Source organism: Drosophila miranda (genome assembly GCF_003369915.1).
Source record: "Drosophila miranda strain MSH22 chromosome Y unlocalized genomic scaffold, D.miranda_PacBio2.1 Contig_Y1_pilon, whole genome shotgun sequence".
In the NCBI taxonomy this organism is placed as follows: Eukaryota; Metazoa; Arthropoda; class Insecta; order Diptera; family Drosophilidae; genus Drosophila; species Drosophila miranda.
The window spans coordinates 6,674,365-6,818,543 of record NW_022881603.1 but is presented as its reverse complement, the minus strand read 5'-3'; the positions used below and the strand labels follow the sequence as shown (position 1 = coordinate 6,818,543).

General features: G+C 46.6%; 6 protein-coding genes across 7 annotated transcripts; 3 read left to right on the top strand and 3 right to left on the bottom strand.

Moving 5' to 3' along the window:
- Nucleotides 1-12,994: 12,994 nt before the first annotated feature.
- Nucleotides 12,995-14,395, bottom strand: LOC117191028. Its single transcript, XM_033395999.1, has 2 exons — nucleotides 13,298-14,395; nucleotides 12,995-13,227 (listed from the first exon to the last, which is right to left on the bottom strand). Exons 1-2 carry the CDS (start codon nucleotides 14,378-14,380, stop codon nucleotides 13,198-13,200), a joined length of 1,113 nt encoding a protein of 370 aa, XP_033251890.1. The 5' UTR covers nucleotides 14,381-14,395; the 3' UTR covers nucleotides 12,995-13,197.
- A 3,744-nt stretch (nucleotides 14,396-18,139) lies between these two features.
- LOC117191029 lies at nucleotides 18,140-19,759 on the bottom strand. Its single transcript, XM_033396000.1, has 2 exons — nucleotides 18,443-19,759; nucleotides 18,140-18,372 (listed from the first exon to the last, which is right to left on the bottom strand). Exons 1-2 carry the CDS (start codon nucleotides 19,523-19,525, stop codon nucleotides 18,343-18,345), a joined length of 1,113 nt encoding a protein of 370 aa, XP_033251891.1. The 5' UTR covers nucleotides 19,526-19,759; the 3' UTR covers nucleotides 18,140-18,342.
- Nucleotides 19,760-25,388: 5,629 nt separating this feature from the next.
- On the top strand, nucleotides 25,389-33,926 carry LOC117190382. The gene is made up of 5 exons (XM_033395463.1): nucleotides 25,389-25,472; nucleotides 25,538-25,695; nucleotides 26,021-26,167; nucleotides 26,239-26,502; nucleotides 33,668-33,926. Exons 1-5 carry the CDS (start codon nucleotides 25,389-25,391, stop codon nucleotides 33,924-33,926), a joined length of 912 nt encoding a protein of 303 aa, XP_033251354.1.
- A 583-nt stretch (nucleotides 33,927-34,509) lies between these two features.
- Nucleotides 34,510-34,984, top strand: LOC117191034. Of its 2 annotated transcripts, none has more exons than XM_033396005.1 (2): nucleotides 34,510-34,840; nucleotides 34,904-34,984. In XM_033396005.1, the coding sequence occupies exons 1-2, from the start codon at nucleotides 34,556-34,558 to the stop codon at nucleotides 34,946-34,948; spliced, it is 330 nt and encodes a 109-aa protein (XP_033251896.1). In that variant the 5' UTR covers nucleotides 34,510-34,555; the 3' UTR covers nucleotides 34,949-34,984. The 2 variants fall into 2 exon arrangements, with proteins under 2 accessions (XP_033251896.1, XP_033251895.1); XM_033396004.1 differs by having other exon boundaries at nucleotides 34,892-34,963.
- A 427-nt stretch (nucleotides 34,985-35,411) lies between these two features.
- LOC117191033 lies at nucleotides 35,412-36,610 on the top strand. Its single transcript, XM_033396003.1, has 3 exons — nucleotides 35,412-35,532; nucleotides 35,604-35,867; nucleotides 35,957-36,610. Exons 2-3 carry the CDS (start codon nucleotides 35,629-35,631, stop codon nucleotides 36,057-36,059), a joined length of 342 nt encoding a protein of 113 aa, XP_033251894.1. The 5' UTR covers nucleotides 35,412-35,532; nucleotides 35,604-35,628; the 3' UTR covers nucleotides 36,060-36,610.
- A 38,095-nt stretch (nucleotides 36,611-74,705) lies between these two features.
- On the bottom strand, nucleotides 74,706-138,261 carry LOC117191031. The gene is made up of 3 exons (XM_033396001.1): nucleotides 137,960-138,261; nucleotides 83,767-84,544; nucleotides 74,706-75,584 (listed from the first exon to the last, which is right to left on the bottom strand). Exons 2-3 carry the CDS (start codon nucleotides 83,802-83,804, stop codon nucleotides 74,960-74,962), a joined length of 663 nt encoding a protein of 220 aa, XP_033251892.1. The 5' UTR covers nucleotides 83,805-84,544; nucleotides 137,960-138,261; the 3' UTR covers nucleotides 74,706-74,959.
- Between the last annotated feature and the right edge of the window lie 5,918 nt (nucleotides 138,262-144,179).

Sequence of the window (144,179 nt, the reverse complement as noted above, 5' to 3'; positions counted from 1 at the left end):
TTAAAAATGTAGATGCCACAGATTTTCGTCCTTTGTGGAGGCGCAAGTGGGCGGGGCGGAGTTTTGAAATATTTTTGTAGCAGTGACATATCACAGAAGTCTGGATCCAAAACGTCGTTGCTCTAGATCTTATAGTCTTTGAGCACTAGGCGCTGAAGGGGACGGACAGACGGACAGACGGACGGACGGACAGACGGACAGACGGACAGACAGACAGGACTCAATCGACTCGGCTATTGATGCTGATCCAGAATATATATACTTTATGGGGTCGGAAACGATTCCTTCTGGATGTTACACACATCCACTTTTACCACAAATCTAATATACCCCAATACTCATTTTGAGTATCGGGTATAAAAAGTATTAAGCATATTTTATTTAAGAAAACGGCGTTTGCCTAAACAAAATTTTGATTTAAATATAAATAAAATCGTTTAAAGGTTTCCGTAAATTATTGCTGAGATCCTTGTCTAGAAGCAAGGTTAACGCCTCGTTAGGTGAGATATGTGCCGGCTTTCCGACTGGGTCCTGTACAGCCTTACGAACATAGTTAGCATTCTCTGGGCATAAAGATAATAGTAGTGAAATAAAGGTTTGTGGCCAATCCACATATTTTCGTTCAAACATCTTTAAATTTTACTTGCATTTGTTCCGGTATGTTGCCAAGCCATAACAAATTTTCTTGCTGGTATCTTCAAAAGCTTTATTAATTTCATATGATATGTCGCCTTAGGATCAGTTTTCAATTAATTGATAATTTTACCCTTCTCTGAATTCCATACGGCAAAAAACTCTGCATTTTCGAATTTGAGGTTATGCTCTATTAATGCAAATTCCAAGAATTGTGGCGATTCAGGTACAAATAAAGATCAATCGAAATCGTCTCAATCAAATCGAAAGAATGTTGGAAACTATTATCCAAATTATAATAATACTAACTATCACAATCAAACTCAGAGTTCATCTGGAACAGGTCAGACTAATCGAACAAATCAAAATCAAAATTCCCAAAATCCTGGATTATACAATGAGTTCAAAAATTCCTTGAATCAAGGTAGGGCTCAGAATCCATTCAATCAGCAAATATCTCAAAACCAAGCTAGTGGGAGTGGACCCAACCAACCTACTAAAAGAGGGAGGAAGAGCCAGAGTGGCCAAACGAAGATGGAAGTAAATTTTCTTCAAGCCGCCTCGGAAGAAACCGAGGAGGACCCTATATAAACATTACCATTATTAAGGTGTATCGCTGACTCGGGATCATCGATCAACATCATGAAAGAAAATTATACAGATTCCGAGATAAAAGACGATAACCTTACGGTCCATACCATCAATGGACCTGTCCGTTTAACTAAGAGTATAATGAGGAATGCGAACAAAACATGTCCGTCCGAACAAAAGTTCTACATACATAACTTTTCCAAAAATTATATTTTATTAGGAAGAGAATACTTGATGACAAGTAAAGCCGTCATCGATTACAGAAATGACACTGTAACACTAGGAGCTAGGTCGTACCCAATCATTCAAAGTGGAGAAGCTATTGAAGCCGGCAAGACCGCACAGAAGTGCACTGATCCCTTTACAAAAGAAGAGAAGATCGCACCTAAGTGCCTTGACCCATCTCCAGAGGGAGATCAATACTTCGCTTCCGCTCTAGACAGTGAATTAAGGGAATGTAATCAATTAAGATTGGAACACTTAAACGACGAAGAGAGGGAAGAGTTAAAGAAGGTCTTATTTGTGGACGTTGACATGCAATGACTGCATCTTTCAAGAGGCGATGCAGTTACTGCACCGTCAAGTGGCCCGTGTGACACCAGCAGAAGGCTGTTACGCGCGGATCCCAGGCAAAACGCAGCCCTCCTCCCGACCAACCGACCGAGGGGCGCTGCCGCATGACGCGCGGTGCGTAGCCGAACCAAACGCGAACATGCAAGAAAGATAGCTATTAGACTAACATTCGAGGAAAATTAGTACTAAACTTACTAAGAAACTAAGCATGCAATCAAAGTACAAATACCACTACAGTTACTAATTAATAGAAAGGTGTGTAAGGATTAATAATTTAATAAGAGGAAGAGAATTAGTGGTGGATATAATATGGTAGAGGGAATTATAATCCGAGCATAAGACCCTAAACGGTTCATGCAAGGAATAATTCGATGTACAAAGTGGAAGGAACAACGGTATAAAATTTCTAGTCAGTCTAATAGGCCCCGCAGACCAAAGAGTAAAAAGTTTTTCTGTACTGATTCTATACGGTCCTGGTGTACTTTGTACTGAGGGCACCATACACAGGAGCCGTATTCTAAAATCGGACGAACAAGCGAGGTATAGAGAGTCTTTGTTATATAGGGGTCGTCAAATTCCTTTGACCACCTCTTTATAAACCCAAGCACGCCCATGGCCTTATTTACCATGGTAGAAATGTGTTCGGTAAACCTTAACTTGGGGTCTAACATAACACCCAGATCATCCACCAGGGTAATTCTCTCAAGAGAACCACCAAATAGGGTGTAGGGAGCCAACAAAGGGCTAGAACGATGAAATGTCATAACTTTGCATTTCGAGGCATTAAGGTGTAACAAGTTTGCACAACACCATGACTGAAAGTTATTGAGATCGGATTGCAAGCGAGAATGAAATGAATGTCCTTGTACTGGACACAGAGTTTAACATCATCCGCATACATAAGTACTCGAGAGTATGTTAATACTGAAGGTAAGTCATTAATAAAGAGTGTGAAGAGTAAGGGGCCTAGATGGCTGCCTTGTGGTACTCCCGAAGAAACCTTTACTGGTAAAGAGAGGGAGTTTTTGAAGAGGACTCTTTGAGACCTAGAACAAAGATAGCTAGAAATCCATCTCAGGAGGTTGGGCGGAAACCCTAAAAGGTCAAGTTTATGCGCTAAAAGGGAATGGTTTACAGAGTCGAATGCTTTACTAAAGTCGGTGTAAATAACATCCGTCTGTAAGTAACATTATAAGTCTATAAGTAACATTATATAAGTGACTTGCAGAGATGTTGCAAGTGCGGAGTTAAAACCCTCTCAAACATTTTAGCGGATAACTTTGCTATACCTCTATAATTTTTTGCATCAGACTTGCTACCTTTTTTATGGAGAGGAATTATAAACGATTCCTTCCAGATCGGGGGAAGCAAGAAGAATCAATGGATAGGGTGAATAGTTTAAGCAAAGGTCCACACAGAGCCTCGGCGCAGTACCTGAGTACACAACCTGGAACCCCGTCTGGACCCGGTGAAAACACCGGCTTAACTAGTCGAAGATCATGAAGTAGGGAACATTCATTTAACAAGGGACTGAAAATGCCGTTCGACCTCGGTAAACCGTATGGGTACGGATGACCAGAGTAGCTTTCCTCAGAATAGGTGGTTTGGAAGAATTGGGCAAAAAGATCGGCAATTGCCTGATCATTATTTGCCGACGTATTACAAAATGATAGCGAGGATGGGTGTGCGGACGTTCTACGCTTACTGTTTACGAAGCTGTAAAACTGTTTAGGGTCCTGAGAAAATGAGGTTATTAAGCTTCGCAAACTCGGCTTTACGAAAGCAGCGGACACGTTCGGGAAGCCTACTCGACCGATCCAATACAGTTGGTCCTATATCTAGCGACACCTCGAAAGTAGGGTGATAGGCGTCTTCAGGTATAGTGAGCGGAAGGGCTCGGGTTAACAACACTATGGTCGGATCCGATACAAAGCACAGATCAAGCAATCGACCCAAGGAATTATTCACATGGTTGACTTGAGACAGGGATAGGTCAAGCAAGCCGTCAACAAAGTCATACAAGTGCTTGATTCGCACCAGTCCCGGCAATGGATCGGCCACTTTGACCACACCTGGCATCCATTGCACTGCCTCTCTGGGCAAGACCTCGCATCTGTTTGTTCGGTGAGTGTCAAACCGATGCTCTCAACCTCCCCCTCCCCCTCCTCCACGCCCGTCATCCTGCTCTGCTAACTTCCGTTCTGTTCTGTCCTTTGTAGTCGCAATGAGAAGCGCATGCACTTCGATGGATCCTGTTTCATTGTACGCAACGCCGGACACTCCGCCGGCTTCAATGAGAACAACCTGCTCATTGTCTACTGAGCGGCGTTCGTAGTCCGGAGATAGAAACGGCGCAGTGGTAGCCCATCCCACACGCACACACTCACACATGTCAACACATTTCACCTGGAACACATACATAGACACCTACAGCAGCACACTTGAGGGACCTTGACGTGGAGAGAGGGATTCAGTTAGGATCCCGGAATTTAGAAATATCAAAATCAATTTGGGAAATAAGTTAGAAAGCAAATATGTTCGTACAAAAACCAGCACCACACCACACCACACACACACACACCTCAGCGAAGGAACTCAGCGCAGTCCTATCTGGGTTCCGATTGCTCGACATGGGCGCAACACAACCACACCACCAACCCCCAGGGAATACTAGTCTTTCGTTTACCATTGCCTACATATATATCATGCCGTATATATGCGTGTATTACTAGTTGTTATTGCAAATCGGGAGCGCTTTCCTGCTTCCCCAAATCAGTTGGCCAAATCAGACCGATCTCAAGCTGAAGCGGAACCAATCAGAGCCGAATCGCATCGAACAGGGCCGTGCCAGCGTTTGGTGTTCAAAAAAAGAAACATCGTTTTTCTACTCGTTTCCATTTCGGCTTTTTCAGTTCTTCTAAATTGTTTCTTTTACGCAGTTCAGTTCTAAATTTTGTTTGATAGACTTTAAAAATGGCAAAACTCAAGAAAAAAAAGTTTAAAGAAATATCTCCCAAAAAAAAATTTACAAAATTATGCACAGTTGGTGCGTCTGATTAAGCAACGTGTATTCAACAATTATAGTAGATCAGAGGACTAGTTCTCTTGGGCGTTACGGTTAGGCAACGTAACGCCAGTGCCGATACATTATTTCTAAGCTACCAGTTCTTTCAATGCAATCCAATAATGTTCATCCACACCCGTAGCATACAGACACTCGAACACGTAACCCATAATCACACACACCGCACACTCTTTACAAGAGGCAAAAGAAAGTGAATTATTTGCAAGTGGCACAGCGCCAGCCACAGTTAAAACAGCCACAGGACACACATGAAAGATAGAACAGATCCTGTGAAAGGTAGAAAGTGAGAGTTTATTAAATTAACCCCAATTGTAAATTGATTAAAAGACACTTGTCCTGTGAGGACACAAAACATAGGCTTAATATATACATAAATACGATGGGATGTCCAATTATAATACAAAGTTAAGCCCAGTGTGAAAAACCGGGATTAGCCTTACGTCAATCTCCAACACCTAAATTTTCTATCATGTAAAGAGAAATTCATGTGCCCCAAAATCAATACTATGGAAGTATAATAAATTTAAAATGCAATCTGTTCATTCAATAAATTAATTTATTCCTCCTAAAGAATGGTGGAGCAATGGAGCTCGTTTCGTTTCCTACCCTCCATCCTTTGCTAATTTCTTGGGGGTGAGAAAATGTCGACTGCCTCCTGCCCCGTGCCTTTATGTGTTCGAGTATTTATGTACCTTCTGTCATACATGGCCGGGGGTATCGTAAATTTACAACAAAATTGTTTTATGGCCCCACTCCATGGGCCCTCCTGGCCCCCCTCAGGCGGAGCTTGGCGTTTACGCCGTCACCTGAAGTGCCATCAGGAGTTGGACAATTTCAGGCCCTAGACGACAGTTTGGTTGGGTTTCCCATCTTTAAGAGCACTTGGAATTTAATCATTTAAATTTCTGTGAGGATTTCCAAGAAAATAAATTTGAATATCTGCCGCTATAGAGTTTATATTTAAATCCGATTTAATGTAAAAGCGGATTACGCTCTTCCATTTTGAAGGGACTTCGGATAAGCCCTATCTTCGGAGACATCGGGATATGGAAGACCTTTTTGATCTCCAAAAACCAAGCTTCGCGGGGATACAAATATTTCGTTGAATTTTTAATCGCACATTTACGACACAGCTGTTTTTATTTTATCGTAGCGTGACAGCCCTGGGCGGCCAGTGTGTACACTCTTTTGGACTACAATTATGTTTGTCTTGCTGTTGACAGCGGTAAATTAGGCAAGTACATTGATATTTAATTAGTAAAATGTCTTGAGCCTTGTCGTTACCTGCAAACAAATCCAAATGCACAGGGATATCGGATCGACTGTCATGCAGACTAAAGTTTCCAAAAAACTTAACCTGGAACTGGAGGTGGAGGTAGGCACGCGGCGCGGATGCTACAGCGCTGGCTGTGGCTGTTGATAAAGATTATGGGATAATGTCTTGGCGGAACTATCTGCCACGTCTGTCTCTGTCATAAGAAGAAAGTTGTTCCATGGTTAGAGATACACAAAGAGAGAGAAAGAGAGATGCATACGGAAAGTGTGTGAAAGCGTGGAGCAGTGAGAGCGGGTGCGGAAGCCACAGCGTGGATACAGAAGCAGCGGTAAGTACAAATAGCCCAACCAGGTGTAGGCCGTTTCAATCGCCTGCCGTGGTGCTCATCACACGGGGCTCGAACCGAATGCGTCGCAAGGGTCAGTCCCTTCAAATGGAGACCATAGTGGAGCCGAAGCTTGAGGTAACAGGTGATCCTGAATTGCCAGGACAGAAGAGCGGGAACGGAGTGTTGAGGAACGTATAACAAGTCCATCGCTAAGCGAAGAACCATCGGCAAAGGAGAACAAGATGAGAATGGAAGAGACGAAAATTTGTATACACACATATTCTTACCGCCGCTGCGACGGCATTTTTTTCAGTACCAAATAGACATCGAACTGGACAAGAACAAAATAAATGCAGTCCACTAAAATCAAATCCGTCGAGCATATTATTCGCGAACATTCTTTGGTCCTTCGACGCGGATTCTTGAACAGTTTTGTGTGCTTTGGTGTTCATTGAAAATTGTTTACAATGGAACAATTAAAGGCATTGGTAAAAGCCCGTGGCAGACTCAAGGCTATTATCACACGCGCATTGGCTTGGGCTGAACGGGAGGAACCAACTACAACGGCGCAGGTCACCTCACGAATGGAACTGCTCCAAAGGGTTTGGAAAGAGTTCTCACAACTTGGAGATTCCATAGCCCTTCTCGAACACGTGGATGGGTATGGGGATCCAGAGGAAGTCCATTGTCTCCCTCTACAAGGAACAGTATCTATTGGCACATGCAATGATTTTGGAGAAAAAGGGGTTAGTACAACCAACTACAACTGCAACGATCAAAGGGGATGGCAGCAGAGAGCTTCATCTAAACAACGACGCAGTACTCAGCCTGCTACAACAGCAACAACAGCTATTTGAACAGTTAGCTGCAAACCAGAACACGACGAACATGTCTATGCGTGCTGCTGGAGAGAGCGAGAGCGTCGAGTTTAGAGGCGCGGTAAATTCGAATTCTGCAGTTGGTGCGGTCACACCAATACAGAGCGAATTGCCAAAAATTTAAATCAAACGGTTCGCTGGCAGCTACACAGAGTGGTCAGCATTTCAGGATATCTATGAAAGTACAATTCATAGCAAGCAGCATTTGACGACAACACAGAAGTTTCATCATTTGAAAACACTACTCATCGATGAGGCTGCCAACTTGGTACGACATTTGGCGATCACGGACACTGCTTACAACACTGCATGGGAGCGTCTCAAGGAAAGGTACAATCGGCTGAGGCATATCGTAAACTCGTTTTTGGAACAATTTATGAGGTTGCCCACAACTACTAAAATTGATGCGGCGATTTTGCGTAAAGTGTCCGACGGTGCAAACGAAATTGTACGTGGTCTGGACGCCGTAAATCAAACGGGACGCGACTGTTGGATTATATATCTAGCACTGGAAAAACTTGATGCCGACACGAGTCGCAGGTGGATTGAACGCAGTTTGAATAAAGACTCACCCACTCTCGACGACTTCTTCAAGTTCTTGGATGCTCGTTGCGAGGAATTGGAACTAAGCAAAGGGGAGCCTGCGTCTGAAGGGAAAACAGTAACTCACGGGGACAAATCAAAACGAGGGGGAACGTTGTGAGTTGCTGCGGAGACCGCAACTCTACAGTTATACCCGATACTAAGTATGGCTCTCCTCCGGCAGACGCCGCTAATATTAAACGACACGACAAGGAGTGCGTGCGAGAGAGACAGAAAATCAGTCTTAGCGTGACGTCCGGCGCTGCGTAGCCAGTGCAAATTTATTTGTTCCTTTTGGCTTTAAAAATTATCTGATCTGATCCAGATTCAGCAACCTGATAGATATGGTCGTTATCTATGATTCTGCGTTTTTAGTTTTCTCGTATCTTCAAAATTGTGGATGCAACAGATTTTCGTCCTTTGTGGGGGCGGAAGGGGGTGGGGCGCAATTTTGAGATATATGTTTTATAGTGAGATCTAACAGGAGTGCGGATACTAAATTTGGTTACTCTAGCCTTAAGTCTTAGTCTCTGAGATTTGTGAATATCCCCAGATTTTCGTCCTTTGCGGGGGCGGAAGGGGGTGTGGCGAAATTTTGAAACAAACTCGTCTCGGTCCGATATATTAGGAGTGTGGATACCAAATTTGGTTGCTCTAGCTTTTATAGTCTCTGAGATCTAGGCGCTAATCTTTTACTCTAAGCAAAGCCGGCTATGCTACGTGTGTGTTAGAGAGAGACAGGGCGAGAAAAAATGAAATTTTTTTCTTGATGCTGGCTATAATAATAATACGATCCAATTCAAATTCTGCAGTCTAAAAGATATGGTCATTCTCTACGATTCTGCGTTTTTGGTTTTCTCGTATCTTTAAAATTGTGGATGCCACAGATTTTCGTCCTTTGTGGGGGCGGAAGTGGGCGGGGCGAAGTTTTGAAATATTTTTGTAGCAGTGACATATCACAGAAGTCTGGATCCAAAACATCGTTGCTCTAGCTCTTATAGTCTTTGAGCATTAGGCGCTGAAGGGGACGGACAGACGGACGGACGGACGGACAGACAGACAGGGCTCAATCGACTCGGCTTTTGATGCTGATCAAGAATATATATACTTTATGGGGTCGGAAACGATTCCTTCTGGACGTTACATACATCCATTTTTACCACAAATCAAATATACCCCAATACTCATTTTGAGTATCGGGTATAAAGAATCACACACTCGATGGTGGCAGTTGAAGTCAGCAACTGCACCAAATGCCATTCGACACAACACATTCTGTATGGCTGTCCACAATTTTTGGAAATGACAGGTTTGCAAAGGCGCTCCTTTGTAAAAGATAAAAATCTATGCTATAACTGTTTGAAGCCTGGTCATTTGAGCAACAAGTTGTAGGCCGTCTAACCCGGGAATTGTAGTGACCAATATCGGTGCGTGAGTGAACTGTATAGGTATAAAAACACAAACCCGGTGATTTAATGTAACTCTTTTTTATTAGCTGCGCGTCCGTCTCTCACAATCGCCATTTACAAAGTGCACTCACTCTCTTCTCGATGTTTCTTATCCGATATCTCACTATTGGTATCTCCCACCGAGTGTATCGATGGTGCGGTAAATACCAATGCGCGCTGTATGCTATTTTAAATACTAGTTGAATGCCTCACTAATTATTACCTTGCTACAATTCGGCCATCCTGACCGGAGTGCTCCTGAACTCCTTACATTTAATTTAGTTTCTAGATAGGTTGATTTATTACAGTTGGGTGTGGTTTACTCTTAATATTCTAAGTTTACGTGTTACAATCATTTTCTTCATTTTGATTCCCTGTGACATTTGCATTATTACCATTTTCAATCCACGGCTTCATATTTGCCACCGCCCAAACTCCTTTATACGGGATCCTTGATTGTTGAAACCCCTCTACATCTTCTAGCAAATACCTATCATTTTTTAACACCTTTGATATCTTATAAGGTCCTTTGAACTTCGGGATAAGCTTTTTAGACACCCCTGTATGAGTGTCGAAATTTCTCACCATAACTAGATCATTATCTACGTACACGTGTGGCTCCCTTCGCTTTGAATTTGTTGCTTGTTTGTTATAAGACTGTATTTTTTCCTGATGAGTGCCTGCTACTGCTCTAATCTTTTCTATATCCCTTGTTGCCCGCTGTTCGGTTAGTTCGTCTAGATGATCTTTTAGTAAATCTGAAACCTTTCCTTTTTGTACGACCCCAAACAACATTCTGCTCGGGTGTTCATTAATTGTTCTTTGAATTGTGTTGTTCATCGCGTGTTCTACTGTTTCCACTACCATATCCCAATGTAATCCTTTTTCCGGGTCAACAAGCTTTGCAATCATGGGTCCCAAACTTCTGTTCACCCTTTCTACCTGCCCGTTGGCCTGTGGCGACCCTGTTGCTATCTTTACGTGTTTAACATTGCTCTGTTCTAAGAATTCTTCAAACTCTTTTGACGTGAAACAGCTTCCTCTGTCTGACACAATGCATCTGGGTCTACTGTAAGCTCGGAAATAATCTTTCATTGCAATTACTGCTTCCTTTGTGCTAGTGGTTTTGGTCGTATAAAGTCTTACGAATTTGGTGAACGCGTCTATTACTACTAAAACATGTTTGTTGGCCCTGCCTTTGTCGACTGGCCCGAAATGGTCGATATGTACTACCTCGAATGGTCCTGACCCTTTTGGTATGTTGTGTAAAAACCCTTCCTCTTTTCCGTGTTTTGCTGAGTACGCTATGCATTTTAGACAGTTTTCAATGTGTCGCTTGGCTTTATACCTTACGTTTGAGATCCAGTAGCTTTTCGATATAGCGTCGGTCATCTTGTCTATACCGACGTGCCCTAGTTCATCGTGGTACTTATAGAGTACGTGGCCTTCCATTTCCTCGGGTACGCAGAATAGGATAGTATTGTTATCTTTTTTCCTGTATATTATTCCGTTTCTCATCTCATAATGTTTGTGTTCTGATTTCTGTAACGTTTCTCTCAGCTCCATCAGTTTGTTATCTCTGTTTTGGCATATAATTAAATTTTCTTCAAAGGTGTTTGTGTCTACCGTGAGTATCTGAACGGCTCTGCTTAGCGCATCTACGTGTTGCATTCTACTTCCTGACCTGTGTTCTAACTTGTAGTCATAATTTTGTAACTCTAACGCCCAGCGGGCAATGCGTGGATTGAGTTCTTTTTTGTTTAGAGTCATAGTTAGCGCGTTGCAGTCTGTCACTATTTTGAAGGGTATGCCTTGCACGTATACTCTAAACCGTTGTAGTGCATAAATTATCGCTAGTGTCTCCAGTTCAAAGCTGTGGTATTTTGCTTCGGTAATTGTTGTCCGCTTGGAGAAATAAAACACCGGGTGCATTCTGCCATCACCCTTCTTCTGCATTAGAATTGACCCGAAACCTAACGAACTTGCATCGCAATGTAATTCTGTCGGATCTCTGGGATTGTAAAGTGCCAAGATCGGTGCTTCCAACAAATTACTTTTGAGTTGTTCGAAACATTCTAGTTCTACGATACCGAATTCAAACTTCCTGTCTTTTTTGACCAAATCATAAAGGGGCTTAGCTTTCGTAGAAAAATCTTTTACGAACCGTCTAAAGTAAGAACATAACCCTAAGAAACTCTGCACTTCGTTCGTTTTCGTGGGGACTGGGAACCCTTTTACTGCCTGTAATCCCTTCGTATCTGGTTTAATTCCGTTACCCGATATGGAATAGCCCAGGTACTTAACTTCTGACTGTAAGAATTCGCATTTATCAATCCTTAATTCAAGTTTATTCTCTACCAATCGTCTCATCACTTCTTGTAAAATTTCCATGTGACTATCACTATCTTTTGTTGCTACCATAATATCGTCCATGTATATTATAACTTTGTCTTCCTTTACCATATCTGCAAAAATGTTGTTTGTGAATCTTTGAAACACCGCCGATGCATTTCGTAACCCGAACGGCATCCTCAACCATTCGTATTGTCCCATGGGGGTCGTGAACGATGTGTATTTAACTGAATCTTTATGCATAAATACGTGGAAGTATCCATTCTTCAGGTCTAACTTGGTGAAAAGTCTTTTCCCTGACAGTTTATCTAGTAGGTCGTCTATCAGAGGTGTTGGGTAATTGTCCTTTATCATACCTTTATTAAGTGTGCGATAATCGACGCACAGTCTCAACTCTCCCGAATTCTTTTTTACCAGTACTATAGGCGAAACGTATTCTGACTCACTGGTTCTGATGTAACCTTTTTCTGTGTATTCGTCTATCATTTTCTGTACTTGGGCTTTTTCGCTATACGACAGTCTTCTAGGTGGGCAATGAAACGGTTTTTCGTGTTCGAAATTCAACTTCATTTCCCACTTGGTTTGTGGTAAGTTTGGTCTTTCTGCGTTTACATACGCTGTCCTAAACATGTATTTAAGTCGTCCTGCGAGTTCTTGGCTACAATCTGTCCCTACTTTCAACTCCCAGTCGTTTTCTTTGTCTGGATACTGGCTTGGTAGTTCGTTGAAATTGGTTTTTACGCTCTCGCAGGTATCGCTGTCTTCCAGACACTCAACCATTGCAGAACACTCATTTTCTACCTTGCCTCCACTTTCTACTTCATGCTTATTCTCTTTATCACCCTCATCTTTAACTTCACATTCATATTCTCCTAAACACTCATTCTCTATTTTCCACTCATTTTTTTCTAAACACTCATTTTCTCCTAAACACTCATTTTCTTCTAAACACTCATTTTCTCCTAAACACTCATTTTCTTCTAAACACTCATTTTCTCCTAAACACTCATTTTCTTCTAAACACTCATTTTTTTCTAAACACTCATTTTTTATTTCACACTCGTTTTTTGTCTCACTCTCCTTCTCCTTGCAAATGTCACTTACAATTTTAAATTTGCATAAATTCATAAAATCCCTACCTAACACAGCCTCATAGCCCATCGACTCGTCTGCCACTACTAGTAATTCAAAGTTGATTCGATTTTTGTTAATAATTACAAAACTGGGTATTTTACCAAAGATGTTAAGTTTGCTATTATTTAGTCCAACATAAGCGTAATCCGCATTTTTATTCAAAATAAATTCAATTTCTCTGTTTTTCTTGTCTTTGTTAAACTTATATAAACTTAAATCATCTTCTTTGATTTCGTTCGAACTTAATCGTGAGCGCTCTTCCACTTTATTTAGGTTATTTTCCGACTGGTGCTCTAGACACGATAACTTCATAAAACTTATTGGGCTCCCTGAGTCGATGAGGCAATTTAAGGACAAGCATTTGTTATTGTAATTGCTAATGTATATATTAAATTTGTATATATAATCGTTATGTACCTTGTACTTCTTTTCGTCACAGTGTGACACCTGGTGACTCATGCTGCCGCATCCGTAGCACGCTCCTCTTTCGCGCTTGGGCTTGCGGCACTCCCCTGCCACGTGGCCCAAAGAGTTGCAGTTGTAGCAGCGAATGGGTGTTGGCGAGGCTCCAGTGTTTGCCCCTTCAGTTGAACCGTACTTCTTTGGCAGCATGATCTTCTCGAACGCCTTGAGTAGTTGATATGGAGCGCCAAAGCACTGCATGTGGGCTTGCCTACGCAGGCCTACATCTGGGATACCTTCGATGACTCCGTCAATAAACTCCTCGTCGTCAATGACTATGCGGGATGCCAGCGACACTTTGGCGTTGAAGTACATCGAGAACTCCTCGCCACGTGCCCATGAACGGGACTCGAACTTGCGACGGAGCAACAGTTTGCTTTCCTTGGGATGGAAAGTGTCTTCCATGACGTTCAACAATTGATCGATTGGCAGCGACATGTGCTCCGGACTCGAATGCAGCCACACCAATGCTTTGTCCTTAAGCTTCGACATTAGCAGCATTAGTAGCTTCTCATCCTTCAGTTTGTTCACTTTTGCGACGGCCTTAAACTGCGCGATCCAAGTTGTGACGTCATCGTTGTTTCCAGAAATGCTGCCATGATATGTTGGCAACATGTCTTTGGCGGCATTTAGCAACATGACGCCAGCGTCATTGCTGGCGGCTGGTGTTGTGTTCTCTCCTCTCCCTTCCTTCTCCCTCTCGCTCTGCAGCTTCAGCAGCACGATTTGCAGTTTTAACATTTCAACCTCTGCTCGATATTCGCCATGGTTGTTGTTGTGCCCAGGCGCTTGCGGTGCTTTTTCGTTCTTCTCTTTGCGTTCGCTCTTCGTCGAGTCTTGATCTGCGGCCGCCTCATCTTCCCTCTCGTTCTCGCATGTTTCGGCTGCCGGTGGTCCCTGTCCCCGCAGCTCTACTGGTATTTCGTTAAGTCTCGCTGCCATGGCAGCTTTGCTTCCACCTTTTGGTAGATTGAGGGACTCCAGCCATTCGCGCAGCCGGGCGGCCGAGAACTCCTCCGCGCCGACCAAGTCCGACATGTTTTTTTTTTTCAGCGATGGCGTCTTCGACGGACGAGATGATAAAAATTTTCGCTATTTTTCACTGGCGGCGATTGATCGTATCCCACTTCTGAAATTGTAGGCCGTCTAATCCGGGAATTGTAGTGACCAATATCGGTGCGTGAGTGAACTGTATAGGTATAAAAACACAAACCCGGTGATTTAATGTAACTCTTTTTTATTAGCTGCGCGTCCGTCTCTCACAATCGCCATTTACAAAGTGCTCTCACTCTCTTCTCCATGTTTCTTATCCGATAACTCACTATTGGTATTTCCCACCGAGTGTATCGATGGTGCGGTAAATACCAATGCGCGCTGTATGCTATTTTAAATACTAGTTGAATGCCTCACTAATTATTACCTTGCTACAATTCGGCCATCCTGACCGGAGTGCTCCTGAACTCCTTACATTTAATTTAGTTTCTAGATAGGTTGATTTATTACAGTTGGGTGTGGTTTACTCTTAATATTCTAAGTTTACGTGTTACAATCATTTTCTTCATTTTGATTCCCTGTGACATTTGCATTATTACCATTTTCAATCCACGGCTTCATATTTGCCACCGCCCAAACTCCTTTATACGGGATCCTTGATTGTTGAAACCCCTCTACATCTTCTAGCAAATACCTATCATTTTTTAACACCTTTGATATCTTATAAGGTCCTTTGAACTTCGGGATAAGCTTTTTAGACACCCCTGTATGAGTGTCGAAATTTCTCACCATAACTAGATCATTATCTACGTACACGTGTGGCTCCCTTCGCTTTGAATTTGTTGCTTGTTTGTTATAAGACTGTATTTTTTCCTGATGAGTGCCTGCTACTGCTCTAATCTTTTCTATATCCCTTGTTGCCCGCTGTTCGGTTAGTTCGTCTAGATGATCTTTTAGTAAATCTGAAACCTTTCCTTTTTGTACGACCCCAAACAACATTCTGCTCGGGTGTTCATTAATTGTTCTTTGAATTGTGTTGTTCATCGCGTGTTCTACTGTTTCCACTACCATATCCCAATGTAATCCTTTTTCCGGGTCAACAAGCTTTGCAATCATGGGTCCCAAACTTCTGTTCACCCTTTCTACCTGCCCGTTGGCCTGTGGCGACCCTGTTGCTATCTTTACGTGTTTAACATTGCTCTGTTCTAAGAATTCTTCAAACTCTTTTGACGTGAAACAGCTTCCTCTGTCTGACACAATGCATCTGGGTCTACTGTAAGCTCGGAAATAATCTTTCATTGCAATTACTGCTTCCTTTGTGCTAGTGGTTTTGGTCGTATAAAGTCTTACGAATTTGGTGAACGCGTCTATTACTACTAAAACATGTTTGTTGGCCCTGCCTTTGTCGACTGGCCCGAAATGGTCGATATGTACTACCTCGAATGGTCCTGACCCTTTTGGTATGTTGTGTAAAAACCCTTCCTCTTTTCCGTGTTTTGCTGAGTACGCTATGCATTTTAGACAGTTTTCAATGTGTCGCTTGGCTTTATACCTTACGTTTGAGATCCAGTAGCTTTTCGATATAGCGTCGGTCATCTTGTCTATACCGACGTGCCCTAGTTCATCGTGGTACTTATAGAGTACGTGGCCTTCCATTTCCTCGGGTACGCAGAATAGGATAGTATTGTTATCTTTTTTCCTGTATATTATTCCGTTTCTCATCTCATAATGTTTGTGTTCTGATTTCTGTAACGTTTCTCTCAGCTCCATCAGTTTGTTATCTCTGTTTTGGCATATAATTAAATTTTCTTCAAAGGTGTTTGTGTCTACCGTGAGTATCTGAACGGCTCTGCTTAGCGCATCTACGTGTTGCATTCTACTTCCTGACCTGTGTTCTAACTTGTAGTCATAATTTTGTAACTCTAACGCCCAGCGGGCAATGCGTGGATTGAGTTCTTTCTTGTTTAGAGTCATAGTTAGCGCGTTGCAGTCTGTCACTATTTTGAAGGGTATGCCTTGCACGTATACTCTAAACCGTTGTAGTGCATAAATTATCGCTAGTGTCTCCAGTTCAAAGCTGTGGTATTTTGCTTCGGTAATTGTTGTCCGCTTGGAGAAATAAAACACCGGGTGCATTCTGCCATCACCCTTCTTCTGCATTAGAATTGACCCGAAACCTAACGAACTTGCATCGCAATGTACTTCTGTCGGATCTCTGGGATTGTAAAGTGCCAAGATCGGTGCTTCCAACAAATTACTTTTGAGTTGTTCGAAACATTCTAGTTCTACGATACCGAATTCAAACTTCCTGTCTTTTTTGACCAAATCATAAAGGGGCTTAGCTTTCGTAGAAAAATCTTTTACGAACCGTCTAAAGTAAGAACATAACCCTAAGAAACTCTGCACTTCGTTCGTTTTCGTGGGGACTGGGAACCCTTTTACTGCCTGTAATCCCTTCGTATCTGGTTTAATTCCGTTACCCGATATGGAATAGCCCAGGTACTTAACTTCTGACTGTAAGAATTCGCATTTATCAATCCTTAATTCAAGTTTATTCTCTACCAATCGTCTCATCACTTCTTGTAAAATTTCCATGTGACTATCACTATCTTTTGTTGCTACCATAATATCGTCCATGTATATTATAACTTTGTCTTCCTTTACCATATCTGCAAAAATGTTGTTTGTGAATCTTTGAAACACCGCCGATGCATTTCGTAACCCGAACGGCATCCTCAACCATTCGTATTGTCCCATGGGGGTCGTGAACGATGTGTATTTAACTGAATCTTTATGCATAAATACGTGGAAGTATCCATTCTTCAGGTCTAACTTGGTGAAAAGTCTTTTCCCTGACAGTTTATCTAGTAGGTCGTCTATCAGAGGTGTTGGGTAATTGTCCTTTATCATACCTTTATTAAGTGTGCGATAATCGACGCACAGTCTCAACTCTCCCGAATTCTTTTTTACCAGTACTATAGGCGAAACGTATTCTGACTCACTGGTTCTGATGTAACCTTTTTCTGTGTATTCGTCTATCATTTTCTGTACTTGGGCTTTTTCGCTATACGACAGTCTTCTAGGTGGGCAATGAAACGGTTTTTCGTGTTCGAAATTCAACTTCATTTCCCACTTGGTTTGTGGTAAGTTTGGTCTTTCTGCGTTTACATACGCTGTCCTAAACATGTATTTAAGTCGTCCTGCGAGTTCTTGGCTACAATCTGTCCCTACTTTCAACTCCCAGTCGTTTTCTTTGTCTGGATACTGGCTTGGTAGTTCGTTGAAATTGGTTTTTACGCTCTCGCAGGTATCGCTGTCTTCCAGACACTCAACCATTGCAGAACACTCATTTTCTACCTTGCCTCCACTTTCTACTTCATGCTTATTCTCTTTATCACCCTCATCTTTAACTTCACATTCATATTCTCCTAAACACTCATTCTCTATTTTCCACTCATTTTTTTCTAAACACTCATTTTCTCCTAAACACTCATTTTCTTCTAAACACTCATTTTCTCCTAAACACTCATTTTCTTCTAAACACTCATTTTCTCCTAAACACTCATTTTCTTCTAAACACTCATTTTTTTCTAAACACTCATTTTTTATTTCACACTCGTTTTTTGTCTCACTCTCCTTCTCCTTGCAAATGTCACTTACAATTTTAAATTTGCATAAATTCATAAAATCCCTACCTAACACAGCCTCATAGCCCATCGACTCGTCTGCCACTACTAGTAATTCAAAGTTGATTCGATTTTTGTTAATAATTACAAAACTGGGTATTTTACCAAAGATGTTAAGTTTGCTATTATTTAGTCCAACATAAGCGTAATCCGCATTTTTATTCAAAATAAATTCAATTTCTCTGTTTTTCTTGTCTTTGTTAAACTTATATAAACTTAAATCATCTTCTTTGATTTCGTTCGAACTTAATCGTGAGCGCTCTTCCACTTTATTTAGGTTATTTTCCGACTGGTGCTCTAGACACGATAACTTCATAAAACTTATTGGGCTCCCTGAGTCGATGAGGCAATTTAAGGACAAGCATTTGTTATTGTAATTGCTAATGTATATATTAAATTTGTATATATAATCGTTATGTACCTTGTACTTCTTTTCGTCACAGTGTGACACCTGGTGACTCATGCTGCCGCATCCGTAGCACGCTCCTCTTTCGCGCTTGGGCTTGCGGCACTCCCCTGCCACGTGGCCCAAAGAGTTGCAGTTGTAGCAGCGAATGGGTGTTGGCGAGGCTCCAGTGTTTGCCCCTTCAGTTGAACCGTACTTCTTTGGCAGCATGATCTTCTCGAACGCCTTGAGTAGTTGATATGGAGCGCCAAAGCACTGCATGTGGGCTTGCCTACGCAGGCCTACATCTGGGATACCTTCGATGACTCCGTCAATAAACTCCTCGTCGTCAATGACTATGCGGGATGCCAGCGACACTTTGGCGTTGAAGTACATCGAGAACTCCTCGCCACGTGCCCATGAACGGGACTCGAACTTGCGACGGAGCAACAGTTTGCTTTCCTTGGGATGGAAAGTGTCTTCCATGACGTTCAACAATTGATCGATTGGCAGCGACATGTGCTCCGGACTCGAATGCAGCCACACCAATGCTTTGTCCTTAAGCTTCGACATTAGCAGCATTAGTAGCTTCTCATCCTTCAGTTTGTTCACTTTTGCGACGGCCTTAAACTGCGCGATCCAAGTTGTGACGTCATCGTTGTTTCCAGAAATGCTGCCATGATATGTTGGCAACATGTCTTTGGCGGCATTTAGCAACATGACGCCAGCGTCATTGCTGGCGGCTGGTGTTGTGTTCTCTCCTCTCCCTTCCTTCTCCCTCTCGCTCTGCAGCTTCAGCAGCACGATTTGCAGTTTTAACATTTCAACCTCTGCTCGATATTCGCCATGGTTGTTGTTGTGCCCAGGCGCTTGCGGTGCTTTTTCGTTCTTCTCTTTGCGTTCGCTCTTCGTCGAGTCTTGATCTGCGGCCGCCTCATCTTCCCTCTCGTTCTCGCATGTTTCGGCTGCCGGTGGTCCCTGTCCCCGCAGCTCTACTGGGATTTCGTTAAGTCTCGCTGCCATGGCAGCTTTGCTTCCACCTTTTGGTAGATTGAGGGACTCCAGCCATTCGCGCAGCCGGGCGGCCGAGAACTCCTCCGCGCCGACCAAGTCCGACATGTTTTTTTTTTCAGCGATGGCGTCTTCGACGGACGAGATGATAAAAATTTTCGCTATTTTTCACTGGCGGCGATTGATCGTATCCCACTTCTGAAATTGTAGGCCGTCTAATCCGGGAATTGTAGTGACCAATATCGGTGCGTGAGTGAACTGTATAGGTATAAAAACACAAACCCGGTGATTTAATGTAACTCTTTTTTATTAGCTGCGCGTCCGTCTCTCACAATCGCCATTTACAAAGTGCTCTCACTCTCTTCTCCATGTTTCTTATCCGATAACTCACTATTGGTATTTCCCACCGAGTGTATCGATGGTGCGGTAAATACCAATGCGCGCTGTATGCTATTTTAAATACTAGTTGAATGCCTCACTAATTATTACCTTGCTACACAGGGAAGGATGAAAACATTAATGTCTGGAATGGCTTTATTCAAGTGTGAGAGCCTAACTGGGACTCGTGCGAGCAAAGGACCGACCCCACATATGTATCTGTGGCATATTCAATGCTCACGCTTGTGTGACTGCGCCCCTGCGAGTCCTTGTCTGCATCCATTTGCCGCTCGCACCCGTGTGCCCAACATCAAAAGCTTTTCACACTTAATTGGGCGTAAAATTAAATCAGAATTGATTAGAACACTTGAATGACAACAGCCGTGGCCGTGTTGCTGATGTCAATGGCATCAGAGAGAGCCGCATCCTGCCAGCATCCAAGCCCCCAAGCCTCCCAGCTCCCAGCTCCCACTCCACCTCCTGCCAGCAATTCCGCTGGCATTCTAAGCATAAACAAATTTTTTGGTTTCGATTTTCCCCAGCTGACGCACGGCACGGCAAGGCACACCACGTCGGTGACTTCGGCCACGTTCCTGCCGCTTCTCGGGGCTCCTGCCACTTCCGAAGCCGGGCACTCCCGAGACAGAGCGCACTAATTGCTGCTGGGAACTTCCCTGTGGAGGCTCCCCCGCAACCCTGTTTTTCATCGGAAAGTTTATGAAATTCAATTTCCCCCAAAAATGGGGAATGGAATGGAAAAAGGCCAGGCATCAATTTTCCTGCATTATCGTTTGATGAGCCGACAATTATGCGAGGCCCCTGTGCTTCGGCACCATGCACGTCTATAGATATTCAATTAACTTGAATTCACAGCCATAACTCTCCGAACGAGTTCATTCCACATGCATTTGGCCAGGGCATAGGGCAAGTCAACTCGATTTCCGGCTATTAAGACATGGCTGAATTTCAGACGTGGAATGCAACGCCATGGAGTGCCGAGTCCAGGCAGGATAATTACATTTTAACCGGGTGATTCGAGCGGAGAGGAGAGTCGACAGCAACGTCAACGGTAATGGATAAATGCACATCTTCCGCCGCCCTGGGGGTCCTGGGAGCCGTCCTGGGGCACGGCACATTTAATGGGAAATGAATGGCAATGTTGGAGGTAGAAAATTATGAAAACGTTCCCAGGGGTAAGTTGTACGAAAAACAGCACGAAGTGCCCTCCATAATCTTCCACTTAAAGTTGATAAAAAATGTAAACAACTTTCATTTCGCCCGGGAGCGATACCTCTGACGAGGACTTCAAAGGACAGCTGGAAGACCCAGGACAAACTCGAGGCGAAAGTGAGTAGCTCATTGAATTGGATGGATTGTCATCCCAGTCGGTGACAGCAATCAAATCAATCACACCAGCCTCCACCTGAGTAGAGCAGGCAGGTCAAAGTGCGGCAGCCTTGGAGGATAAAGAATGGACCCCTTTTCTGACATTTGGTGATGTTTTGCGATGCAGCAAGAGGGAATTCCTACACCGATTGTGGCAAAACTTGGGCTAGGTACAGCTGGCAAGGCCGATAGCTTGATCCCATTCATAAATAATATACAGCTAAGAGTACTATATGTTTGGATTCATTGGGAATCCGTGCGTGGTGATGTCTAATGCAATTTGCGTAATTGAAACCCACTCGAAAGCAATTAAATTTCCTGTGGTTGGACCACTCTCCGGCAATGAGATTCGTTGGAGTAATTGCAATCGAGATTCCCAACTAATCTTCAGGTAAAACAATCCATAATGGAGCAGAAGTTTTGTTCGCACTCGGCATTTATCAAGTTTGAAGTTTTAATTTGCTTTCGCCCCAACAAAAACAACTACAGAATACAGAATAACAAAAGTGTCAACACGATTTTAATTGAGTTTAATTAAGCCGCAAAGTAAAGCCTCTCAACACTCTTGTCTGTGGACCGACCAACAGAAATTTAAAATATAATTGCGCTAATCCACTTGGCAACGGCCTAACAGAAATGAACAGCTGGTGCCAGTCCAGGCCTCTTCAATGGGCCAACTTTCGGATAAAAGAGGTACGTGCCAAAGGCTTCAAATACTCGTATTTGCTGGGGCCAAAGTACGTACAATAAACTCGAAGCAATCCGAAGAGCAAAGTTGCGATCTGGAAATTTATGGATGGCGAAGGCCAAAATGTTTTGCTGTAGGCCCAGGCCCATGCTGAGCCCATTTGTTGGCCCAGCTCTGAAAATGTCACATGCTCCCCACACGCACAGCTACACACACACCCTGTGTGGTCTGGGTCTTGGCCGTCTGGGGCCGTCTCGGCCGGATTTGTCTGCGCCAAAGTTCACTGACAGTTTCATGAGTTTTCTTGGGTCGACGAAAATAGTTTTTCCACATTTCGCATTCGACCGAGTGGAAATGAAATCCCCTTGGAGCATAGATAGAATATTTCAGAGCAGTGCTCGCTACCAAAAGCTTACTGTTACACATTCGTTCTGCCAAACGAAATCCAGTTAATTAAAATGTGGAAAGCAAATAATCAACAAGCAATTCAAACTAGAACGAGGGGGAACGTTGTGAGTTGCTGCGGACACCGCAACTCTACGGTTATACCCGATACTAAGTCAGTATGGCTCTCCTCCGGCAGACGCCGCTAATATTAAACGACACGACAAAGAGTGCGTGCGAGAGAGACAGAAAATCAGTCTGAGCGTGACGTCGGGCGCTGCGTAGCCACTGAAAATTGATTTGTTCCTATTGGCTATAAAAATGATCTGATCTGATCCACATTCAGCAATCTGATAGATATGGTCATTATCTATGATTCTGCGTTTTTAGTTTTCTCAAATGTGAAATATTGTGGATGCAACAGATTTTCGTCCTTTGTGTGGGCGGAAGGGGGTGGGGCGAAATTTGGAGATACACGTTTTATAGTAAGATCTAACAGGAGTGCGGATACCAAATTTGGTTACTCTAGCCTTAATGGTCTCTCAGATTTTTGAATATCCCCAGATTTTCGTCCTTTGCGGGGGCGGAAGGGGGTGTGGCGAAATTTTGAAACAAATTCGTCTCGGTCCGATATATTAGGAGTATGGATACCAAATTTGGTTGCTCTAGCTTTTGTAGTCTCTGAGATCTAGGCGCTAATGTTTTACTCTAAGCAAAGCCGCCTATGCTACGTGTGTGTTAGAGAGAAACAGGGCCTGAAAAAATGAAATTGTTTTCTTGATGCTGGCTATAATAATAATACGATCCAATTCAGATTCCGCAGTCTTAAAGATATGGACATTCTCTACAATTCTACGTTTTTGGTTTTCTCATATCTTTAAAATTGTGGATGCCACAGATTTTCGTCTTTTGTGGGGGCGGAAGTGGGCGGGTCGAAGTTTTGAAATATTTTTGTAGCAGTGACATATCACAGAAGTCTGGATCCAAAACATCGTTGCTCTAGCTCTTATAGTCTTTGAGCACTAGGCGCTGAAGTGGACGGACAGACGGACAGACGGACGGACGGACAGACAGACAGGGCTCAATCGACTCGGCTATTGATGCTGATCAAGAATATATATACTTTATGGGGTCGGAAACGATTCCTTCTGGACGTTACACACATCCACTTTTACCACAAATCTAATATACCCCAATACTCATTTTGAGTATCGGGTATAAAAAGACCACAATTCTGCTTCCTCTCTGCCTTTGCCTGCCGTAAATGGCCGTCCAATTGGTAATGGCTCGACAAAAATCCCACATTCATATTTACGAACCATAAATATGGACTCGTACTACCAAAAAAAGGAAAGGAAAAAAATAAAAGGAGGTTAACCAATTTGTTCGCTTGCGGCTGCTGTAAGTGACAACAAAGGAGGTGGTGGAGCCGGTCAAGGCATTGTAGCTTTTTACAAATGAGTTTCCGTATTTCATTCGGATTCCATGCATATTGCATTTTCTATAAATACAGTATTTGCCAACTGTTCTTTTTTATTTTCACTCTCAAACTGAGTCAATGCAGTGCGTGGGCGGAGGTGCAGATGCAGCTGCAACAGCAACAGCAAAAGCATCGGGGTGGCAGCATCAGCACCGAAAATAAATTTCAAATATGTCACAAGCAAAATGAGATAGAATTTTTAGGCGAATATTCGCTGTGCCATGCTGCGTGGGCAGCGATGGCCAAATGCAGGGGAAGTCAATGCGCTCTAGCCGAAAAAGTGAAAGCCAGCATCAATCATGTGAGCAGGCGAGGGGATATAGTTGTCAATCGATTCGCAAGAAGTTCAGGGTTGCCTACTGAACTGAACCGTTCGACAATAGTTCTCTACGATCCAGACTACAAGGTGGCAAAACAATAACACTCCCCCACACACCAGACGTGCGATGTCTCAGCTAATTTTCATTGCTACAAGCGCGGACGGGCGTCCTTCAGGGCCTGCCAAATTCTAAATTTTGGCTAATTTGTCAACAGCCCCCCAGCATTATCCGCACATATCCGACAATTTGGGTAGAACCAAACATCTAACAAAAGCTGTACACATTCGCTACTTACACAATATGGATAGTACGGATTGAATTACTGGAACCATGTGTCCGCTATAGAGAGCTTAGCTTGTACATACATAAATGGGCACCTAGCACTATTATATTTTGCATGCAAATTCCAGGACACAAGTGTGTACCCTCACGTAAAGATGATGCCAGAAATTCCAACTGACGAAGCAGATATGCGATACACTGCATCAGCAGTAACCCACTAAGATGAGGCTCCTCCGTGCTTAGCCGCCTCCTTTGGCACTGACACTTGGCATTTCGCAACCTTCTCGAGCCAAGGCGAGCACTTCAGAAAATTGAAACTTTCAGTTTTATGCCACCATCGAGCACACAGCACAGTACTTTTACATGGCCAAGTGCAACTCTTTTGGCTGACTTTTCAATTTTCTAATATGCTTTAAAGCTTCTGCTTGATGCTGTTGGGAGCGGCGCCTATTGCTTAATTCGATTTTGCTTGACTTTGATGCTGGCAAACTTCATTTGTCCGACTCTAATAGCGTGAAATAGGATTAGGCCGACGGAAATGCATTCAAGCTGACTTAAATCCATTTCTAGTTGGGCAACGATACAAAGTACCAATTAATAATCTATAGGAAATCAGATTTGAGAGGAGTTAGGGAAGAGAGAGTTGCAGTGCACGCAGTTTATGGAAGAGATCCAAATTAAATTAAGACTGCCAGAAGTATTCCACAAATAGCCATGACCAGAATGAAGTTACTTTGGGCTAAAACGATGACGGGTCAATACTTTCTTCCAGGCTTGTGGATAGATCAGCGTCAGTGCGGCGCCTTAATGCAAGTCTGTGAACGAATTGTATTTGGTAAATTTCTTTACAGGAATCCGAAAGGATCGAACAAGGTGAAAATGAGCAGTGTACGAATTAAACATTTTACCATTTAACCATTTGGTAATTTGGTAAACCATTTTTTTGTGAAGCTCAAGACTCAAGCCCGTCCATACGTCCAACTGCCGGGCATACACATTTCCAACCCCCCCCAGTACGGGCCAGGGAATATGCAGGAAATAGACGCTGGCAAAATGGCGCACAACGGCAAGGCACTCACAGGGCGCTACAATGCCACGCCCACCTATGGCTTCGACAACGAGCAGAACTACTGCCTGGTAAGGGGCTCCTGCATATCTGTAAATCTAGCCGATTCTATGCTCAATCTCAGAATTCCCAACAGTTGCCGTCTCCAATGCCCCCTCCACCATACGCCTTGGCACGCGTGAGCAGCACACGCAACTTCGAGCTCGAGAACCACACACCGCCGGCATGTCCCGGCTCTGGACCCATTGCCATGACGAACGGCACCATCCAGTTGCGCCTCCGCGATGGCGTGCGGTGAGTGTGGACGCCCCCAGCCCCTTGGCTCTTCTTTAAGACCGACCCCTAATGTTAATACCTTTCTTTGCATGGGGCAGCATTGACATGACTCTGGACAAGGCGGTGCGCGTGCTCAGTCAGCGCAGCATGGTGGCAGTTGCTCTATCACGCAACTGCAGCAACTCGGCTTTGATCCACCCCAATGGACGCATCTTGCAGAGCGGCGCTAAAGTCGAAATAGTCACCTACGACGGCATGAAGGGCAATAACTTTGTGTGAGTGGGAATGGCCCTTACCCCAACGTGGCATCTTTTGAATCCTTTGAATTATCTTCCCATTACAGTCGCTATGCCAAGATGTGGTACAAGGGTGTGAGCTTCACCAGCGAGGCGTGCGCTCTCATCTACCTGGTGGACACAGCCGGGACGCGCACCACAACCGACACTTTCACCGATCTGACCAAGGACTACACCCTGGCAGTGTTCTATGAGTGAGTCCCCCCGGCCAATTGCATCGCTTCTTATTTGGCTAATTTCGATTTAATTCCCGAACTTCTCGCAGCGACTCGCGCCATGGTCCCTCTTATATGGCTGAAGCCCATGACGTGATTGCCAATTCAGCTTACACCTGTACCGAGGATGGCACTGAGATCTATGACATAAACGGATTTCGCATCACCCAGGCAGCCGATGGCCTGGTGAAGGTCTTTCGTGTGGACAACAAGTGCTTGATTCGCACCAGTCCCGGCAATGGATCGGCCACTTTGACCACACCTGGCATCCATTGCACTGCCTCTCTGGGCAAGACCTCGCATCTGTTTGTTCGGTGAGTGTCAAACCGATGCTCTCAACCTCCCCCTCCCCCTCCCCCTCGCCCGTCATCCTGCTCTGCTAACTTCCGTTCTGTTCTGTCCTTTGTAGTCGCAATGAGAAGCGCATGCACTTCGATGGATCCTGTTTCATTGTACGCAACGCCGGACACTCCGCCGGCTTCAATGAGAACAACCTGCTCATTGTCTACTGAGCGGCGTTCGTAGTCCGGAGATAGAAACGGCGCAGTGGTAGCCCATCCCACACGCACACACTCACACATGTCAACACATTTCACCTGGAACACATACATAGACACCTACAGCAGCACACTTGAGGGACCTTGACGTGGAGAGAGGGATTCAGTTAGGATCCCGGAATTTAGGAATATCAAAATCAATTTGGGAAATAAGTTAGAAAGCAAATATGTTCGTACAAAAACCAGCACCACACCACACCACACACACACACCTCAGCGAAGGAACTCAGCCCAGTCCTATCTGGGTTCCGATTGCTCGACATGGGCGCAACACAACCACACCACCAACCCCCAGGGAATACTAGTTGTCTTTCGTTTACCATTGCCTACATATATATCATACCGTGTATACGCGTGTATTACTAGTTGTTATTGCAAATCGGGAGCGCTTTCCTGCTTCCCCAAATCAGTTGGCCAAATCAGACCGATCTCAAGCTGAAGCGGAACCAATCAGAGCCGAAACCCATCGAACAGGGCCGTGCCAGCGTTTGGTGTTCAAAAAAAGAAACATCGTTTTTCTACTCGTTTCCATTTCGGCTTTTTCAGTTCTTCTAAATTGTTTCTTTTACGCAGTTCAGTTCTAAATTTTGTTTGATAGACTTTAAAAATGGCAAAACTCAAGAAAAAAAGTTTAAAGAAATATCTCCCAAAAAAAATTTACAAAGTTATGCACAGTTGGTGCGTCTGATTAAGCAACGTGTATTCAACAATTATAGTAGATCAGAAGACTAGTTCTCTTGGGCGTTACGTTTAGGCAACGTAACGCCAGTGCCGATACATTATTTCTCAGCTACCAGTTCTTTCAATGCAATCCAATAATGTTCATCCACACCCGTAGCATACAGACACTCGAACACGTAACCCATAATCACACACACCGCACACTCTTTACAAGAGGCAAAAGAAAGTGAATTATTTGCAAGTGGCACAGCGCCAGCCACAGTTAAAACAGCCACAGGACACACATGAAAGATAGAACAGATCCTGTGAAAGGTAGAAAGTGAGAGTTTATTAAATTAACCCCAATTGTAATTTGATTAAAAGACACTTGTCCTGTGAGGAGGACAATGAAAGAAACCCCCATACAAACACAAAACATAGGCTTAATATATACATAAATACGATGGGATGTCCAATTATAATACAAAGTTAAGCCCAGTGTGAAAAACCGGGATTAGCCTTACGTCAATCTCCAACACCTAAATTTTCTATCATGTAAAGAGAAATTCATGTGCCCCAAAATCAATACTATGGAAGTATAATAAATTTAAAATGCAATCTGTTCATTCAATAAATTAATCTATTCCTCCAAAAGAATGGTGGAGCAATGGAGCTCGTTTCGTTTCCTACCCTCCATCCTTTTCTAATTTCTTGGTGGAAAGAAAATGTCGACTGCCTCCTGCCCCGTGCCTTTATGTGTTCGAGTATTTATGTACCTTCTGTCATACATGGCCGGGGTATCGTAAATTTACAACAAAATTGTTTTATGGCCCCACTCCATGGGCCCTCCTGGCCCCCCTCAGGCGGAGCTTGGCGTTTACGCCGTCACCTGAAGTGCCATCAGGAGTTGGACAATTTCAGGCCCTAGACGACAGTTTGGTTCGGTTTCCCATCTTTAAGAGCACTTGGAATTTAATCATTTAAATTTCTGTGAGGATTTCCAAGAAAATAAATTTGAATATCTGCCGCTATAGAGTTTATATTTAAATCCGATTTAATGTAAAAGCGGATTACGCTCTTCCATTTTGAAGGGACTTCGGATAAGCCCTATCTTCGGAGACATCGGGATATGGAAGACCTTTTTGATCTCCAAAAACCAAGCTTCGCGGCGATACAAATATTTCGTTGAATTTTTAATCGCACATTTACGACACAGCTGTTTTTATTTTATCGTAGCGTGACAACCCTGGGCGGCCAGTGTGTACACTCTTTTGGACTACAATATTGTTTGTCTTGCTGTTGACAGCGGTAAATTAGGCAAATGGAAGGAAAAGTACATTGATATTTAATTAGTAAAATGTCTTGAGCCTTGTCGTTACCTGCAAACAAATCCAAATTCACAGGGATATCGGATCGACTGTCATGCAGACTAAAGTTTCCAACAAACTTAACCTGGAGCTGGAGGTGGAGGTAGGCACGCGGCGCGGATGCTACAGCGCTGGCTGTGGCTGTTGATAAAGATTATTGGATAATGTCTTGGCGGAACTATCTGCCACGTCTGTCTCTGTCATAAGAAGAAAGTTGTTCCATGGCTAGAGATACACAAAGAGAGAGAAAGAGAGATGCATACGGAAAGTGTGGATACAGCGTGGATACAGAAGCAGCGGTAAGTACACATAGCCCAACCAGGGAAGGATCAAAATATTGATGTCTGGAATGGCTTTATTCAAGTGTGAGAGCCTAACTGGGACTCGTGCGAGCAAAGGACCGACCCCACATATGTATCTGTGGCATATTCAAAGCTCACGCTTGTGTGACTGCGCCCCTGCGAGTCCTTGTCTGCATCCATTTGCCGCACGCACACGTGTGCGCAACATCAAAAGCTTTTCACACTTAATTGGGCGTAAAATTAAATCAGAATTGATTAGAACACTTGAATGACAACAGCCGTGGCCGTGTTGCTGATGTCAATGGCATCAGAGAGAGCCGCATCCTGCCAGCATCCAAGCCCCCAAGCCTCCCAGCTCCCAGCTCCCACTCCACCTCCTGCCAGCAATTCCGCTGGCATTCTAAGCATAAACAAACTTTTTGGTTTCGATTTTCCCCAGCTGACGCACAGCTTCGGCCACGTTCCTGCCGCTTCTCGGGGCTCCTGCCACTTCCGAAGCCGGGCACTCCCGAGACAGAGCGCACTAATTGCTGCTGGGAACTTAGCTGGGGAGGCTCCCCCGCAACCCTGTTTTTCATCGGAAAGTTTATGAAATTCAATTTCCCCCAAAAATGGGGAATGGAATGGAAAAAGGCCGGGCATCAATTTTCCTGCATTATCGTTTAATGAGCCGACAATTATGCGAGGCCCCTCTGCTTCGGCACCATGCACGTCTATAGATATTCAATTAACTTGAATTCACAGCCATAACTCTGCGAACGAGTTCATTCCACATGCATTTGGCCAGGGCATAGGGCAAGTCAACTCGATTTCCGGCTATTAAGACATGGCTGAATTTCAGACGTGGAATGCAACGCCATGGAGTGCCGAGTCCAGGCAGGATAATTACATTTTAACCGGGTGATTCGAGCGGAGAGGAGAGTTGACAGCAACGTCAACGGTAATGGATAAATGCACATCTTCCGCCGCCCTGGGGGTCCTGGGAGCCGTTCTGGGGCACGGCACATTTAATGTGAAATGAATGGCAATGTTGGAGGTAGAAAATTATGAAAACGTTCCCAGGGGTAAGTTGTACGAAAACCAGCACGAAGTGCCCTCCATAATCTTCCACTTAAAGTTGATAAAAAATGTAAACAACTTTCATTTCGCCCGGGAGCGATACCTCTGACGAGGACTTCAAAGGACAGCTGGAAGACCCAGGACAAACTCGAGGCGAAAGTGAGTAGCTCATTGAATTGGATGGATTGTCATCCCAGTCGGTGACAGCAATCAAATCAATCACACCAGCCTCCGCCTGAGTAGAGCAGGTAGGTCAAAGTGCGGCAGCCTTGGAGGATAAAGTATGGACCCCTTTTCTGACATTTGGTGATGTTTTGCGATGCAGCAAGAGGGAATTCCTACACCGATTGGGGCAAAACTTGGGCTAGGCACAGCTGGCAAGGCCGATAGCTTGATCCGATTCATAAATAATATACAGCTAAGAGTACTATATGTTTGGATTCATTGGGAATCCGTTCGTGGTGATGTCTAATGCAATTTGCGTAATTGAAACCCAATCGAAAGCAATTAAATTTCCTGTGGTTGGACCACTCTCCGGCAATGAGATTCGTTGGAGTAATTGCAATCGAGATTCCCAACTAATCTTCAGGTAAAACAATCCATAATGGAGCAGAAGTTTTGTTCGCACTCGGCATTTATCAAGTTTGAAGTTTTAATTTGCTTTCGCCCCAACAAAAACAACTACAGAATACAGAATAACAAAAGTGTCAACACGATTATAATTGAGTTTAATTAAGCCGCAAAGTAAAGCATCTCAGCATTCTTGTCTGTGGACCGACCAACAGAAATTTAAAATATTTGCGCTAATCCACTTAGCAACGGCCTAACAGAAATGAACAGCTGGTGCCAGTCCAGGCCTCTTCAATGGGCCAACTTTCGGATAAAAGAGGTACGTGCCAAAGGCTTCAAATACTCGTATTTGCTGGGGCCAAAGTACGTACAATAAACTCGAAGCAATCCGAAGAGCAAAGTTGCGATCTGGAAATTTATGGATGGCGAAGGCCAAAATGTTTTGCTGTAGGCCCAGGCCCAGGCTGAACCCATTTGTTGGCCCAGCTCTGAAAATGTCACATGCTCCTCACACCCACAGCTACATCCACACCCTGTGTGGTCTGGGTCTTGGCCGTCTGGGGCCGTCTCGGCCGGATTTGTCTGCGCCAAAGTTCACTGACACTTTCATGAGTTTTCTTGGGTCGACGAAAATAGTTTTTCCACATTTCGCATTCGACCGAGTGGAAATGAAATCCCCTTGGAGCATAGATAGAATATTTCAGAGCAGTGCTCGCTGCCAAAAGCTTACTGTTACACATTCGTTCTGCGAAACGAAATCCAGTTAATTAAAATGTGGCAGCAAATAATCAACAAGCAATTCAAACTAAAAAAAGACCACAATTCTGCTTCCTCTCTGCCTTTGCCTGCCGTAAATGGCCGTCCAATTGGTAATGGCTCGACAAAAATCCCACATTCATATTTACGAACCATAAATATGGACTCGTACTACCAAAAAAAGGAAAGGAAAAAAAATAAAAGGAGGTTAACCAATTTGTTCGCTTGCGGCTGCTGTAAGTGACAACAAAAGAGGTGGTGGAGCCGGTCAAGGCATTGTAGCTTTTTACAAATGAGTTTCCGTATTTCATTCGGATTCCATGCATATTGCATTTTCTGTAAATACAGTATTTGCCAACTGTTCTTTTTTATTTTCACTCTCAAACTGAGTCAATGCAGTGCGTGGGCGGAGGTGCAGATGCAGCTGCAACAGCAACAGCATCGGGGTGGCAGCATCAGCACCGAAAATAAATTTCAAATATGTCACAAGCAAAATGAGATCGAATTTTTAGGCGAACATTCGCTGTGCCATGCTGCGTGGGCAGCGATGGCCAAATGCAGGGGAAGTCAATGCGGTTTAGCCGAAAAAGTGAAAGCCAGCATCAATCATGTGAGCAGGCGAGGGGATATAGTTGTCAATCGATTCGCAAGAAGTTCAGGGTTGCCTACTGAACTGAACCGTTCGACAATAGTTCTCTACGATCCAGACTACAAGGTGGCAAAACAATAACACTCCCCCACACACCAGACGTGCGATGTCTCAGCATTATCCGCACATATCCGACAATTTGGGTAGAACCAAACATCTAACAAAAGCTGTACACATTCGCTACTTACACTATATGGATAGTACGGATTAAATTACTGGAACCATGTGTCCGCTATAGAGAGCTTAGCTTGTACATACATAAATGGGCACCTAGCACTATTATATTTTGCATGCAAATTCCAGGACACAAGTGTGTACCCTCACGTAAAGATGATGCCAGAAATTCCAACTGACGAAGCAGATATGCGATACACTGCATCAGCAGTAACCCACTAAGATGAGGCTCCTCCGTGCTTAGCCGCCTCCTTTGGCACTGACACTTGGCATTTCGCAACCTTCTCGAGCCAAGGCGAGCACTTCAGAAAATTGAAACTTTCAGTTTTATGCCACCATCGAGCACACAGCACAGTACTTTTACATGGCCAAGTGCAACTCTTTTGGCTGACTTTTCAATTTTCTAATATGCTTTAAAGCTTCTGCTTGATGCTGTTGGGAGCGGCGCCTATTGCTTAATTCGATTTTGCTTGACTTTGATGCTGGCAAACTTCATTTGTCCGACTCTAAAAGCATGAAATAGGATTAGGCCGACGGAAATGCATTCAAGCTGACTTAAATCCATTTCTAGTTGGGCAACGATACAAAGTACCAATTAATAATCTATAGGAAATCAGATTTGAGAGGAGTTAGGGAAGAGAGAGTTGCAGTGCACGCAGCTTATGGAAGAGATCCAAATTAAATTAAGACAGCCAGAAGTATTCCACAAATAGCCATGACCAGAATGAAGTTACTTTGGGCCAAAACGATGACGGCTCAATACTTTTTTCCAGGCTTGTGGATAGATCAGCGTCAGTGCGGCGCCTTAATGCAAGTCTGTGAGCGAATTGTATTTGGTAAATTTTCTTTACTGGAATCCGAAAGGATCGAACAAGGTGAAAATGAGCAGTGTACGAATTAAACATTTTACCATTTAACCATTTGGTAATTTGGTAAACCATTTTTTTGTGAAGCTCAAGACTCAAGCCACGGAGTACCATTAATAATACGAAAATGTACAGTAATTAGTATCTGATCTACATCCATACAACATTGAAATGCAGCCCTGAATATCGCTCCGATTATAATCGGGAGACAGCTCTGCTTTTCAATTCCGGTTTGAGCAGGCGACGACTTTCAGTGTGAAAATCCGAACAGTCATCCTTTCGAAAATTGTGCCAGCGAGCGGAGCTCATGTAAAGTGGAAAATTAAATATAAAAATTAAAATTCCTCTCAGAGTCGTAGTAAGAAGTGTCGAACAAAATATTCTAAAACTGTATTTAGCACGCGCGTGTTCTCAAGTAAGTTCACACATATTTAAAGTGAAAAATTTCGCATTTGCCGCACACACGAACACACGCACGCACACACAAACGGGGGTTTTGTGAAATCACTTGACGAAAAGAAAGGGCGAGAAGAAAAAAGTTGCCAAATCAAAATGGTCGAAGTCCGTTGAGCCCAAGGTCAGCACCAAGGAGGCACAGTGCCAGTCATCGGACTGCGAGACTTCCCAGCAGGAGCCGGTCTCGCAAGTAAGCAGCCCGAAGGGCGCCCGTGTGGGGATCTTCAATGCCGAGGACTTCTTGTCGCGTGCTCAGATGAACGACAAAATCAACATCTTGAGCGCCAGCGCTCCGTCTACACCAACAACCCATCGCCGGTAAGTGAAATTCCAAGCAATAACGTGAAAGTTTCTTCAATTTTCAGACATTTTGTTTTACAAAGCTGCCGCATCATCGCGCTAGCAGGGTATCAACAGCGAGTTAACAGCCGCCGCAGTCTTAACAGCTCGGCAACAGCAGCATTGCCAAATCACCTCATTGCCCTCTCCACTTATTTCAGACCTTCTTATTTTCCGTCTCGTTCTTTTCCACCATTGCTCTCTTACTTTCCGACTTTAATATTCGAATTTTCCTTCTCTATTCCCCCCTCTTCTCTTCTCTTCTAATATTATTCAAAATAGTTTGGTTAATTTCTATAAAAATCAAATGCAAATTGGGAAAAACGCACACACGTATGATAATACATATATGCATGTATGTATGTATATGCATGCGTTAACAGAATGTCGACAGAATGTTAGCAACAGTTGCAAAGTCATTCGATTTCTGCGCTCGTATCTGTCGTTTTCTCTCCTGCCGGTATTCAATTATTTTCTGGCACTTTCACTTCCTCACCTCTTCATTTCCTTCCGGATCTAACTTCCGCTACTACCTCTCGCCTTCTCATCACCCCTCCCTTAGCAAGCAAGCTTGCGTGTCGGCATGACTCCGTCACGGACTCCGTGGGCCACATGGATCGCGGCAGCAGCTCCAGTCTCGCTAGCAGCGCCACCGTTGGCACCAACACCATCACCAGCGGCATTTCCAAGGAGTGCGCCAATTACCCCGTCGGCAGTCAGTCGGCCCGTCCATACGTCCAACTGCCGGTCATACACATTTCCAACCCTCCCCAGTACGGGCCAGGGAATATGCAGGAAATAGACGCTGGAAAAATGGCGCACAACGGCAAGGCACTCACAGGGCGCTACAATGCCACGCCCACCTGTGGCTTCGACAACGAGCAGAACTACTGCCTGGTAAGGGGCTCCTGCATATCTGTAAACCTAGCCGATTTCGCTCAATCTCAGAATTCCCAACAGTTGCCGTCTCCAATGCCCCTCCACCATACGCCTTGGCACGCGTGAGCAGCACACGCAACTTCGAGCTCGAGAACAACACACCGCCGGCATGTCCCGGCTCTGGACCAATTGCCATGACGAACGGCACCATCCAGTTGCGCCTCCGCGATGGCGTGCGGTGAGTGTGGACGCCCCCAGCCCCTTGGCTCTTCTTTAAGACCGACCCCTAATGTTAATACCTTTCTTTGCATGGGGCAGAATTGACATGACTCTGGACAAGGCGGTGCGCGTGCTCAATCAGCGCAGCATGGTGGCAGTTGCTCTATCACGCAACTGCAGCAACTCGGCTTTGATCCACCCCAATGGACGCATCTTGCAGAGCGGCGCTAAAGTCGAAATAGTCACCTACGACGGCATGAAGGGCAATAACTTTGTGTGAGTGGGAATGGCCCTTACCCCAACGTGGCATCTTTGGAATTCTTTGAATTATCTTCCCATTATAGTCGCTATGCCGGAATGTGGTACTAGGGTGTGAGCTTCACCAGCGAGGCGTGCGCTCTCATCTACCTGGTGGACACAGCCGGGACGCGCACCACAACCGACACTTTCACCGATCTGACCAAGGACTACACCCTGGCAGTGTTCTATGAGTGAGTCCCCCCGGCCAATTGCATCGCTTCTTATTTGGCTAATTTCGATTTAATTCCCGAACTTCTCGCAGCGACTCGCGCCATGGTCCCTCTTATATGGCTGAAGCCCATGACGTGATTGCCAATTCAGCTTACACCTGTACCGAGGATGGCACTGAGATCTATGACATAAACGGATTTCGCATCACCCAGGCAGCCGATGGCCTGGTGAAGGTCACTCGTGTGGACAACAAGTGCTTGATTCGCACCAGTCCCGGCAATGGATCGGCCACTTTGACCACACCTGGCATCCATTGCACTGCCTCTCTGGGCAAGACCTCGCATCTGTTTGTTCGGTGAGTGTCAAACCGATGCTCTCAACCTCCCCCTCCCCCTCGCCCGTCATCCTGCTCTGCTAACTTCCGTTCTGTTCTGTCCTTTGTAGTCGCAATGAGAAGCGCATGCACTTCGATGGATCCTGTTTCATTGTACGCAACGCCGGACACTCCACCGGCTTCAATGAGAACAACCTGCTCATTGTCTACTGAGCGGCGTTCGTAGTCCGGAGATAGAAACGGTGCAGTGGTATCCCATCCCACACGCACACACTCACACATGTCAACACATTTCACCTGGAACACATACATAGACACCTACAGCAGCACACTTGAGGGACCTTGACGTGGAGAGAGGGGTTCAGTTAGGATCCCGGAATTTAGGAATATCAAACTCAATTTGGGAAATAAGTTAGAAAGCAAATATGTTCGTACAAAAACCAGAACCACACCACACCACACACACACACCTCAGCGAAGGAACTCAGCCCAGTCCTATCTGGGTTCCGATTGCTCGACATGGGCGCAACACAACCACACCACCAACCCCCAGGGCATACTAGTTGTCTTTTGTTTACCATTGCCTACATATATATCATGCCGTATATATGCGTGTATTACTAGTTGTTATTGCAAACCGGGAGCGCTTTCCTGCATCCCCAAATCAGTTGGCCAAATCAGACCGATCTCAAGCTGAAGCGGAACCAATCAGAGCCGAATCGCATCGAACAGGGCCGTGCCAGCGTTTGGTGTTCAAAAAAAGACATCGTTTTTCTACTCGTTTCCATTTCGGCTTTTTCAGTTCTTCTAAATTGTTTCTTTTACGCAGTTCAGTTCTAAATTTTGTTTGATGGACTTTAAAAATGGCAAAACTCAAGAAAAACAAGTTTAAAGAAAATCTCCCAAAAAAAAATTTACAAAATTATGCACAGTTGGTGCGTCTGATTAAGCAACGTGTATTCAACAATTATAGTAGATCAGAGGACTAGTTCTCTTGGGCGTTACGTTTAGGCAACGTAACGCCAGTGCCGATACATTATTACTAAGCAACCAGTTCTTTCAATGCAATCCAATAATGTTCATCCACACCCGTAGCATACAGACACTCGAACACGTAACCCATAATCACACACACCGCACACTCTTTACAAGAGCCAAAAGAAAGTGAATTATTTGCAAGTGGCACAGCGCCAGCCACAGTTAAAACAGCCACAGGACACACATGAAAGATAGAACAGATCCTGTGAAAGGTAGAAAGTGAGAGTTTATTAAATTAACCCCAATTGTAATTTGATTAAAAGACACTTGTCCTGTGAGGAGGACAATGAAAGAAACCCCCATACAAACACAAAACATAGGCTTAATATATACATAAATACGATGGGATGTCCAATTATAATACAAAGTTAAGCCCAGTGTGAAAAACCGGGATTAGCCTTACGTCAATCTCCAACACCTAAATTTTCTATCATGTAAAGAGAAATTCATGTGCCCCAAAATCAATACTATGGAAGCATAATAAATTTAAAATGCAATCTGTTCATTCAATAAATTAAGTTATTCCTCCAAAAGAATGGTGGAGCAATTGAGCTCGTTTCGTTTCCTACCCTCCATCCTTTGCTAATTTCTTGGTGGAAAGAAAATGTCGACTGCCTCCTGCCCCGTGCCTTTATGTGTTCGAGTATTTATGTACCTTCTGTCATACATGGCCGGGGGTATCGTAAATTTACAACAAAATTGTTTTATGGCCCCACTCCATGGGCCCTCCTGGCCCCCCTCAGGCGGAGCTTGGCGTTTACGCCGTCACCTGAAGTGCCATCAGGAGTTGGACAATTTCAGGCCCTAGACGACAGTTTGGTTGGGTTTCCCATCTTTAAGAGCACTTGGAATTTAATCATTTAAATTTCTGTGAGGATTTCCAAGAAAATAAATTTGAATATCTGCCGCTATAGAGTTTATATTTAAATCCGATTTAATGTAAAAGCGGATTACGCTCTTCCATTTTGAAGGGACTTCGGATAAGCCCTATCTTCGGAGACATCGGGATATGGAAGACCTTTTTGATCTCCAAAAACCAAGCTTCGCGGGGATACAAATATTTCGTTGAATTTTTAATCGCACATTTACGACACAGCTGTTTTTATACCCGATACTCAAAATGAGTATTGGGGTATATTAGGTTTGTGGTAAAAATGGATGTTTGTAACGTCCAGAAGGAATCGTTTCCGACCCCATAAAGTATATATATTCTTGATCAGCATCAATAACCGAGTCGATTGAGCCCTGTCTGTCTGTCCGTCTGTCCGTCCGTCCGTCCGTCCGTCCGTCTGTCCGTCCGTCCTCTTCAGCGCCTAGTGCTCAAAGACTATAAGAGCTAGAGCAACGATGTTTTGGATCCAGACTTCTGTGATATGTCACTGCTACAAAAATATTTCAAAACTTCGCCCCGCCCACTTCCGCCCCCACAAAGGACGAAAATCTATGGCATCTACATTTTTAAAGATAGTATAAAACCAAAAACGCAGAATCGGTGAGGATGACCATATCTTCTACAGTGCAAAATCTGAACCAGATCGAATAATGATTATAGCCAGAATCAAGAAAACAATTTCATTCTTTCTCGCTCTGTCTCTCTCTAACACACAGGTTTCATGGTCGGTTTTGTCAATTGCAAAATATGAGTTCAAGGATCTCAGAACCTATAAGAGCCAGAGCAACCAAATTTGGTATCCACACTCCTGTGATATCGGACCTTGACCGTTTCGTGTCCAAATTTCGCCACACCCCCTTCCGCCCCCGCAACGGACGAAAATCTGGGGCATCCACAAATCTCAGAGACTATTAAGGCTAGAGTAACCAAATTTGGTATCCGCACTTCTGTTAGATCTCACTATAAAACGTATATCTCAGAATTTCGCCCCACCCTTTTCCGCCCCCACAAAGGACGAAAATCTGTTGCATCCACAATATTGAGGATTCGTCAAAACTAAATCATAGATAATGACCATATCTATCAGATTGCTGAATCTGGATCAGATCGGATAATTTTTGTAGCCAAAAGGAACAAATCAATTTGCAGTGGCTACGCAGCCCCCGACGTCACGCTCAGACTGATTTTCTGTCTCTCTCGCACGCACTCTTTGTCGTGTCGTTCAATATTAGCGGCGTCTGCCGGAGAGAGCCATACTGACTTAGTATCGGGTATAACTGTAGAGTTGCGGTGTCCGCAGCAACTCACAACGTTCCACCTCGTTTTATTTTATCGTAGCGTGACAACCCGGGCGGCCAGTGTGTACACTCTTTTGGACTACAATTTTGTTTTTCTTGCTGTTGACAGCGGTAAATTAGGCAAATGGAAGGAAAAGTACATTGATATTTAATTAGTAAACCTGCAAACAAATCCAAATGCACAGGGATATCGGATCGACTGTCATGCAGACTAAAGTTTCCAACAAACTTAACCTGGAGCTGGAGGTGGAGGTAGGCACGCGGCGCGGATGCTACAGCGCTGGCTGTGGCTGTTGATAAAGATTATTGGATAATGTCTTGGCGGAACTATCTGCCACGTCTGTCTCTGTCATAAGAAGAAAGTTGTTCCATGGTTAGAGATACACAAAGAGAGAGAAAGAGAGATGCATACGGAAAGTGTGTGAAAGCGTGGAGCAGTGAGAGCGGGTGCGGAAGCTACAGCGTGGATACAGAAGCAGCGGTAAGTACAAATAGCCCAACCAGGGAAGGATCAAAATATTGATGTCTGGAATGGCTTTATTCAAGTGTGAGAGCCTAACTGGGACTCGTGCGAGCAAATGACCGACCCCACATATGTATCTGTGGCATATTCAATGCTCACGCTTGTGTGACTGCGCCCCTGCGAGTCCTTGTCTGCATCCATTTGCCGCACGCACACGTGTGCGCAACATCAAAAGCTTTTCACACTTAATTGGGCGTAAAATTAAATCAGAATTGATTAGAACACTTGAATGACAACAGCCGTGGCCGTGTTGCTGATGTCAATGGCATCAGAGAGAGCCGCATCCTGCCAGCATCCAAGCCCTCAAGCCTCCCAGCTCCCAGCTCCCTCTCCACCTCCTGCCAGCAATTCCGCTGGCATTCTAAGCATAAACAAACTTTTTGGTTTCGATTTTCCCCAGCTGACGCACGGCACGGCAAGGCACGGCACGTCGGTGACTTCGGCCACGTTCCTGCCGCTTCTCGGGGCTCCTGCCACTTCCGAAGCCGGGCACTCCCGAGACAGAGCGCACTAATTGCTGCTGGGAACTTCCCTGGGGAGGCTCCCCCGCAACCCTGTTTTTCATCGGAAAGTTTATGAAATTCAATTTCCCCCAAAAATGGGGAATGGAATGGAAAAAGGCCGGGCATCAATTTTCCTGCATTATCGTTTAATGAGCCGACAATTATGCGAGGCCCCTCTGCTTCGGCACCATGCACGTCTATAGATATTCAATTAACTTGAATTCACAGCCATAACTCTCCGAACGAGTTCATTCCACATGCATTTGGCCAGGGCATAGGGCAAGTCAACTCGATTTCCGGCTATTAAGACATGGCTGAATTTCAGACGTGGAATGCAACGCCATGGAGTGCCGAGTCCAGGCAGGATAATTACATTTTAACCGGGTGATTCGAGCGGAGAGGAGAGTCGACAGCAACGTCAACGGTAATGGATAAATGCACATCTTCCGCCGCCATGGGGATCCTGGGAGCCGTCCTGGGGCACGGCCCATTTAATGGGAAATGAATGGCAATGTTGGAGGTAGAAAATTATGAAAACGTTCCCAGGGGTAAGTTGTACGAAAACCAGCACGAAGTGCCCTCCATAATCTTCCACTTAAAGTTGATAAAAAATGTAAACGACTTTCATTTCGCCCGGGAGCGATACCTCTGACGAGGACTTCAAAGGACAGCTGGAAGACCCAGGACAAACTCGAGGCGAAAGTGAGTAGCTCATTGAATTGGATGGATTGTCATCCCAGTCGGTTACAGCAATCAAATCAATCACACCAGCCTCCACCTGAGTAGAGCAGGCAGGTCAAAGTGCGGCAGCCTTGGAGGATAAAGAATGGACCCCTTTTCTGACATTTGGTGATGTTTTGCGATGCAGCAAGAGGGAATTCCTACACCGATTGGGGCAAAACTTGGGCTAGGTACAGCTGGCAAGGCCGATAGCTTGATCCGATTCATAAATAATATACAGCTAAGAGTACTATATGTTTGGATTCATTGGGAATCCGTGCGTGGTGATGTCTAATGCAATTTGCGTAATTGAAACCCACTCGAAAGCAATTAAATTTCCTGTGGTTGGACCACTCTCCGGCAATGAGATTCGTTAGAGTAATTGCAATCGAGATTCCCAACTAATCTTCAGGTAAAACAATCCATAATGGGGCAGAAGTTTTGTTCGCACTCGGCATTTATCAAGTTTGAAGTTTTAATTTGCTTTCGCCCCAACAAAAACAACTACAGAATACAGAATAACAAAAGTGTCAACACGATTATAATTGAGTTTAATTAAGCCGCAAAGTAAAGCCTCTCAGCACTCTTGTCTGTGGACCGACCAACAGAAATTTAAAATATTTGCGCTAATCCACTTGGCAACGGCCTAACAGAAATGAACAGCTGGTGCCAGTCCAGGCCTCTTCAATGGGCCAACTTTCGGATAAAAGAGGTACGTGCCAAAGGCTTCAAATACTCGTATTTGCTGGGGCCAAAGTACGTACAATAAACTCGAAGCAATCCGAAGAGCAAAGTTGCGATCTGGAAATTTATGGATGGCGAAGGCCAAAATGTTTTGCTGTAGGCCCAGGCCCAGTCTGAACCCATTTGTTGGCCCAGCGCTGAAAATGTCACATGCTCCTCACACCCACAGCTTCACCCACACCCTGTGTGGTGTGGTGTGTGGTGTGGGCGGCCCTCAGCCGCAGCTGCCCTGAGTATAAGAAGGCACTAGCAAAACTGGTTGATGGTTAAGCTCCTGCAGCTCAACCTAAACCACTGCCGAGCTGCTCAGGATCTGTTGGCGCAAACAGTCCTGGAGCAGAAGATCGACATAGCACTACTCAGCGAGCCGTACGGCAAAAAACACGAAGGAGTCTGGCAGCAAAGCTCAGACGGAGGAGCAGCAATCTGGAGCTGTGGCCCACAACCAGGCCAGCTTACCCACAGAGCATCCAGAGTGGGATATGTGAGAGCTAAGCACAGCGGCACTTTTGTCTACAGCTGCTACATAGCACCGAGGTTCACGCAGCAGGAGTATGAGGCGATCATCAGCAACATCGCTAACGACGCACGAGGCAAATCGCCAGTCCTGATAGCGGGCGACTTTAACGCCTGGGCCACGACTTGGGGCAGCGCCAAGAACACACCCCGTGGGACATCGCTCCTGGACGAGTTTGCAAACCTGAACGTCTGTCTCCTCAACACAGGAACCACACCAACGTTCAGCAAAGCAGGGCGGGAGTCTATTATAGACCTCACCTTTGCAAGCCCAGAGCTCGCACGCCACGCGAAGTGGCAAGTGCTGAGTGCTTACCCCCATAGCGACCACTTAGCCGTAATGACGGAAACCTTTGCACCCAGGAACACAACAAGGATACAGCGGGCGCTCCAGGCCGGGTACAAGGAGGAAAGCCTGAGCAGAGCCGCGCTCCTCTCGACAGCAGAAAACCTAAGCGCCGCCGGGGATGCTGAAGCATCCGCGCTTGCCGTTTACAGGACCGTCAAAGCGGCCTGTGATGCAGCCATGAAAAAAAGAAAGATCGGAGGAAGCAGGCACCGGCCAGTACCGTGGTGGAATGAGCACATTGCCAAGGCCAGGAGGGAGTGCTGCGCAGCTCGGCGTGCCTACCAGCGAGCAAGAGGCTCCGCCCAATTTGGCAGAAATGGCGCGGCATTCAAGGCCAAAAGAAAAGAGCTGAAGGAGGCCATCAGAAGCAGCAAACTCAAATGCTTCAAGGAGCTCTGCGATGCGGCCGATGCGGAACCTTTTGGTGGAGCATACAAACTAGTCATGGGGAGATTAAACAGACAGCCTATGCCCAAGGATCCGGTGCATATGAGAGAGATAGTCGGCACCCTATTCCCTAGACAACCACTCTTACAAGAGGAAGCTAGGGTAGAAGGAGCTAGCCTGAGGGACACCACCACCATCATCACTGCCAGAGAAGTACTGGAGGCCACGGGTAAGCTGAAGATCGGGAAAGCGGCAGGTCCAGATGGAGTCCCTAATGCAGCACTAAAATGCATAATTAGAGCCCATCCGGAAGCATTCGCCACAATGTACACCCAGTGCCTAGCGGAGCGGACAGTCCCACGAGCATGGAAACGGCAAAGGCTGGTTCTGATACCCAAGCCAGGCAAAGAGCTCAACGACCCATCGTCATACCGGCCGCTGTGCATGCTGGATACCATGGGCAAGATTTTCGAGAGGATGGTATGTAACCGACTGGAGGCGGAACTGGCTGAGCGTCGCGGACTTTCCGACCTCCAATTCGGGTTCCGCAAGCAGAGGAGCACCACTGACGCCATCGAGATGGTGACAAACCTTGCCAGGGAAGCCATGGCAGGAACGCGATGGGCTGGAGGCGAAAAAAGTACTGCCTAGTATGTACACTAGACGTACGAAACGCCTTCAACTCTGCCAGCTGGAAGAGCATCCTAGAGGCCCTGACCAGGAGGGGTATATCGGAGCAAATCACACGGACTCTGCGAAGCTATTTCACGGACCGCGTCCTGATCTACGACACGGAAGAAGGAGCAGAACATCACCAAATCACCGGAGGCGTCCCACAGGGCTCGGTCCTATGGCCGATACTGTGGAACGTGATGAATGCCGATATCCTGCGGCTTACATTACCGGAAGGGTGCCCCCTGGTGGGCTTCGCCGACGACATAGCACTGGTGACAGTGTCGAAACACGTAAGAGACGTAGAGGAGAAAACCAACGTAGCAGTCGGGATGATAGTGGCCTGGCTCGCAGCCAACGGGCTAGCATTGGCGGAGAAGAAGACGGAGGCTGTGCTAATGAGTAGCAGAAAAAAGGTCGAGCAGGCATGCGTGAGAGTCGGTAGCACGATCATCAGGACCAAGCCTGCGCTAAAGTACCTAGGGGTAATGATGGACCACAGGCTGAACTTCAAGGCCCACCTGGAATACGCCAGCGCAAAAGCGACTGCAGCAACGGCGGCCATAAGCAGGATAATGGCCAATACATGGGGACCACGGCAGCGTAGCAGGCAGCTCATCGCTGGGGTGGTCACCTCCATAATCTTATATGGATCAGCAGTGTGGGCACCAGCAATGATGGTTTCCACATACAGCAGAGACTGCAGAAGCGCATACCGACGCTGTGCCCTGAGGGTTACATGCTGCTTCCGGACGGTGTCTGAAGACGCCGCACTTATTGTGGCAGGCATGGTCCCACTGGATCTCCTGGCAGCTGAGCGGCAGAGCGGAGTGGAGGTAGCCAGCGAGCGGCGAGAGCGCACTATAGCCCAGTGGCAACGGCGCTGGGACCAAGCGGCAAAAGGGAGGTGGACCAGACGTCTCCTTCCCCAGCTTAGCCCATGGCTGCGAAGAAGGCACGGCCAAATGGACCATTATTTGGGCCAACTGCTGACGGGGCATGGCTGCTTCAAGCAGTACCTGCATCGCTTTAGGCATGCTGACGACCCGTATTGCAGCTGCTGCGGGCCTGGAGTCGACGAGGATGCAGAGCACGTCTTCTTTGTATGCCCCCGCTTCTCGCAAGAACGAACGAGGCTAGGGGAGACGCTTGCAGAAGTGAGTGTGGACACCCTCACCGACCAGATGCTAGCCGATGAGCAATCTTGGAACGCGGTCGCCTACATGGCAGCAAGCGTGATCAAGGAGCTGCGCAGGCTGGAGCGAAGCCGGACAAACTAAGCCAGAAGGATGACCCCACAGCCCGCACCGCGAAGTAATGCCTAGCGGCAGACCCGCTGGAGCGGACCCTCCCCCCCCCCCCCCCCCCCCCTTGGTCTTGGTCCGGGGGTGGGTCTGGCCATTGTCTGTCATTGATGCCAGTTGGTGTCGGTACAGGTTTTCAAAGGATGCTATTCCCGACTTAATTAAGTTGTTGCCACCGTGTTGTACGAAATCTCTTCGATGCGCTGCGCTAAAGCTGAAAGTCTCATTATTTCCTATTTAAAGTCATTACCACGTTATCTGCAGCCTTCAATTGAAGTGTGTTCTCGTTCTCCAGCAACTTCCAGCAGCCACCGTCGCCCAGTCCCCATTTTTCAGTTAACGATTTCATTTCAATTGACAATTTAATTAAGTCTAATGGTAAAATGTTGTCAAGCAATTATCATGCTTATGTAGCTCTTAATTTTCCGTATTTTTCGCGCTCCCCCAACCTTGGTAAGGCCATTTTCCTGGCCAGAGGTGTATGTAAATCGAATTTCAAACGAGGCGAAGGCCAAAAAGCGCTGCATACGTGTTGTGTACCCTATTGTGGAGCGAAAAAATTAGTATATACATACATACATATGTATATGTGGAAGTCCAATGCCACAGGTTTTGTATGATAAAAAGCTGACCAATCCAATTTGTATCTCCTCTTCGTTCAGTTACTTTAGCAATAAGGATTTGGTTTATGCAACGCGTAGGAGATTAAAGACTAGATGTAGACTAGCTCCAATCCAATTATTATCTCCTTTTCGATTCCGGGGACTCCCGCTAATGCTGAAAGCAGGATGTGGCAATCACTAGCCAGTCGTTGGAAATTTGATTTAGAAAAAGGTCGCCGGATGCGTTTTGCAATTGCGTCATGTGCCATAAAATGCAGTTTGGGCAGGGAATTTTATACCCGATACTCAAAATGAGTATTGGGGTATATTAGATTTGTGGTAAAAGTGGATGTGTGTAACGTCCAGAAAGAATCGTTTCCGACCCCATAAAGTATATATATTCTTGATCAGCATCAATAGCCGAGTCGATTGAGCCCTGTCTGTCTGTCCGTCTGTCCGTCCGTCCGTCCGTCCCTTTCAGCGCCTAGTGCTCAAAGACTATAAGAGCTAGAGCAACGATGTTTTGGATCCAGACTTCTGTGATATGTATCTGCTACAAAAATATTTCAAAACTTCTCCCCGCCCACTTCCGCCCCCACAAAGGACGAAAATCTGGGGCATCCACAAATCTCAGAGACTATTAAGGCTAGAGTAACCAAATTTGGTATCCGCACTTCTGTTAGATCTCACTATAAAACGTATATCTCAGAATTTCGCCCCACCCTTTTCCGCCCCCACAAAGGACGAAAATCTGTTGCATCCACAATATTGCACATTCGAGAAAACTAAAAACGCAGAATCATAGATAATGACCATATCTATCAGATTGCTGAATCTGGATCAGATCAGATAATTTTTATAGCCAAAAGGAACAAATCAATTTGCACTGGCTACGCAGCCCCCGACGTCACGCTCAGACTGATTTTCTGTCTCTCTCGCACGCACTCTTTGTCGTGTCGTTTAATATTAGCGGCGTCTGCCGGAGGAGAGCCGTACTGACTTAGTATCGGGTATAAATTTAGAGTTGCGGTCTCCGCAGCAACTCACAACGTTCCCCCTCGTTTCATTTCCTGACCAGCAACGTCAGATATAAATTCATTGAGCAAGAAGTCAGGAAAAATTCATCACCCACATCCGCAGTTCCCGGCAGTGGAAATGTATTGCTTCTAAAATGTAGTTATGTTTCGCGAGACCTCCTAAAGAATGCTTTAAGAAACCTATCACCTAGCGACGGATTCTTAGAAAACTCTCTCTATAGCTTTTTATACCCGATACTCAAAATGAGTATTGGGGTATATTAGATTTGTGGTGAAAATGGATGTGTGTAACGTCCAGAAGGAATCGTTTCCGACCCCATAAAGTATATATACTCCTGATCAGCATCAATAGCCGAGTCGATTGAGCCCTTTCTGTCTGTCCGTCTGTCCGTCCGTCCGTCCGTCCGTCCGTCTGTCCGTCTGTCCGTCCCTATTAGCGCCTAGTGCTCAAAGACTATAAGAGCTAGAGCAACGATGTTTTGGATCCAGACTTCTGTGATACGTCACTGCTACAAAAATATTTCAAAACTTCGCCCCGCCCACTTCCGCCCCCACAAAGGACGAAAATCTGTGGCATCCACAATTTTAAAGATATGAGAAAACCAAAAACGCAGAATCGTAGAGAATGACTATGTCTTTTAGACTGCAGAATCTGAATTGGATCGTATTATTATTATAGCCAGCATCAAGAAAACAATTTCATTTTTTCTCGCCCTGTCTCTCTATAACACACGTAGCATTTTTTATTTTTATTATTTTTTATTTTGTCGGGTCAAGCAGCTTAAATATTTTAAATTATTGCCAGTGGTGCGGCCCAAAGGAAATGCATTTTGGTGTTGTCGTTTCCAATGCCCCCACTGCAAAGATCATTTGCTACCGCATATGCGCATGCAGCGGAATTCTTTCGTCTCCTTATGTCGCAATCTCTCGGACTCGGCTTAACAGCGTCCCCGAGCAGCTCTAACGCTCTCGGGCTATCATACGCTCTCGCTCGCGTCTAAGCTTGCTGCATAGGGCCCGGCAATTTGGCCCGTCAGCCCTTGCATGGGCAGTCTTGAGCTAATCGTCGCAGCTATTAGACTAACATCCTCGCATCAATCGTTCGCCCCAATCATCCCCATATGTACATACGCGAAAAGTTGGTTTACATATGCAAATAAATTGTGAATTATAAACAGCCTCTCGACTTTCATTAACTTCAAATTGCAAGTTGTTAAAAACGCTTAATAGCTTAACATTTGGTGACCCCGACGTGATTGTGCAATAAATAATCCATCAGTGCAATCACAAACTAATATAGCATTCAAAGATCTTAACTAATTACCATCTCAACCAGTGTCATCGACCACATAAGTTATCCATACATATATACACCGGCCTCCCCTGCATATTCGGTAGTGCACGGAGCTGTTGGCTTGCGCTTCTCTTTTCGGTCATCTTCTCGCAAGAATCGTTTCTTACACCGGTCGCCTTTGTATATACAGTTCGTACATAGCTGTTCGCTTGCTGGGCTCGGTTCTTGTCGTCTATTGCTCGTGTTACTCTTTGCGATCATCTTCCCGCTAGAGACGTTGGTCTTTCTGCTAACGCTGCCGCTACCATGGAAATTAATGCTGCTAACGAAATTCCAATGACCAGTGAGCAAAACAGGGTGTCTTTTTTGAAGCTTAAGTCAACGGAATTATGCGAGAAAATGAAAAGGTTAGCTACCGCTTGGCAGAATGAGTCGTCAGACTGTGACTACTACATGCTCGTGGTAAAGCACTAGCAAGTCGAGAAGTTGATCAGCAAATTTGAGATGTTTCACGGCGAGCTTGAGGAATTGGATCGAAGCGAAATTCACAGTGATTTGTGTGACATTTTTGAGTCACTTGCAAGCTCGCTGAAGGCGGCGACTGTGAGGGAAATGGCTAAGAGTAGCGGCCGCATGCCGTTTCATTCTACCTTGGCTGGAGGAAATACTACGGTTGAGTTTGCCGGCTCGCAATTTCTACCTCACCGTAGACAAGTACCATCCCTGCCTCCTATACAATTGCCGACGTTTAGCGGCGGGTATGCGATGCTTGCCACCATCATCGACAGCCATCCGGACTTAACAAACATATAAAAGCTCCAGCATTTGCGTTCCTGTCTGCGGGATTCGGCATTGGAGACTGTTCGGTCGCTGGAAATCTCAGATGGCAATTATGCTGTGGCATTAGATTTGTTGGAAAACAGATTCAATAATCGGCGATTGGTCTTTCAGGCATACATCAATGAGATCTTGGCGCTCCAGGCTGTGGAACCTGGGTCAGTGGTCATGCTTCGGGAGCTTTCAGACAAGTTCAATTCACATATGCGCGCGCTCCAGGGTTTGGGCACCACTGAGCAGATCGCAGGATACATCGTCGTGCAGGAAATTCTCCGAAAACTGGATCCAGCGAGCCAAGAGAAGTGGAAGGAACGATTCAACGACCCCGCATTCGCAAACTTAATTCCGTCGTGGGAATCTATGGCCTCGTTCTTGGAGCAGCGATGCAGATCATTGGAGACGATGGACTTTTCTATGGCAAGCTATGCGTTGAGCAATCAGGTGGGCAGAAGAGCATAATAATTCTAGGTCCACATTGGTTACAACGAACCAAACCGTAGCACGCTGCGAGCTGTGCAACGATGGTGCTCACGAGGTCCAGCACTGCCAGAAGTTTAAAGCGCTGTCCCCCACAAATCGCCCTAAAGAAGCCAAGCGGCTTTCGTTGTGTATAAATTGTCTCAGAACAGGGCATCGATTACTTCAGTGCACCTCGAGCAACTGTCGTACCTGCGGGGGTAGACACCATACCCTCCTTCATTTTGGTAGCCCTGAAGATACCGCAGTCCAACGGAAATCAGCGCCGTATACTCCATCTCAGTCTGCACTGTCTGAGTCTACGCCGTCTGAGCATACCACTGCGCCCTCTACTTCAGCGGCTACCTCGTCTGCCCTTATTGCCCAAGATCTCAGGAATGGTGTTGTTTTACTTGCCACGGCCACGGTCTTAGTCAAAAATCGTTCCGGAGTTTTAGTTCCCTGCCGAGCGTTGCTGGATTCCGGCTCCCAGTTGCATCTAATAACTTCTCGTTTCGCGAATCAGCTTCAGCTTCGAAAAATGAAATCATCGACTGCAGTCTCGGGAATAGGCGACTCTAGCTTCGTCACGGATGGATTTTCGGTCAACGTTAGCCTGCACTCTCGCTCATCGGATTACTCAACTCTCATCACTGCCATTGTAGCCTCTAGCACCGATCGACAGCCAAGCTTTGGAATTGACACTCAAAACTGGAACATTCCATCTAACATACCACTAGCTGATCCGGAGTTTTATAAGCCGCAGCGCGTCGATCTGCTAATTGGCGCAAGTCTGTTTTTCGAGCTCCTGTGTGTTGGTCAGGTCAAGATACTGCCAGGATTGCCTTCAATTCAGAAAACGCGCTTGGGATGGGTCGTGTCTGGAAGTTGTTCGCGTTTAAAAGGTTCCTCGTTAATGGTCTCTCGCGCTCGGGCCGTAGCTGCTGAGGATAATAGTCCAGAGGATCGGCTTGAGGTGCTTCTTCGGGGGGTTTGGGAGGGAGAAAATTGCATCGAACCAATAATAAAGTCTACCAAAGAAGAGCTAGATTGTGAAGCACACTTTGTGCAGCATTTCCGTCGACTACATAAAGGCGATTATTGTGTTCGGCTGCCAGAAAAATATAATTTGGATTTGCTTGGAGAATCTTACAATCAAGCGCTTCGTAGATTCCTGACCCTTGAGAGAAAGTTAGATCGTCGCCCTGATGTTAAATCTCAGTATGCAGCATTTATAAAGGAGTACCTTGATTTAGGCCATATGTCTCAGGTTCCTACCCAGTCAATCAGCAACTGCCGATATTTTTTGCCTCACCATTGCGTCATGAAGGAAGATAGTTCTACGACCAAGCTTCGCGCCGTTTTTGATGGATCCGCTCCAACCTCATCTGGATATTCCCTGAACGACGTTTTAATGGCTGGTCCCGTAATCCAACCCAAACTGTTTCATATTCTTGCTCGATTTCGGTCATACGCCGTTGCGATTACGGGAGATATCTGTAAGATGTATCGTTGTGTAAGAGTCTCGACCGAGGATAGCAACTTGCAGTGTATTCTGTGGAGAAACTCCAGGGAAGAAGACTTGCGTGTGTTTCAATTGGACACCGTTACTTATGGGACGAAGCCTGCCATAATAGCCTGGCAATAGACGAGCAGATGGCGTTTCCAGTTGGAGCTGAAATCCTTCGCCGTGACTTCTACGTGGATGACTTGATATCTGGAGCCAGCTCGCAGGAGGAGGCTATCCGGATTCGGGAGCAAACTACTGGAATTTTGTCTAGAGGTCAGTTCAGATTGAGGAAATGGTGTTCGAACGTCCCTGTTGTGCTGGATGGAGTTCCGGAAGAGGACAAGGAAACATTTTTGAAGTTCGACGATGGCAGCCATGTGACTAAAACTTTAGGACTTGCGTGGGATCCGGTTTCTGATCTACTATTATTTTCGTTCTCGGCCCTTCAATCTTCTTTGAATTCCTGCAGGCGCTCTGTTTTGTCATCCATAGCGCGATTCTACGATCCTCTCGGACTAGCTGGTCCCGTAATTACTAAATCCAAAATCTTTCTCCAGCGTTTGTGCCAAGAGAAGTTGTCCTGGGATGATAGCCTTCCAGTCGCACTGAACACCGAGTGGCAGGAAATATGCACCAGTTTTGAATTTCGACTTGAATTTCCTCGGCTTGTGCTCCTTCCAGACTCTACGCTGGAAATTCACGGATCTTGCGATGCCAGCAACGAGGCTTATGGTGCATGCATTTATGTCGTGTCCAAGGGTCAGTATTTCAGCAGTCACTTACTTTGTGCCAAATCTCGTGTGGCTCCTTTGAAGACACTTAGAGTACCAAAGTTGGAGCTTTGTGGAGCGGAGTTGCTGGCTAGGCTCATATCTGAGATAGCTGGAATGAATATATTCAAGGGAAGATGTTACTGTTGGTGTGATTCTGCCGTTGCGCTCTCTTGGATTCGGGACGAGCCGTCAAGATTTAATATTTTTGTTGCAAATAGAGTGTCAACGATTCAGGAAATGACCGAAAAAATGGAATGGCGCTATGTTACCACAGCTTTAAACCCAGCCGACATTCTGTCTCGAGGGGCTCATCCGACTGAGCTGAATGAGTCACCTCTTTGGGCTCATGGTCCTCCATTTCTTTGCGGCTCCTCAGATGACTGGCCACCCACTGTGCTACCTGATAAGCCAGCCCTTGAACTTCGTCGGAAGGCTCTTCTGGTCAAATCGCCCTACATGGACATTATTGCTGATTCCAAGTATGCGAATTCATTTGCTTCTTTGCAACGCGTTTTCGGATACATTCACAAGTTTTGCAACCGAATTCGGCGCCCCGGACTCACTGTCTCAGACATTGAACATGGAACCCAGGTATTGCTACGACTAGTCCAGCGTACTCAGCTATGGGAGGACATGAAGTCACTGCGGGCAAGGGGAGCAGTCTCCTCATCGAGCTCAATCGCATCGTTATCGCCATTCATGGATCAGTTTGGACTTCTCAGGGTAGATGGTCGACTGAAAAACTCTTCGTTGGATTTTGATGGCTGTCATCCCATCATCTTGCCCAGCAGCCATCCACTGACTCTTGCAATAATCTCCCATTTTCATGAGCGGAATCTGCACGCTGGTCCTCGAGCTTTGCTTGGACTAATTCGATCCCAATATTGGCCTATTGGGGGGAGGAAGACGGTAAACAAGGCAGTAAACAAGTGCGTAAGATGCTTTCGACTGAAGCCCAGGGTATTGGAGCATATTATGGCAGATCTTCCAAAGGAGCGGCTCGATGGTTCTCATGCCTTTGAGATCACAGGCGTGGACTTCTGTGGGTCGTTTTTCTACAAACCGGAGGCACGCAACAAAGCTCCAATCAAGTGCTACGTCTGCGTCTTCATTTGTTTCGCTACCAAGGCTGTTCATCTGGAGCTTATAAAGGACTTATCCACAGTTGCTTTTCTACATGGACTAAAGCGCTTCATATGTACCAGACGGAAGCCGCGGCAAATTTGGTCAGACAACGCAACCAAATTTGTCGGCACTAAGAATGAGCTGATGGAATTAAAGCGCCTGGTCCTCAGCGATGACCATCAGAAGGCGCTGCTGGATTTTTGCTTGGTCGAGGCTATAGACTGGCATTTCATTCCTCCGCGCTCCCCTCATTTTGGTGGTCTATGGGCGGCTGCAGTGAAGACGGCCAAGTACCACTTCTACCGTGCGATAGGCAACTCGGTTCTTGGATTTGACGAGCTGCGGACGCTGTTGTGCCACATCACGGCAGTGATTAATTCAAGACCTTTAGTTTCAATTTCAGAGAGCCCTGCCGATCTAGATGTTCTAACTCCAGCGCATTTCTTGAATGGTGGCCCTCCTGCTTCGTTCGCTGAGCCTGACGTCACGCAGCTAAACTTCGATCGCCTGTACGGCTGGCAGCGCGTTTCGTAACTGCAGCAGCTCTTTTGGTCCCGGTGGAAGGAGGAGTACATAACGTCACTGCAGCAGCGCTCAAAATGGCGCACTGCGAAGCCTAGTTTAGCAGTCGCAGATTTGGTTCTTGTCAAGGATGAGAATCTTCCTCCCATGAAGTGGCCACTGGCGAGAGTGGTCGAGCTTTTGCCTGGACGAGATGGCGTTGCCCGAATTGCTGTGCTGAAGACGTCATCTGGAATCACCAAGCGCGCCGTCAACAAGCTGTGCCTGCTGCCCCTTAAAGATGCTGTTGAAAGTCAGGCTTCCAACGGGGAGTATGTCGGGTCAAGCAGCTTAAATATTTTAAATTATTGCCAGTGGTGCGGCCCAAAGGAAATGCATTTTGGTGTTGTCGTTTCCAATGCCCCCACTGCAAAGATCATTTGCTACCGCATATGCGCATAAAGCGCAATTCTTTCGTCTCCTTATGTCGCAATCTCTCGGACTCGGCTTAACAACGTCCCCGAGCAGCTCTAACGCTCTCGGGCTATCATACGCTCTCGCTCGCGTCTAAGCTTGCTGCATAGGGCCCGGCAATTTGGCCCGTCAGCCCTTGCATGGGCAGTCTTGAGCTAATCGTCGCAGCTATTAGACTAACATCCTCGCATCAATCGTTCGCCCCAATCATCCCCATATGTACATACGCGAAAAGTTGGTTTACATATGCAAATAAATTGTGAATTATAAACAGCCTCTCGACTTTCATTAACTTCAAATTGAAACAGTTGTTAAAAACGCTTAATAGCTTAACATATTTTTATACCCGATACTCAAAATGAGTATTGGGGTATATTAGATTTGTGGTAAAAGTGGATGTGTGTAACGTCCAGAAGGAATCGTTTCCGACCCCATAAAGTATATATATTCTTGATCAGCATCAATAGCCGAGTCGATTGAGCCCTGTCTGTCTGTCCGTCTGTCCGTCCGTCCGTCCGTCCGTCCGTTCGTCCGTCCGTCCCCTTCAGCGCCTAGTGCTCAAAGACTATAAGAGCTAGAGCAACGATGTTTTGGATCCAGACTTCTGTGATATGTCACTGCTACAAAAATATTTCAAAACTTCGCCCCGCCCACTTCCGCCCCCACAAAGGACGAAAATCTGTGGCATCCACATTTTTAAAGATACGATAAAACCAAAAACGCAGAATCGGTGAGGATGACCATATCTTCTACAGTGCAAAACCTGAACCAGATCGAATAATGATTATAGCCAGAATCAAGAAAACAATTTCATTCTTTCTCGCTCTGTCTCTCTCTAACACACAGGTTTCATGGTCGGTTTTGTCAATTGCAAAATATGAGTTCAAGGATCTCAGAACCTATAAGAGCCAGAGCAACCAAATTTGGTATCCACACTCCTGTGATATCGGACCTTGACCGTTTCGTGTCCAAATTTCGCCACACCCCCTTCCGCCCCCGCAAAGGACGAAAATCTGGGGCATCCACAAATCTCAGAGACTATTAAGGCTAGAGTAACCAAATTTGGTATCCGCACTTCTGTTAGATCTCACTATAAAACGTATATCTCAGAATTTCGCCCCACCCTTTTCCGCCCCCACAAAGGACGAAAATCTATTGCATCCACAATATTGCACATTAGAGAAAACTAAAAACGCAGAATCATAGACAATGACCATATCTATCAGATTGCTGAATCTGGATCAGATCAGATAATTTTTATAGACAAAAGGAACAAATCAATTTGCACTGGCTACGCAGCCCCCGACGTCACGCTCAGACTGATTTTCTGTCTCTCTCGCACGCACTCTTTGTCGTGTCGTTTAATATTAGCTGCGTCTGCCGGAGGAGAGCCGTACTGACTTAGTATCGGGTATAAATTTAGAGTTGCGGTCTCCGCAGCAACTCACAACGTTCCCCCTCGTTTTATTTATTAAATTAACAAATTATCTGTTAATAATGGTACTTAGTTACTAAAGGCGGAAAAAGATAAGTTAAAAGTTAGCTAAATTTAAATGATTATAAATATTGCATGCAATTAGTTTAAGAGACAGTTCAGGGGATAGGGTTTGACAGAGGGAGTTATAAAACCCTAAAAGGTTCATGATCAGCATAATTAGACCTACATATGGGTAGACGGATAGGCCTAAAAGTCCGGGTAGGTCTAGATGGAACGGCCAAGTCAATCTGACCCAAGAGAGTTTGGGAGTCAACAGTCCCAAGAAGGAGCTTGTGCACGAACATTACGCCATTGCATATTCTGCGATGGTGCAACGACGGCAGGTCAATAAGATTTAGCCTAGACCGGTAGGGTGGCAAGATTCTACCCGAGTCCCAGTTAAAGTTCCGAAGGGCAAAAATTAAAAATTGCTTTTGCACGGATTCAATAACAGCCTGCTGCTCTTTATACTGCGGGCTCCATACACAATAACAATACTACAATATAGGACGTACTAACGAGATGTACAGTTGTTTCGTAACGTACGGGTCGTCAAACTCCTTGGACCAACGCTTGATGAACGCTAAAACACCCTTAGCTTTATTTACAGTTGCAGCTATATGGGTGTTGAAACACATCTTATGATCAAAAAGGACTCCGAGGTCATTTGAACTCGAAATTCGCTCAAGGACATGATTTCCTAGAACATATGAGACAAAATGAGGAGCGCGACGGTAAAATGTCATAAGTTTGCATTTGGAAAGTTTCAGAAAAAGAAGATTAGTTGAACACCACAATAGTAGTTCACTTAGATCAAGTTGAAGGCGTGTGTGCAAATACCAATCAGAGTAAGAAAGACAGATTTTGACATCATCAGCATACATTAGTGTAGTAGAGTATGTTATAACTTGAGGAAGGTCGTTCACAAATAAAATAAACAGAAGCGGGCCCAGATGACTTCCCTGTGGCACACCTGAAGTAACATTAACAGTATTTGACAACACGTTAGAAAACAAAACACGTTGAGTACGGTTAGAGAGATAGGACAAAATCCAATCTAGAAGATTCGTTGGGAACCCTAATAAAGAGAGCTTTTGAATAAGCAGAGCATGGTTCACAGAATCGAATGCCTTGCTGAAGTCCGTAAAAACTACATCCGTCTGCAAACCAATTTGAAAACCACGGTGGATTAGGTTAGAAAATTCAAGAAGGTTAGTCGATGTTGAACGATGTCTGAAAAAACCGTGTTGCGACGGAGATATCAAGCTGCAACAAAGATGTTGCAGTTGCCGGGTGACCAGGAACTCAAGAAGCTTCGGGATGGCGGAAAGCATTGCGATACCACGATAGTTTTCAATGTTTGATCTTGAACCTTTTTTGTGAAGCGGAATGATGTATGACTCATTCCAAATTACTGGGAGACAAGACTGTTCCAAGGAGAGGTTGAAGAGAAAGGTCAAGGGTTTGCAAAGGGACTGGGCACAGTGTTTTAAGATGCAACTTGGTATGTCCATAGATGACAAACCTTCCAGAACAACGCTTTCCTCGAAAAAGGGCAGAAAAATGCTGTAAGCTTGAGGTAGCTGGTACGGATACGGAGTGGATGCGTTGCAAATATGAGACGAGTACGTTGTTTGGAAAAAGTTAGCGAATAAATTTGCAATACTAACAGCAGAAGCTTCTGTTTTGTTCTGGTAATGAAGGGACGGAGGAAAAACGTTTGACTTGCGCTTAGAGTTAACGAACGAATAGAATTTTTTAGGATCACTACGAAAGTTACTACTACATTGTGAAAGGTAATGATTATAACACTGACTATTGACGGCAAGGAACAGAGAGCGAGCGGAGGAGTATAGAGCTAAGGTCAACGTGGAGCCCGACTTCTGGTACTTTTTATAGAGCCGGGATTTATTATTTTTTAAGTATGACAAATACTTGGAGAACCAGGGAGGCTTGGACGATACAGGTACAGTGATATCTGGAACAAACGTATTAAGGGCGGAGTAAATACAACTATGAAACGAGTTAACAGTTGCATCTATGTTCGGTAATGAATAAAGAAAGAAAAAATAAAGATGTAGATCTAAATCGATAAAGTTTGTTTTGCGAAAACACTTTATGTGACAAGGAGCCATGGAACTGTCAGCACCTCCAGATTGTGTACACTCAAGTGATATCAACAAAGTTGGATGGTAAGGATCTTCAGGGAGAGATATTGGGCTTGCTCTAGATACCGTAGCAAGAGAACCATCGTTAACAAAAACGAGGTCAAGAAGTCTGTCCCTAATGTTTTTAACGGCATTAATTTGGACAAGGGAAATATCCGTAAGCCCATTGATAAAGTCATTATGGCAATTGGGAAACAACAGGTTAGCGTCATTACAAGGCAGCCAAGAAAGAAATGGGAGGTTAAAGTCCACCATGACAATAATTCGATCATTGCACCCTAATGCAGAAACAACATTATTAATTGCTGAGAGGTGGTGTAAGTAAAGCTCAGCATCAGACCTGGGAGGAATGTAAAAGCAGGTTAAATAGAAAAATGCGGAGCCAACACGAACTTTGACTGCAACAAATTCAATTCCATGAATGTTATTGAATGGGAATAACTCAGATGAGAAAACAGATTTAACTGCAATCAGAACCCCACCTGCAAAATATGGGCGGTCCATTCTATAAATAGTGTAACTATCAATGAAAATTTCATGATCATTGACAGAGGAGTTAAGCCAGGTTTCGGTAAACGCGATGGCATCGAAATCAAAGGACGCGCTATTAGTATGAATTTGACGCAATTTTCCCAGCAAACTGCGAACGTTCTGATAGTGCATGGAAAAATAGTACATCAGTTTTTTGAAGCATGTTCGGTAATTCTTGGATTCGAGTTCGAATCTTTGAGAAGGAACTCATGCACAATTGTATGCTCAGGCCATATTGACGGTTCTAGAGAACAGGATAGTAAAGAATCAGGGAGAAGAATTTTAAAGGATGATATATTGCGCTTATGTTTAAATGTAAATTTAGTCACAACTATATCAACAGGCGAAGTGTTAAGTTTAGCGGCAAGATGTTGTTTAACATCCTCCGTTGTAGCCTCAGGAATAAGACGAGAAACAAATATTGCTTTCCGAGGGACCACTGCTCTAAGTTAAAGTCCCGAGCGAGATCGAGATGGTGGAGCCACTCCTAAAAGAGATCTCGGTACAAGGGCAGAGGAATTGGCAGCAATGGCTGTAGCAGGAATTGGAGTAGGAATTGGAGCAGGAATTGGAGCAGGAATTGGAGCAGGAATTGGCAAGACGTCGTCGGCAACCAGCACACCCGCACTAGGAGCACTCACCGCGTCAGAAGTGACGGCCACAGAAACTGCAGGGATGGGATTGAGGCGGCTTTGCTTAGAGTAAAACATTAGCGCCTAGATTTAAGAGACTATAAAAGCTAGAGCTACCAAATTTGGTATCCGCACTCCTGTTAGATCTCACTGTTCGGAGCAGAACCCAGCCGATTAGCTGCTTGCCAAATAGCACCTAATTCTTGGCCCTCAGCCGCTTATGTTGTTTGTTACTTATGTCTATGTCACTCATTATACCCGATACTCAAAATGAGTATTGGGGTATATTAGATTTGTGGTAAAAGTGGATGTGTGTAACGTCCAGAAGGAATCGTTTCCGACCCCATAAAGTATATATATTCTTGATCAGCATCAATAGCCGAGTCGATTGAGCCCTGTCCGTCTGTCCGTCCGTCCGTCCGTCCGTCCGTCCGTCCGTCCGTCCCCTTCAGCGCCTAGTGCTCAAAGACTATAAGAGCTAGAGCAACGATGTTTTGGATCCAGACTTCTGTGATATGTCACTGCTACAAAAATATTTCAAAACTTCGCCCCGCCCACTTCCGCCCCCACAAAGGACGAAAATCTGTGGCATCCACATTTTTAAAGATACGATAAAACCAAAAACGCAGAATCGGTGAGGATGACCATATCTTCTACAGTGCAAAATCTGAACCAGATCGAATAATGATTATAGCCAGAATCAAGAAAACAATTTCATTCTTTCTCGCTCTGTCTCTCTCTAACACACAGGTTTCATGGTCGGTTTTGTCAATTGCCAAATATGAGTTCAAGGATCTCAGAACCTATAAGAGCCAGAGCAACCAAATTTGGTATCCACACTCCTGTGATATCGGACCTTGACCGTTTCGTGTCCAAATTTCGCCACACCCCCTTCCGCCCCCGCAAAGGACGAAAATCTGGGGCATCCACAAATCTCAGAGACTATTAAGGCTAGAGTAACCAAATTTGGAATGCGCACTTCTGTTAGATCTCACTATAAAACGTATATCTCAGAATTTCGCCCCACCCTTTTCCGCCCCCACAAAGGACGAAAATCTGTTGCATCCACAATATTGCACATTCGAGAAAACTAAAAACGCAGAATCATAGATAATGACCATATCTATCAGATTGCTGAATCTGGATCAGATCAGATAATTTTTATAGCCAAAAGGAACAAATCAATTTGCACTGGCTACGCAGCCCCCGACGTCACGCTCAGACTGATTTTCTGTCTCTCTCGCACGCACTCTTTGTCGTGACTGACTTTGTATCGGGTATAAATTTAGAGTTGCGGTCTCCGCAGCAACTCACAACGTTCCCCCTCGTTTTTTTGTTAAAGCTCTGCGCTTGCTTGCCCTGCTAAACGCTCTCTGCCAGCTCGCTCTTCGCTATCTCCGCTTTGCGTCTGCCTACCGACGTCGGCCGAGCGAAGCTGCGCTTAGCGATCGGAGCGGCAATGTAAAGGGCAGGCAAGCCACACTTGCAATTTGGATGTCACGCATTAAAGAACATATCGTAATTTTATTTCTGCGCCGAGTTTTATTTAATTCGAAATAATTAGTCGGCCGATTGGGGATAAAAAACATTATCTCCACATAAAATTTGGTGACCCCGACGTGATCTCTGAGTTGCAGTGTCAATTAATAATCATTCGCGATCGACATTCGTTAGCCCTAGTGAAATTTTAGAATAGTTTTTCTAAATAACGATACCGAAACAACTTGGGTGACTGCAATTTTGTATTTTAATACGACGAAAAAAAAGGAGTGCGTGCTTTCGATTTCATAGATTTTTCTCCACTTTTTTCATATATTAAAACAATTTCTTCTGTGCCTACCTTACCTACGGTGGCAAAGCGGGGCGAATTCGCCAAGAGCGAGAGAGCGAGCTTTTATTGCGCTCCCGCTTTGCCCTAGCCTAACTTACACTAGACTTCGTGAAATACTATCCTAATAACAATTATTATTATCCAAATGGCGCTACACCGGCCCCGTTGAAGGCCTGGAAGGCTTCAAACCATTGGCAGAAGCGCCAATTTGTGGATTGGCCTCCTGAACGTGGCTCCGCTGCTCGTCCTTAGGTCGACCACTCTGACCCTTCCGTCCTGCCCGGCGGTTGTTCCGACCACCCTTCCGAGGAGCCACTGTTGAGGGGGCAGGTTGTCCTCGGCGACGATTACGAGGTCGCCTTCCTTTATGTTTGGCTCCTCCTGGTGCCACTTGCATCTTATTTGCAATCCCAGCACATACTCCCGGGACCATCGCTGCCAGAACATTTGCCTGGCTGACGAGACAAGCCGCCATCGCTTTAAGCAGCTCAGACCATCCTGGTCCGGGGTCCTGGGTGCTGGGGGGGCGATGAGCGGCCCGCCTGTCAGCAGGTGCCCGGGAGTCAGCGCGTCTCCGTCGCTTGGGTCTGGGCTTAGGGGTCCTAGCGGGCGCGAGTTGAGTACCGCCTCGATCCCGACCAGCACGGTCTCCAGCTCCTCTGCGGTGAGGAGAGCGCTTCCGACTGCCCGTAGGAGTAGGCCCTTGGCAGACTTCACACCGGCCTCCCAAAGTCCGCCCATGTGCGGTGCTCGAGGCGGTATGAAGGCAAACTCGCACCCGCTTCTTGACGCAAATTCGCGTATCGCGTCCGCTTCCGCCTCTATCTTCCTCCGCAGTTCGCTGAAGTGGCGCAGTTCACGCGTTGCCGACATCCTTGACGACCGACGAACCTTTGGAATGCCAACAAGAAGGAACTAGTCGTCAAATCGGAGACAATTTCTAAATGAACCGCCTTGGACGCAAAACAGACAAATAACGCTATGTAGGACTTATAAGGGGGCCTTCCACGAATTTTCAGAGTCGTATAGACTGGGCCACAAAAATCAACGCCACATACTGAAAATGGGCGGAGAGCACGGAGCCGGTCTGCGGGTAAGTTGACCATCATTTGGGTCTGGAGTAGCGGCTTGCATTTAAAGCAACGAATACACGACCTAACTGTCGCCCTGCAGACCGCCTGAGCATTCACTAACCAAATGCGCTGTCTAAGGATACTCACGAGTGCTCGTGGGCCGGCATGAAAATTCGTTTGATGCAGATAGCGAACGTATGTCTGCACAAACTGCGAGCGTTTTGTCAATAACAAGGGAAACTTGGCATTATATGACATAGGAGCGTTAACTAGACGCCCCCCAACTCGCAACAACGAAAAAGAGCACCATGTCCCAGCCTCTTCATGGATGAAGGGATTCAAGCGCTGAAGACTGGGGCCTAACTTGGTGCCTTTACGAACCCTTTCAATATCTTCTTGAGACTCATTTTTCTGTGTTATTTCGACTATTTTTAGAAACGCCTCGTCGTATTCTACGGATGACGGAATTTTTCCAAAGTTGAGACTTTTGTCTTTGCATTTTCGGATGAAGCGGAACACGAAAACGAACACTCTTAGCAGTTTGAGGTGTGACGAGTATCCCTCGATTACATCCACTAAGTAATTTGGCTTGGCCGCGACGGTCAGTCCGACCGATTTCTTCCGACTTTCCATCTGTATCTCTTCTTCGGAAAGCTCGAAGTGTGGATTTCTGGGCCAGCTCTCTTCTTCAAACTTTAAGAACTCTGGTCCACCAAACCAGATCGACTGCACGATTTCCTCTACGTCACAACCTCTCGAAACTATGTCTGCTGGGTTTTGTTTTGTTGGCACATGCCGCCACGTAGCTTCACTTGACCACTCTTGAATCTCCGCTACTCGGTTCGCAACGAATGTTGACAACGACGAGGGGTGGGATCTGATCCAATGAAGAGTAACTTCTGAATCTGACCAGAATATCATTTTATCAATTGGAACCTTGAGCAGTGATTTGATTCGGTGACAAAGGTCTGCTAGAAGGTGAGCGGCACATAACTCAAGCCTTGGGAGCGTTTTCGTCTTGAGTGGCGCTACTTTCGACTTTGCAGTCAACAAGGAGACCTTGAAATCTTCTGCAGTCTTTCTACGGATATAGACGCAGGCTCCATAAGCTCTCATGGATGCGTCGGCAAAGGCATGTACTTGAATCGGTGACATGGGATCAGTATGCACAATCGAGGTATGGTAATCTTCTCCAACTGACCCAAGGATTCTTTTAATAAGTTCCATGCTGTTTCCAAGTTCATTGGAATTGACTCATCCCAATCTAGCTTGTTGAGCCAAAGCTCCTGCAGTAGGATCTTTCCCTTAATTACTAAAGGACTTAACAAGCCAAGGGGGTCAAACAGCTTTGATGTCACCGATAATATGTTCCGTTTTGTCGCTCGGAGACCCATAACTGACGTGTCAATTTGGAACTTAAAGACGTATTCGTGTGGCAGCCACGATATTCCTAACGCCTTAGTTGACTCTGAGTCCGAGATCGTTATCGGTTTAACTGTGGTCTCGGATGCGGTGACCTCAGGTGAGTTCGAAAACCATTTAGTCAATTCAAACCCAGCGGTTTTAAGAACCTGAGCCACATCAGACTTAATTGTCTTTAACTCCTCTACGCAACCAGCACCAGTCAACATGTCATCGACATAGAAGTCGGAGTCAATAACTTCAGCAGCTTTAGGGAATGAGAGTTTTGCAGACTCACTCAACCTCTTCAAACACCGAATAGCCAAAAATGGGGCTGGTCCAGTCCCATATGTTACGGTGTTGAGCTGGTATATTCTCAAGGACTCAGACGGGTCTCTTCTCCACACTATGAGCTGAAATTGTCTATCCGCATCAGCGACCCAGACTTGGCGATACATCTTCTTGACATCGGCTGGCAAGGCGTACCTGTGTAGTCAGAATCGGAGCAATGTCGAATACAGCTCATCCTGTATCGTAGGACCGACCATCAATATGTCGTTCAAGGCCACCTGAGAGGACGTTTTACAAGACGCATCGAAAACGACGCGGAGCTTGGTCGACGTGCTTTGGGGCCTCAACACACACTGATGTGGAATGAAATAATGTGGATTTTTGGGGATTGTGTTGTCTGTGGTAGACATGTGACCCAAGGAGAGGTACTATTCCATGAACTCCAAGTACATTTTCTTCAACTCGGGGTCACGAGACAATCTTTTTTCAAGCGATAAAAACCGCCGTTTAGCCACTTCAAAGGAGTTGCCTAAGATACTGGGATCTGATTTGAACGGCAGTCTTACTTCAAACCGACCTGAAGGCACGACCTGAGTAGTCCTTCTATAATGCTTTTCACATAACTTGTGTTCAGGAGATAAAGACTTTTTAGAAGACGGCAATTCTTCCAGTGACCAAAACTTTTGTAATGTATTGTCGATGTGGATCACTGACTCTTCTCGACAACTCAAACAATTCCTAGCTTCTTGGGTGGCAGTCACCTTTGGAGTGTATCTGCCCGACACAATCCAGCCGAGAAGCGTTTTCTGCAGAGTCGGATAGTCAGGACCTTGTCGAATCTGACCAACAGATAAAAGTTCGAAAAATGTTTCTGCACCTATCAACATATCTATCTTCTGTGGCTTGAAGAAATATGGGTCTGCAAGTGGTAAGTTCTTCACTCACGTTAAGTGTCTGATCAGGGTGATACCCCGAAATGGACTTTAGAATCCAGAAATCAACCGAAAACTCACTACCAGTAATTCGCGACTTCACCACCGTGTGTATCTTTTTCTTGACTTGTGAATTGGATTCACCAATACCAAGCAAGTTGATACACCACTCCTCCCTACGGATCTGTAAGCGCTGTGCTAAGTCCTCAGTTATAAAATTGGTTTGAGACCCCGAGTCAAGCAGAGCTCGGGCCAAAACATGTTCACCATTATTTGTTCGGACGCTTACGATCGACGTAGCCAGAATAACTCTATCCATAGCTGTCGCATGGAGAGCATGCGAAGTGGAAGGTTGATTCTGATTGGGAGGAGGAGAAGAATTCTCTGGGGGTGATGGTAACGCTAGACTTTTATTCGCCACTGTGTATCTATGCAATAAGGTATGGTGTGAGCAGCCACACACTCGACACTTCTTAGCTTTGCATCGTACTACAGAGTGGCCTGGCTGCAGACAATTGATGCACAAGGATGCAGTTTTTGCGAATTCGAACCTTTGCATTACTGCCAGCCGACCAAATGGACTGCAATCTGTCAACAAATGGCCTTTCGCATTGCAGTAGCTGCATTGTTGGTTTTTGGTATTCGCGGTGGAACACGCGAATGAGCTCCGATTATGCGGCTTGCTTGGCACAGCTTTCTGCTCCTGCTTTGGTTTGTCCGAATTTTCGGCCGAAAGATGCTGATGTCTGGGATTAAGCAACTTTTCACAGTCCGTCCAAAGTGGCAGTTTGTCATAATCGATCTGTTCTTCCCATTTCTCTTTGGTCACCGGATCGACTCTGCTCAAGACGAGATGAATAATCATCGCATTCGAGATCTTTTTATCATCGCCTATCGACAACAACGAACCATATATGGATGAGGCGGTATCGATAAGGTTTCTTAAGGACGATGCTGATTGCTGGGTCATTTTGGGAAGACTAAATAGGGCATCAATGTGATTTTTAAAGATCAGACAATCATTATCGTAGACCCGTTTTAAGCTAGCCATTGCTTTCTCGTAGTTGGTCTCGGTTACTTGGAAAGCCCTAACTGTTCCCAACGCTTCACCGGAGAGACACGAAAGCAAATGGTTGAACTTTTCGATAATTGGAATGCTTTGGTCATTGTGAACTAGAGTCTCAAATAAACCTATGAAGTTTTTAAAGTCCGAAAAGTTGCCGCTGAACTGCGGCAGAGCTAACTTCGGAAGGCGAGAACGAGTTGGGCCACCATAAGCTGGTACTGCCGGTATTGTCTCATCAGCTGTCTTTAATGCGCAAATGAGAGACATTAATTTTGCCTTTGTGACAATTGAGAGTTCTTCCAACTCGACTCCAAATTCATCGTCAATGTCTATATCTTCAATCTTCTCTTGAAGTTCGCGTGCCGTGTCAATGCTACGCATCAGCGTTTCGAGTCTGCACTCGAGCTCCGTCAATACCAGCGGAATATCCCCCGCTTCTAAACGGTCCGCTAATAAACGAATGCCTTTGACACGGCAACTGCGCTTTTTCTTCAGCTCTTCAAGGGCAATATTGTTGGCTTTTGAGGTCATATTGATTCTCAATACAAGCAACTGAAGGCGAAAGATCGTTTCTAATAATCGTATTTAATGCCGAGGCACTCAATGAAATAATGGGTAATTGTACCCACACGAGGTGAAAAACCAATATACCCGAAAAATTAAGGGTAGAGCGTCGCTTGGCTGGCGCGTACACGAAAACCACACAAGAATAGCAACGAACTGCACTGGTGACAAGCGAAAACGAAAAATTTCACCGCTGCAGTTCTGAAGAATGGATGTTGTGTATATGTACGTATGCACCGACAACGATCGACGCTAAATTGATTTGCGAGGCACGACTTTGTCTTAATTGATAGTTGGATCCTACTGACACCAAACGAATATACCCGACGAAAACAGGGTAGCGCGTCACTTGGTGTTTGGTTTGGATCAAGCGCGCCAAACAAAAGAACAACGATAAGCAACGGTGAAGAGCGAAAGCGAGACGAAAAAATGCACCGCTGCAGCTGCGTATTGGTATGCGTGCTTGGCCAACGACCCAACTATACATATATTTGACACAACGAAAACGAGAAAGGGGAAAGGGGTGACAGCGATTGCAGTTAAAATGAGTTATGTGTAGTTATTGCGTCCAAGAGGGTTAGATGTACATATGTATATATGTATTAATATATATATGCTCAACTCTAACTACAGCATGCAATCTAGCTCTACTATGTCATACGTATGTGACAAGAATTGAAAGCGAGGTGCAATTGTTTCAGCACAAGACAATAATTGCGAGTTTTTTAATCTTTTCGTCTTCACTCGAGCTTTAAATTTTTTGCACCAATACCTCTTGAAAAGATTGGAAATTCCAGGTGCTGTACTCTCCTCTTCTTATACTGGATGCTCCACTTGGATCTTCTTGGGTAGATGGTATATGTGTATCTCCTTTTGTATATAGCTGCCGACGCGGTGATTTTTAGTTTTGTTTGTTGAATTATTTGCACACACGTCGCGGTCAATTTGGCAATTTAGCTGCAGCACATATGCATGTACATGTATGTAGGTATAATAGATTTTGGCTATTTATCTTTTCTCCACTGTGTCACTGTCACTTTTGCCTTCCACTTGAATTAATACGTTTAAATTGCAAGTCCACCCGGGGGCGCCATGAAATTTTAGAATAGTTTTTCTAAATAAAGATACCGAAACAACTTGGGTGACTGCAATTTTGTATTTTAATACGACGAAAAAAAGGAGTGCGTGCGTTCGTTTTCATGGATTTTTCTCGACTTTTTTTCATATATTCAAACAATTTCTTCTGTACCTACCTTACCTACGGTGGCAAAGCGAGAGCGAGCTTTTATTGCGCTCCCGCTTTGCCCTAGCCTAACTTACACTAGACTTCGTGAAATACTATCCTAATAACAATTATTATTATCCAAATGGCGCTACACCTAGCAAATTTTCGGCGGTTAAGCACAATTCGGTGCTAAAACACACTTGCATACACCTACATACACGCATTGCTGGCTATTAATTTCTCTGTCGCGACAATTCGGTCAGTGCAGTGCGGTAGGCAGTGCAGCGAACTCACTAATACACACAAGCGGAGTACAAAGCGGAATCGGACAGCTCGCACAGCTAAAGGCATTAGCTGTAATCCCTTTGCTTTCGGTTCCCACGTTTATACGCATACAGGGTGTCTTTTTCGGTCGTGCTGAGTGACTCTTTTAAAACCTCAACATGGCAGCACCTGAGCCTACCAATAACGCGAACGCAGCAATGCCGAGTGATGTAGATTTCTACAAGCACAAGGCCGAGTCCATCGCGCGCCAACTAAAGGCCATGGATCGCTTTCTCACCAAGGAAGAGCTTGCCGAGTTAGATGAGGCAGAACTTCAAGCTCGCTTAGAGCAGATCGAGCGAATGAATGCGGATTTCGATGCCGCTCAAACGAGCCTTGAAAGGCTGGATTTCCTGCAGTTAGCCCATGATGCCCGGCTGGACTTTTCGAATGTTTATGTCAAGGTTAGGTTCAGGCTGTCACGGGAGTTGATGGCTGCTCGCACGGTAAATGTTGCCAATTCAACGGCTCGGCATAGTCTCGAGGGGAATTCGTCGTTGTTTGCCTATAATGGTATAGGCCGTTCTCGAATGCCCGAGTTGCAGCTTCCGCGATTCGGTGGGAGCTACATGGATTGGCCAGAAGTCCACGCGATGTTTTCGACAATGGTGCACAAAGACCATCGTATACCAATCATCGAAAAATTCCAATATCTTCGTGGATGTCTAGATAGTGCTGCGCTGGATACGATTCGTTCCTTGGAACTTTCTGAGGAGAATTACGACAAGGCGTTAAATTTACTAATGTTGCGATTCGATAATAAACTGTTACATTTTCAGGCACACGTCAAGGCTATTTTCGGGCTGCAAGGGGTGGAGAAGGGCTCAGCTATCGGCTTGCGCGCGCTCAGCGGTAACATCAATTCGCACTTGCGTGCACTTCAGACCTTGGCGACCCCGCAGGAGATTTCCGATGGGTTGCTGATCATCATCATAGGCACGAAATTGGACCACAAGACCAAGGAGAAATGGGAAGAGAACTTGCCGACGTCAGGATTGCCTCGGTGGTCAAGCATGGCCTCATTCTTGGAAGCAAGATGTCGGATGCTGGAAAATTTGGGATCGGCTATGGTAACAATTCCTAGCCAGCAGGTGGGAGAAAGTAAACCTAGCACCCTAATCACCTCCATTAACGATCATAATAGCTCAACATGCAAGTATTGCAAATCCTCCGATCACTACATATCCCGATGCCAGGCATTTATAGATCTCCCTGTTTTTTCTCGATACAAGGAGGTGAAGAAGCGCCATTTATGTCTAAACTGCCTCAACAAAGGCCATTCATTGCAACGCTGCAAGTCAGGGGCATGTAGAAATTGCCAAGCCAAGCATCACACACTGCTCCACATGCAGTCGGGCGCTGACGCTGAGTTGCCGTCGACGAGCACGGAATCGACCCAGCATGATCCTGCAAGTGGCCTAGTAGCAAGCAAATATATTAGCCCTCCCCCCTCGAGTCAAAAATCTCTGCCTAGCCAAAACGTGCTGCTAGCTACTGCAATTGTATATGTCAGGGGCCCTTTTGGATCGCTTATTCCATGTCGTGCCATTTTAGATTCCCCTTCTCAGGTTAACTTTATAACATCGAGACTCGCCAATCAGCTGCAGTTAGATCCTCACCCGTCTCACGTTAAAATCGCCGGTATTGGAGAGTCAATTCAACCATCCAGCAAGGCTGTGGACATCGTCCTGCAATCTCAAGACGAAAGTTATCGCGGTTTCCTCTCTGCAATTATCACTGCCTAAATCACAGGAATGCAGCCTAACTTCGGCCTAGACGCAAAGGATTGGCCAATGCCAAATAATCTAAAACTGGCTGATCCTAATTTCGCCAAGCCCCAGCGTGTCGATCTGTTGATGTTTGTGCTGGTTTGTTCTTCGAATTAATGTGCGTTGGACAGATTCGACTGTCAGACCAAAATTGCCAACATTGCAGAAGACGAAACTAGGCTGGATAGTGTCAGGAAGTATTAAAAACTCTGAGAAAGCCCGTGCGGCGCTAGCAGCCGTTGAAGATCCCCCTGTCATCTCCGCTTGCGAGACTAATTTGTGCGATATTGTAAGGCGGTTTTGGGAAGTCGATGGAGATTATTCGCCCTCATCAATTTCGGAGGAAGATGTTCATTGCGAACAGCTTTTCGTCACAAACTGCATTCGCCTAGAGTCCGGAGCTTACTCCGTGCGTTTGCCAACCAAATTCAGTCTAGAGGAATTAGGAGAATCGTATCAGCAGGCGCTACGTAGATTTCTCAATTTGGAGAGGAAGCTAGCAAAAAATGCACAGCTTAAGGCAAAATATATGGAGTTTCTCCAGGAGTATCGTGATTTAGGACACATGTCGCCAGCTTCGCGGCAGTCAGACCTCCCGCAGTACTTCTTGCCTCACCATTGCGTCCACAAGCAGGATAGTACAACCACCAAATGGATCTGCCAAAACAGCGTCTGGAGTATCACTGAATGATGCGCTAATGGCTGGACCCACCATCCAACCTAAAATTCTGATAACTCTTCTTCGTTTCCGCTTTTTTAAAGTCGCCTTGTGTGGCGATATCTGCAAAATGTACCGCTGTGTACGCGTTTCCCATCCCGATACGCACGTGCAGTGCATCCTATGGCGCAATGACCCGAAGGAGGAGATTCAGGTGTTCAAGTTGGAGACTGTTACTTACGGAACCAAACCTGCCGCGTTTCTTAGCAATTCGTGCTATGCATCAATTGGCAAATGATGAAGAGTTGCGTTTTCCGCTTGGCGCTGATGTTGTTCGAAGAGATTTCTATGTCGATGATCTCATATCTGGAGGGGACAGCATTGATTCTGTCATCAAGATTCGTCAGCAGGTAAAGGAGCTACTTTCGAAAGGATGTTTTCCCATACGTAAATGGTGTTCCAATGAAGCCGCTGCTTTGGAAGGCGTATCGGAGGCGGATCGCGAAAAATTCCTTACCTTTCATGACGGGACTGAAGTAACCAAGGCGCTTGGTCTAGTTTGGGATCCCACCACGGACAATCTTCTGTTTAGCTTCGCTCACGTCGGAACCGCTGCAGGCCCAATATCGAAGCGTTCGGTACTGTCTACACTAGCTAGGTTCTACGATCCTCTAGGGCTCATCTCTCCCATCATCACAAAAGCTAAAATATTTATGCAGTCGCTATGGAACGAAAGCCTAAAGTTGAATTGGGACGAAAGCCTGCCCCAGGATCTACATACGACTTGGATTGAGCTGACTTCCCAGTTGTCGATGGTTAAAAACTTTAAGTTTCCACGTTACGTGCTTCGGCAGCAAGCCAGATTAGAAATGCACGCGTTTTGTGATGCGAGCCAAGCAGCAATTGGCGCCTGTGTATACATGCGTTCGGAAGCTCTTGGCATTGTGCAAATTCATCTCTTATGCTCTAAATCCAGAGTCGCGCCCTTGAAAAGAATGACTATCCCCAAGCTTGAGCTGTCCGCTGCCCTCGTATTAGCCGAACTAGTGTCCACCATAGTTAAGGGATTATCAGCTCCATGCCAAATACATTACTGGTCGGATTCGTCCATAGCCCTTGCCTGGATCGAGAATCACCATTTTAATATATTTGTTTCTAATCGAGTTCAGCGGATTCAGGAGCTCACCGCTGGAATGACTTGGCATCACGTGCCCACAAAGTTGAATCCTGCCGACATCATGTCACGTGGATCCACGCCCGCTGAACTAATGGATAGCAGCCTTTGGATCTCTGGACCACTATTCTTGCGTCTTGAGAGCTCAGAGTGGCCTGCAGGCTTGCAATTGCCGACCGATGTACCAGAACGTCGTCATGCAGCATTGGTTGTTTCAAACGAAAGGGATGTATCGTACGATTGCAAATTTCAAAACTCATTCGGATCCATGCAGCGCGTCTTTGCTTACATATATCGATTCTACATTCTCAAGGACAAAGGCATAGCGCGGTCGAAGGGTCAACTTACCGTAATCGACATCAAAAATGGTACGCATATGCTCATAAGGGCAATACAGCAGCAACAATTTTCGGAAGAGATAAGGGCCCTCGCCAGCAAACAGGCACTACCCCCAAAAAGCACGATGTCCTCACTGAATCCATTTCTGGATAGCTTTGGATTGCTGCGTGTTGGAGGCCGCCTCCAAAATGCCGAAATGGACTACGACGCGAAGCACCCGATCCTGCTTCCTAAGGGACATCCTGTCACTGTCTCTATTATTATCTTCTTTCACGAAAGGTTTCTCCACGCAGGAGCTCAAGGATTGCTCGGACTGCTTCGGCAAAAATTCTGGCCTATTGGTGGACGCAAATATGTTGCGGGAATCATTCGCAAATGTGTTAGATGCTTTCGTTTGAAGCCAGTGCTGAGGGAACATATCATGGGAAACTTGCCTGCGGATCGCGTAAGGACTAATCCAAATTCCACACAACGGGCGTTGATTTTTGCGGACGCTTTTATCACAAGTCGGAAGTCAGAAGCAGGCCTCCTATCAAATGTTACATCGCTGTCTTCGTATGCTTTAGCACCAAAGCAACTCATTTGGAAGTCGTTCGGGATCTATCTACAGAATCCTTTCTGGCAGCATTAAGGCGTTTTATAGGTCTACGTCCCAAACCTCGAATCATCTGGTCAGACAACGCTACAAATTTTGTAGGAGCAAAAAATGAGCTTTTGGAGCTTCGGCAAATGTTCCTCAGCGATCCTCATACGTCGGCTGTGTCCCATCTCTGCGTTTCTAGTATAATTGATTGGAAATGCATCCCCCCTCGCTCAACTCATTTTGGGGGTTTGTGGGAGGCGGCTGTTAAAGCAGCTAAATATCATTTTCATCGCATCGTCGGGACCTACATTTTTACTCTTGATGAAATTCAGACCTTGGCTTGTGAAATCTCTGCTTTGTTAAATTCCCGTCCGCTTTATGCAATTACAGAAAGTCCCGATGATCTAGATGTGCTCGCGCCAAACCACTTTCTCAATGGAGCCCCGAAAGCTGCATTCGACGAGCCAGATGTGGCGCATCTCCGGGTCAAACTACTTAGTCGATGGCAGCGGCTGTGTCAAATGAAGCAGGCGTTTTGGAGAAAATGGAGCACGGCGTATCTTTCGATTCTTCAGGAGCGGAGCAAGTGGCGGTCATCGTCTCCAAACATCAAGCTAGGAGCGCTCGTCATGATCAAGGAGGAAATGCTGCCACCATTAAGGTGGCCGCTTGGCCGCATTGAGAGCGTCATCCCAGGAAAAAATGGAACCATCAGAGTAGCCGTCATCCGCACTCAAAAAGGCCTTTTCAAGAGGGCCGTTGGAAAAATAGCGGTTCTGCCCCTTCAGGATGGATCTGTTGAAAGCCTTTGCCTTCCAACGGGGGGTGAATGTTCGGAGCAGAACCCAGCCGATTAGCTGCTTGCCAAATAGCACCTAATTCTTGGCCCTCAGCCGCTTATTTTGTTTGTTACTTATGTCTATGTCACTCATTTGTTTGTTAAAGCTCTGCGCTTGCTTGCCCTGCTAAACGCTCTCTGCCAGCTCGCTCTTCGCTATGTCCGCTTTGCGTCTGCCTACCGACGTCGGCCGAGCGAAGCTGCGCTTAGCGATCGGAGCGGCAATGTAAAGGGCAGGCAAGCCACACTTGCAATTTGGATGTCACGCATTAAAGAACATATCGTAATTTAATTTCTGCGCCGAGTTTTATTTAATTCGAAATAATTAGTCGGCCGATTGGGGATAAAAAACATTATCTCCACACTCACTTTAAAACGTATATCTCAAAATTTCGCCCCACCCCCTTCCGCCCCCACAAAGGACGAAAATCTGTTGCATCCACAATATTGAGGATACGAGAAAACTAAAAACGCAGAATCATAGATAATGATCATATCTATCAGATTGCTGAATCTGGATCAGATCAGATAATTTTTATAGCCAAAAGGAACAAATCAATTTGCACTGGCTACGCAGCCCCCGACGTCACGCTCAGACTGATTTTCTGTCCCTCTCGCACGCACTCTTTGTCGTGTCGTTCAATATTAGCGGCGTCTGCCGGAGGAGAGCCATACTGACTTAGTATCGGGTATAACTGTAGAGTTGCGGTGTCCGCTGCAACTCACAACGTTCCCCCTCGTTTCCTTTTGTTTTGAATAAACAGCCGGGGTTTTCCTAAATAAACTTAAATTAACTTCCTAACCAGCCAACAATCTGGAAACCTATTCTATCCCGCGAGTGCATGCCTTTTGCTTTGTGTTAAAACATTATTTAACTTTTTATTTTTCGGCGTCGGCTTGTCGTGTGTGTGTTGTTGCAGTGAGTGAGTACGCATTACATTGCATTGCAGTCCGCTCTCGTCTGGTAGCTTTTGTTGTGTTATCACTCTCTCCCTATCACCTAAACTTAAATAACTGTTCTTTCTCTCTCGCTCTCGTAACTTTCTGTTCAGTAGCTCTCTCTCTCTCTCATTAGCTGCTGCTGCAACTGTTCTCCTCTCCTCCTATTAGCGTTTGTCTGGCACACAGGTTTGATAGCCATTTGTTTTAAAATATTATTTGATTCTAATTTTGTTCAAATTTCTTATTATGGAGTTTTCTGTTGTATGTGCCAAAAAATCATGCAATAAGCAGATCACCCACGATCAGCCGATTATCCCCTGCTGGCTCTGCGACAGCGTAGTGCACGAAAAATGCGCTGGATTTTCTGGCCTTGTGAGTGATGCCATTTCAAAACGTAATGGTTTGCACTGCAGTTGCGAGGCATGCCGTGCGGTGGAGAAAGGCATGGTGGCTTTCATGAGGCAGACGCGGAAGGGCTTTAAGGAGCTGACCGTTGGCTTTAAAAAGCAATACGATCGGCTCCTAGCCATGGAGTCTCAATTTGGCAGTCTGCAATGGCTGAATGAGTCTCCGTGGCGTAAAAAGGTCACTCCGCGGGATCTGCAAGTGCCAACCGTCACTCAGCCGTGCGCCGCCGAAAAACTGACTCCGACCACTCCAAGGGTGCAGCAGTTGATCTCGTTTGCCACTCCAAGGGCAACGACAGCTGCTGGCGATGCAGATTCGGTAGCCGAATTCATCGCCTCGGAGAATGTGCAGCCAAGTACGTCTGCAGCGTCCGTGTCCGTGGTGTCCGCAAGTTCGCTAGTTGTCCCTTCCATCCCGATCCCACCAGTAAATAGACCTTCCGGACCACAGGTACTAGGCCTGTGGTGCCCAAACCACTGGTGGGTGTCCCACCAAAACGACAAGTTTTTCTCTCACGGCTGGCCCCTGACCTCACATCTAATGATGTAATTGCTTTCATTCAAAGCAAAATAAAAGCCGTGGGTTTAAAGGTGGAGAAATTTGACTTCTCTTATGCCAGGGAGATAGCCTCGTTTAAGATAGGCATCTCCCCAACTCAATTTGACACCATTTGCTCCGCCAAATTTTGGCCGGAGCATTTGGTGGTGAAGGAGTTTAAGGCTAAGAAGAAGAATAGGCCCCCCATATCCCTTACAAATCTTTCCAGTGTGCCACCCTCAACCTCAACTTCCTCTTCCTCAACTTCCCGTCTTGCTTCCACTTTTCCAAAAAACTAACTTCTCTTTTAGTAACCTATCAGAATGTAAGAGGCTTGCGTAGTAAGCTCAGCATTCTTTTCCGGGATAGTGTTGCATTCGCTTCCCACGTTATTGTGTTTACTGAAAACTGGTTAAAGCCGAATGAAAATTCGGAAGAGTTTTTCCAAAACAAACGTTATGATGACTCCGGTCCAGCGGGCTCTAGTTTCGGTTTTTTACGTTAAATTGTCAGGTAATTTATGACTAAATAAAACAAGTGCTCGACTTCAAAGCATTTATTGGACTGCTCGCAGCCAGAGATAGCAATAACTCCCCGAATCCACCGTCGAGCCGATCTTGAATGCGCAGAGAGCAGTACAAGAGCGCGGCGTGTGAGAGCAAAAGCTCTGCTCACAACATCGCACACGCTAAGATAGGGTAATTACGATCGTCTGCTGCAACATTCCGGCCCCGTTGAAGACCTCCGGTGCTTCAACCGTCTATTGGCAGTTTTGCCAATTTGTGTATGGGGCGTTTAATTACGCCCGCGGGTGTTCGCACCTCGGCGACGCGCACTCTCCCATCTTCTCCCTTGATTGCGGCCACCACTCGTCCTGTGGTCCACTTCTGTGGCGGTGTGTTGTCCTCGTGGACGAGCACTAGACAGCCAATGTCCAAGTCTGGCCCTTTGGTAGCCCACTGGTGACGCTTCTGCAGGCTGACCAGGTAGTCCTTGGACCAGCCCTGCTAAAACTGCTGCTTGAGCGCTGACAGCATCCCCTGCTGCATCTGTCGTCGTGATCTGATTCGGGCGGCAGCTGGGATCGTTGCCTGGGGACGCGATTGGCCGGGAGTTGAGAAGAGCCTCTACCTCTACCAGGTGGGTGCACAGCTCGTCCGCGGTGAGCTTGGCGTTGCCCACTCCGCGTACCAACCTCTGCTTGGCTGATTTGACGGCTGCCTCCCACAATCCGCCGAAGTGTGGTGCTCTCGGTGGTATGAAACACCACTCGACGCCTTGGCGCGCTGCGTACGCCTTGAGCCGGTCCTGGTCCCTCTGGTACGCTTGATGCAGCTCGTTCAGCACCTTGCTCGTGCCCACGAAGTTGGTGGCGTTGTCGCTGTACACCTTCTCCGGAAGGCCTCTTCTCCCGATGAACCTTTTAAAAACAGATAAAAAACTATCAGTGGACAAATCTGCTACAAGCTCCAGGTGAACAGCTTTTGATACAAAGCAGACGAAGACGGCTACATATGTCTTAATAGGGGGCCTGCCGCGAATCTTGAGAGACACGTAGAATGGGCCGCAGAAATCTACCCCACAAATCAAAAAGGGCCGAGCTCTTCGCACTCTATCAGCTGGCAGGTTTCCCATGATCTGTCCCTGTAGGACTGGCTTGTATCGGAAGCAGGGCACACAATTTCTCAGGATCCTTGTACATGCTTCTCGAGCATTGATTAGCCATATCTGCTGCCTTAGCAACGAAACCATGACTTTGGCGCCAGCATGGTAGTGAGTCCGATGCAAATTGCGAAGATAAAGCGTCACGAACTGCGACTTTTGCGACAGCAGCAGAGGAAATTTGGCGTCATACGGAATCTCTGCGTTGAGCAACCTTCCTCCCACTCGAATCAGTCGCAGCGTTACTCCGTCGAGTTCGCTCGTATGTATGAACGGGTTTAGTCGTTGAAGATGCGGTGACAGGATTTCTGACCTCGCTAGCTTGGGGAATTCTGGTCACAACTCGTGTCTTTGGACTACTTCTACCAGCCTTAGAAATGAGACCTTAAGTTCTTTGGCTGACAGAACGACCTCTCGACTACGCTTGCTTCCTTGTAGGAACCGGTTTACATATGCCATAATCCGAAGCAATTTCTCAAAGGAAGAGCATCTTTCAATCAACTCGATGAAATCATTGGCCTGACACTTTGCCACTGAATGTGTTGCCAAACACTTCTTGTTTTCCGACCGTTCCATTTCTGGGGACAACTCAACCTGATGTAGACATGGCCACTCCTCAGAATTCCTGAGCAGAAATTGGGGACCCTCAGTCCACAATGTGCACGTTACACCGTCTACGTCTGTGCCACGTGACACCAAATCGGCTGGGTTTTGCTCAGTAGGAACGTGCCGCCAAGTCACACCGCTTGACGATTCCTGGATTTCAGCAACCCTATTGGCCACAAACGTTGCGAGCGTGGCTGGATCCCTTTCCAGCCAGTACAAGGTGACTTGGGAGTCCGACCAAAAGTTCACACTTTCGATCATGAACTTGTCCAGGAGCGGTTTTACTTAAGCCCATAAAGTGGATAACAGGAGTGCTGCGCACAATTCGAGTCTTGGAATCGATTTCGTTTTGAGAGGAGCTACTCGAGACTATGCGGTAAGAAGCTTAGACACGACATTTTTACCATCACTGGTACGGATGTAAATGCAGCATCCGTACGCTTCACCTGATGCGTCTGCGAATCCGTGAATCTGAACGCTTTTATGCGTGGGAAGGCCAATGTAGCGAGGTATGGTTATCTTGTCTAATTCAAACAAATTTTGCTTGAAGTGGTTCCAACTCGTGTGCAAACTCATGGGAACCGACTCGTCCCAATCCAACTTTTGCCGCCACAATTGCTGCAGCAATATTTTTGCCCTCGTTATTAAGGGACATAATAACCCTAATGGGTCGAACAATCGGGACGCAACTGACAAAATGTTTCGCTTTGTAGGGGTCAATGAATCAAATGAGTCATCTAAATGATAATGGAACAAATCATTTTGCGGATTCGATCTAATTCCGAGCGTTTTAACAGACGACGAAGGATCAAACTGCAGCGATTTCTCCTGGCCACTATCGGACAGCAGCTGGGGATGATTTGACGCCCACTTGGCCAACTTAATACCCCCGGATTCTAAGACCTCACACACTTCCAGCCGAATACGTTCTAAATCTTCCAGACTGTTTGCTCCAGTAAGCATATCATCGACGTTAAAGTCACTTTTTATGACTTTTGATGCAATAGGATGGGACTCAGCATAAACGTCTGCCAATTCAACGAGACAGCGGATGGCCAGAAATGGAGCTGAGGCTGTCCATAAGTAACCGTATTCAGGCGATACGTTTAAACATCTACATTTGCCTTATCCCTCCACAGAATCAATTGGAAATTTCAGTCTTCATCGGCGACCTGAACTTGCCTATACATTTTGGAGATGTCAGCTGTGAGCGCAAAACGATTTAATCGAAATCGGGCAAGAGTTGCGTAAAGCTCCCTCTGAATAGTTGCACCCACCATCAAAGTCTCATTTAATGAGATTGAAGTCGATGTTTTGCTCGATGCATCGAAAACGACGCGTAGCTTGGTGGTTTTACTATCAGGTCTCAGGACCCATTGATGTGGAATGTAGTAATGGCGTCCTGGAGGAGTGCCTGGAAGCAATGACATGTGGCCAAGGATGAGATACTCTTTCAAAAACTCCATATACAGATCATGCAAATACTGATCTCGTGCAAGTCTGCGTTCTAATGATAGAAAGCGGCCTTTTCCCGTCTCGAACGAGAAACCCAACACGTTGGGATTTATTTTAAATGGCAGCCCCACTTCAAAACGACCCGATTCGAGCCTGCGTAAAGTCTGCTTAAAGTTTTGTTCGCAAGCCAATTGTTCAGCTGTATATACAGCCTTCGACTTCTCTGGGACCTGTTCCAATTCCCAAAAGCGCTCCACCAGAGAGTCGAGAGAACAATGATCGCTACCAACAGCGATATTGCATACAGCATCCTGTGCTGATGCCTTATATTTTCCTGATACAATCCATCCCAACAATGTTTTCTGGATTGTTGGATGTTCGGAACTTGCCTTTAATTGGCCTACACACATTAACTCAAAAAAGGTTTCTGCCCCTATCAATAAGTCAACCTTAGCAGGCTTGTAAAACTGCGGGTCTGCCATCTGCAGGTTTGCTGGTATCTTCCATTGGGCGAAATTGACAACATGATACGTTGATACGAGATTGGACAGAAGTATGAATCTTGTGCTTTATGACGGACGAGTTTTTTCCAACAGTTGTGATATTAAGGCACGACTCATCACGGCGCAATCGTAAGCGCTGGGCTAGATCCTCGGATATAAAATTAATTTGGGAGCCGGAATCTAGAAGTGCCCGTGCATACTGAAATTGTCCGGACCGATCTTGCACCTTTACAACAGCGGTAGCAAGAATAACCTGGTCAGCACTAGCAACGTGACTAGAATAAGCTGTCTGAGGCTCAGACGATGACGAATGTTCTACTGGCACAGAACTAGGCCCATTTTGCTGTGGCTCAACCCCGTATCGATGAAGCAGAGTGTTATGGGGCTTAGAGCACACTCGACATTTTGCTGTCTTGCACCTCGTCACTGTATGACCTGGCTTCAAACAATTTATGCACAGTCGGAGTTGCTTGGTGATATCGAACCGTTGAAGAACAGGAAGAGCACTAAACGATTGACAATTGCTTATGGTATGATTCCCCGCGTGGCAATAGGTACATTTCGAATCAGCTCGCCTATCCGTCTTTGCACATGAAAATTACGATTTAGTGGGTCCTTTACTTGTCTCTTGTTTAGTTTTACCCTTATTCCGTGTTGACTCTTCGGCAGCTAGATGCTGATAGCGCCGATTCAGCTGGGCTGCGCACTCGGACCAAGACGGTAGTTTATCGTAATCCAGTTGCTCTTCGAACCGAGACTTCGTTGTGGGATCTACTTTAGACAGCGCTATGTGAATTAGCATCGCGCTATTTATGCCTTTTTCACTTCCTAACGACTGCAGAGAAGAATATATGGCTGACACCGTGTCAATGAGGGACCTAAGGCATGAAGCAGAAGCTTTTGTTGTGCTGGGAATGTCAAACAACTGCGAAACAGTATCAGAAAAGATCAAATATTTTTTGTCGTAAACCTCCTTCAAACTATCAAGAGCCTTCTCATAATTTTCTGCAGAGATCTGAAACGCCTTCACTGTTCCCAATGCATCGTCAACGAGACACGACAGTAAGTGGTTGAATTTTTCCACATTTGATAATATTGGGTCGTTATGCACCAAACTCTCGAAAAGGCTTATAAAGTTTTTAAATTCAGCATGTTTTCCACTAAACTTGGGGAGATTCATTTTAGGCAGATGTGATGAATGACGCTGGCTACTCCTATCCCTCCTGTACCCTCATGTACAGAGCCTTTGTGGTAACACACATATCCTCGACCGATGCTCGTAGATCGTTGTTGGGATTTAAACAATCCACGTCTGCCTGTATATCCATCAACTTTTCACAATAATTTTCGATCAGCTCGAGTCTGCATTTAATTTGAAGAGAGTCGAACGAAATAGTTTTTTCTTCAAAGGCCGTTCTCACACGCCTTAGATCGCCCATCACCCTATCGTGTCTTTGCATTGCTGTTGCTAACTTTTGCAGGACTTTTGGACCCCCTCCTTCTTTTGAACCTCCTTCCCTGGTAACAATTTCCCTTTCCTTTTCACTCAATCTGGCGCTTTCTCTTACTTGAAGAGGGTCGGAAAGGGTTTAGACAATGGTTAACCAAAATACTGTAGGGTATGCGAAAAACTATGAAAGAACGCAAAATTTCCACAAAAAACTATGTATCGGCTTCAAAGGGTTAACGCAGCGAAACAAACACAAATTATGCTGCCAATGCACACAACCAAACACAGCCAAATTATGCACAATTTGGCGCAACGATAGCGTTACCGAAGTAATGGCAGCACCAATAAGCGGTACTTCGCAAAAGAGAATTGAAAACAGCGGCAATGACCGGAGCGTCTGATTAGCAAGTACCGTAAACCCCCATCAATTTGCACTTTTCTTCAATCCACCAATATTCCGCATATAATAAATATTTTATGTTGCTAGCTGTTCACTTTGGTTTATTTTATTACTTTGTGTTTTATTTAATTGGTATTCCAATTCAACGAGGGGCCAATGAAATTGAGATCAGTGGCCAAATAGAGAAACACAGCGCACAAAATGGTGGCTTGGTACTAGCACTCAATTTTTTTCGCACTAAATACCTGAGAATTCGGCATAGATTAGCCGAACACTTTCCTTTTTTGTTGAGTAAAGATGAATCCAATTTGTCGCACAAAACCAGCCAGCTAGAGCTCTATTCGCAACAGAACAAAAAAAAACCAATGACTTGTGCCGAGACAACGAAGATGCACTGTAGGTCACTGGTTTGTCGTGCGAATTTCCACGAAATGCTGGATGCCGATGTCCCTGCTCGGGCGCCAATGAAAATTCGGAAGAGTTTTTCCAAAACAAACCTTATGATGACTCCGGTCTAGCGGGCTCTAGTTTCGGTTTTTTACGTTAAATTGTCAGGTAATTTATGACTAAATAAAACAAGTGCTCGACTTCAAAGCATTTATTGGACTGCTCGCAGCCAGAGATAGCAATAACTCCCCGAATCCACCGTCGAGCCGATCTTGAATGCGCAGAGAGCAGTACAAGAGCGCGGCGTGTGAGAGCAAAAGCTCTGCTCACAACATCGCACACGCTAAGATAGGGTAATTACGATCGTCTGCTGCAACACCGGACATTCTTTGTTCCGAGGTTTTGGCAGGTCGGTACACAACTTTTAGAAAGGACCGTTCGTCTCGACGTGCAGGGGGGTTCTAATTGCAGTGGACTCTTACTTCACGTCGGAACAATTCGCAGTCCTAGTTCAACAGGAACTGGAATTCCTGTGTGTAAAACTGATTCTTCCCGCTTTCGCTATATTTATTACTTGCTCGTATATCCCACCTTCTTCGGATATTTCAATTTATGAGCAGCACTTGTCCGCTTTAACCGCTGTTTCTTCCTCGCTATCTGATAAAGATCGTATGATAGTTCTTGGTGACTTCAAATTGCCAGGAACTGTTTGGTCTTCGGTAAACGAGTCTAGTATCCTAGTGCCCATGTCACGACATGACTTTGCTGACGGCTTGCTTGACCTGTCCCTGTTTCAAGTCAACCATGTGAAAAATTCCTTGGGTCGATTGCTTTATCTGTGCTTTGTATCGGATCCGACCATAGTGTTGTTAACCCGAGCCCTTCCGCTCACTATACCTGAAGACGCCTACCCCCTTTCTTTCGAGGTGTCGCTAGATATAGGACCAACTGTATTGGATCGGTCGAGTAGGCTGCCCGAACGTGTCCGCTGCTTTCGTAAAGCCGAGTTTGCGAAGCTTAATAACCTCATTAGGGATTTTGATTGGTCCGCTTTGTACTTGTGCACTGATGTCATAAAAGGCACAAACATTTTTTACAATGCTCTTGGCACATTTTTCGATTCTTCTGTCCCGCTTTCTTGTCCAACTAGAAAACCCCCTTGGTTTACCAAAGAGTTATCCAGTCTAAAAAACTTAAAATCAAGAGTTCATAAAAAATTTCAAGAAGTGGGTTCTCCTACTTCTCACTCTCGCTATGTAATAGCTCGGACAAACTTTTCAGTTCTTAATGCTCAATGCTATAAGAACTACCTATCTCGATGCAGGATACGTTTTTCTCAGGACCCTAAACAGTTTTACTGCTTCGTAAACAGTAAGCGTAGAACGTCCGCAGACCCATCCTCGCTATCATTTTGTAATACGTCGGCAAATAATGATCAGGCAATTGCCGATCTTTTTGCCCAATTTTTCCAAACCACCTATTCTGAGGAAAGCTACTCTGGTCATCCGTACCCATACGGTTTACCGAGGTCGAACGGCATTTTCAGTCCCTTGTTAAATGAATGTTCCCTACTTCATGATCTTCGACTAGTTAAGCCGGTGTTTTCACCGGGTCCAGACGGGGTTCCAGGTTGTGTACTCAGGTACTGCGCCGAGGCTCTGTGTGGACCTTTGCTTAAACTATTCACATTGTCCATTGATTCTTCTTGCTTCCCCCCTCTCCATAAAAAAGGTAGCAAGTCTGATGCAAAAAATTATAGAGGTATAGCAAAGTTATCCGCTATTCCTAAAATGTTTGAGAAGGTTTTAACTCCGCACTTGCAACATCTGTGCAAGTCACTTAAATCTCCAACTCAGCATGGATTTATAAGGCGGCGATCTACCACCACGAACTTGTTAGAGTTTACCTCTTTCATTATTAAAGGCTTTCAAGGTAACTTACAGAAAAATGTTATTTACACCAACTTTAGTAAAGCATTCGACTCTGTAAACCATTCCCTTTTAGCGCATAAACTTGACCTTTTAGGGTTTCCGCCCAACCTCCTGAGATGGATTTCTAGCTATCTTTGTTCTAGGTCTCAAAGAGTCCTCTTCAAAAACTCCCTCTCTTTACCAGTAAAGGTTTCTTCGGGAGTACCACAAGGCAGCCATCTAGGCCCCTTACTCTTCACACTCTTTATTAATGACTTACCTTCAGTATTAACATACTCTCGAGTACTTATGTATGCGGATGATGTTAAACTCTGTGTCCAGTACAAGGACATTCATTTCATTCTCGCTTGCAATCCGATCTCAATAACTTTCAGTCATGGTGTTGTGCAAACTTGTTACACCTTAATGCCTCGAAATGCAAAGTTATGACATTTCATCGTTCTAGCCCTTTGTTGGCTCCCTATACCCTATTTGGTGGTTCTCTTGAGAGAATTACCCTGGTGGATGATCTGGGTGTTATGTTGGACCCCAAGTTAAAGTTTTCCGAACAAATTTCTACCATGGTAAATAAGGCCATGGGCGAGCTTGGGTTTATAAAGAGGTGGTCAAAGGAATTTGACGACCCCTATATAACAAAGACTCTCTATTTTATACCGTTGTTCCTTCCACTTTGTAGATCGAATTATTCCTTGCATGAACCGTTTAGGGTCTTATGCTCGGATTATAATTCCCTCTACCATATTATATCCACCACTAATTATCTTCCTCTTATTAAATTACTAATGCTTACACACCTTTCTAGTAATTAGTAATTGTAGTGGTATTTGTATTTTGATTGCATGCTTAGTTTCTTAGTAAGTTTAGTGCTAATTTTCCTCGAATGTTAGTCTAATAGCTATCTTTCTTGCATGTTCGCGTTCGGTTCGACTACGCACCGTTCGTCATGCGGCAGCGCCCCTCGGTCGGTTGGGCGGGAGGAGGGCTGCGTTTTGCTTGGGATCCGCGCGTAACAGCCTTCTGCTGGTTTCACACGGGCCACTTGACTGTGCAGTAACTGCATCGCCTCTTGAAAGATGCAGTCATTGCATGTCAACGTCCAAGAATATACAGGTACATATATGCTACGAATACACTATACATATAGCCATATAGTATGCGGGGAAGCGGGCTCTTGTGGTACTGCTGTAAGATGATTTTATGGTACTCACGTTCTGGACGAGGCCATTGATGCGGTTCCCATCTGCATCAGCAGCTCCTGTCCTGGCTCCTGTGATGCGAGCTGCCCCTGTTCTAGTTCCTGCGCTTCCAGCGGTTTCAGTTTCAGCACCAGCAGCAGCCCTTTCTCGTCCCCTTCCCCGTCCAGTGGCCGTTGCCGCTGACGCTGCCGATGTCGATGCCGCTTCCGTTGGCTTTAATGATAAGACCGCGTTAGAATGCGGCAAGACAGCAGCAGATGTGGGCGATGACAATGAATTGGCGGCTGGATGCTGGTAGGGATTGGTGTATCTGGAGTTAGGAGGTAGGCAGGGGAGAAGTTGGCGGTGTGGGTTGTTGTGGAACTGAGGGGCCCGTTCTGTTGCGTAAACGGGCCAAGGCACTCCTTAAACCCTCCGTATTGTCTTTGTCGGGGCCCCTTCCAAATGAAATGCATCCGCACAGCACTCTCCCAGCCTCCGCCTCGGCCTCACTTCAGCTGCCCTGCCACGTTCGACTCTCAGGTGTGTTTGCCTCTTGGATGGAACTCGACTCGTTCGTGCAAATGTAGGAAACCCCAGCCACAAGTGCAGCGGTCTGGGCCAATTCAGAAAACTAATTCCAACTGTTGTGTCTCGTCTCAGCACGTAAGGCCTGTGTGTGAGTGTGCGCCTAGACCTTATGGCACTTTTAAGCGAATTAAAATGTTCCAGAAGCGACTGTACTGGAAGGTAGTAGCTGCAGACAGAGCCCGACAGTTTTCTCCGGAAAAATAAGCAGGTCGGAGAGTGGCTGCAAGAAAAGAATGCAAATTAATCGAAGATTGTGCCAAATTCTAAATTGTGCTGATCGGAACAGTGGGTTTCTTCAAGCTTTATTTATAAACGTCCAGAGAAATGTCAGAGAAATCAAAATAAAATAAAAGAAGCGCATTTCATATTTTAATTAAATAAATTTCATAGATAAATTAAATACATTTAACAGTTACTTAAATTTTTATTTCCTACAAATTTAATATACCATATTTAATGTTTATTAATAATATAGTTGAGGAAAAGAATAAAAACTACGTAAATGATGGTTAGAAAGATGATTAGATGGAAAAGGTAATTGAAATATCATCCAAATGGTATTCCAATATTATAGACTTTTAGGTGGAAAAGAACGCTTTTCTGTTTCTGAAATTCCAGAGATTTTCTAGCTGTCTTTATTGCTCTCACAGCATTGGGTCAGATTTCATTCCCGGACCAGGAATTACCCTACGCCTTACTGGGAGAATCCATGTGATTGTAAAACGACAACTTTTGGCAGCAAATGTCCATTAAATTTGTCCCCAAGGAGGGAGCCGAAAGTACACAGGAAAGTCGAAAACAAGTCAAAGGCCAAACGTTGGGGGTAAAGTTTTGGCTTTCGGCTGGGTCTGCATGGATGCCCAGAATGGGGGCGTACTTCAGTTGAGGAGCCCTCCTGGGGGGAAAAAAAGGTTGAGGACGCTGAAAGTGAAACATAATTTCCGACACACAATTAAAATCATGTCCCAATGGCTGTGTCCCCTTGGCCCTCTGACAATGCCTCACATTCCAGCCACAGGCTGCTTGACTCTGTCCCCGTCGCAGCTCCTGTCTCCGCTCCTGTGGCTGCTCTTGTGGCGTATGTTGTTGCCATTTTAACTGTGCATGTGCGCCCCAAGGCTGATGGTGGGAGGGTGCGTCCGCAGAAAGAAGAGGAAACACACAATGAAATTTAAATGGCTTCCGAGTAGCCATGCCCTGAGTGAAAGGACTATTTAATGCAGCAAAATTCTGCCAGGTATTCTCTACATAAATGCTTTTTCCTGGAACAGCTGCCGACAGCCATCTGACAAATGTGGCGAGGGCACACGACCGAGCCATGAGATACATCTATCTCCCAACAGGTGGAAACTTTGATAAACGCTTGAATACCAGAACAGTTTGCTGGCTGCCAGCTAAATGCCTAGCAACGGCTTATCATATTTGATACACTGAAATTCCATTCAGACACTGCATTTCCTTTGAACTTTACTGACTGCTGGCTCTTTATGGGGAAATTGACAACGCACCCGTGACCTCTACTGATTCCAATCTGCGTCCAAGAGTTGCAGAAAGAGCAGTCGAGAGGAGGATAGAACGGATACCAAGGTCACTATGGACATTCAGCTCATCATATCACAGGCCACTGCCCTCTCTTTTCAGAGGAAACTCAACTTATTTCGATAGAATTATCCCTTTACCCTCCACACAACACACTTTACCACCACTAAGGTTGCGAATGTCCAGGGGTGGCCATATACCGAGCATTCATTTTAATGCCCATCCACTCGCTGCTCCTCAATAAAAGAGCAAAGAAATAAAATAAACTTTAAGGACCGCAAACAAAAGCTGAAACAGCTGATAATCATGATTTATGGGAAATGAGTAGCGAGGTGGCAGGCCAATGACAGCAGTCGACTCGAGGCAGGAACGTCCTGTTGGCATGGAACGAATGCTTTGGTCAAACCAGAAAAGAGGCCAATAAACACTGCCATAAAAACACCCACTCCAGCACCCTTGGCTTTTCATCAGATCAGGGAAATGTAGGAACGAAAGAATGAATGTGGGGAAGCCATTGTAAACGAAATCATTTTCTGGCTTTGCTATTTAAAAAACTTTTTTGCAGATTCATCATTGTTGGACGAGGATATGTGTGTGGTGTGTGGAGTGTGGAGCGTGTCGTGTGGCGTGTGGCCTGGTGTGCTTTGGTCCGCTTCGAAAGCAATTTGCCAGCCAGCCATAGAAGCAATTATTTTCTCATATTACGTATACGCAACGCGTGCCCAATGCGCTGCTAACAGATTTATTCTGTCATTAGAAGTCAAACAACCGCTTTCCATTACGCTGCTGCCGTTTCTTATTAAAGCTCAAACAGAAGCGAGAGACCAGCTTCAGAAGCCATCGAAAATTGCGCGCCCAGCTTTATTTACATAATTTTTTCTTGAGGGACAATAGTGGCCCCAAGAAACGCAACAAAATTCTCATTAAAAGCCAGAAAACTGTACGCCCATTTAGCTTGGGGCCAGCTTGGCAATCATGAGAGTGGGTCCAAGAGTCCTAGAGTCCTGCCAAGTGTTCCGAAAAGCATTGCCGGCCTGGACAGTAGTATCGCCTCCAGCTCGAATTTGCATTCATATTAAGCATTGCTCGGTCGTAAGCTGATTATGTGCAGAAATACATGTAGCACTTAAATCACCTGTAATTGATTTCTACCCTCCATTCGCACACCATCACTCATACGCAGCGTTGCCCCTGGCAGCCCTGTAAACCCTCAACACGACCGCTGACAGGTAAATAATCACAATCACAATCAAAATGGTCATCATCGTGATGAGCAGCCTCGCAATTACCCCCCACAGCTCCACGGATTCTCCCCAGCTTCCGCCCACATGTGGATCATCGATTATTTCCCATTGGTTTTGATTGATGTCTGCTTCCGCAGACCGATAATGATTATGTTTATGATGAAGCCACTAATTTATAATGCGGCGAAAACAAAGCCACCGTACCTGGCCAGCTAATAAATCAAAATCGAAGTTTTCATGGGGATGCCATTTTCAAGAGTTCCGGTGGAACGGAAGCATTATTTGTGTTCAGGGCTGAATAATTTAATGGAAAATGCGATTGAGTGGCCTGCAGCCATCCAGTTGAATGCCGTTTTTTATGTTGTACATTATAGAAGCCTGCCTCCTATGGATTCGAATGAAAATGTAGCTTTGATTTCGCCGTATCAGGCAATTAAAATCAGGGCATGTTCGCGATTGGTTTTCCGCTAATAAATTGGAAGCGTGCCATGGGAAAGGATGCGAGCTATCCACCAACAGCACCACAAAAACTTTAACAATGAGAGAAACAATTTCTTCGAACTGTTGTGAATTTATATTCATCCGAGTACAACATCTACAATTCCTCTGCAAGTACTGGGTACACTCGAATTGGCAAGAATAATAAAATTAAGCAAAAGCTCATAAAAAATATATGTGGGGCCCTAAAAGGATTCCAAGAGACCACCCTCAAGCCGAGGGGTGGAGCTTGTGGCGGCTCTTTTCAGCTTGAAACTGAACTTTGATGACAGCTGGGGCTCAACCGGACAACAGGTTACAGAAGTCCTCAAAGACCCATTCAATCTGTATCTCTCTGTGTGGGTAAATACCAAATGGTCTGGTGTCCCTCTTAATGAGAATCCCCTTAAAATATTGACCGCGTATACGTATTTATTTATGTACAGTCTGTCGCCCCCGGGGCGGAGAACAATGTCTGGGGTAGGACGCCGTTTCGCGCTTTACTGCTGTTGCATGCCAAACGGAATACAGTTTGTGGCTGCTGCTCGAGGCAGGCGACGCAGGAGACGCAGGCGACGCAGGAGTGCATTGCATTGCTGTGGCTGGCCAAGTACAGAAGTCATTGGCCGGGACAATGCTACTGTGCAACAGGAACATGAATAAGTCAATGTCTGTGCTGTCATTGGGGGGGATGGCAATGGCTTTGGCTCGTCTCTGTCTCTATCTCTATCTCTGTCCCTGTTCCTGTCCCTACACTCTGGTTACATTTCCACATTGTGTTTGTTCAGAGTGTCTTTGGCTCCGGGCTATATTTGCCGCTTGGCTATGGGTTTAATCAAGCTTGAAATTGTCTAATGTCGGTGGGAAATGTGCAGGGACCCCATGATTGGGTTGTTGACTCGACAGCTGGATCGAAGGAGTTGGGGAGTTGATATTACTGGGTGCTCAATCTCTCTGACTTCGAATGGGGCTATAAAGAACGGTCTTAATTTCTGAAGTGCTCAAATTACACCGCCCCATATCTCTGTAATTAATTTATCCTACAGTCAAATGCTTTTGAATTGACATTCAACTAAAATGCTCTAAAAACGCAAACCCCTAAAGTAGCGCAAAGAAACGTAAGTCATAATTGTTTCCTGGTATTAGGGAGCTGCTTTCCAGCTGTTCCAATAAAATAGAGAATCCGCTTACCATGAAAGGAAATTGTTCAAAGAAAAACACGTAGCTGCTCTCCAACTCAAGAAATCGCTTTTCATTTTTATACCCGATACTCAAAATAAGTATTGGGGTATTTTAGATTTGTGGTAAAATTGGATGTGTGTAACGTCCAGAAGGAATCGTTTCCGACCCCATAAAGTATATATATTCTTGATCAGCATCAATAGCCGAGACGATTGAGCCCTGTCTGTCTTTCCGTCCGTCCGTCTGTCCGTCTGTCCGTCCCTATCAGCGCCTAGTGCTCAAAGACTATAAAAGCTAGAGCAACGACATTGTTCGGGCCAGCCGCTGAAGAATAACCGTAACTTTAACATTATTATTGTATGAGCAGAGAGAGCCGCCTATGTTGTAAAACGTTGACGTTCTGCAGAGCTGCTGCGCTCTCCCGCTAAAGGGGCTCTCTGCCGCCGCCACTTCGGCAACTACTTTGATCTGCTGCCGCCACTTCGGCAATCACTTTGATCTAACGCCGTCGTCTATAGTTTAGTTCTATTCTAACCCCTCTGCGCATCGGTTGCATATCGATCTCGCATAAAGTTTATCTGGCAATAGCAAGAAATCGGCTTCCGCTAAGCCACCAAGATTAAATACGAATTATAAGGTTTAACCCAAAATCTCTTTTCATTTTGAAACACATAGGTGCCAAAAAAGCTTGGCATCTCAAACATTGGTGACCCCCCGACGTGATATAAAACCATTGCTTAATCGCGTTCCGTTAAAACACTTATTATTTATACAATATTTTGTTGTTGGGTAGTTTAACTACCAACAAATACATTTGGGTGCACGTTGAAAAACAGTTTAAAGTGCAAATTCAGTGAGAGTGCGGCTGGAATATTTATAGACAAATTCCGGTACTTTAAGCGTCGAATCTCTCATTCTCTGCGCAGCTGCAGCCGCGGTTCTTGACTTTTCGTGTCTTGCATTCTCGCGTCTATACATCGTCGCTTAAGCGGTATTTCATTTTCTGTTGTTGTGTCGAATTGCACAACGGTTAACATGGACAACGATCCGAAATATTGTGGTGGCTGATTCCAGACTGAGTCTCTATAAGCGTAAAAGTCAGTCATTATATGATCGATTGCACAGGCTTGGCGAATCCTTCGCGGGGAATAAAATCGATAAGCTGACCGCCGCGGAAGTCGAGGTGCGCCTTGATATGTTGGCAGAAATTCGAGAGGAATTTAATAAGGCCCATAATGAGTTGGAGGCTCTCGATCAAAACGAGATTGGGAGTGAGCTGCGCGAAATCTTCGATACTCTTTTCATATCGTTGAAAGCTGAGTTGCTGGCTGCTGTTGAAGTAAGCCAGTCACACGCCGCTGCCCATTCTACGACTCTGCCAAGCCATTCCGGACATAGTACCATCATCATGGCTCACAAGCAGCGACTTCCTGAGCTGAAGGTGCCTAAATTTTCTGGTGGATACGTCGAGTTCTCGGATTTTATGGCAATGTTCAAATCGGTGATTGAAGCGGATGCGGATCTCAGTGACATCGAGAAATTCCAGCACCTTCGCTCTTGCCTCGCTGATGCGGCTTTGGATTCGGTTCGATCGTTAGAGCTCTCCAGTGCCAATTATCGTGCGGCTCTGGATATACTTAATAAACGCTTTAATAACAAAAGACTTGTTTTCCAGGCACACATCAAGAAGATTCTTGGGCTAAAGAGGGTAGACTCGCCTTCTGCTAAAAGGCTTCGGGAGTTTTCGGATGCAGTCAATTTACACATGCGAGCTTTGCAGACATTGGGAACTGCTAAGGAGATTTCAGGATTCATGGTCATCAACATGCTGCTGCAGAAGTTGGATTCGAAGACGCAAACCAAATGGGAGGAGCACACATCGTCGGATGCTATACCTACCGCAGAGTAATTCTTCGAATTCTTGCAGCAACGCTGCCAGAAAATAGAGCGGTTGGAATATGCTACAGCGACACACGCTAGTAGCGATCAGGTGGGAAAAAACCATTCCTATACGCAGGTTAAGAAAACGTTTGTAGCTTCCAACTCTTCCGCCGACCCGTCTGTATGCGTCTTTTGCCACTCAGCGGGCCATGGAATATACTCGTGCAAGATATTCGGAAATCTCTCACCGTTGCTGCGCCACAAAGAAGTGAAGAAGCTTTCCCTATGCTTCAATTGCCTAAAGCCGGGCACCGGACCCGCGCATGCAATAGTGGAAAATGTCGAGTATGCGGCGGTAGGCATCATAGTTTGTTGCACTTCGATAGTATACAGCCCACAACACAAGGCTGCCCAGGTATTACTCCTCCCGATCTGGCCGTTCAACCGGACACTCTTTCCGTTGCTCAAAATTCTGCTAGCAGCTCGTCTCTACCTTCGTCTACCTCTCTTGCTGCCCAAGGTCTTCACTCTGATGTCGTGCTTCTGGCTACAGCCGTGGTTCTCGTAAAGAATCGGTCTGGCGTTTTAGTTCCTTGTCGTGCCATCTTAGATTCAGGATCGCAGCTGCAACTCGTCACATCCAGGTTCGCCCAGCAGCTTCAGCTTAGGAGAACTCAATCGTCTGCACTTGTGTCTGGCCTGGGCGATACCAGCGTTTCTACTGAGGGATCCACCATAAGCATTTGTATGCATTCTCGCACCTCTGCTTACACAACCACACTTACTGCTCTCATCGCCCCCACGATTACCGATTCTCAACCAAGTATGACAGTAAATGTATCCGATTGGCGTATTCCATCTAACATTCAGCTCGCTGATCCTGCATTTTTCAATCCTCAACGGGTTAATCTTCTCATTGGTGCGAGCGTTTTTTATGATCTCCTCTGCGTAGGGCAAATCAAACTCACCGATGGACTGCCTCTTCTGCAGAAGACCCGGCTTGGGTGGATCGTATCTGGCGGTGGACAGAAGGTATCAAGCTCGGCGCTTTTGGCTACGCACAATTGTCCAGATTCGATAGCTGTGATGGAAGCAAGGTTGGATAAAACTCTTCGTATGTTTTGGGAAGTCGAGAATTGTGTGGAGGCTGGGTTGAATACCAAAGAAGAAGACGATTGTGAAGCACATTTCGTAAGCCACCTTTCACGGTTGCCATCCGGGGAGTATGCAGTTCGTCTGCCGCTAAATAACAATACTGATCGTTTAGGAGGATCTTATGCTCAGGCTTATCGACGGTTCATCAGTCTGGAGCGAAAGCTGGAGCGTAATCCTACACTCAAGGAGCGGTATTCCGCCTTTATGAGGGAGTACATTGATCTGCATCATATGCACCAAGTCAACCCTGATTCCCGTAGTCTCTGCAAATATTTCTTGCCTCATCACTGTGTCCTAAAGGAGGACAGTACGACGACAAAACTCTGTGTCGTTTTCGACGGATCCGCAGCTACATCAACTGGATATTCTCTAAATGATGTGATGATGACAGGCCCTGTAATTCAGCCTGCATTGTTTAACATATTGATTCGCTTTCGAACATATCCAGTCGCTCTCACTGGGGACATTTGTAAAATGTACCGCTGCGTACGAGTCTCTCCACCCGACAATTTGTATCAGTGCATCCTATGGCGAGATTCCATCGAGTCCGAGGTTCAAGTCTACACATAAGACACCGTCACATACGGGACGAGGCCTGCATCATTTTTAGCGGTCCGCGCAATGCACCAGCTGGCCATCGACGAGGGTGAGTCCTACCCTCTTGGCTCAGCTGCTCTGCGGCAGGAGTTTTACGTGGATGACCTTATTTCGGGCGGTAATTCGGTCGCACAGGTCATGGACAAGATGCACCAAACATCAGCTTTACTGTCCCGTGGTAATTTTAGACTTAGGAAATGGTGCTACAGTCCCCAGGAAGTACTTGAGGGAACCCCTGAAGATGACATAGCGAAGTTTCTAAAGTTTAATGATGGAAGCGACATTGCCAAAACTCTCGGCTTAGCGTGGGACCCTGCTTCGGATCAGCTGCTTTTTGCCTTGTCCGCACTGGACACAAACTCAAAGCCATCAAAGCGGTCGGTTTTATCTACGATTGCGCGGTTCTACGACCCTCTTGGATTGATAAATCCAGTCATTGTCAGGTGCAAAATCTTTCTTCAGCAGCTTTGGAGAGAAAATTTGGATTGGGATGAAAGCCTACCCTCAGCGTTGCATTCAACTTGGATGGACTTGAGAAATAGTTTGGCAAGCATTTCTCGGATCTCATTTCCTCGCTTGGTTCTTCGTTCTAGTGTGGCTACAGAAGTTCACGGATTCTGTGATGCCAGCTTAGAAGCATATGGCGCTTGCGTGTATGTCGTGTCCAGGGAAGCCCAGTCTTTGAGCCACGTTTTGTGCTCAAAGTCGCGAGTGGCGCCGCTAAAGACTATATCGATTCCTAAGCTGGAATTAAGTGGAGCCCATTTGCTTGCGAAAATCATGCAGAATGTAAAGGACATGGGAATCTTTACAGGTCGGTTCTATTGCTGGTCGGATCCGTCAACAGCATTATCTTGGATTAGGGACGAGCCAGCTAAATTTCAAGTTTTCGTGGCAAATCGAGTGGCATCAATTCAGGAGTTGACGGCAGCCATGGAATGGCGCTATGTTCCCACATCGTTAAATCCTGCTGATATTCTCTCGAGAGGCTCGCTTCCCAACCATCTTATCCAGTCAGAGCTATGGTTTCACGGCCCATCCTTTTTGCTAGGCTCCAAGGATAAATGGCCTGTATCTCCATCTAACAACATAGCAACTTTGGAGCTTCGCAAGAGAGGATTGCTAATCACGTCTCCACATGCCGATCTCACGTCCGGATGAAAATTTGCGAATTCATTCTTTCGCATGCAGCGCACATTCGCCTACATGCATAAATTTATACATCGTCTTAGGCATCCAGGACTCTGATATTCGGCAAGGAACGCATCTTCTAATTCGACACATTCAGCTGGCAAATTTGTGGATGGACATAAAGGAGATTCGGCGCAATGGTCAAGTCATGAAATCCAGTTCTATTAGTTCGCTCAACCCGTTCATCGATCATTCTGGACTACTTAGAGTTGGAGGTCGTCTTGGCAACTCATCGCTAGGATTTGACGCTCAGCACCCGCTCATTCTGCCAAAGGGACATTCCATTACCTTTGCGCTGATAAGATATTATCATGAAAGAAACCTCCATGCCGGACCTCGCGACTTGCTATCCAAAATTCGGCCGGAATATTGGCCCATTGGAGGTGTTAAGGCAGTGTCAAGGGTCGTCAGCAGATGTGTGAGATGCTTCAGGACTAGGCCGCGCATGGTCGAACACATCATGGGAGACCTACCTAAGGAACGTTTGAAAGGATCTCGAGCTTTTGAAGTCACTGGAGTAGATTACTGTGGACCTTTTTTCTACCGATCAGAAATCCGCACGAGGCCTCCGATCAAGTGCTACATTAGCGTATTCATCTGTTTCACTTCTAAGGCTATACACATGGAGCTCGTAAAGGATTTGACCACCGCATCGTTTCTAGGCGCACTAAAGCGTTTTACTTCCACTCGAGGAAGGCCAAGTCAAATTTGGTCGGACAATGCGACAAACTTCGTTGGGGCCAAGAACGAGCTTCTGGAGCTAAAGAAGCTTTGTCTGAGCGAACCGCATATGAAGGAGGTCCACGAATCCTGCTTGGCTGACTCGATCGACTGGCGTTTCATCCCACCTCGCTCTCCGCATTTTGGCGGGTTGTGGGAAGCGGCCGTGAAGACCGCAAAATATCACCTGTACCGCTCAGTTGGACCATCTGTGCTTAGCTTCGACGAGCTGCGCACTCTGATCTGTCAGATCACTGCAATTGTTAACTCTCGCCCTTTGCTCTCGCTTTCAGAAAATCCTGATGATTTAGACGTTTTGACTCCTGCTCAACTGCTTTTAGGCGGCCCCCATGAGCAAATCCTCGAGCCTGACCTAACGAAGCTGAACTACAATCGTCTGGATGGCTGGCAGCGGGTCACCCAACTACAGCAAATATTTTGCAGCCGTTGGCGCGAAGAGTATCTCACTCTTTTGCAAGAGCGCGCGAAGTGGCGTACCCCCGCGCAAAACATCTGCAAGAACGACCTCGTTCTGGTGAAGGACGAAAATCTTCCTCCAATGCGTTGGCCACTGGCTAGAGTGGTCGATGTCGTTTTGGGCAAGGACGGAGTGTGTCGCGTCGCTGACCTGAAGACATCCTCAGGAAACATCAGGAGGGCCGTCACTCGGCTATGTTTGCTGCCCCTTAAGGAATCTGTTGAGAGACTAGCTCCCAACGGGGGAGTATGTTCGGGCCAGCCGCTGAAGAATAACCGTAACTTTAACATTATTATTGTATGAGCAAAGAGAGCCGCCTATGTTGTAAAACGTTGACGTTCTGCAGAGCTGCTGCGCTCTCCCGCTAAAGGGGCTCTCTGCCGCCGCCACTTCGGCAACTACTTTGATCTGCTGCCGCCACTTCGGCAATCACTTTGATCTAACGCCGTCGTCTATAGTTTAGTTCTATGCTAACCCCTCTGCGCATTGGTTGCATATCGATCTCGCATAAAGTTTATCTGGCAATAGCAAGCAATCGGCTTCCGCTAAGCCACCAAGATTAAATACGAATTATAAGGTTTAACCCAAAATCTCTTCATTTTGAAACACATAGGTGCCAACAAAGCTTGGCATCTCAAACAGACATTTCATATCCGGACTTCTGCGATATGTCACTGCTACAAGTATATTTCAAAACTTTGCCCCGCCCACTTCCGACCTGTGAGGGAGCGTACGCTCCACCCACATTTTTCCGCCCATCAACTCGCCGGCATTTTCCCATTGGAGGGACCCGGACCTACGTTATTTGAATTAAGATTTTGACTTTTCTTCGTTTTCTAGGTTTAAGCATTGACTTTTCAGCTTAAGGCTACATGGTATTAATTTTATATATTATACGGACCGAGGGGTTTCTAAGCCCTACGTAGCTTATTATCTCCTTTAAAGGGGGGCAAGTCGCGATCACGGCGGACGCCACTGGCTTTTCAGAACCAAACCCAACAACAACGACGCACCAGCAGCCAAAGAGAGAGGGGAATACACCAAGGACCGAAAACCAACGGCATCGACACAGCAATGGCGAGGAATACACCGAGAAAGCAGAAACCCAACGACAACGACGCAGCAGCAGCCAAAGAGGGAGAGGAATACACCAAGTATCGAAATCCAACGGCACCGACACAGCAACTGGGAGGAATACACCAAGAATCGAAATTGAACGGCACCGACACAGAAACGGGGAGGAATACACCAAGAAACAAAACCCAACAACAACAACGCAGCGGAAGCCAAAGAGAGAGAGAGGAATACACCAAGAGCCGAAACGGTAGCCAACAGCATCAATTCAGCGACGGCCGAAGGCGAGAAGCGCCGAAAATATAAGCCGCCAGCGTCGACGCAGCAACGAAGCGCCGAAACGGTATGCCCACAGCAGCAACGGCAGAAGAGAAACGCGGAAAACTAAAGCGAAGTAACGACGCGCCAGCAGCGAAAAGGAGAGGCAAAAGTCACCGGCGCAGCGTAGACGCCGAACGACGGGGCCAGCCCTCTGCCGCCGCGAGAATGACGACGCTGGCCGCCCACGCTGGCGCTGGATCGGGAGAGCTCTGAGGCTGGAGAAGAAAAACGTGGATGAGAAAAATTCGATTGGGAGCAGTCGTAGGAGTCGGACGTGTTCGCGGAAAAATTCGAGTGGCTTGGAAAAAGTAAAAACACGTGGCGGCCCGGATCCACGCCAACGCTATCAGTGACACGGGGAATATCCGGCATCGACGCTGCGCTTACGGGGAGAAGACTCTGCATCGATACTACACTTACGGAGAGGAGATCCTGCATCTACGCTGCACCCACGGGGAAGAGGAGGCTTTCGACGAGTACAAGCGTGGGAGTTCAGGGGTAAGCTAGTCTCTAGACGTGTATACGGGCTGCTGAGCGGTGCGATAGGTAGGGAACCAAGAGAGAATAAAGTGAAATGTAACGAATATAACAGAAACATAGCCCGACCACCAACTATCTATACACTAGGGAACCTGGAGGCCCGGGGCTTCATCTTCTCTGCCCTTCCTCCCGCCTCTTGCCGAGCCTGCGTGCTTCCATTCAGTAGTTCGTAGCCCGACAGGATCCTGAGGCCGCTGTCCGGCGATTGCCTAGGCGTTCTCGGTGACACCTGCCTAGGCCTTTTCGGCGATACCTGCCCTGTATGATAAAGACTTTCGCAGTAATGTTTAGCCCGATAGTGTCCCGTGAGTGCTATCCGGCGATTGCCTAAGCACTCTCGGCGATACACGTCGGTATTCTCGTACTCGTAGTTATTCTTAGTTCGGCGGTGTCCCGTAAGTGCTATCCGGCGATTGCCTAGGCACTCTCGGTGATGCTCGTCGATATCCCTGACCCTCGTAGTAATTCTTAGGCCGACAGGGTCCCGTAAGTACCGTCCGGCGATAGCCTAGGTACCCTCGGCGACACTTGTTGGTATTTCCGCATAGCAAAGTCCCCCTTCCGCGTCGTAGTAATTCTTAGGCCGACAGGGTCCCGTAAGTACCGTCCGGCGATAGCCTAGGTACTCTCGGCGATGCTTGTCGGTATTTCCGCATAGCAAAGTTCCCCTTTCCGCGTCGTAGTAATTCTTAGGCCGACAGGGTCCCGTAAGTACCGTCCGGCGATAGCCTAGGCACTCTCGGCGATACTTGCCGGTATTTCCGCATAGCAAAGTCCCCCTTCTGCGTCGTAGTAATACTTAGGCCGACCGGGTCCCGGCGGTAGCCTAGGTACTCTCGGCGACACCTGTCGGTATTATCGCATAGTAAAGACCTCCGTATTGATTCTGAGTTCGGTGGGGTCCTGAAGGCGCTATTCGGCGATAACCGGAGTGCTCTCGGTGAAACCAACTGCCACGTCCCACGCTACGATCGCTCCCGTCCGCGGGACTGCTGCCCCGTCCCCCATCGTCGGTCCGAAATACGGAGTCCCGGCAAATTATAAATATTACTGTAATTTCGACCCTGGAGTAGACTGAGATATGTACCCCAGCCCAGGATCGCTTCCTTACAGATGGCGCCCGAGCAGGGACTCCGGGATTCCGTTATGTTTTGGGGCGCTAAGTGGAACAGTCGATCAGAAGAAAGAGTAGCAGGGGAATCGGGACTGTACCATGCGCAAGCACGGCCAGTCGGGATCATTAGGACAAGAATAGCTGTATATCTCTGTAAAAAAACCGCACGTGAGGTCGCCCATTATTCACGTACAGCAGAGGCTGGCTTCCCTAACCTCCCTAGCAATAGCGTCAGCACGTGGCCGCTGCGCCCACATGAGGAGGAGAGCGCCGCGGCGAGGCGGCAGAGAAAGAGAACCGAGCTGAAGCTGGGCAGAAATCGCTAGAGAGAGAGCGACATGTACGCGGCGAGCAGCGCGTCGTGGGCGGTAGAGACCGAGCGAGCGTCGGAATCCTCCCGAAGACCAACCAGCCCGGCTATATATTTCGTACTCAGACCCAGAAGAGGATATTCAACGCCCGGCCCTCTGCGAGAAGAGTCAATGCCCGGCCCTCAGCGCGAGCAGTCATTCAATGCCCGGCCTACAAAACAATAGCCGATAGTCAATGCCCGGCCCTCAGCGCGAGCAGTAAACGCCCGGTCTTCAGAGCAGTCATTCGATGCCCGGTCTTCAGCGCGATCATTCAATGCCCGGCCTACAAAACAATAGCCGGTAGTCAACGCCCGGCCCTCAGCGAGAAGAGTCAATGCCCGGCCCTCAGCGCGAGCAGTCAACGCCCGGTCTTCAGCGCGATCATTCAAGGCCCGGCCTACACAACGATAGCGGAGAGTAAACGCCCGACCTTAAAAGTGATCAGTCAGCGTTCAGCCATCAACACGGGACGAGATCCAACGCTTAAGTCAACGAACCCAGCACGACCAGGACCACAAGGACAATTCCAAGGACAACGATAGCAAGGACTATCGACCAGGACCCCAAGCAGCAAGGACGCCAAGGACGCCTCCACTGGACAACCGTGTTAACCGTACATACGCCGTGCTTCCGTGACTAGCCCCATGGACTCCGGTATTCAGTGCGTGACCTAAGAAAAGATTCTACCGGAGGCTCAATGCGTGATACTACCGTCGGAAACGCGAAAGACCTCGAAGTGCCAGTTCGACCACCGTGCTTCGACATGGGGGTACAGTGGATTTCGTATCGGCGCAAGGACGAATTGCAGGCCATCGCCACCGAATTCGGCCTCGGTGAAACCGGGACAGTGGACGAACTGCGCAGCCAGATCTCGGCCTTTATCTCGCGCGGTGAGCATCCGACTGGGATCGAAAAACGGATCAAAGAGCTCGGAATGGTCTTCGACAGCGCGCCCAGCCCAAGAAGCCCGAGGAACACGTCCCCGTCGCCGGGACCGAGTCAGCGAGAGCGGAAGGAAGGGATCTGTGCGGAGCAGCCTCTATCTATCATAATTCCCGAGTTCCCGCGCGCAGCTCACGGCGACTCTGGCCGGCTTGAAACCACGACTGACCGGCGACATGGTGACAATCACCACCAGCACCGCTTCCCCGAGGAAGCCGGAACTTTGCGACCCGGAAGGGAAGAAATTTCCTTCGCCGCCCTGGCCGATAAGCTGCGCAATTGGGGTCTGAAGTTCGACGGACACTCGGATGCGCTGGCTTTCATCGAACGGTTGGAAGAAAGGGTCGACTCATATGGCGGAAGCCCAGCACAACTGCCGCGAGCCATCTCCGGGCTACTAACTGGCAAGGCAGAAGGATGGTTTAGGACGTTGCAGATGCAAGGCAAGCCATGGACCGAGTTCCGGAAGGAGTTCTTGGAGTTCTTCCTACCCCCGCGATACTTTCAGCGCTTGGAAGATACGATCCGCTCCCGTCGCCAACGACCCCGAGAAGCCTTTCAGGACCACTTGATCGACCTCCGACTCATGATGCAACGAGCTCAGTATACTCCAGACAGGGAGCTGGACAGGATCTACGAGAACCTTCGGCCGGAATACCAACTGTTCACCCGTAGACATGAGTTTGAGACGTTGCGAGAGCTGACCCAATTGATAGTAGCGTACGAGACAACGAGGGACCGCGAACAAACCCACCCAGCTAACGACCGCCCAAATACGAAAGCCAGAACGCCATCATACCAAGGACCCGGATTATCCACCCCACAGCATGATCCTCCAGACGACACCGGGCAAGCCGCGTAGTGACCCAGGATGGAGACCGGCCGGTGAACACACGCCGGGCCTGCCGTAATTGCGGGGAAGAAGGTCATTTCAGCAGTTCATGCAGGAATCGGCGAGTGCTATTCTGTTGGGAGTGTGGCCGCCGCGGCATCCGGACGATCGACTGCTGTAGGCTATCCGAGTCGGGAAACGGGCCGAGTCTCCGCTCGTCAGGGAACCGATCGGAGACATACCTCCAGGGCCCTCAGGAGTAACTCATCCCTTAAGTTTGGAAGGAGGCAGGATCGCCGCGCTAGTAACCATCGAAGGAGTACCGCTCACAGCTACCCTCGACACGGGAGCAACGCGGTCGTTCGTCAGTCATCGCATCGCTCATGAAGTAAGTACCGGAGGGAACGCACGGAATATAAGGACTACCGTCCGCCTGGCGGACGGTACAGCAAAGGAGGTGACGCAGGCAGTTTCGGTCAAGGTACGTCTGGATCAACAGGAAACGCTGGTGATTCTATTAGTCCTACCCATGGTAGTGGACGACATCATACTGGGGCTCGATTTCCTTTGCGGCGTCCAGGCCATAATACAATGCGGACGAGCGTACTTGCAGTTGACCCAGCGGGCGATCCGGGAAACCAACCCGATCCCCACATCATCCTCGACTCGGCCCCACATGGTTACTTTTAGTGACGAAAGTCCCGCGACTGCATCCGCTGCTCCTTCCCACTCGACCAATCCAACGGCGACCCACCGGACGAAGACAACGCACCAGAATCCCAACCACGGCAGACCCAGCAACGTACCAGTGACAACGCACCAGAATCCCAACCACGCCAGACCCAGCAATGTACCAGTGACAACGCACCCGAATCCCAACCACGCCAGACCCAGCAATGGACCCACGACAACGCATCAGGATCTCGAACACGCCAGACCCAGCAACGCCACCCGAACCCAACCCACGATTCTATACGACCGCGACACCGCTGGACACACCCAGGGCCAGTCCGTCCGCCTCGAAGAACACCCAAAGCAACGAAGATTCGACGGAGACGACTGCGACACCGCTGGACACACCCAGGGCCAGTCCGTCCGCCTCGAAGAACACCCAAAGCAACGAAGATTCGACGGAGACGACTGCGACACCGCTGAACACACCCAGGGCCAGTCCGTCCGCCTCGAAGAACACCCAGAGCAACGAGGATTCGACGGAGACGACTGCGACACCGCTGGACACACCCAGGGCCAGTCCGCCTGCCTCGAAAACCACCCAGAGTACCCCTACCAAGACAACGGAGCTAAGCCACGACCACGCCAGAACCAGCAGTAACCTCAGGACAACGTTTCTAAGTTTCGACCACGCCAGACTCAGCAGCAATACAAGGACAACGCATCGAAGCCTCGACCACGCCAGACCCAGCAGCAATACAAGGACAACGCATCTAAGCCCCGACCGAGACGGACCCGGCGGCGCTAAAATTATAACACGATCGACGCGAGCCAAATCAGAAATGCACAGCAGTGCGGCTCAATCAGAGCGAACGACCCCACGGGAAACCAGCATCGCTCTACACCACGACCCGCTACGCCTGGAAGACCACGGCCCGAAGGACATGGGCGGGTCAAGGTAGACCAACTCGCACCTTACCCCCCAACGAATTATCAACTCGCCCCGTTAGCCGATGCCGCGGCCGGTCGACAACGCAACCCTTTTCGAAGATCAGACTCGACTAACCCATTTACCGTGAACCTCGACTACAGGTTCATCAAGGCAAACGAAGGAAAACTGCGAGTTTAGCCGACTTAAAGGCGTTCCACGGAGTGGACCACCCCGAGGAGAACCCAACGACGTTGGAGAGACCTGAATGACCTGCCGACTTCGCAAGGGCCACTTGCGGTAGCGCGCTACCGTCATGTCCTCGCCCCGTAAGGGGCGCGACCCACGAAACCGTAAGCTACGTATACATCCCCTTATGGGATTAGATAAGTACTACAACCAATGTAAACATCTTCTTACTCGCACCGCTCAAGCAGGATAGGGGGAGGGTATTAGTACTTCTAGTTAAGACAGGCAGGTTCTAACCGACAGGCATTTTCTCCCTAGAATCGACTGAAGACATGAAGCGTCTAAGAGACGGAAGGCAAGCTCGGCCCCTAGGGGCAAATGGTGATACGACGGGACACCCTAGCGGAGACCAGCAGCCCGAAGTCCCGGCACCTGCCGACGAACCAACGACACACCGGACTCGCGGCTGGATCGTCGACCCCAATGGGCCATCCGCCTCCCGTCAAGCCCAGCTGAGGCGGGTCGGAGAGGCGACACTTCGACAACAGGACAGGATGCCATGGTGCCGGCGCGCGGCAACCATCCAAGGGTGGATCGACCAACAAACCCAGGGCCCGGGGACCGACGCCGAAGAGGAAGTAGAGCCCGATTGCCGCTTCGCAACCGCAGGTGTCCGCTCGGCGCCCAATCACGACGTCGCCACCCTGAATCGCCGTTGGTTCGGGAGTTATGGGGATGCCATCGACGACGACAACGCGACCACGGACACCGACGAGCACGAGACGATAATACGCGACGCTGAAAGCCTGGCGTCCACGCTGCAGGACGAAGGGAACCGACACCCACTGGCTCGCGGGAACGAATGGGACTAGCCCCTTTGGGCCGAGTGGAACCTGGCCGGTCAAGGTCGGGCAGCCACCCCTCTAGCAGTACACGACGAGGACGAATCCGGGGACGGTGCTGGACCAGACTACTCCGACGTGTCCCACGCAAGCGATGCAGAGGAAGGAGTAGGACCCCAACGCGACGACGGAGGGTCCGATTCCAGGTCCCTCATGAGCCTGGGCTTCGCGCCCCAGGCGAACCAGCAGTGGGCACCAGCCAGCCCATCGGTGTCAGATGACGTCCGGCCTCCCCTCGTAGCCGCCCACGCCGGACTACCCCCACAACGTCTCGATGAGGGAGTAGTTGACTTCGACTCCGAAGAGAGCCTCCCGCTGGAGTATGGCGAGATGGCCGACCTTCTGCAGATCCTCCGACTCCACCCTACGGTAGCCGCGGTGCAGGACGACCCGGAATGGGCAGAGGCTCCCCCCGAATGGCGGACCAACGCGCCAGGTCGGCGGTTGCCCCGGGACCTCACATCCAACATCACCGTATTCTTACGCGATCGCGCCTACCGACTGGGAGTCCGGCGACTGGAAGTCCACGACGGCACTTGCTTTCGCATCAAAATTACCCGCAGCCGGGCCGTCGCCGTCACTCTTTGGCACCCCCGAAGTATGGAGGGGGTGTGAGGGAGCGTACGCTCCACCCACATTTTTCCGCCCATCAACTCGCCGGCATTTTCCCATTGGAGGGACCCGGACCTACGTTATTTGAATTAAGATTTTGACTTTTCTTCGTTTTCTAGGTTTAAGCATTGACTTTTCAGCTTTAGGTTAAGGGGGGAAGGGGGAAGGCCACGAAGGCTACATGGTATTAATTTTATATATTATACGGACCGAGGGGTCTCTAAGCCCTACGTAGCTTATTATCTTCAAGTCGCGATCACGGCGGACGCCACTGGCTTTTGTAACGAGTAACGAAGAGAATCTTCGCACGATGAAGCTGGTGGTCGGCTAACTGAGAAGGAGTACGCGCTCGCTTCCACGGCTGATCTCTGGTCGGAAATGGGGATGGGTTCTTTGGGGTAACCCTCCAGTTAGGTTGCTTCGCTCCTGCTGGTATTATTTTATTAAAATTCGCGTACTCTTTTTGAGAATGGGAGGGGGACAGACAAGGAAAGGATCGTTAGGGGTACGGAAAGTATAATGGGGCAAAGATAGTGCAGAGAAGGAGTAGGGATCTACCACCGCGGCGGACATCTCTGTTTTGCTGGCACGTAGTCGTGCCACGCCCACCCTACCATGATCCTGAAAGAGCCAAGAATAATATCAGGATCCCTGGAGTGTCCGGTATTGGTCATCCTATTTCGCTCACGAGCGGCATGGTTCCCCCAAATGCGGTAACGTCTAGCACATATTCATCTTAACAATCATTTTATTAGAAACTATATTCAGATACTATATTCATGTTACAAGAAAAAAGAAACACTAACCGAGAACTCCAAGACAAGACTAAATGGACAAAAGGAGGAACGAAAAGCGTCACAAGAGATATAGCTATTATTACTAGGGAATATTTAGATAAATAAATACGATAAGTGTAAATAGTTATAAGTGCATATACGATATTTTATAGCGCGATATAAACTAATGATTTTTCCTTAGATAGAAAGATAATACTATAGCGCAATATAGGTACACATGTCCCAGCACATCGGCTTCAGGGAGTAGTTGGACATACTATTCGTTCTACCAAGCGTATTGTAAAGGCAGAAGGCCAATCAGCTGTGACTACTTTAAAAGTGTGAGGTCAACGACCGACAAACAGCTCTAGCAAAAAAGAACGAAGCTTTTGCCACGCTCGCGGAATTTTGGGAGGCAATAAAATGTAATGTTGTTGGTATATTATAAAGCTCACTCAGTTTTTGTTTGTGTTCCCGCGGCGAAAGATCTTTCGTAGCTGGGCGTGTGGCTGTGTGTGGGTGCATTAAACTTGTACCTGCAAACCAAAAACAAAATCGTACAGCGCGTGCAGCATGGCATAAGCTCGCGGATTGGACCCGGCCGAGCGGACGCTTTTAAGCTCAAACTTTTAAGCTTTTATCAAATGCATTTTCAAACTTTCCATGTGTTGGTGGGTTTTTTTTTTCTGGTTTTTTTTTTCTGTCTACTATTAACGCTAAGTATATCTAACTACACAAAAACAGACATATCAACGGACTGCGAGGTTCAAGGGAATGCGAGTCACGGTGGGATCTTACTGGCCTCAGTGGCTTTCAGTGGGCGGTGTATACATAGGTATGTGAGCACATCTCTTACAGTTTTCATTCAGCCTACATAATGACACTAACGTGCACATAAGACAAACGCTGGCCTCCACTGCACTTTAAATAAACGTTTGGAACAGCTAGGCCGAATCACGAGAAGAACAAGAGAGGCGATACCACTAGGGGTCGCCGGGAGGTTATGTACACACGTGGTGCACTATTTTTTCCCGCCCGGTAGGAACATTTAAGCGGCTTCGGTCCTACGCTGACTGCAAGCACCGGTTTCCGTTTCTTGGCCCGGTTTTGAATGCGAAACGGTTACGCCACTTCGCCGCACTAAGCCCGTTCAGACGGCTGTCTGCGTCTCGCGCAGCCAAAGTTCACTGACCGCGACTTGGTGGATCAGCTGGTTCGTAGTGCGGGGGCTTAAAGCTCGGGCTGCAGCTTTTGGATAATTCCCAAACTAAGTGCCGATTCTAATGTGGAATTTGAAAATACTGATCAGGCTACTTTTTCTAACAGTTACTCCATGCACATATTAACCCGGTTGGAACTGGCACTGCGAAAATAGGGTGATGGGGTTGAGGTGCTAATTCCTTCTTTCTCCAGGTGTTTTTTTTTTTTTTTGTTGGGGCTGCTCACCTCCAGAACTCCAGAACCTCCAACTACAGAAAAAGTCAGAAAATCTAACTTCGAGGCTCCTAGCACTGTCGAAGGCCGGTACTCACGTTTTCGATTAGAGCTCAATCTGCTTTCTTGGGTTCTTTTTTCCCGATCGAGTGCACTTTGGTTTCACACCACGGTTATTTACGGCGGTTTAATTTTATTTTTATTATTTTTTTTCTCACCGCGCAACTGAATGCTTGTACGGCCACGAGGAGAAAGAAAGATTTGGGCGGATCTACTGACCAACAAAAATGTTGTTCTCCGGATCTGCCTTTGCACGATCCTTCGCCATTCACCTTGAATGGTTATGGACATGGTGGGGAAATTTTTGTTCGTTTTTAAGCATATTCTTAATGTCAACCCTAGATGGCACTAGCCCCCACACGACCAGGAACATTTAACATGTAACACCACAACAAGAAATTAAGCCAACCTAACTATACACTAACTATGGGGACTAAACTTAATAATTAATAAGTATCTCGGTGAGGTGTGATATATACTTGTATAAATAATATAATGTATATAAACATATTTATATATATAATATGCATAAATATATAAATTGTACAAATACCATAGGGCATACTTTCAGGCGAAGAACACAAATATGCTTTCCTATCCGCCCGACAAGCGACCACTACACTTTTCAGAACCAAACCCAACAACAACGACGCAGCAGCAGCCAAAGAGAGAGGGGAATACACCAAGGACCGAAAACCAACGGCATCGACGCAGCAACGGCGAGGAATACACCGAGAAAGCAGAAACCCAACGACAACGACGCAGCAGCAGCCAAAGAGGGAGAGGAATACACCAAGTATCGAAATCCAACGGCACCGACAAAGCAACGGAGAGGAATACACCTAGAATCGAAGTCCAACGGCACCTACACAGAAACGGGGAGGAATACACCAAGAAACAAAACCCAACAAAAACAACGCAGCGGAAGCCAAAGAGAGAGAGAGGAATACACCAAGAGCCGAAACGGTAGCCAACAGCATCAATTCAGCGACGGCAGAAGACGAGAAGCGCCGAAAAGATAAGCCACCAGCGTCGACGCAGCAACGAAGCGCCGAAACGGTAAGCCCACAGCAGCAACGGCAGAAGAGAAACGCGGAAAACTAAAGCGAAGTAACGACGCGCCAGCAGCGAAAAGGAGAGGCAAAAGTCACCGGCGCAGCGTAGACGCCGAACGACGGCGCCAGCCCTCTGCTGTCGCGAGAATGACGACGCTGGCGCTGGATCGGGAAAGTTCTGAGGCGGGAGAAGAAAAACGTGGATGAGAAAAATTCGATTGGGAGCAGTCATAGGAGTCGGACGTGTTCGCGGAAAAATTCGAGTGGCTTGGAAAAAGTAAAAACACGTGGCGGGCCGGATCCACGCCAACGCTATCAGTGACACGGGGAAGATCCGGCATCGACGCTGCGCTTACGGGGAGAAGACTCTGCATCGATACTACACTTACGGAGAGGATATCCTGCATCTACGCTGCACCCACGGGGAAGAGGAGGCTTTCGACGAGTACAAGCGTGGGAGTTCAGGGGTAAGCTAGTCTCTAGACGTGTATACGGGCTGCTGAGCGGTGCGATAGGTAGGGAACCAAGAGAGAATAAAGTGAAATGTAACGAATATAACAGAAACATAGCCCGACCACCAACTATCTATACACTAGGGAACCTGGAGGCCCGGGGCTTCATCTTCTCTGCCCTTCCTCCCGCCTCTTGCCCGAGCCTGCGTGCTTCCATCCAGTAGTTCGTAGCCCGATAGGATCCTGAGGCCGCTGTCCGGCGATTGCCTAGGCGTTCTCGGTGACACCTGCCTAGGCCCTCTCGGCGATACCTGCCCTGTATGATAAAGACTTTCGCAGTAATGTTTAGCCCGATAGTGTCCCGTGAGTGCTATCCGGCGATTGCCTAAGCACTCTCGGCGATACACGTCGGTATTCTCGTACTCGTAGTTATTCTTAGTTCGGCGGTGTCCCGTAAGTGCTATCCGGCGATTGCCTAGGCACTCTCGGTGATGCTCGTCGATATCCCTGACCCTCGTAGTAATTCTTAGGCCGACAGGGTCCCGTAAGTACCGTCCGGCGATAGCCTAGGTACCCTCGGCGACACTTGTTGGTATTTCCGCATAGCAAAGTCCCCCTTCCGCGTCGTAGTAATTCTTAGGCCGACAGGGTCCCGTAAGTACCGTCCGGCGATAGCCTAGGTACTCTCGGCGATGCTTGTCGGTATTTCCGCATAGCAAAGTTCCCCTTTCCGCGTCGTAGTAATTCTTAGGCCGACAGGGTCCCGTAAGAACCGTCCGGCGATAGCCTAGGCACTCTCGGCGATACTTGCCGGTATTTCCGCATAGCAAAGTCCCCCTTCTGCGTCGTAGTAATACTTAGGCCGACCGGGTCCCGGCGGTAGCCTAGGTACTCTCGGCGACACCTGTCGGTATTATCGCATAGTAAAGACCTCCGTATTGATTCTGAGTTCGGTGGGGTCCTGAAGGCGCTATTCGGCGATAACCGGAGTGCTCTCGGTGAAACCAACTGCCACGTCCCACGCTACGATCGTATGAAACGTTGCGGGAGTGTTTAGGTGGTTTTAAAGTCCCCGAGAATCGAGGTGTTTTTAGAATAGGCCAGCAGTTCCTGTGGCGTCCTTTTGGAGGCATGATGCCAGCACTGGGGCGCCCAGGTATCTCCTCCTTGCCCTTGAGAGAGCCGGACAGTAGCAGATGAGATGTTCCAGGGTTTCGATAGCCCCAGGTTCATCACATTTCCTACAACTGTCTCTGTTGGTGATGCCTAGCTTGGCTGCATGTGCAGCAGCCAGACAGTGACTTGTAAGTATTCTCACTAGCGATCTACAGTCTTTTCGTGGTAGGTGCAGTAGGTAGTGGCTAAGTTTCTCGTTGCGTTCCTTGCACATTATCTTCGAGGTTTTGCAGGTGGTGGTACTGTTCCACCTGTTATCAGTCTGTGTTCTAGCCTGCTTCTCTAGATCGCATTGCAGCGTTCTAAGGGAGACAGGCACGTTCTCGGTTCTCCTATTCTCCAGCTCGACGCCTTCCTTAGCTAGTACGTCCGCCGCTTCGTTTCCTTCGATGCCTTGGTGGCTGGGAACCCAATAGATCCAATAGACTGTCTTTGTCGTGCTTAGGATGTCAAGTGCCTCCCTGCTCGCCAAGACACTTCTGGAACTGACCGCGGACGACTGCATGGATCTTATCGCCGCTTGGCTGTCGACGAATAGGTTGACCGCATCGTGTGCTCGTTCTGTTAGGAGAGCGACCTCCGCTACCTTCCCGATGCCAAAAACTTCTGCCTGGAATATGCTGCATTGGTCCGGTAGCTTATGCGACAGCCTTATCTCAGGGTCTGTACAGCATAGGCCCGCTCCTACTCCTCCTTCCATCTTGGAGCCGTCTGTGTATATATTGAGGTGCTCAGTTTGGTCCCTTCCAAGTGATATGTCACTGCTACAAGAATATTTCAAAACTTTGCCCCGCCCACTTCCGCCCCCACAAAGGACGAAAATCTGTGGCATCCACAATTTCGACGATACGAGAAAATTAAAAACGCAGAAGCGTAGAAGATGACTATATCTTCTAGAGTGCAAAATCTGAACCAGATCGTATAATTATTATAGCCAGAATCAAGAAAACAATTTCATTCTTTCTCGCTCTGTCTCTCTCTAACACACAGGTTTCATGGTCGGTTTTGCCAAATGCAAAATATGAGTTCAAGGATCTCAGAACCTATAAGAGCCAGAGCAACCAAATTTGGTATCCACACTCCTGTGATATCGGACCTTGACCATTTTGTGTCAAAATTTCGCCACACCCCCTTCCGCCCCCGCAAAGGACGAAAATCTAAGGCATCCACAAATCTAAGATACTATTAAGGCTAGAGTAACCAAATTTGGTACACACACTCCATTAAGATGTCACTATAAAACGTATACCTCAAAATTTCGTCCCACCCCCTTCTGCCCCCACAAAGGACGAAAATCTGTTGCATCCACAATATTGCAGATTCGAGAAAACTAAAAACGCAGAATCATAGATAATGACCATATCTATCAGATTGCTGAATCTGGATCAGATCAGATCATTTTTATAGCCAAAAGGAACAAATCAATTTGCACTGGCTATGCAGCGCCCGACGTCACGATCAGACTGATTTTCTGTCTCTCTCGCACGCACTCTTTGTCGTGTCGTTTAATATTATCGGCGTCTGCCGGAGGAGAGCCATACTGACTTAGTATCGGGTATAACTGTAGAGTTGCGGTGTCCGCAGCAACTCACAACGTTCCCCCTCGTTATTTATTATACCCGATACTCAAAATGAGTATTGGGGTATATTAGATTTGTGGTAAAAGTGGATGTGTGTAACGTCCAGAAAGAATCGTTTCCGACCCCATAAAGTATATATATTCTTGATCAGCATCAATAGCCGAGTCGATTGAGCCATGTCTGTCTGTCCGTCTGTCCGTCCGTCCGTCTGTCCGTCCCCTTCAGCGCCTAGTGCTCAAAGACTATAAGAGCTAGAGCAACGATGTTTCGGATCCAGACTTCTGTGATATGTCACTGCTACAAAAATATTTCAAAACTTCGCCCCGCCCACTTCCGCCCCCACAAAAGACGAAAATCTGTGGCAAACACAATTTTAAAGATACGAGAAAACCAAAAACGCAGAATCGTAGAGAATGACCATATCTTTTAGACTGCAGAATCTGAATTGGATCGTATTATTATTACAGCCAGCATCAAGAAAACAATTTCATTTTTTCTCGACCTGTCTCTCTCTAACACACACGTAGCATAGCCGGCTTTGCTTAGAGTAAAACATTAGCCCTAGATCTCAGAGACTATAAAAGCTAGAGCAACCAAATTTGGTATCCACACTCTTAATATATCGGACCTTGACCATTTTGTGTCAAAATTTCGCCACACCCTCTTCCGCCCCCGCAAAGGACGAAAATCTAAGGCATCCACAAATCTAAGATACTATTAAGGCTAGAGTAACCAAATTTGGTACACACACTCCTTTAAGATGTCACTATAAAACGTATACCTCAAAATTTCGCCCCACCCCCTTCTGCCCCCACAAAGGACGAAAATCTGTTGCATCCACAATATTGCAGATTCGAGAAAACTAAAAACGCAGAATCATAGATAATGATCATATCTATCAGATTGCTGAATCTGGACCAGATCAGATAATTTTTATAGCCAAAAGGAACAAATCAATTTGCACTGGCTACGCAGCGCCCGACGTCACGCTCAGACTGATTTTCTGTCTCTCTCGCACGCACTCTTTGTCGTGTCGTTCAATATTAGCAGCGTCTGCCGGAGGAGAGCCATACTGACTTAGTATCGGGTATAACTGTAGAGTTGCGGTGTCCGCTGCAACTCACAACGTTCCCCCTCGTTTTTTTTTTGTTTGTTGTACCTGTATGTGCAAACTGGCACTTGCACTCACACTCGCCCTAGGAGAGTCCAACGAAATCCCCCTTACCTCTTTGCAGTAGAATTAATAGGTATGTTTATACCCGATACTCAACATGAGTATTGGGGTATACTAGATTTTTGGTAAAAGTGGATGTGTGTAACGTCCAGAAGGAATCGTTTCCGACCCCATAAAGTATATATATTCTTGATCAGCATCAATAGCCGAGTCGATTGAGCCATGTCTGTCTGTCCGTCTGTCCGTCCCTATTAACGCCTAGTGCTCAAAGAGTATAAGAGCTAGAGCAACGATGTTTTGGATCCAGACTTCTGTGATATGTCACTGCTACAAAAATATTTCAAAACTTCGCCCCGCCCACTTTTGCCCCCCCAAAGGACGAAAATCTGTGGCATCCACAATTTTAAAGATACGATAAAACCAAAAACGCAGAATCGTAGAGAATGACCATATCTTTCAGACTGCAGAATCTGAATTGGATCGTATTATTATTACAGCCAGCATCAAGAAAACAATTTCATTTTTTCTCGACCTGTCTCTCTCTAACACACACGTAGCATAGCCGGCTTTGCTTAGAGTAAAACATTAGCCCTAGATCTCAGAGACTATAAAAGCTAGAGCAACCAAATTTGGTATCCACACTCCTAATATATCGGACCGAGACGAGTTTGTTTCAAAATTTCGCCACACCTTCCGCCCCCGCAAAAGATGAAAATCTGGGGCATCCACTAATCTCAGAAACTATTAAGGCTGGAGCAACCAAATTTGGTAGCTGCACTTCACTATAGAATTTATGTAGTAGTTTAAGTTGCTTGATGGCAACGAGTAACATTTATTTAATAAGTATGTTGGACTTAAAATTATAACAGCTCCAAGTTTTACAAGTATGTTTGTGACTAATTATATGCGTGTATGTCTGATGCGTGGCTGAACTGACAACTGACTGATCTCTCTCTCTTGCTATCGGCTCTCTCAGAGCCGATTACTGCTCTATCCCGACGACACGACGAAAACACGACCGCTTCGTGTCTCTCTCTTTCCTTCGTTTCCTACATTCGGCTGTCCTGACGGACCATTCTCCTCGGATGGGTCTAGCCAAGGTTTCATATATTCTGAAACTGTAGAGGTCTTATAGGGACCCTCAGTATCCCCAATCTTCTCGACTTCGTACCTTCCATGATTCTTTACCCTAACCACCTTATACGGCCCTAGATACTTTCCTTTTAGCTTTAATCCAGTACCATACTGAGTACGCTTGATAGCTACTAGCTCATTAACCTCATACTGTCTATCTAGTTTCCTTTTTAAGTCAAAACTCTTCTTGTTTTCCTGCTGTAACCGTGCAATGTTTCAAATACTTCCTTTCTAATTTTTTCGCGGTCCTTGTTCAACTCTTCGATAAGTGATTCTTCCAATATTTCTTTTATTTTTGGATCCATTCCTATACGCATGTCTAGCCCACTCAATATCTTGAAAGGTGTTACCTTGGTACTTCGCGGCTCAACACTGTTGATCATTTGCTGTACTTTTCCTAGATGCTTATACCAACTACCGGAATTAACCTGACACAATTTCGACAACATAGGCACCACTATCTTGTGCATCCTTTCGACTTGACCATTCCCACGTGGAACGCCTGTGGCAATCATTAAATGCTGTATTTTCTCTCTCTCACAATATTCACGAAACAAATTGGACATAAACGCTGCACCCCTATCCGTCACTATTCTGTTTGGATTACCAAAACTAGTCCCCTGAATTTCCAAACACTTAACGACCTCTTCAACACCTGTACTACGTGTAGAATATAACCAAACAAACTTAGAAAATCCATCAACGACAACCAGTATATAATTGTACTGTTTTTTAGTCATTTCCATTGGTCCAACGTGATCAATGTGATACGTTTGTAACGGCCTATCACCCTTGTCTATTGGTTGCAAATAACCCTCACGTTTTCCTGTCTTTTCATTGACAATGATACACTCGACACAACTATTTATTACGCGCCATACTTTGTCTTTTAACTTCGGAATATAATACGACTTTTCAATGATATCTTGTGTCTTTTTAACTGAAAAATGTCCTTGCTTATGTGCTATTGATATAATCTCATTTTCCAACTGAGCTGGTACTACGATAAGCTGCTTATCCGGATCCTTTAACAAAATCTGATTCTGAATATAATAGTCCTCATATTCCTTGTCCTCCACAATACTTTTAACAGCCTTAACCCAATCGTCGGTTAGCTGAGCTTCTTTCAAACGATGAGCTATACTTTCGGTCACCATAAAACAAGATACACGACTCAACGCGTCAACGTGCCTCATCTTCGTTCCTGAGCGATGTTCTATAACATAATTAAAATCTTGTAGGTACATGGCCCAACGTGCTACTCTCAAAGGAACGTCTTTCTTTTTGATCGTCATTGTAAATGCATTACAATCTGTGACAATTTTGAACTTTATACCCAAAACGTATACACGCCATTTCGCTAAAGCTTCGATAATTGCCAGAACCTCAAGGTCATAAGCAGGATATTTCTCTTCACATGGCTTAGTACTACGGCTCATATATTGAACTGGATGGAATTGGCTGTCTTCCAAACTCTTTTGCAGTAACACGGCTCCATACCCCCATTTTGATGCATCAGTATGGATTTCTGTCTCCAACTTCGGGTTGTACATTTCTAAAACAGGTCTACTAATCAATGCTACCTTTAGTTGTTCAAACGCAACCTGATGTATCTCCTTAAATTCAAATTTAACATCCTTCCGCAGCAGATCTGTCAATGGTTTTGCAATAACAGCATAACCCTCAATAAACTTTCGGAAATAAGAAGTCAATCCTATGAAACGCTGCACTGCTTTTTTATCAACTGGCACTGGGAACTTTTCGACTGCCCTCGTCTTCTCATCACTTGGTCTTATCGTATTCTTTTCTATTATATACCCCAGAAAATTAACCTTTTGTCGTAACAGCTGACACTTTCTCCAATTTATACGTAGCCCATTCATTTCCGCTATCTTCAGTACTTTTCTCAACTTTAAAAAACCCTCTTCTATATCTTGACTACAAATAATAACGTCATCCATATAGACTGCTGCTTCATTATTCTTTACCAAATCTCTCTCCGCTGGAGAATTTGAAATTCCAAATGGTACATATAAAAATTCGAACTGACCATTCTGAGTCACAAAAGACGTATATTTTTGAGACTCGACTTCTACAGGCACATGGAAAAAACCATTCGTTAAATCCAACGTGGTGAAATACTTTGCACCCTGCAGTTTCTCCAACACTGTATCCATATGTGACATTGGAAAGTTATCGCGAACTATTTTCTCATTCAGCTTTCGGTAATCACAGCATAGTCTCTTGCTACCGTTCTTTTTGGGTACCAACACTACTGGTGATGCATACTCCGATGTACTTGGCTTTATAATCTTCTGAGCCAGCCACTCTTCCACTTGCTTGTCCACGATTTCCTGTTCACACAACGGTAATCGTCTCGGATGCTGGAAAACTGGTATCTCATCCACTAATACAATTTTCATTTTTATCGGCGCATCTACATTTCTCTGAGGTTGGTTCTTTCCTACCATACCCCTAACCTCTCTAGCATGTGCTTCACTGAGATGACCAACATCAATTGAAAACTCCTTCTCAACTTCGTCAATACTTGACATGCAAATGCCTTTATATTCATTAAACAATTCCACGCATGAGGACGATGCTACCTGATCAAGTTTCTTATCTTTATCCTCGCCACAAACTCTACGAACAAATCTTGTTCCTGTCTTAGAAACTTGCATGTCCACATGATCCAGAATAGTTCTTCCTAAAATGGCTTCAAAACCAATATCCTCGTCTGGAATGACATGAAATTCTACCTCCATTTCAATCTCATCGATTTTCACTGGTATCGAAAAGCTACCAAAAGTTACAACTTGACTATCACCAATACCTGTTAAACATTTCTCCTGGCCGATCAGTTCAAGATTTCCAAATTTCAAAAATACCCTTCTGCGAATTAAACACAAATCTGCTCCAGTATCAATCAAACCTTGGAATACCAAATTCGCGTACTTAATAACCTTTAATTCCAAACCTGATGGAGTGAAAATACCTGACGGCTTATCAACGACTTCCTTATCTCGAATAATGTTCGTATTCGATCTCTTTTCTTGTCTGGTTTCGACCTTGACATTACAGCTTGCAGCACGGTGTCCTGGTTGGCCACATTTGAAACAACAAAAATCATTTTTGGGACAATCTTTCCTCAAATGCGATTTGTCTCCACACTTAAAACATTTCCTAAAATTCTCTGCCATCGACCCTTTCACCGAACTCTCACTTTTATTACTCAGCGGCCAATTCTTACTCATCGGCTTGGATCCGCCTCTAGCTTTCTGGTAAACATCGATCTGAAATTTAAGCTTCTTTAAGTTTCTAGCTTGGTACAGCATTGCCTATGTTGCCCTAGCGTCTGGTATACCATCCACAAAATATTCGATTAAACTCTCATCATCTAGTTTAATTGGCTTAGCTATCTCCATTAACGCATACAAAAACTCATGCAACGACTCTCCTTTTTTCTGCTGGCGCTTTTGCAACATTCTATGTACTTCTACGGACGACAGTTTAACACTAAACTCATCCAACAGAGCTGCCTTCAACGAATTCCAGTTACGAATATCACGCAAACTACGAGCGAAAGATTTTGCTGCACCAACTAACAACTGCTTGGCATAAATGAATAATTGTAATTGACTCCATTGAACAGTAGCTGCGCATTCTTCTAATTCCTCTATCCATTGATTGATGTCGGGGTTATTAGAACCAGAAAATTGTGACACACTACCTTCCACGTCTTTTAGCGTAAACCAAGATTTATACTCTGCCTGTCGCGTACCTGGTCGAACTGCTACGGTATCATCCACTTCTGTTACTACGGACTCATCCTCTGACTCTTCTTCATCCTCAACTGGAAAGCCGTGATGTATTAATAGTCTATCTTGCAAATCGCGCTTTCGTCCCGTCGTCTGCAACGCAAGCTCTCTTAACTTCTCTCGCAAATCTGCGACTCTCAGTGTCATTATCTCTTCAACTTGCATCGTGACGATTTAAATACAAAATAATTGATATTAGCTTATATCTAAGAAAATGTAATTAAATCAACTTAAACAACCTTATTACTGCTGGCCTGTTAACAATTTTCCAGTTAACATCGACTCCGAAAACGCCTTTAAAGTCGTCACTGTTAACGATCGCTTCTCTGTTAACGCTCACCTTACTATGGGTTTACCCTTGTTAACTCTCGCTTCTGCGCAGAACTTTCCAGACTCCAAATTTGACGCACACACACCACCACATCCAGATCTCGCTTGCCTGTCGATGTAGCTGTTGCGTTGTCGCTTCCCGAATCGTCGCTGCTTCTGCTGATACAAAATGGTCGTCTCCTTGCTGCTTGTCTCTTCTTGTAGTTGTAGTCTCCGTCCGAAGCAGTGCAACACAACAACAATCAATGTTCTTTGATTCTTGCTGTTTGCTGCCGTCGTTTTGTCGCTTCTGCTTCCTTTGGAACGAACGCACTCAGATTGTCGTCTCTGTGCCGCTTGTCTCCTTGTAGCTCTAGCCTCTCAGACGCAATGCACAACAACAACAACGAAGGTTTTGATTCTTGCTGTGTTTGCTGCCGTCTGCCATCGTTTTGTCGCTTCTGCTCTCTTTGAAACGAACGCGCTCAGATTGTCGTCTCTGTGCCGCTTGTCTCCTTGTAGATCTAGCCTCTCAGACGCAATGCACAACAACAGCAACGAAGGTTCTGATTCTTGCTGTGTTTGCTGCCGTCTGCCGTCGTTTTGTCGCTTCTGCTCTCTTTGGAACGAACGCGCTCAGATTGTCGTCTCTGTGCCGCTTGTCTCCTTGTAGCTCTAGCCTCTCAGACGCAATGCACAACAACAACAACGAAGGTTTTGATTCTTTGCTGCCGTCTGCCGTAGTTTTGTCGCTCCAGCTCTCTTGAATGTCTGCTCACACTAATGCGCCTTCTTCGACAAGTGTCTCTCTCGCAGACAGTGTCTCTCTCGGCCAGACTGCAATTCAATTTCGCACCGCGACCGATCTCTTGTGTCTTCAGTCTCGTGTTCGCCAAAATTTCCAAATACACGCACAAATCTCACTTTCAAATGTTGTTGTCTTGGGCTTATCCCGGACGAGCCCCCAATTTGTAGTAGTTTAAGTTGCTTGATGGCAACGAGTAATATTTATTTGTTAAGTATGTTGGACTTAAAATTATAACAGCTCCAAGTTTTACAAGTATGTTTGTGACTAATTATATGCGTGTACGTCTGATGCGTGGCTGAACTGACAACTGACTGATCTCTCTCTCTTGCTATCGGCTCTCTCAGAGCCGATTACTGCTCTATCCCGACGACACGACGAAAACACGACCGCTTCGTGTCTCTCTCTTTCCTTCGTTTCCTACATTTATATCTCCAAATTTTGCACCACCCCCTTCCGCCCACACAATGAACGAAAATCTGTTGCATCCACAATATTGCAGATTCGAGAAAACTAAAAACGCAGAATCATAGATAATGACCATATTTATCAGACTGCTGAATCTGGATCAGATCAGATCATTTTTATAGCCAAAAGGAACAAATCAATTTGCACTGGCTACGCAGCCCCCGACGTCACGCTCAGACTGATTTTCTGTCTCTCTCGCACGCACTCTTTGTCGTGTCGTTCAATATTAGCGGCATCTGCCGGAGGAGAGCCATACTGACATAGTATCGGGTATAACTGTAGAGTTGCGGTGTCCGCTGCAACTCACAACGTTCCCCCTCGTTTTATCTTTAGCTTATTATAAATTCATTATTTTACTCATTTGCTCTACTTCCTTTTCCTATTGTTTTCTCCTTTCCCGTCCACTCGCACTCTCTCTCCTTCTGCGTGCGACCGAAAATTTGAGCCGATCCCGCTACCTTTCCGCTAACTCGCTCTGGCTTTTCGGTTTCGGTTCAACCACTGGAGTTCTATGACACTGCGGCACTGAGACGAAGGGTTCTTCCGTTTACAAAAAAAGTTTGATCGAAAATTGGTTTTCGTTTTCTTCTGATCTGCTCGCGATACACGACGTGCTGCTTCCCAACGGCAACTGTCTCTTTCTTCAGCTCGATAGGACAGCCTTGGTCGAATTATTCTCGTCTCTGCTTCGCTCTAGTTTTCCATTGTTTATGGTTCCCCTCTGGCGCAGGGATCGCCGAGCCGTCGTCAACGACGGGGCCTTCGTGAGAAATAATGGGGGGGCTGAGGAGAGGGGAACGGCCGTTGAGCCGGTCGGTGCGAAACTCACCAGGGACGCTGCACGCCACGACTTCAGCAGGGTAAAAACTCCTGTTGCCAAGGTCTAGGTGAGCCGCGGGTCCGGTGAGGAGGAGGAAAGGGAGAGAACGCATACCGCTTCTCACTCCAGCAGGGTAAAACCCTGTTGCCAGAGTCAGGGCGGGGGCGTAGGGACCAAGCATGGCTAGAAAAAAAGGAAGGGGGGGGGGGGCGCACCCGCCGAAACACGTACCACTTCTCACTCCAGCAGGGTAAAACCCGGTTGCCATAGTCAGAGCGGGAGCGTAGGGACCGAAAACAGAGATGACTGCAGCCGGTGGTCCGACCGGGGAAAGCAAATGGAAGCAGTAGAATTCTTAGTCATATGATCGAAGTTTTATTGGCATGGTTTCCCTCGCACTCCCTGCTACTTCTACTACTACCTTGGCCATCGGCCAGCTCACCCGCGGATCCGGCGTCTGTGCTCCCGCAGCTCGTCCATTCTTCTTCACTTCTTGGGCGCCCGGCCGTTCAACACTTTTTCTTGCTTTTCTAGTCACTCCGCGGCGTTCCGTCTTTGCTCGCTTCCGAAAATCGACTCCCGCTCTCGCCACGGTCGCTCGATGCTCTCACCACGCCTGGTGCTCGTTTTCGGGCCAACGGGACTTTCTCGAAAGAGATCTGCTCTGTTGCCGGCTGAGCGTGGCTCTCTCTCTTCGCTGTTCTCTTTGCGGCTATTCTGTGTGAGCTGGCCGTTTGGCGGGATTTCGGCTATGCAAAAATTAACTAGCTTATTTACTAACATAGATGATTTTTACTGATACAAATCTCGCTCCATTGCGATGTCTTATATTTTCAGGTTGTCTTCTTATTCAATTAACTCTCGTTATTATGTGAGGCTCCCAGTATGGGTCCCCACACCCTCTCCTTGCTTCGCGGGGCCTGTGAGCGAATGGTTACTTTGCTCGTCTTGCTGATGTGGACCTGGAAGAAGGTGTTATCCGCCTCTGCCAAGAATCGGACATCTATACGCCGCGGGTTGACGAGTTGTGCCAGGAGCCGGGCCTTCAGGCTGTCTGGCAGCCGGCCGTCTGGCGTACGTACTCTCCAATCCGCCTCTCCAGTCACCCAACGAACAGCTGGGGTGGGGGTCGACGTTTCTGGTATCTCCGGACTGCCGCCTTCGGGATGTAGGATGGCATCCAGATCGCTGGCGTCTGGTAGCTCTGTGTCATCGGTGGCGATGTCTTCGGGACGCAGAATAGCGTCAACGTCGCCGACGGCCGGTGGTCCTGCATCTTCGGGGGCGCTGTCTTCGGGACGCGAGATGGCGTCAAAGTCGCTGACGGCCGGTAGTCCTGCATCTTCGGGGGCGCTGTCTAACCCGTCTATCCGTTCGAGAAGGTTGGGCATATCAAGGGCCTCGAAGAGTGCCGGAAGCGGTGGCTCTTCCCAACGGAGCACCTCTTTTTCGAACTCCGTCGGCTCGAATTGCTGGTGGTATCCGCGTGCGGTGGCACCTGGCAGCCCGTCAGGAATAGTGATGGCCTCTGCCCCCTCGTCGGGGCTCGGACCCGGAGCGGTGAAGTCGGCGGCTTCTCCTACGGTGGCGTGTCCAGGGCCCTGCGCGTGCTCTTCGACGACCTGGTCGGGTTTGACTTGGCTGGTGGCTTGAGCGCGAAGAATCAGTTCCTCGATGATCTCCCAATCGACTGGGGGCTCTGTCTTGGCTTTTGTCGTGGTTTTCCGTCGGCGGGGGTCTCTAGCATTCGATGAGCTGTGAATAGGAATAGACTTGTTGACTACAGGCAAGAAATACTTTGATACCCTACGAGTGCGGCGGAGTGGTTATAGACTTAATGTGAATCTCCAAAATGTCGGCCTTGGTTGGTCCCTTCGGTACAATCACGGTTGCGGTTTGCCCTTGAAGGAACAGCCACGACCGCTTCGTTCGGTGCCTCGTTCGTCGTAGGATATCCGGGTCCCTGAAGCGGATGTGTCCAGGAGGAGCAGCCTTGCACGCCTCGTTCGGTGCGTCGTTCCTCGCAAGATATCCGGGTTCCTGAAGCGGATGTGTCCAGGAGGAGCAGCCGCGCACGCCTCGTTCGGTGCGTCGTTCCTCGCAAGATATCCGGGTTCCTGATTGGTTTCGTCTCTGTGTATCCGGGGGGTCAGCATCGTTGTGGCGATTTGAGTAGATCCGCGTTGTAATCAAGATTGTTGTATATTGGTTCGGTCCGGGTCGCCTGCACTGTCCGTCCTGCTCTGGTCGGTCTTTTCGTCATCTTCTTCGATGGTCGGGTAGAATGCCTTCAGGTCTTTCAAACTGGCTGATCGCTGCTTATGTCCGTTTAGAACCTGTAATCGGACGAGATTCGGAGAGAGAAACTTGGTCACCCGGTATGGTCCCTCGAATTTCGAGGCCAGCTTGGAGGCGAAGCCTTCGGATGCTTTGGACAGAGTGTGGCGGCGTAGCATCACTTGGGATCCGATAGCCGGTTTCCATTCCCTACGGCGGAGGTTGTTATGTCGTTTTTGCTCCTCTGATGCTTTGTCGCAGTTTGTTTTTACGATTTCGAACACCTCTCTCATCTGTCGGGCTTTGGTCTCCGGGTCGGCGATGCTGGTTCCCGTTCCTGGCGTAACCTCATCATACAAGGCGCCTGGCAGTCTTGGCTCGTGACCTTGGATCAAAAACGCGGGGCTGAATCGCGTTGAATCGGACACGCTAGAGTTAATCGCGAGCGTAATTCCTGGCAAGAGCTCGTCCCAAGTGTTCTTTTTTCCGTCGATGTATTGCGCCAGCATCGTTTTAATTGTTCTGTTCGCGCGTTCTGTTGGATTTTGTTGGGGAGTGTACGGGGCAGTGTGCTGAAGTTCCATCCCTAGTCTTTTGCAGAATCCTTTGAACGATCGGCTGGTAAACTGTGCCCCATTGTCGCAAACGAAGGTACGAGGGGTACCAAAGCGGCTGAGGATTCTTTCTCGGAACGATCTTTCCAGGTGTGGCGTAGTTGCCTTGCGTACAGGCACCAGTTCGACCCACTTACTAAATGCGTCGAAGAAAACAAGGAGGACGGTGTTTCCATGTTTGGAGCGCGGCAACGGCCCAACAAAGTCTGCGCATAGCACGCTGAAGGGTTCGTCAACTTGTCTGGTGAATATTTTCCCCGCCGGTTTGAACTGGCTCACCTTGTATTTTTGGCACTCTACGCATTGGCGAACATATCTGGCGACTTCTCGGAACAGGCCTGGCCAGTAGTACTTTTGGGCGACTCGTGTGCTTGTTTTTCGGATCCCCAGATGTCCGGCCGTCGGGTGGTCATGGCATTCTTTTAGTACGCGTCGTCTATGGTCTGCAGCGACGCAGAGTTTCCATGGGTGGAATCTTCCTCTTCGGACACGGTGTGCAGTCGCCGATACAATTGTCCACTCTCGCTTCGGTAGTCTTCGTATTTGCCCGGCTGCTGCCTGATTCTCGCCAACATTTTCCTGATCCACTTGCACTGTGACTCTTCTTCCAGAGCTTGATGTAGTAACTCCAATGGTTGGCGGGAAAGTGCATCTGCTACCACGTTTTGCTTCCCTCGGCGATAGTGGATATCGAATTGATACTGCTGCAGCTCTAAAGCCCAACGTGCTATCCGTCCAGTGGGGTTGTCGATCGAGTTGATCCATTTCAGGGCGAGATGGTCCGTGATCACGTCGAATCGGTATCCTTCCAAGTAACAGCGCAGCTTACGGATTGCCCACACTATTGCCAAGCATTCCTTCTCAATAACGGAGTAGTTCTCCTCGGCTTTGGACAGGCGTCGGCTCGCGTAGGCCATTACTCGTTCCTCGTCCCTTATCTTTTGCGTAAGAACGGCTCCTAATCCTTGTTCGCTAGCGTCGGTTTGCAATGAGAATTTTTCATGAAAATCAGGGCAGGCGAGAACCGGCGCTTCAGTTAACCTGATCTTCAACTCCTCGAAGGCTTTTTCCTGTTCTTCCGACCATTCCCATTGCCGATCTTTCCTTAACAACGCAGTCATGGGTTCTACTATTTCGGAAAAGTTGGGTACAAATCGCCGGTACCAGGAGGCCATACCGATGCACCGGCGAAGTTCCTTGACACCTGCAGGGGGTTTCAGGTTGCGCACTGCGGCGATCTTGTCAGGATTCGTGTGTATGCCGTTCGCATACGGCAAACGCAGTCTGCGTTTGAAGAAGCTGCATTTGTCCTGGTTGAGTCGAAGATTAGCCTTGCGCAGCCGCTGTAGAACTGTCCCGAGATGCCGCATGTGGGCCTCCACTGTGTGCCCGATAACGATAATATCGTCAAGATAGGCGAATGCGTGTGGTTCCATGTCAGGGCCAATCACGCTATCCAGTGCTCGCTGGAAGGTCGCGGCGGCGGAGTGAAGGCCAAAAGGCATCACTTTCCAGTGAAACAATCCGCAGCCCGGCACGGTGAACGCCGTGCACTCGCGGCTGGCTGGGGCAAGCGGAATTTGCCAGTAGCCGCTCTTCAGATCCAGGGTCGATATGTACCTGGCATCTCTCAGCTTTTCCAATATGTGTTGAATCCTGGGGAGGGGGTACGCGTCGGGGATTGATCGCGCGTTCAACTGTCTATGCACATCCTGATGTCACCTGTTTTCTTGCCCACGAGGACAATTGGGGCGCTATGTGGACTCTTCGAAAGTTAAATTTTCCCTTCCTTAAGCAGCTCGTCGACCTGTTTATTAATGACGGCTTGCATAGCGGGGTTTTTTGGATATTAACGTTGTTTTATAGGCTTTTTATCGCGCATCACGATGGTGTGTTCTGCAATGGGGGACACTCCGCTGAGGCCGTCGAATTGTTTCAGTTCTTGTTGCAACCATTCGGCGATCCAGGGTTCCAGGGGTTCGTCGTCTTTGGGCCCGGATCCAGGGCTCAAAACGTCGGACAATTGGGATATACTCACGGTGGCCACTCTTGCTCCTTGCGTCCGTTGCCATTCACCGGTGCTCCTACGGCGGGGTCCGTTTTCGCCAGTGCCGGGTTCGAATTGCACTCGTCTCTTGGATCGCCGTTGTACCTCGTGTACTCGGAAGGGGTTTTTCCGCATGGCTCTGGGGTCGAGGCCGGGGAGCGCCGATGTCCATCCGGGTTGGTATCCTGCCGGGGTCGAAACCTCGTCCGAATTCCTAGAATCCCTTGAAGGGACAGCCACGCACGTCTCGTTTGGTACGTCGTCCCTCGCAAGTTTTTCCCACCTCACCATCATGGATCCCAAGGGATCGGCCACGCACTCCTCGTTGGGTGCGTCGTTCCTCGTCGGGTCCTGATGCTGGGTGATCCGGTCTCGGCTGAGATTCGTAGGTTGATCCAGGCTGGATGTGGATCCTATGTCTTGAGTCCTGGTATCATGGCTGTGTTTAAATCGCAGGCGCAAGGGGACTCCTCCACACTGCAGGGTCGCGTCTATTCCGCATAGAAAATCCATCCCGAGGAGGACGTCATCCAGCACGTCTTTCATTAACAACCCCGGCATCTTTACTTGTTGATCTCCTAATCGTATGTCTGCCATCAACGCCTGAGTCAATTCCCGGAGGGACCCATCTGCTAATCTGATCGTCGTTCGTACCATCGCTATACTCTGTCCGTTATCTAGCTCCAGAGCTTTGTGTTCGCTAACGAAGCTCCGTGTGGCGCCTGTGTCCAGAGTAGCGAGCAGGTCCTCTCCTTCCATGGTTACTTGCGCGCGAATTTGTCCTCTCTCCAGCCGCAGGGTTCCCTTTACTGCCTCGGGGTGGGAGTGGCGGTCTTCGCCCGGTCCCCTGCCGAGTGAAGCGCCTGTCCGTTTCCCGACGAATTCCTGCGACAGCATTCGATGGTGCGTAGTCCGCGACGGCCGCAGTCCATTCCTGGCATCCGGCTGCTGCGAATCCGTCGACCAATCCCTCACCTGGGTTCTATCGTGCCGGAGATCCTGTGTCCTCGCAGCCGCGTGATTCCTTGGTCCTCGTTGGCCGGCCGTTGGCCCTGAAGTTTCCCGGGGATGGTTGTCTCGTTCTTGGTTCGCATAGCCCGTGAGTTCCGACGGGCCCTTGTTACGCGTCACCTCGAAGTTCACAACCAGTTGCGTTAGTTCGGTGAGAGAATCAAAATCTTTTCGCCTCGTAAGCAACTGGTATTCCGGGAGCATGTTATCGTATATCCTTTCCAATTCCTGAGCCTCGGTGTATCCCGCGCGCTGCATCATTAGTCGAATGTCCACGAGGTACGTTTTAAACGCTTCTTTTGGTCGTTGAAAATGGGTTCGGATCTCGTCCTCTAGCCGTTGAAAGTACCGGGGAGGCAAAAAAAACTCTGAAAACTCTTTGCGAAAGGTCTCCCATGGTTCTCCACTGAGGCGGCTCGTTCGAAACCAACTCTCGGCCCGACCGGTCAACAACACGAGGATTCCTTGTGATAAGTGTCGTAGATCTATCCTATAAGTGGCTGCCCTCTCTTGCACGTGCTCAAGGAAACTTAACGGATCGCCGGACCCATCAAACACGATTCCCCAGCGGACCATTTTCTCGGTGATCGCAGCGTTAAAATGCTCCTCGTTCCAGGTGGGCCCCTTCGTTGATGGGTCCTTGCTACCGTGCAGGTTTCTCTGCGCGGCACCGACGTCGATGCCGTGGAGCAGGCTCTCTACCGGCACAGCGGATCCCGACGCCACGATACTACGGCTACTGGCGGGTACGACATCATACGCAGCCGGGGGATAGGTTTGTAGGCTAAGAGGCGCGAGTGTAGAAGGGCGGGGAGAAAGTGGTTTAGCCTCTGGAGTCACGGCGACTCCGTACTGGGCCTCCAATTCCTCCAACCGAGAGCGCACCGTACTTGGTAAATCGGCCGAGTTTGCGAAGGTCGCGAGTCGACGTCTCAACTCTTCGACAGTTCCAGCACTGTCTAACCCAAGCTCCGCGGTAATCGTCTCCAACTCGTTTTTGCGCCTAACCGAAATCCACTTGAATCCCATGCTGAGTTGGTCCGGGTCACTGCTGCTGCACGTGGTCCACGATCGAATGTCTGGGGCGTCGCCCGAAGAATCGAAAAACGGCGAGACTATTCGGTGGTGAATTACCGGTGGGCCGTCCTGGTCGGGGACCTGGACACGGGGCTGGCAACCCAATTAACACGCGCTTGTTCAGGGGTACTTTAGTCGTTGGTTTCTGCAGGATCGTTCCGATGAGAATCCGTTGGTTCGTGTTCAGCTATGGAGGGAGCGCGAGATGGACAGAAGACGCGGGATCGCTGTCTTTCGCACGTTGTATGCTGCAGGATATGGACCGCTGTATTGCCCGTTGTGTTCTGATCGAAGCCTGGGGATCACTCTGTTTCACACGTTGTATATTGACCGAAGGCTGAGGACCACTGTTTTTTGCGCGTTGTGCACTGATCGAAGGCAGGGGATCACTCTGTTTCACACGTTGTATGTTGACCGAAGGCTGGGGACTACTGTTTTTGTCGCGCGTTGTATACTGATCGAAGGCTGAGGACTACTGTTTCACACGTTGTATGTTGACCGAAGGCTGAGGACTACTGTCTTTTTGCGTTGTGTACAACCCGGCTTATATTGGGTCTGGCTGAACGGCCGAGCCTCTGCCGACGTCGACGTCTCGGAATCGGCAGAGAACACCACGCGAGAGAGCCGCGGGCGAATGGTTAGGTAAATAGTCGAAGATCGGGTGGTGCGGGTAGTATGAGGAAGGGATAATTGCATGTATTATACTCGTGGGTCGTTCGGCACATCCCCGCCGCCGACGCCCAGAACTGTTCTCGGGTCTTCACCCCCTCTCTCCACACTGAAATTTAACAGAGGTCTGGCTGCCCTTGGCTCTTTCCCCACTGTACCGGGCGCTTTGATCCCGCATGGTTTTGACCGACTATAACGGGGACCACGGAATTTTCGTTCTTCTTTGCGTGCTGCTTCGTCGCTGGTGCTTCACTTGGATTTTTTTTTTCTTTCTGCTGGACATGGGAAGAACATCGCTATGCTTTGCTTGGCTGCGGGCTGTACTTTCATTCTGTCGTTTTCCTCTCTCCTTTCGTCTCTCCCGCTCTGTCCTCTCCATTTGCCGACGGCTAACGGGGACTGTACCGATTTTCGGCCACGCTTTGCTCGCTGCTGGCCTGTACCTTTGTACCGTATTTTCCTATTGATACCCTATAAATTTCTCCTCGGTTTGATGCGGCGCTACCTACGCGATCTACTTGTGGGTCTTTAGGCCACGAAGGGTGAAATCCCCCCAGAAAACTATCGTTTGAATTGTCTCAACAGGGAGGGAGGCGGGTCGTTGGCGCAGGGATCGCCGAGCCGTCGTCAACGACGGGGCCTTCGGGAGAAATTATGGGGTGGGCTGAGGAGAGGGGAGCGGGCGTTGAGCCGGGCGTTGCGAAACTCACCAGGGACGCTGCACACCCCGAGTTCAGCAGGGTAGGTGAGCCGCGGGTCCGGTGAGGAGGAGGAAAGGGAGAGAACGCATACCGCTTCTCACTCCAGCAGGGTAAAACCCTGTTGCCAGAGTCAGGGCGGGGGCGTAGGGACCAAGCATGGCTAGAAAAAAAGGAAGGGGGGGGGGCGCACCCGCCGCAACGCGTACCACTTCTCACTCCAGCAGGGTAAAAACCTGTTGCCAGAGTCAGAGCGGGAGCGTAGGGACCGAAAACAGCCAGGAAAACGGAAGGGGAAGTGGGAGAGATGACTGCAGCCGGGGGTCCGACCGGGGAAAGCAAATGGAAGCAGTAGAATTCTTAGTCATATGATCGAAGTTTTATTGGCATGGTTTCCCTCGCACTCCATGCTACTTCTACTACTACCTTGGCCATCGGCCAGCTCACCCGCGGATCCGGCGTCTGTGCTCCCGCAGCTCGTCCATTCTTCTTCACTTCTTGGGCGCCCGGCCGTTCAACACTTTTTCTTGCTTTTCTAGTCCCTCCGCGGCGTTCTGTCTTTGCTCGCTTCCGAAAATCGACTCCCGCTCTCGCCACGGTCGCTCGACGCTCTCACCACGCCTGGCGCTCGTTTTCGGGCCAACGGGACTTTCTCGAAAGAGATCTGCTCTGTTGCCGGCTGAGCGTGGCTCTCTCTCTTCGCTGTTCTCTTTGCGGCTATTCTGTGTGAGCTGGCCGTTTGGCGGGATTTCGGCTATGCACAAATTAACTAGCTTATTTACTAACATAGAAGATGATTTTTACTGATACAAATCTCGCTCCATTGCGATGTCTTATATTTTCAGGTTGTCTTCTTAATCAATTAACTCTCGTTATTATGTGAGGCTCCCAGTATGGGTCCTCACAGTAGTTCCCATCCAATTTGGGTTGTTTGGCTTCAACGAAGGGATGCGCCTGGGGATGTGGATGTTCTCTCCACTCGTTTTCTACAAATCGCCCCTACCCATGGACTCTTATCCTTATACAGTGTATAGTATAGTATACACACTTGACTGAGCCTGCTCCGCCAACGCCCCCGCCCCCACCACCCTCTCCCTGGCACCGTTCTGCGTGTGAGACGCTTTTTAATGAAGTCATTTGTGGCATTCGCCGATTCGTTTGTGATTTATGAGCACACATACACACGCCAGGTGCCATTGCTGCCATGCTTCCATGCTGCCGTTGTTGTTGGATCTCGTTAGACATGTGTGTTGCCTCAGTTGACTTGTCAGGATAATTGCTCAAAAATTTCCAAACCGAGGTAACAGGATTAGGCTGATTGGCTGGCTGGCTGCCTGGCAACAGCTGTTGCCAGAGAATTTGCCCCTCCCCCTTGTCATGCCCAAAGAAATCATAAAGAGCAAGAGCTCCTTGTAATTAAACGAAATAATCTTGATTGCAACCTGAGCAGGTATATAGTATATATGAAAACATTCAAGAACCACATTTCCTCGAAACACGAAGAGAAAAATAGTTGTAACGAGGGGGAACGTTGTGAGTTGCTGCGGACACCGCAACTCTACATTTATACCCGACACTAAGTCAGTATGGCTTTCCTCCGGCAGACGCTGCTAGTATTAAACGACACGACAAAGAGTGCGTGCGAGAGAGACAGAAAATCAGTCTGAGCGTGACGTCGGGCGCTGCGTAGCCACTGCAAATTGATTTGTTCCTTTCGGCTATAAAAATGATCCGATCTGATCCAGATTCATCAACCGAATAGATATGGTCATTTTCTATGATTGTGCGTTTTTAGTTTTCTCGAATCTGCAATATTGTGGATGCCACAGATTTTCGTCTTTTGGGGGGGCGGAAAGGGGTGGGGCGAAATTAAGAGATATACGTTTTATAGTGAAATCTAACAGGAGTGCGGATACCAAATTTGGTTACTCTAGCGTTAATAGTCTCTGAGATTTGTGAATATCCCCAGATTTTCGTTCTTTGTGAGGGCGGAAGGGGGTGGAGCAAAATTTTGAGATATACATTCTATAGTGAGATCTAACAGAAGTGTAGATACCAAATTTGGTTGCTCCAGCCTTAATAGTTTCTGAGATTAGTGGATGCCCCATATTTTCGTCCTTTGCGGGGGCGGAAGGGGGTGTGGCGAAATTTTGACATGAAACGGTCAAGATCCGATATCACAGGAGTGTGGATACCAGATTTGGTTGCTCTGGCTCTTATAGGTTCTGAGATCCTTGAACTCATATTTTACAATTGGCAAAACCGACCATGGTTTAGATATTACACTCTAGAATATATAGTCATCTTCTACGATTCTGCGTTTTCAGTTTTCTTTTATCTTTGAAATTGTGGATGGCACAGATTTTCGCCCTTTGTGGGGGCGGAAGTGGGAGGGGCAAAGTTTTAAAATATTCTTGTAGCAGTTACATATCACAGAAGTCTGGATCCAAAACATCGTTGCTCTAGCTCTTATAGTCTTTGAGCACTAGGCGCTGAAGGGGACCGACAGACGGACAGACAGACATGGCTCAATCGACTCGGCTATTGATGCTGATCAAGAATATATATACTTTATGGGGTCGGAAACGATTCCATCTGGACGTTACACACATCCACTTTTACCACAAATCTAATATACCCCAATACTCATTTTGAGTATCGGGTATAAAAAAACTCTTGATCCCTCACGAAGATTTATCAGCTGGCATCGAGAAAGCGCTTTCGCCGATGGACCGCAACACAACAAAAGATACAGTGAGTAAATAAAACCATAAAGCGAAGTCATTTTAATAATCGGTTCTGCCGATGATGACAATTGGCTAAACCACACTTGTTCTATTGGGGAAAAACGAAAAAGAAATGCGTTTACTTTGTAAGTCTGTCGAGCCGTCAATCGAGCGTTTAAGTTTTAGAGACGGGATCAGCTGCTGACGCAGCAAGGCCAATCTTTGAGTTTCGAATAATAACGAGGGGGAACGTTGTGAGTTGCTGCGGACACCGCAACTCTACAGTTATACCCGATAATAAGTCAGTATGGCTCTCCTCCGGCAGACGCTGCTAATATTAAACGAAACGACAAAGAGTGCGTGCGAGAGAGACAGAAAATCAGTCTGAGCGTGACGTCGGGCGCTGCGTAGCCAGTGCAAATTGATTTGTTCCTTTTGGCTATAAAAATTATCTGATCTGGTCCAGATTCAGCAATCTGATAGATATGGTCGTTATCTATGATTCTGCGTTTTTAGTTTTCTCGAATCCTCAATATTGTGGATGCAACAGATTTTCGTCCTTTGTGTGGGCGGAAGGGGGTGGGGCGAAATTCTGAGATATAAGTTTTATAGTGAGATCTAACAGAAGTGCGGATACCAAATTTGGTTACTCTAGCCTTAATAGTCTCTGAGATTTGTGGATGCCCCAGATTTTCGTCATTTGCGGGGGCGGAAGGGGGTGTGGCGAAATTTGGACACGAAACGGTCAAGGTCCGATATCACAGGAGTGTGGATACCAAATTTGGTTGCTCTGGCTCTTATAGGTTCTGAGATCCTTGAACTCATATTTTGCAATTGGCAAAACCGACCATGAAACCTGTGTGTTAGAGAGAGACAGAGCGAGAAAGAATGAAATTTTTTTCTTGATTCTGGCTATAATAATTATACGATCTAATTGAGATTTTACACTCTAGAACATATAGTCATCCTCTACGATTCTGCGTTTTTGGTTTTATCGTATCTTTAAAAATGTGGATGCCACAGATTTTCGTCCTTTGTGGGGGCGGAAGTGGGCGGGGCAAAGTTTTGAAATATTCTTGTAGCAGGGACATATCACAGAAGTCTGGATCCAAAACATCGTTGCTCTCGCTCTTATAGTCTTTGAGCACTAGGGGCTGAAGGGGACGGACAGACGGACGGACGGACAGACGGACAGACAGACATGGCTCAATCGACTCGGCTATTGATGCTGATCCAGAATATATATACTTTATGGGGTCGGAAACGATTCCTTCTGGACGTTACACACATCCACTTTTACCACAAATCTAATATACTCAATAATATCCAATACTCATTTTGAGTATCGGGTATAAAAAGTGTCACTGTCCTCCCCCATTAATTGACTTCAATTGTCTGTCGGCACTCGAACATGTAGTGTGACGCATTCCGCTGATAAAGCCAGATATTCCAGTGACACGTCACTGATCGTGATCGTCACTAATCTCTCCACTTTCGTCGGTCAAATGGGCTGATGGGGAGGGACCAGGGTTAAAGCCGCCAATTCAACGGCGAGCACCGATTTAATAATTAGGCGCTCAGATAAGCGAGTGCGATCAACTCGAAGATGTCGGGCAACAGCGGATTTCCACTGAACGATCCTCATCGGCTATGTAGAGTGGCACATGAATCAATCAGAGGAGGTGTTTTCTATAATTTTGACTAAACAGACACTGATAAGAGCACAGAAAACAGCGATTAATAGTGACTATCATAGACTTCTAAAGTTGAATGAATTTTTCCTCACAGAACAACACTTAATTCAAATCATCTGCTACAGATAATACCTATCAGATTGCTTATTAAGTAGTGGGGAATGGGCAGGAAATGAAGTGACTTGAGTGTATAGACTAGACGAATATGAAATCTGGAGTGCTCCGAATTTGGGGGAAACATGAACGAATCGGAGCAAGAGATTAGCTGGGAAAATACTACTATTTTGTTTACCAATTATATGAGCCACATCTAAATTAAAACTGCTCCGGACAACATCTGTTGACCATTCCGCGGCATTAATGACATCGACGACGATGAAATGGTGCAGGGTTTCAGATAGAATGTATCGACAGCAATGGCTGTTGGCAGAGATGCAGCCTTAAAAACAATAAACAATAGACCAAATATTTATATTCAGTATTTGAATAATCGGACATTTCGGCAAAAGTACAAGAAAAGTCGTAACCATCAGCATCCGAAGCAAATGAGCATTGAACGGGACACAATTTGTAATTTTTTGAGCGATATTTCATTCTTATTTATAGACAGCTGGGGCGTAATATTTTCGTTTAATGTTCACACATGTGTGTGGGGGAAATATCTAATAACAAATTGGGTACATTTTCTCAGGCTGAATAGACACTACTAATCTGTTAGAGAAAGATCAGGGGATTTCCAGTCACTCAACATTTCTGCAGGGCATACAAAAGTGTTTCACTTTCGTACTTGTACCGCACCAGATGAATGCAGTAAAAACGAGGGGGAACGTTGTGAGTTGCTGCGGAGACCGCAACTCTACAGTTATACCCGATACTAAGTCAGTATGGCTCTCCTCCGGCAGACGCCGCTAATATTAAACGACACGACAAAGAGTGCGTGCGAGAGAGACAGAAAATCAGTCTGAGCGTGACGTCGGGCGCTGCCTAGCCAGTGCAAATTGATTTGTTCCTTTTGGCTATAGAAATGATCTGATCTGATCCAGATTCAGCAATCTGATAGATATGGTCATTATCTATGATTCTGATTTTGAGATATACGTTTTATAGTGACATCTTAAAGGAGTGTGTGTACCAAATTTGGTTACTCTAGCCTTAATAGTCTCTGAGAATACCTCAGATTATCGTCCTTTGCGGGGGCGGAAGGGGGTGTGGCGAAATTTTGACACAAAATGGTCAAGGTCCGATATCACAGGAGTGTGGATACCAAATTTGGTTGCTCTGGCTCTTATAGGTTCTGAGATCGTTGAACTCATATTTTGCAATTGGCAAAACCGACCGTGAAACCTGTGTGTTAGAGAGAGACAGAGCGAGAAAGAATGAAATTGTTTTCTTGATTCTGGCTATAATAATTATACGATCTGGTTCAGATTTTGCACTCTAGAAGATATAGTCATCTTCTACGATTCTGCGTTTTTAGTTTTCTCGTATCGTCGAAGTTGTGGATGCCACAGATTTTCGCCCTTTGTGGGGCGGAAGTGGGCGGGGCAAAGTTTTGAAATATTCTTGTAGCAGTGACATATCACAGAAGTCTGGATCCAAAACATCGTTGCTCTCGCTCTTATAGTCTTTGAGCACTAGGCGCTGAAGGGGCCGGACAGACGGACAGACGGACGGACGGACAGACGGACAGACAGACATGGCTCAATCGACTCGGCTATTGATGCCGATCAAGAATATATATACTTGATGGGGTCGGAAACGATTCCTTCTGGACGTTACACACATCCACTTTTACCACAAATCTAATATACCCCAATACTCATTTTGAGTATCGGGTATAAAAAGTGTCACCGTTCCCCCCCTATTAATTGACTTCAATTGTCTGTCGGCACTCGAATATGGAGTGTGACGCATTCCGCTGATAAAGCCAGATATTCCAGTGACACGTCACTGATCGTGATCGTCACTAATCTCTCCACTTTCGTCGGTCAAATGGGCTGATGGGGAGGGACTAGGGTTAAAGCCGCCAATTCAACGGCGAGCACCGATTTAATAATTAGGCGCTCAGATAAGCGAGTGCGATCAACTCGAAGATGTCGGGCAACAGCGGATTTCCACTGAACGATCCTCATCGGCTATGTAGAGTGGCACATGAATCAATCAGAGGAGGTGTTTTCTATAATTTTGACTAAACAGACACTGATAAGAGCACAGAAAACAGCGATTAATAGTGACTATCATAGACTTCTAAAGTTGAATGAATTTTTCCTCACAGAACAACACTTAATTCAAATCATCTGCTACAGATAATACCTATCAGATTGCTTAATAAGTAGTGGGGAATGGGCAGGAAATGAAGTGACTTGAGTGTATAGACTAGACGAATATGAAATCTGGAGTTCTCCGAATTTGGGGGAAACATGAACGAATCGGAGCAAGAGATTATCTGGGAAAATACTACTATTTTATTTACCAATTATATGAGCCACATCTAAATTAAAACTGCTCCGGACAACATCTGTTGACCATTCCGCGGCATTAATGACATCGACGACGATGAAATGGTGCAGGGTTTCAGATAGAATGTATCGACAGCAATGGCTGTTGGCAGAGATGCAGCCTTAAAAACAATAAACAATAGACCAAATATTTATATTCAGTATTTGAATAATCGGACATTTCGGCAAAAGTACAAGAAAAGTCGTAACCATCAGCATCCGAGGCAAATGAGCATTGAACGGGACACAATTTGTAATTTTTTGAGCGATATTTCATTCTTATTTATAGCCAGCTGGGGCGTAATATTTTCGTTTAATGTTCACACATGTGTGTGGGGGAAATATCTAATAACAAATTGGGTACATTTTCTCAGGCTGAATAGACACTACTAATCTGTTAGAGAAAGATCAGGGGATTTCCAGTCACTCAACATTTCTGCAGGGCATACAAAAGTGTTTCACTTTCGTACTTGTACCGCACCAGATGAATGCAGTAAAAACGAGGGGGAACGTTGTGAGTTGCTGCGGAGACCGCAACTCTACAGTTATACCCGATACTAAGTCAGTATGGCTCTCCTCCGGCAGACGCCGCTAATATTAAACGACACGACAAAGAGTGCGTGCGAGAGAGACAGAAAATCAGTCTGAGCGTGACGTCGGGCGCTGCCTAGCCAGTGCAAATTGATTTGTTCCTTTTGGCTATAAAAATGATCTGATCTGATCCAGATTCAGCAATCTGATAGATATGGTCATTATCTATGATTCTGATTTTGAGATATACGTTTTATAGTGACATCTTAAAGGAGTGTGTGTACCAAATTTGGTTACTCTAGCCTTAATAGTCTCTGAGAATACCTCAGATTATCGTCCTTTGCGGGGGCGGAAGGGGGTGTGGCGAAATTTTGACACAAAATGGTCAAGGTCCGACAGACGGACAGACAGACATGGCTCAATCGACTCGGCTATTGATGCTGATCAAGAATATATGTACTTGATGGGGTCGGAAACGATTCCTTCTGGACGTTACACACATCCACTTTTACCACAAATCTAATATACCCCAATACTCATTTTGAGTATCGGGTATAAAAAGTGTCACTGTCCTCCCCCATTAATTGACTTCAATTGTCTGTCGGCACTCGAATATGGAGTGTGACGCATTCCGCTGATAAAGCCAGATATTCCAGTGACACGTCACTGATCGTGATCGTCACTAATCTCTCCACTTTCGTCGGTCAAATGGGCTGATGGGGAGGCACTAGGGTTAAAGCCGCCAATTCAACGGCGAGCACCGATTTAATAATTAGGCGCTCAGATAAGCGAGTGCGATCAACTCGGAGATGTCGGGCAACAGCGGATTTCCACTGAACGATCCTCATCGGCTATGTAGAGTGGCACATGAATCAATCAGAGGAGGTGTTTTCTATAATTTTGACTAAACAGACACTGATAAGAGCACAGAAAACAGCGATTAATAGTGACTATCATAGACTTCTAAAGTTGAATGAATTTTTCCTCACAGAACAACACTTAATTCAAATCATCTGCTACAGATAATACCTATCAGATTGCTTAATAAGTAGTGGGGAATGGGCAGGAAATGAAGTGACTTGAGTGTATAGACTAGACGAATATGAAATCTGGAGTGCTCCGAATTTGGGGGAAACATGAACGAATCGGAGCAAGAGATTAGCTGGGAAAATACTACTATTTTGTTTACCAATTATATGAGCCACATCTAAATTAAAACTGCTCCGGACAACATCTGTTGACCATTCCGCGGCATTAATGACATCGACGACGATGAAATGGTGCAGGGTTTCAGATAGAATGTATCGACAGCAATGGCTGTTGGCAGAGATGCAGCCTTAAAAACAATAAACAATAGACCAAATATTTATATTCAGTATTTGAATAATCGGACATTTCGGCAAAAGTACAAGAAAAGTCGTAACCATCAGCATCCGAAGCAAATGAGCATTGAACGGGACACAATTTGTAATTTTTTGAGCGATATTTCATTCTTATTTATAGCCAGCTGGGGCGTAATATTTTCGTTTAATGTTCACACATGTGTGTGGGGGAAATATCTAATAACAAATTGGGTACATTTTCTCAGGCTGAATAGACACTACTAATCTGTTAGAGAAAGATCAGGGGATTTCCAGTCACTCAACATTTCTGCAGGGCATACAAAAGTGTTTCACTTTCGTACTTGTACCGCACCAGATGAATGCAGTAAAAACGAGGGGGAACGTTGTGAGTTGCTGCGGAGACCGCAACTCTACAGTTATACCCGATACTAAGTCAGTATGGCTCTCCTCCGGCAGACGCCGCTAATATTAAACGACACGACAAAGAGTGCGTGCGAGAGAGACAGAAATCAGGCTGAGCGTTACGTCGGGCGCTGCGTAGCCAGTGCAAATTGATTTGTTCCTTTTGGCTATAAAAATGATCTGATCTGATCCAGATTCAGCAATCTGATAGATATGGTCATTATCTATGATTCTGATTTTGATATATACGTTTTATAGTGACATCTTAAAGGAGTGAGGGTACCAAATTTGGTTACTCTAGCCTTAATAGTCTCTGAGATTTGTGGATGCCTCAGATTATCGTCCTTTGCGGTGGCGGAAGGGGGTGTGGCGAAATTTTGACACAAAATGGTCAAGGTCCGATATCACAGGAGTGTGGATACCAAATTTGGTTGCTCTGGCTCTTATAGGTTCTGAGATCCTTGAACTCATATTTTGCAATTGGCAAAACCGACCATGAAACCTGTGTGTTAAAGAGAGACAGAGCGAGAAAGAATGAAATTGTTTTCTTGATTCTGGCTATAATAATTATACGATCTGGTTTAGATTTTGCACTCTAGAAGATATAGTCATCTTCTACGATTCTGCGTTTTTAGTTTTCTCGTATCGTCGAAATTGTGGATGCCACAGATTTTCGTCCTTTGTGGGGGCGGAAGTGGGCGGGGCAAAGTTTTGAAATATTCTTGTAGCAGTGACATATCACAGAAGTCTGGATCCAAAATATCGTTGCTCTCGCTCTTATAGTCTTTGAGCACTAGGCGCTGAAGGGGACGGACAGACGGACAGACGGACGGACGGACGGACAGACGGACAGACAGACATGGCTCAATCGACTCGGCTATTGATGCTGATCAAGAATACATATACTTTATGGGGTCGGAAACGATTCCTTCTGGACGTTACACACATCCACTTTTACCACAAATCTAATATACCCCAATACTCATTTTGAGTATCGCACAGTATCGCAGTATTTGTTATGTATGGTATGGTATGGTCCATATTGTTGAATGTGTCCCACAAACAACTTAAGCTGCTGAAGTGCGCGGAGGCAAGAGGATCACCGACTAGTAGGGCAATCCAAGCGAATCCGAGTGCTCTGCATATTGCAATTTGGGTCGCACGGCGTCGCGACTTCGACCCATTTCCATTGACTTCCAAGTGACCCTGCAAAGGCGATTACGAGTGCAGTGTGCATCGATTGTGCAGTGAAAAAGTGTCGATTAGCTGCTGCGGCCTACTGGGAGTAGGTTTACACCCCGCCCTCTGCATGATTATTCCGTTATCGATCGACCCAATCATCTCGCGTACAGCCACTCAAAACAAAAAAAAACAAACAAAGTCAGAGCTCTCTGTTGTGGGTGCCACGCCTACTAAACAACAAAAAGAGAAACGCCAAAGGAGGGGGGAGGAAGAAGGAAAAACTATTTAAAGACCATTTGAATGGGGGAAAGGAAATGCAGAAAGATCCAAAACAGTAAAGTCATGAATAAGAGGAAAAAGAAAAGAACGAGGCGGCGGCAATGAACTGTGACAAGATGAAGCGTGAAAGGTCAGCTTAGGGTTCGACGCTTTACATACCCTTGGATATCGATCGTAATGGGAACTACAGGATATAGTCCTACGGTTGATATGTACTGTCTATGATAATACCTAGGAAATTCTTTACATTCTTTATCTACGTAACAAACACCTGATGAAACAAAGCATACTCAATGCAAAGGAAGGGTATACCAACGGTCGCGTTCAAAAAACAATCATAGTATCTGCCACAAACAAATGCAGATGCTTGCCGCCACACACACACACACGCACACACAAACATTAAAGAATAAATACATATATACATAACGCGACACGCTGCAGGCTAAAGTCAATAACCTGACGGAAAGGAAGTTTGTTGCGGTTGCACTTGCGGTTGTTTGTTGTCTCTGGAAAGAAGGCAAGCGGAGGGAGCGGACGATCTCGCCGAAGCCTTGCAACTGGAACTCCTGCACTCTCTCACCTCCCGCATCCAGAACTTTTGCAAACAGAACACTCCTATGTGTTCTGCTCTCGACGATCGCTTGGCAATTGGCGCACTGTGTGGAGACACCAACAACAAATTGTTGGCACACGAAAATATCTGCCCAAAAATAAACCCAAGCTATTCGGCCTTCACGTTGACAGAAATTGGCGGAAATCGTATTTGAAACGCGGTCAGTGGAGATGCGAATAAGTGTCCAAATGTCCGAGGGATCAGCTGATTCACCGAGAAGCGCAACTGTCCCGTTCAACGGTCGGCGGAGGTCTGCGTCTCCGTCTGCGTCTGCTTCTGCCTCTGAGGCTGCTGCGTTTACCAACTGAATGCTCTTACAGGAGAGATGCGGCAGAGAGACGATCGCCCGAACGTCGGAGAGAACTGGCTCTCCCTTTCGCTCTCCCGAAGCAGTGGTGTGCTTCGGATCACTCTCACTCACTTGCTACGCTGATGCACTTGTCACGTCAGTGGCTATTGTTGACCCGATCCTCCTCCGCTCTGATCTGAAGAAGCCAATGTTCTCGGTGGACGGACTGGGCGCCGACTAAAACGATCGCTTATGGCCAGTGGCAATTTTATAAGTACTCAGTTGATGGATTTGTGTGTTGGATTTCGGCTATTTCCAAGTGATTGAGCCTCAAGAGCCGCCCGACGCTCTGCTGGGGCTTATCGTGGAATTATCAGAATTGGACACCTAATCAAGTAATTTGACAGGAATAGAACACACACAAACACACCTGCCCAAGAGGGGGGCTGGCAGGGGCCAGGCAATATGCAATAGGCATTGCCATTGGCCAATCTGTTTTCGTTTTCTGGACACGTTCCTTGGCTTAACTCGGATAAGAACCGCAAAGTGCCAGGGATTTCATCATTGCAATTGTTCCATTGCAATTTTGAACGATACGAATTATATGGCACATTGGAATGTGTGCTTAATATAGTACCTAAACAGAACTTCTTAGGCAAGATAGTGGCTATTTGGCAGATATTCTCAATAAATGCATAAAATATATTCCTTTTGATGTTTTGCTGAAGCTCTTTCCGATGCATTCCAATTCTTCTGGATGCTGGGGAACGGGCACTGCCAGTAACGGTGACTCTCTGCGCCGTGCATTCGAGCGAGAAAATGGGTTGACATCATTTGATGGCAGCAGCCCAACAGTTTTCCCAGCTCTGGAGTCCACTCAGCCAGAACGCGTGCAACAACAGCGATGATCCATTGGGCAGGTGAATCTGAAATACATACGAAACTAATTCAAATAACGCAAAATAGTTTGTTAATCAAGCGATTTAAACAACGGAACCCGATCCCAGATGGAGGATTCGCAAATGGGGGGACAAGGCGAGGCAAACGATAGGCAAAAAAAAGTGGAATGACACATAAACGAAACGAAATGAAATCAACGACAGACTGGCAACAACACAGCACAAATTAATTAGTAAACTCTGTAGAAATGCGAGAGCAGAGCAGGCAGGGGCATTGCGAAACAAGTGCCAGTGCCAGTGCCAGATACAGAGGGCATGGGCTTCAAATAGTACAGGGATCGGAACTGTCATTGGGGCTGGGTGTGTTCGGAAACTGAAGCTAATGTTAGTCAGTCAGAGACAACGATAGCAAAGACCCACAGCTCGGGTTTACGGGAAAAGCTGGCGAATCTGGTGAATCTGTACGGAAGAAGAACCTTCCAAAGTGGCAATCTTTATGAGCAGTAGTACAGTGTCAGTGTCGTGAGCGAACACGAGCGACGGGGCTAATCAAGCCGTTTCTACACCGTGTACACCGTGTAAATTTAATGGTTCCAAACTTCCAAGTCGAAGGTGCCGCCGCAATAGTGTATCTCCGAGGGCTGCAGGCTGGCAACAACAAGAAACGGGGAAATACGAGTATCAAGGAACTTGTTTCTGTTCATTTACGATACAGAAAGGCATTTCTTCATAATAAAGATAAAACTCGGTTGGCAAGGGCAATGGATCTATTGTTTTACCGCACACTACTGTAGCCCCCGAATGCGAAAAAAATAAGTCTCATAAAATCCCATCCGCACGCGATCGGAACCCAAAGGGGTGTGTGGTGTTTCACCATCGGAGCAGCACTTAAGATATTGTCGAGCCCACGATACCGATAATTTACCTCTTCTACCTGAAAGCGTTGAACTCTCATATATCTTTGGAAGACCGACCAGACTCGAACCTCAATCGGAATTCAAGGGTGACGGGGCCCAGACGTGATCGAGCTTATGGAGTTACGAGCAAATCCTTAAAGTGTCAGTGCTTCGGATTTGTCGAAGGATAAATCCTGTGGAAATCTCGATATATAGAAGTTCCACCAATCTATAATAATGAGTGTACGTATGGAATTTGTGTGAATTTATGGAGTGGCAATATGAACAGTGCAAAACAAGTGATTTATGAAGTGAAACTAAAATCCTTATAGTATTTTACTTTGTTCTTAAGAAGAAGCACGCCCCACAAGTGAATCCAATATTTTGTGAGAGTCAGGAAGTTTTATTTAATTCTGGGAAGCATATTAGAAAATGAAAGTGTTTGTTACATAATTAGCATATACTAAAACTGAAATATAAGAGATCCGTAAGTAATCCATGAAAGACGAAAGGATGAGAAGAGCTCCTAGTCAATGTCCAGCAAAAATATATTAATCACTATGAGAAATTATTTGCTCATACGTACGAGTAGATAAGAAATCGATTAAAAGCCATGAACCAATACAAAAACGAGGGGGAACGTTGTGAGTTGCTGCGGACACCGCAACTCTACAGTTATACCCGATACTTAGTCAGTATGGCTCTCCTCCGGCAGACGCCGCTAATATTAAACGACACGACAAAGAGTGCGTGCGAGGGAGACAGAAAATCAGTCTGAGCGTGACGTCGGGCGCTGCGTAGCCACTGCAAATTGATTTGTTCCTTTCGGCTATAAAAATGATCCCATCTGATCCAGATTCAGCAATCTGATAGATATGGTCATTATCTATGATTCTGCGTTTTTAGTTTTCTCGAATCTGCAATATTGTGGATGCAACAGATTTTCGTCTTTTGCGGGGGCGGAAGGGGGTGGGGCGAAATTCTGAGATATACGTTTTATAGTGACATCTTAAAGGAGTGTGTGTACCAAATTTGGTTACTCTAGCCTTAATAGTCTCTGAGATTTGTGGATGCCTCAGATTTTCGTCCTTTGCGGGGGCGGAAGGGGGTGTGGCGAAATTTTGTCACAAAATGGTCAAGGTCCGATACCACAGGAGTGTGGATACCAAATTTGGTTGCTCTGGCGCTTATAGGTTCGGAGATCCTTGAACTCATATTTTGCAATAGGCAAAGCCGACCATGAAACCTGTGTGTTAGAGAGAGACAGAGCGAGAAAGAATGAAATTGTTTTCTTGATTCTGGCTATAAAAATTATACGATCTAGTTGAGATCTTACACTCTAAAACATATAGTCATCCTCTACGATTCTGCGTTTTTGGTTTTATCGTATCTTTAAAAATGTGGATGCCACAGATTTGCGTCCTTTGTGGGGGCGGAAGTGGGCGGGGCGAAGTTTTGAAATATTTTTGTAGCAGTGACATATCACAGAAGTCTGGATACAAAACATCGTTGCTCTAGCTCTTATAGTCTTTGAGCACTAGGCGCTGAAGGGGACGGACAGACGGACGGACGGACAGACGGACAGACGGACAGACAGACATGGCTCAATCGACTCGGCTATTGATGCTGATCAAGAATATATATACTTTATGGGGTCGGAAACGATTCCTTCTGGACGTTACACACATCCACTTTTACCACAAATCTAATATACCCCAATACTCTTTTTGTGTATCGGGTATAACAACGGTATAACGCAGCGGATATGAAAATGCAAAACGAACTATTGTCACAGTTGACAGAGAAGATGGCAAACTTAATAACCACAAGCCTCAAATCTCACGTGGGTGCACCACAGCAACCACCGACTCCCCATCTGACTGACAACACATCTCTAGATCACCTCTTGCTCTCCGGAGCAAATGAGGATATGGAATCCCCGCAACCACGGCGATCAATAGCTAGGTCCATTGGCACAGAATTGGCTCAAAGGCCAGATAAAGTTGGTCACATTATGAATAATTGGAAACTTCGGTTCAATGGAGCTTCTGATGGTTTAAATGTGGACAGCTTTATTTATCGAGTGGAGGCCCTGACCCATCAAACCCTTGACGGGAATTTCGCCCTGTTATGCGGAAACGCAAACACCTTGTTTGAAGGCAAAGCTTCCGACTTTTACGGGCGGTACCACAAGACCGTTGGTGTGGTGCGATGGAAGGACCTTTGCATGGCTTTGAGAAAGCATTTCAGGGACCATCGGACAGACGTTGATATTAGACAAATGATAAGAGACAGGAAACAAAAAGAAAAGGAGTCGTTTGAGGTATTTCTTTAATCTATCCAGAAGCTTACTGACCGACTAGATCAGCCGCTATCGGACAAGACCTTAATAGAAATTGTTCGACGAAATCTACGGCCGGAGATCCAGCACGAAATTTTGAATATTCTGATAAATTCGATCGAAACGTTGAGGACATCTGCAGAAAAAGAGAATGTTTCTTGGAAGAGGTGCAACGTACGCACGGATATCAAAAGCTAGGACCTTTGAAAAAGCAAGTCGCGGAGCTCGTAGAGGAAGCGATCAGTGACGAGTCAACTGAATTTTCAGAGGGGGAAGCTAATGAGGAAATAGGGGCAATGGCGTTAGTATGCTGGAACTGTAGGAAAGAGGGACATAGATACCAGGACTGTGCAGCGAAGCGGAAGATATTTTGCTACGGTTGTGGTACACCAAATTCTTATAAACCGTCCTGCCAAAGGTGTCAAAAAACGGGAAGGGGAACTCATCAGACACTCGTCAGCTGAGAGGTGTTCCACACCGAAAACCGACGAAGCAGGATTAGAAGCAGAGAATCGTACTAATGGACAGGGAAAGATGCCCGAATTGGCTCAGGTAGCGGAACCTTTGTACTGGCATAGAAGAATAAATAGTTTTAGAAACTTAGTTTTACCTATTAAGTCGCAGAAAATAAGAGGTGTATCAAGAAGCACGAAGCGTCTTAAGGCATTCTGGGAAGCTTCTAAAGTCATAAACTCCATTAGGATGAAAAATGGGGACCAACGTCCGTACGCAAAAGTTAGAGTGTTAGAGGAATCTAGAGTGGGTTTGTTAGCCACGGGTGCGGGGATGAATTGTGTGGGAGGGCAACTAGCCAAGGATTTGATATGTAGCGGAAGACCTTTCAAGAAGATAATGTCAAGCGCAAGTACAGCAGATGGAAAAAGGCTGCAGATCGTAGGCAAATTAAGGACTAACATGGAATTTAAGGGAGAATCCAAGGAGAGAGAACTATTTATCTGCCCCTTCCCCTTCCCTCTCTAAGTCAAGACTTATACTTGGGGATACATTTTTGGAAAATTTTCAACCTATTACCATTGCCGTTACAGATAGCAGGAATAGAGGAATCTCAGAATAAACACATCTTGTCACCTGCCCAAGAATTCGCTTTAAAAACAATAGTGGATCAGTTTCCTTCCTTTGCTGTTTCTGGTCTCGGTAAGACATCGATTTTGAGCCATGTGATAGATACGGGAAACGCTAAGCCCATCAAACAACGGCATTTTTCGGTTTCACCTGTCATAGAGAAGCTGATCTACGCGGGATAAACCAGGGAAAGTGAGACTTTGCTTGGACAGTAGAAAGGTGAATGCAGTAACTGAGAAAGATGCCTATCCGCTTCCCCACATTGATGGCATTCTAAGCAGACTGCCAAGAGCAAATTTTATATCAAGCCTGGACTTAAAAGACGCTTTCTGGCAAATTCCGCTAGATGTAGGCTCAAGACCCAAGACGGCGTTCACTATACCAGGTAGACCCTTGTATCAATATAAGGTTATGCCATTCGGGCTGTGTAATGCGTCTCAAACGATGTCGAGACTGATAGATAAAGTCATTCCGTTTGCACTTCGCAACGAAGTGATAAGATCCTGATAAGCTTTCGGCCATTACCAACTTCCCTTTGCCAAAAACATTGAGAGCACTGAGAAGCCTTTTAGGCATGGCTGGGTGGTATAGGAAGTTTATTCTCAGTTTTGCTTCAGTTTCAGCTCCATTGACTGATCTGCTGAAACCAAAGCAGAAATTTGTCATGTCCAGTGAGGGA

Excerpts from the sequence above, each read along its gene's own strand:
- LOC117191028 (XM_033395999.1), bottom strand. The coding sequence starts at position 14,380 with ATGTCGGACTTGGTCGGCGCGGAGGAGTTCTCGGCCGCCCGGCTGCGC. Across the intron at positions 13,228-13,297 it reads GTGACGAAAAGAAGTACAAG|ATTGCCTCATCGACTCAGGG; the intron begins GTACATAACGAT and ends GCTTGTCCTTAA.
- LOC117191029 (XM_033396000.1), bottom strand. The coding sequence starts at position 19,525 with ATGTCGGACTTGGTCGGCGCGGAGGAGTTCTCGGCCGCCCGGCTGCGC. Across the intron at positions 18,373-18,442 it reads GTGACGAAAAGAAGTACAAG|ATTGCCTCATCGACTCAGGG; the intron begins GTACATAACGAT and ends GCTTGTCCTTAA.
- LOC117190382 (XM_033395463.1), top strand. The coding sequence starts at position 25,389 with ATGGCGCACAACGGCAAGGCACTCACAGGGCGCTACAATGCCACGCCC. Across the intron at positions 25,473-25,537 it reads ACGAGCAGAACTACTGCCTG|TTGCCGTCTCCAATGCCCCC; the intron begins GTAAGGGGCTCC and ends AATTCCCAACAG. Across the intron at positions 25,696-26,020 it reads CGCCTCCGCGATGGCGTGCG|TCGCTATGCCAAGATGTGGT; the intron begins GTGAGTGTGGAC and ends TTCCCATTACAG.
- LOC117191034 (XM_033396004.1), top strand. The coding sequence starts at position 34,556 with ATGGATCGCGGCAGCAGCTCCAGTCTCGCTAGCAGCGCCACCGTTGGC. Across the intron at positions 34,841-34,891 it reads ACGAGCAGAACTACTGCCTG|AATTCCCAACAGTTGCCGTC; the intron begins GTAAGGGGCTCC and ends GCTCAATCTCAG.
- LOC117191033 (XM_033396003.1), top strand. The coding sequence starts at position 35,629 with ATGGCTGAAGCCCATGACGTGATTGCCAATTCAGCTTACACCTGTACC. Across the intron at positions 35,868-35,956 it reads ACCTCGCATCTGTTTGTTCG|TCGCAATGAGAAGCGCATGC; the intron begins GTGAGTGTCAAA and ends TGTCCTTTGTAG.
- LOC117191031 (XM_033396001.1), bottom strand. The coding sequence starts at position 83,804 with ATGCAGATGGGAACCGCATCAATGGCCTCGTCCAGAAC. Across the intron at positions 75,585-83,766 it reads TCAATGGCCTCGTCCAGAAC|GTTCATCGGGAGAAGAGGCC; the intron begins GTGAGTACCATA and ends TGTTTTTAAAAG.